The 118,359-nt window shown below is 44.9% G+C and overlaps 3 protein-coding genes and 1 long non-coding RNA gene across 9 annotated transcripts in view; 2 read left to right on the top strand and 2 right to left on the bottom strand.

Annotated features, from left to right (window-relative positions):
* Positions 1 to 6,918, top strand: part of ANXA6 (annexin A6) — a 28,118-nt gene extending 21,200 nt beyond the window's left edge. Inside the window, exons 16-21 of the mRNA XM_082213292.1 lie at positions 616 to 633; positions 2,413 to 2,506; positions 3,008 to 3,103; positions 4,981 to 5,039; positions 5,668 to 5,790; positions 6,530 to 6,918. Of these exons, the coding sequence (XP_082069418.1) occupies positions 616 to 633; positions 2,413 to 2,506; positions 3,008 to 3,103; positions 4,981 to 5,039; positions 5,668 to 5,790; positions 6,530 to 6,589 (450 nt within the window). The 3' untranslated portion in view covers positions 6,590 to 6,918. The remainder of the gene's footprint in view (positions 1 to 615; positions 634 to 2,412; positions 2,507 to 3,007; positions 3,104 to 4,980; positions 5,040 to 5,667; positions 5,791 to 6,529) is intronic.
* An 11,521-nt stretch (positions 6,919 to 18,439) lies between these two features.
* TNIP1 (TNFAIP3 interacting protein 1) lies at positions 18,440 to 74,409 on the top strand. Of its 6 annotated transcripts, none has more exons than XM_082211773.1 (18): positions 18,440 to 18,574; positions 43,492 to 43,668; positions 44,893 to 45,015; positions 47,173 to 47,261; positions 48,960 to 49,031; positions 56,079 to 56,285; positions 58,589 to 58,683; positions 61,227 to 61,317; positions 61,853 to 61,942; positions 63,807 to 63,872; positions 64,643 to 64,774; positions 65,422 to 65,550; positions 65,706 to 65,834; positions 66,163 to 66,288; positions 67,353 to 67,433; positions 69,969 to 70,166; positions 70,647 to 70,737; positions 71,552 to 74,409. In XM_082211773.1, the coding sequence occupies exons 2-18, from the start codon at positions 43,530 to 43,532 to the stop codon at positions 71,593 to 71,595; spliced, it is 1,902 nt and encodes a 633-aa protein (XP_082067899.1). In that variant the 5' UTR covers positions 18,440 to 18,574; positions 43,492 to 43,529; the 3' UTR covers positions 71,596 to 74,409. The 6 variants fall into 6 exon arrangements, with proteins under 6 accessions (XP_082067899.1, XP_082067903.1, XP_082067900.1 ...); XM_082211777.1 differs by lacking the exon at positions 18,440 to 18,574 and adding an exon at positions 21,451 to 21,596 and having other exon boundaries at positions 43,492 to 43,662; positions 56,079 to 56,270; XM_082211774.1 differs by lacking the exon at positions 18,440 to 18,574 and adding an exon at positions 21,451 to 21,596 and having other exon boundaries at positions 43,492 to 43,662.
* Positions 74,410 to 77,209: 2,800 nt separating this feature from the next.
* On the bottom strand, positions 77,210 to 85,101 carry GPX3 (glutathione peroxidase 3). Its single transcript, XM_082211843.1, has 5 exons — positions 84,889 to 85,101; positions 80,294 to 80,447; positions 79,241 to 79,358; positions 78,709 to 78,808; positions 77,210 to 77,823 (listed from the first exon to the last, which is right to left on the bottom strand). Exons 1-5 carry the CDS (start codon positions 84,988 to 84,990, stop codon positions 77,608 to 77,610), a joined length of 690 nt encoding a protein of 229 aa, XP_082067969.1. The 5' UTR covers positions 84,991 to 85,101; the 3' UTR covers positions 77,210 to 77,607.
* A 17,394-nt stretch (positions 85,102 to 102,495) lies between these two features.
* LOC309526941 lies at positions 102,496 to 110,213 on the bottom strand. Its single transcript, XR_014217031.1, has 3 exons — positions 108,453 to 110,213; positions 105,166 to 105,271; positions 102,496 to 102,670 (listed from the first exon to the last, which is right to left on the bottom strand). It is a non-coding gene; the product is annotated as an uncharacterized lncRNA (long non-coding RNA).
* Between the last annotated feature and the right edge of the window lie 8,146 nt (positions 110,214 to 118,359).

Below are 118,359 nucleotides of genomic sequence, written 5' to 3'. Positions count from 1 at the left end.
TGAATTATTTTGGCATGTCGCTTTCCTCCCCCACCCCCAATCAACCAGAACTATTGTTATTTCCTTCCATATACAAAACCAAGCCCCTCTCATCTTCCATGTCCCTTTTGCCTTAGATTACTAATTTCTGCTCCAGTACTGAATGTTCTCTTTCCCCACGATTCTTGGTCCATCTTTGGCTTGTCTCCTCTCTCTGGAAGCTCCTTGGGGCACAGGCCTTGTGTTCTTGAAGTCTTTGCGAAACTCGGCGTATGTGTGCATGTGTATGTGAGTAGAACATTCTTTACCCCAGGCCAAAGGTCCTTTGCAGATATGTTTCCCTTTCCTTTTCCATTCTCTTTTTGGCCCTCTTCCACATCTGAGCATTGGCAGATATACTTTTTCTGAACAAAGGGATATATTTTTTGTTTAATTGGACACATAAAAATATCTGAAGGGCTGCACATGGTCTGAGAAATGAATCTGCTGCCACTTTTTGGGAGCCTGAAGATCTTGGCTTGAGAGATTAGAATGACTCTGTTTTTAATCTATGAAAAATCCTAAGAAAGTGCTGCACAGGCCTATCTCTGACCCTGTTGCCTTCCTCTCTCTCTCCCTCTTTCTCTCTGTTGTCAGGTTGTTGCTGAAACCCTGGTGAGTGCCTGCCATTTTTGTTGTTTGACATTTGTTCAGGACTCATGGGGTGGACTCACACAACAGTGCCTTCCAAATCACAGGGAGGTTTTTTACAGTGACCACTTGTGCACTGTCAAAAATGAGGACGTGACTTCGCACAAAACGTGCATTTGGTAATTTATACGTACATATAGATGCAAAATTGCTGAAGATTTAAATAGAAGTGCAATACATCTCGCCATAGTGGGAAGACTGTGGCCAAGTGAGCTTTGTGCAGACTCACATTGCTGTCCAGCTGCTAACGGCTGATGGGCAGCTTCAAGGCTCCTCCTGTTTTCCTTTTTTGGGCTCTTTACCTTTTAAAGTAGGCTTGCGTTGGACAGCTCTTAAAACAGCAAACTGTCCTTTGACAGCCCTTCAAAGGGAGGAATGTCTTCTGCTTAGAGTTGGGCACATGGCCACTCAGAGGTTTGCCAAACCCATCTTAGCCCATATCTCGCTGGCTGTTGGGCCTGCCCTACTGCCTGTATTCATCTGGCTCTCCAACCAAAGATAACTTGAAAACATTCCCTTACAGTAGTGGGGGAGGATAAATTATAAAAAATCTACTGTTGGCTTGTTTAGGCATGACTTCTCGCCTGCAAAACTGGGAAGGCAAGGGAGGGGGAAATGCTTCTTAAAGTACCCGGAGAGGAGCAGAGAATGTCAAAAGTTTGCATAATAACTAATTAACTGCACAGGGAGGACAATTAAAAGCAATTGGGAAATTGTTAGTGACCTGCTAAGTGTTCCAAAACATAAGAGTGCCATTAGATGTGCTGTACATTTCTCACTACATATGAAACACATGGGAAGATGAATTGTCATTGCATTGTTGCATGTATTTATTGTCAAAAGGCAGTTTCATGCAACCTTTTTTGGTGCTTGGGAAGAAATGGTTGCTATTTCTGTGTGTTAATGTCCCACAGGTGACGATGCAAAATATGACCTCCTTTTTTACCTGTTGTGGCAAAATTTTAAAAAACCAGCTGAGTTGTCTGTTTAGGGGTAGGAAAAGATGTTAGAGTTACATATAGCCTTGAGGTGTTCATAAGCTTCTCAAGGGTCTTCTGTTATAGACCCATTAGGCCAGGAGTGGGGAACTGGATCTGTCTGGCTTGTCACATCTCCCTCACCACATCAGGCCAAGTTTGACAAGTCAGTTACCTGACATCATTGCCCCATGTGGGCAAAGGCACACAAACCCCCAACAAAAAGTGGATTGTCAAGGCTTGCAAAGTGCCCTGCATGGGACTTTTCAGGTATTCCGATCGACTACAGTCCCCCCTTTAGCCCACCTGCATCTTTTTATCTTCCCCACACTTGATGTCCTATATGTCTCCTTGTGTAGGACCAATATGTGGCTTAACCAAAACAGCCTTGCAGGCCAAATGGAGAGGCCTGTCAGAGCCCTAATGATTAGGGAGTGTCTCTCAGTTATAGTCACATGGAACCTTTTTGAGCCTGATGGTGATCTCTCACTGGATCAGCTCAAATGGCAATATGTTTAGTACACTTGGAGAGAGAATCCTACTTGGGCAGACTTCTACTTGTTGCCAGCCTTCTCATAATAGTCACAGAAGCTTTTGCTGAGCTGCTTTCACAATCTTTGCTGCCATATTAATGGAGGAATACACAGCAACCTTCTTACAGGAATGCACTAGTATATAGGCTCTCAGGAATCAAAAGGAAAATATTTCACTAGCCTGTATCCTTTGCTGTTCTTCCCCATCCCTTCAATCTTCTTTGGTTTCGCAGAAATTGTCTGATGTTTCCGGTGATGATTCGACATCCCTGGAGACACGCTTCATGACCGTCTTGTGTACGCAGAGCTACCCCCAGCTCCGGAGAGGTAAATAGGGAGGGAGTGGTGTGTTTGTTGAATGTTGTGGAGCCCGTGCCTAGATGCAGACTCATTGACCTGACCTTTCTCAGGCCGTGTTATTGTAGTTTGGAAAAGGGCAACTATTACCTCCTCAGGGGCTTTGAAGGAAAGAGGCTGCTGATGCAATTGTTGTGCTACAAAAAAGAAAGAAATTCTCCTTTAGCTCAAGAACACCTGCTCCTCTGATGGAATTCAGGGTTAGGAGGTTTGTTTCACTAACTGTACTTTTCTGTAGAACATCTTGATATTTGATACTTCCCTGTGGCAGCACCTAATCGCCCTTGAACATACTTGACCTTGCCTAACACACTGTAGAAGTGGACTAAGGGCATAGCAGTTTTATGAGCCTGCTGTTGCCAGTCCCATTCCTCACTGAGGACAGTTGGCTTGTTCCCTAGCTTAGCTTTTAGGTCATTCCAAAGCCGTAGAGGGTTCTGATTTCTTATTCTCTACCTTCGATCCTTGTAGTCTTCCAGGAGTTCGTTAAGATGACGAACCATGACGTGGCACATGCCATCAACAAGCGGATGTCTGGAGATGTGCGCGACGTCTTTTTAGCCATTGGTGAGTGTCTCTTGCACGGGCATAAAAAAAAGAGGCTTGTGCTTTCCTTGCACATTGAGTGTGGACTTCAGCAAACCTTGCCCTGCCAAACTTGCTCTTGCAATTAGTCCACCTCAACAGTCAACCAAATTTTTATAATATTCCTGAGATGAAGAAAGCTGGCCTTAGTTAAATTTCTGGTGTATTCCACTTGCAAAAAAAAGTGTTGGGTGGTAATTGTAATTTTATGTTGTAAACTGCCCTGAGATCTATAGATATAGGCCGTATACAAATTTAATAAATAAAAATAATAAAAATAAAGTATTTCACAGAATTCAGCTATTCCGGTGAATGGTACAATAGTGCCCCGCAAGACGAATGCCTCGCAAGACGGAAAACCCGCTAGACGAAAGGGTTTTCCGTTTTGGAGGTGCTTCGCAAAACGAATTTCCTATGGGCTTGCTTCGCAAGACGAAAATGTCTTGCGAGTTCCTGCGGGGGTTTTTTCCTCCCCCCCCCCTTTTCCCCAAGCCGCTAAGCTGCTTATCAGCTGATCCTAAGCCGCTAAGCCGCTTAACAGCTGATCCACTAAGCCGCTTAACAGCTGATCCGCTAAGCCGCTAATAGCGCTAAGCCGCTAATGGGCTTGCTTTGCAAGACGAAAAAACCGCAAGACGAAGAGACTCGCGGAACGGATTCTTTTTGTCTTGCGAGGCACCACTGTATTAATGTCTAAGAGAGGCTATATGGGCGACCTATTATGTATCCAGTGGGGACTTAGCTGTTAGCCTGTTGGGGAAGGAGTGGTAGGTGGAATGCCTCCTAACCAGCTGAAATCTTACGTTGGCGCACTATGCACCTTTCCCAACATTTGTCTGCATGTTTTCTGTCTTTATTTGTACAGCTTTGAGAGCTAGAAACTTGCTCTTGGTGATTGCTGTGCAGATTTCAAACACCTTCGGCTGAGACTTGGCTGTTAGATAGAATCAATGAATAGGATCTCACTGACACCATAACCCTTGGCATGGCTCAGCAGTATGTCATATAGGTCTTAGAGGTTTCAAGCACTATCTCTCTTTATCAGTGACTTTCTGCTTGGTTGCAGTATATTGATTCTCTCAGGCTGGCTGACCTGCCTGCTATCTTGTTCTCCTGAACGGACTTTTAAAAATGTACCTTCACCAAGACTAACAGGAAATGGCTGCCACCCGCTGCGAGCTTTGCCACCACTGAGCTCGAATGTGGCTTCTTCAATGGCTGCTTCTCTAGTAATCTTGTAGCATGTCAGTGGGCCTGTTGAATTCACTGCAGACCCAGAGAGCCCCTCCAGTGGTGTCCAGAGAAGGACGCTGGATAGACAAGAAGCCTGGAGAACAGTCACGAGAGAAGCAACGCCTGCTGGATGCATTGCCCCTTGCTGCATAGTTAAAACATTTTGCAACATCCTTGCACACTTAAATTTTGCAATTCCCTCACAGAGCAGAAAGTGGCTACCCAACCATCCATATGGCTTTCCTCCTCCTGCAAACAACAGAATCGTGCAGTTTTTCAAAAAATATCTATGGTTTTTTTATTTAATGGAGATGAGGCAACCACACTATACATTTAGAGCCCTCTGCTTGCAAACCCGGGCTCTAGAAACCTACATCCATCTGTGATTGACCCAGACAGCAAACATGAACCATTTCTCCCACCCTGTCAACCGATTTTGGACATTCAATACAGTAATTGGGGGGGGGGTGTGCTTTCCAAAAGCTGTCTTTTCCTCTCCACTCCTTTCTTTCTACACCCAAACTTAAAATGCAAAACTGTAGCTCTTTAAAAACATGGGTGTGGGGGTTGACTGAGATGGGGCTTCCTGTACAATGTTTTCATGTTGCACTGCTCTTTCTTTCAAGTGCGGAGTGTCAAGAACAAGCAAGCTTTCTTTGCTGACAAGCTATACAAGTCCATGAAGGTAAAAACTACATTCCCTTTGCTGTTTTGACTCTCACCAGGGAAGGGAAGGCTAGATCAGTAGCTTTTCAATTATGATAATAATCATCTGATTGCAAAGTAGGAGCTTGGGGTGGTTTCCTGAACAGGTCTGCATTTGAGAAGGCCAGGGATGGCTAATTCCTGCTTGTGATTCACTGAAACAACCAGGAGGCCCCTTCAGCAAATAGTGTGTTGCTTGAGTGAAGGGAGTCAATTTGGAGAATTTGTCAGTGAAACAGATGCAGCAGTGAGAGTCACAGTGCTCAAAGCTTGCATCATTCTCCCATTTCAAATATAGAGCTTTGCTCTAAAGAGGTTGAGTGGGGTGGCAGCAACAACTGAGTGAACCAGCTACCTGGTATGTGCCCAGCACCAGCTCATCTCTCAATGCTGATGTGCATTAGCAGAACAGATCATGAAGCTCCCATTCTACCATCTGCCAAGTATCACTGTAAACAAAAGCACTCTGCCTCTGGTTGATAGAGCTTGTTGCCACCTTTTCAAAATATTTTGCTGATAGCAATGTGCGGGAAAGTCCCCTCACTTCCTGCCCTTGCTCTCTCTTTAAAAAAATTAATTCATTCTCACTGGTTTTTTGATCTCCCAAGGGTGCTGGCACAGACGACCGAACTCTTATCAGGATTATTGTCTCAAGGAGTGAAATTGATCTGCTCAACATCCGGCGTGAATTTTGGGATATTTATGACAAATCTCTCTATCACATGATCGAGGTAATGAGAGGTTCTGGCTTTTGCCAGCACAAATGTGCCTGTTTGTGTGCAGTGAGCTGTGCTGACCTTTATGATTTGTTTCATGTACATCTTTGATTGGTTGTACTCACAGCAGCCTGTTCATACCAGGTGAATGTTCCACCCAAGCATAGGTGGCAAAAAGAATGTGCAGTCATAGTAAGACTACTTCACACCATTAGAATTTCCTCCATAGAGATGTGTCTTCCTGTAAGAACAACCGTAGACTAAAATTTGACGCGTATGGGCATATGTGCTTTACCACGATAGCATCTAATCAGACAGCTGCTATGAGTAGCAGGTGCCTGATCAATGTACTTGTACACTTCCAAAATTACCTGGGCTTTTTCCTAGACAGAGAATGAGCAAAACTGTAACCTTCAAAAGCAGCCCTTCAGGTTTCTTTGAAGAATAACTCATCAGCAAACGACACTAAGGAGATGCTAAAGGAAATATAACATCCACATTAAGAAATGATAGCATTTTATTCTATCTTAATAGTTACGGCTTATGCTAAAGAGTCCTAGTAGTTTGAGGCTTCTCCGGCACAAAGTAATGATAGTTAAATCCATTTAAAGGCCGCAGTGTAGATACATCAAAAGACACATGTTGGAATTGCCTTAAAAAGATCATTTTTTAAGTTTCTATATCCTCCGATTTACCAGTGAGGCTGATCACTTGTAGGCATTTCTGGTTTTCATTTTGTCTTCCTTTCTTTTAGAAGGACACCTCTGGAGATTACCGCAAAGCCTTGCTAACCATTTGTGGGGAAGAAAAGTAACCAGCAGGTGACTCTTGTGGAAGCTCGTCCTCATGTCTGTGCCGGCGTCACTCACATATGTGTAGCCTAGATATATCACTGTTGCTTTTAGAAGCATCAGGGGATGTTTTGGATCCACTGAGAAGATTCACATTGGCTGGGAGGGGGGGAAGATATTGCAGAAGAGCTTAACACTGCAAACAACAAAGACCACGGGGGATTGCTCAGTCCAGTGGGTGGGGGAGTTGTCTAAACTGGTGCAAAACTAAGTAATGTACACAAGTCCAATGAAGTAGCACTGTTATAGGTATTTTAAACAAAAGAAATAAAATGTTACATGTTGCTGGCCACCGGAAGGCTCTGGTCTGCTTTTTCCCTCTTCTGTTGTAAGAAGAGAACATGTAAACAAGAGACACTGATTCTCAGTAAGGTGCTGGGCGTGCAAAAAGCTCTCACTCACATAGTTCCTATGTAGCAGTTCACAACTGTGTAGTCACAAGTGGTGACCCTCTCTTGAGTTAGGCAGCTGCCTGACACAACACAAAATGAATGATATTTGGGGTCTAGTTTCCTTACACTGGACTTCAGAGAAACTTGAAGGCAATATGGCTCTTCTCTGCTTTTGAGTCTCCAAAGCTTAGTGTTACAGATAGGTAGCCGTGTTGGTCTGCCATAGTCAAAATAAAAAAATTCCTTCCAGTAGCACCTTAAAGACCAACTAAGTTAGTTCTTGGTATGAGCTTTCGTGTGCATGCACACTTCTTCAGATACACTGAAACAGAAGTTGCCAGATCCTTCTGTATAGTGAGAAGGTGGGGAGGGGTATTACTCAGAAGGGTGGTGGGAATGGGAGATTGGCAGAGTCGTCAACAGGCTCATCTCAGCTATCTGCCAATCTCCCATTCCCACCACCCTTCTGAGTAATACCCCTCCCCACCTTCTCACTATATAGAAGGATCTGGCAACTTCTGTTTCAGTGTATCTGAAGAAGTGTGCATGCACACGAAAGCTCATACCAAAAGCTTAGTGTGGCAGAGATGAGACCTGACCTGTCTCTCAAGCCTGGAGAAGAGAAGAGCTCTGCCCCCATCAGCTTGCAATGAGCCAGTTGGTATGTTTCAGTTTCTCGTTTTTTCATTCTTTCTCCACATTTCCACATCACTTTTTTTTAAAAAAATCACAAAGTCCTCATGAAAATTGATCAGCATCTTTGTGAGAATTAAGAAGACTTGATTATTATTGTTATTTTTAGTGCCTCTCCAGTTAGATTTTGTGTGTCAGGTAGGGCCGGGGAATAATAGTGACAGACCCTCACAGAACTGTCGTCATAAATAAGAACTCTATATTTTACACACCCACATTTAAATGGTTGCTTTTAATGAGGCCGTTCTAAGCACCAGTAAACATATTTTGCTTGTGTGATTTCAGTTCCCTCAAGCAATTAGCTGGCAGGAGTCTCATTTACCAACAAGATAAGCATGATATTCAAGTTACTTGATAAAACAGCAAATGTACAGGAGCTTTCCAAAGCTAGGAAGAGTCAACAAAGAGGCTTGTAAGTGGCTTGCTGATTGTTTTATTTGTTCTGGCCTGAGGCCCAGCTGTAGAATCACTCACAACATGACCTCAGTTTCCACCAGAAACCATAAGCTTCAAATATTTGTTCTTGCACATGAGGATTTTCCCCAAGCTGCATGCATAATAATATATTCAGCTCATCCTTATCCATTTCTGGTTTTCATTTGGGCAGAAGGCTTTAGAAAAGTTACTTATGACCACGTGAAGGCCCAATGTGGAAGACTTTTGTTTGTGAAGGCCTCTAAATCTGCAAGAACAACGGGGGGGGGGGGTCACAGGCCTCTCACTGAACTAAGGGGGCTTGAAGCATGGGCCAAGATGGTCTCTCGCTCACTTCTTCCTAGACTAAGGTGGTCCAGAAAGGGGACCATACACCACTCTCCTCCCAAACGCCACTCCCTCCCCCATTTTATCCTCACAGCAACTCTTTGAGGTGGGTTACGCTGAAAGACCATGACTGGCTCACAGTCAACAACTTAGCTCAGTGGCAGTGGGGAGATTTGAACCTGGGTCTCCCTAGCCCAAGTTTGATGCACCTAACTTAAGAGACACATGGTGCTGAATTTGTGGGGAGTTAAAAATGTTTAGTCATTTTGATACATCCATCTTGCTGTCAAATAAAAGGTTTGTTCCAATTGTCTGTTCCCACACAGCTTTTCTCCCTCAGCTAAGCTCCGATATGAGAAGGGTCTTGCGTAGGAGAGAAATAACAGCAAGGGGCTACAGAGGGAAGATAACGAATGGGGAAGGGTCTGCATTCCTCACCCACGTGCCCCTCACCTCTATAATTGGGCCCTTTCTATATTATTTCACATGGATCTGCTGCCGGACCCTTCGCTCTCATTGGAAGCAGTTGTCATTGATGTCAAAAGTGACAACTGGGGTTATTGCTCATGACTTCCCCAAATTGGGATCTGCCCATGGCTTTCTCAGCAGTGGCCCTGTTGCTTTGGAGGTACAGTCTCCAACCCTTGCAAAGTTGAATAGGACTTTTAAGACTACCTCCTTTCAGTGCCTGGGTTTTCAGGTTGCTCTGTTGCCTTATTAATTAGATTATGCAATGGTTTTTATTTTATTTTTAAAAAATGTAAAAATATGGAGAATATTTCTCGGGAAGCGGGGTATACATTTATTAAATAAACTTTTCAAATCCGTTGTTCTCAGAATGGACCGTTTCCTGCAACAAGGGGCCCCACAGTCATCCATGAGGAATAAAGGCCTCTCCCACTCACTCAGTCAAAGCACGTTTGAATCCAAAGATGTTTAAATATGGAAACTAATTTCTTGCAACATACTGGGAAGGACCACCTAACAGCTGCATATATAACTGCTTTAGGTACCACATCTGAGCTGTAGGTTGCCAGCTGGCCGTCTCTGGGTTAGAAATGGAGCAATTTTTTTTCCTACCCCCATCCCTATCAAATATGAATTGAGGTGTGGTGAAAACATGTTGCTCCTAAGGAATGTTTTGGAAAGGGTTGTGTGTGCAAGAAAAGCAAAGCTGACAATCCACATTTGAACATTCAAAGGGCCCTGCCCTGAAGAAAATATCAATGCTCCCCTATAGTGAGGTACCAGTTCCTCTTTCCTGGTTGTACCTCTAGTCCCTTCTTTTCCCCAACTCCTACCTCTGCTAAGGGCTGTGCTGTGTTGAAGTGACACAACAGGAAATAATGTGTTAGTGTTTAGGAGAAATGAGGACAGCAAATAATGCATTTTAAGGAAGGCAAGGGAAAACTGAAGTCATGAGAAAAACAATACCCTAAATAGTTCCCACAGGAAAAACCACCGTTGCTAAAGGTTAGAGGTTCACAATCGCATTCAGCTGCGTTGCATGTCCTCATTTCAAATTGGGCAGCCCAGAGAAAACTTCCAGGAAATGCTAAATTATTATTTGTGTGTTACAACATTGAAAACAAAACAAAAAACCTCCACCAACTATAATTCTTCTCGTCATGCTGCATCCAGATGTCTGGAGCATATCCTCCCTGATTCAGCAGGCAACAATACTTCACATCAGTTTTGCCACTAGCAGACTCTAGAATGAATGTTTGCTATGGGGCAGGAATGGGGAAGCTGCCGCCCTCCATATGGTGTTGGACAACAACTCCACCCCACCCCCTGCCACCCATAGGGCAAGTTTGCTGGGATTGGAAACTGATTTACCAGAGGAAGAAATAGCTGGAACCAGTGCTCCCCCCCCAAAAAAAAAAATGTTTAGGGGTACTCTCATTTTCCTACTCATATTGAAATACTGCCCCTCAATGAGGCCAAACTTAGATTCACAAAATGTTTAGGGGTATGAGTCCCTCCAGAAAAAAATGCACTGGGCCTGGAACATAGGTAAACCAGTGACAATCTTGGAACTTGGGTGTTGCAAAAGCACTTCCGAGGTTGCAGGATACAGCATATCCTTTTAAGTATATGCTAGTCATGCCTTCTGGTTTCTCTTCCTCCTCACCTGTCTTGAGTTTTGCCATCATCTGTATCAATCTGTAAATATCAGCTCTGATGAGAAAAACTTGGGAGTTATCTTAGCATCTTCTTATTTGATGAGAGCAAACGAAACATATAATCCTTGCAAGATAACGTCATCTTTGCACAGGAGCCGAAACGTAGCAAAGAGCTGCTGGGTAACATATGCATTGTTTTGGAATCTTACTACAAGAGTTGTCACCTAGTCATGCCGGGGGTGGGGGGGGTTCAAATGCTATTTTTAAGGTGTTCAAGACACATATCTTGCCTGTAGGGTTTTACTATGTATGAACCTGCTCACCTTGGCAAACGCATTCCAGCCACTGAATATACCTGCTCAGCCCAGAGGGTTTCATCTTTCATGCCTTGATGATACCAAGCATTAGGTCACAAAGAAGCCAGATTCTGAAGGTGTGCGAGCTGAGCCATATTAGCAAGTTGAATTCGATTAGAAAGAAAGAGATTGTCAGGAGGCAGCATGTTCTAGCTAATAAGTATTTAGGCGGCATGGGGGAGAAGATAGGGCTCCTGTGCCTTTAATGCTTCTGTAGAAGAAATGGGAACTTCATCTGGGGTTGCTCCCATGACAAATAGCACTGGCTGAAATTCTGTCTCCTGTACAGCTGTTCAAGGTCCTTCTCCATTCCTTTTACCTGGCCCCTCTAATAATGGCTGCTGCATGCACACCCTACATTTAAAGTATCGTGATTCCTCCAAAGAAGCTTGAGATTCACACCGTAAGGCACAAATAAAAATTATAAAAAATCCTTCTGAAAATCTACTTTGGATGCTAAAAATGACTTTTAATTTATCTACAGGGTGGTGCAATACCCAAGCCAATAGACTTTTTGTTACATGGATTAATTTAAGAAGTCCAGAAAACACACTTTTTAAAAAGAAGATCTATGTAGGCCCAAACCTTCTTTTCTGGTTAATTTGAATTCTGTCATGTCATGAACCACATCCCAAGATTCCTAGGTGCATCAGGAAGCACCCATAGAGTCATAGAATAGTTGAGCTGGAAGAGACCACAAGGATCATCTAGTTCAAACCTCTAAAATGCAGGAATCTTTCACCCATTTTGCACACAAAACAGGCGTGCTCAATTGTCTTGCCATGCACTGCTTGTGGGTCATCATCTGCAAGCCTTTCAGGCCTATACCATGCAGATTGATAAACATTTTAATAGGCCCTAAATCAGGGGTGTAGAACCTCCCCACATCCTGTCCTAATAAATACAATAAAAAGAAGGTGAGAGGCAAAGCCAGTGAGGGATGGGGCCTGGGGACAGAAGGCATGGCTGGGGGAAGTCATGGTGGGCCAAATCTGACCCCCATCCATTAAGTTCCATACCCCTTCCTTAAGTTGAGCATGGGGTGTCATCAGTAACTAATCCTGTGCAATTTAAAAAAACAAAAAGCAGCATGATACTATAGGGAGACATTGCAATAGAGAGCTGGCTTATACTGAATCAGGCTATTGCTATCTGCTCCAGTTGGCAATAATTCCATGAGCTATTTGGCAGATAGATGCCTTGTCCAGTTCTGCTGTCTGAAACACTTTTACCCGGAAATGTTGAAATGGGGACCATTTCTGCCACCCAGCTATGTCCCCACAATGTCATGATGGCAACAGAAGCCACTATGCCTGACTCTGCAAGTATTGAGCTTTTGGGAGCTGATGAATTTTCTCAAGGCCTATGTTTCTCCAGAAAACATGAGTAAGGTTTCCTGCAGAAATGCCCAAATGGAATGGTTCATCTGTGGTAGCCATAAGCTTTTGCATAGATGGTTCCTCTCAAGTGGGTCTGGTAGCGATGTTGCCTTTAGTGCTTTAGGTTCTGATTTCCCCATTCTTCTCCTTCCTTGGACTTCTAATACTGCTTTCTCCTACCTCAGTGGTACTCTTTTCATTCCCCTGGGCCACTAGACCACCTTCTATAAGTTCACAAGAATCAGTTGTATTGGGCCTATTCAGAATGCACTCAGGTTAACCCAAGTACATGATTTGCATATCTCTGTGTTCTGGAAATCCCCTTCTCTTGACCAAAACTTCCTCCCTAGGCTCAGAAGGCGTCATCATTTTGTTTCACTGCTTTCTTTCAGACCAGAGCAACCAAACAGAGCAAACTGAAGGGGTAAACAAAACCCACTCCTGATGTGAACTGGCAGGCAGTGCAAACAGCTTTCTTCTTGACTTTGTGGGTTCAGCCCCTTTTGAGTTACCTAACATCCATCCTGTTGCGCAGAAGACAGCTTTTCTTTCCAAAATCAAACTGATTACGAAGGATGTTAATGCTTCATTCCATGGTGGTGGTGATAGCATTATGGCAAATTTGTGCCACCTTTTGAGTTGTGAATTTCTCCCTATATATAATAAAAATGTAAGACTGTCATCACGCAAGACCCATTGGAGGATTTCTAGTGCCACATCACAATCCTGGAGTTGCATGAAGTCAGGGCAGGATTGGGGAGCAAATGCGAAGGCCGGTTATACTACAGCAGTGGCCATGGCATGAGATTGAGAAGGGAGAAACACTGAAAGGGGGAAAGTGGTGGTTATAAAAGTTTGAGTAAAGTAGGAATGGACAAAACTCAGAAGAAAATGGCAATTGTAAGCAAAGACATAGGTTTGAAATAAAGTACTTTGGAATACACCAGGAACCTGCATCCTTCATATGAGGCAACTGAGGATGAAAACCTATATTTGTAATGAACTGCACCATTTTGAAGAGAGTAAAATTTTCCTCTTACAATCATATATTTTAATCTTATATTTTGTGTTTTCTTTAATTCATCATTACATTTCTATCCTGCCTTTTCCTTCAAGAAACCCAAGGGGGCAGATATGATTCTCCCTGTCTCCATTTTATCCTTACAACAACGATCCTGTGATTCAGGTTAGGCTAAGAGACAATGAGCAGCCCTAGGTCGCCCAGAAAGCATTGTGCCATTTTATGTTTCAGCAGTATGCACCACTTGATAGGTAAGTGGAATGTGGCGGCGTCTTGACATCCATTCACCTGAAGTGCACACATTGCCCTGTTCTTCCTGCCAGCTCCTTTTACCTCAGAGCTCAGAGCAGAAGAGTGGGAGGGGGGAGACCAAGAGGCAGAGATGAGCCAGGCTAGTAAAGAGGCATGGGTGTTGTTATGTACTGAGTTGAATAGGATCCAAAATGCAGCAGTCTGATTGGTCCTAGAACAATAGGATTCAGAATGCAGCAGTCTGATTGGTCCTAGAACAATGTAGCAGTATGATTGGTCTGCAGGAGCCACCCAATCCAGCTCCAGGTGGAAGTGAATCCACAACCTGATTTGCCCACAGGAGAATTCCAGAAGTAGCCAATCACGTGGGGCCCATTGTGTAAATAATGTATATAAAGCAGATATTGTGGGGGAACTTTCATTCCTCCTCACCACTATGAGCTGAATAAAGAGCATGAAATCCACTCTCGACTCTGAGTATATTTCAGGTGTCTCCGCCTCCTGTCGCAACAAAGTCCCCTCCCCCTAATTCCCAGGAGCAGGAGAGGAATGAAATGAGTGCACACAGGCACAGTCTCCAGTTCCTTGTAAGAAGCCCTGGAGTGGAGGAGACATGTCCAATGGCATCTGCTGCTGTGCCGTTGGTGGCAAATGAAGTTTAGCAGGACAAGGCACCATATTCATCAAAAAGCCACAATTCCATAATGCGGAGTAGAAGGAATGTTAGCAATCAGGACAGAAGTGCTAGCATTATAACCAGGAAAGCTAATGCAATAATGCCCATGCCTGAATGCATAGTCAGAACTGGAAAAATTAAGGTGTGGGTAGCCAGTGTAGGCGCTCCATATGTTGTAAATCTACATCATCCCTGACCATGATGGGGCTGAATTGTAGTTCTCAGCATTGGGGGGGGGTACTGCTGGGCTAAAGCAGAGTGGGTGCCACTTCCTTCATGGTTGCCCCCCTGCCAGTCAGGGATACACCATGGCTTCTGCATATGCTGTTTGTCCTGACAATATATTTACACACCACACAGTGGATTGGTAAAAGGGCTGGGTGTTGTGAGTGGTGTCCTGTAAACATTGCCCTGTATAGACCATTGCCCTGGTAAAGGCATATGTAAGTAAGGTCAGGCCTAAGGACATTATTCTATATGACACTAAAACCACCTTTAGGTCTCCCTTGTGCTATATATGTTCCTGTCTGACCTTTCTTAATCTAGGAGAGAAAGCTGAAAAAGCAGACAGGAGGAGGCACCTTTTATCATATGTGGTGGAAATGTAAGGCAGTAAAAGAATTTTGGGAAATGATATATAAGAAGTTGAAATAAATGTTTAAAATAACATTTTCTAAAAAACCTGAAACTTTCCTTTTGGGAATTCTAGGTGCCAAAATCCCAAGAGAGCAGAAAAGACCACAGTTACACAGATGTTACTGGCCCAGAGATGGAAAGAAGATAAAGTCCCTACCAGAGAAGAATGACAGATCAAGTTGATGGATTGTGCTGAAATGGCTAAAATGACTGGAAGAATCAGAAATCAGGAAGACCAGAATTTTAATAAGGAATGGGGGAAATTTATAACATCTTAAAGACCACTGTAAACAGTTAAAATCGTTAGTAGGATTAGAATACCACTTGTAGTTTAATGGTGAATTTTGGATACAATGGAGAGATAAAAGATTTGGATTATTATGAAAGATGCGGGAGGAAATGATTAATAACAGGATGCGCAAAGGGGAGAAGAAAAGTCCAAGAGATTCCTTGGGATCTTGTTTTAATGTTGTATGTTGGACATGTGACTGTAAAATTTTAATCTGAAAAACCAAATAAACAAATTTTTAAAAAAGAAAAGAAGAAAAAGAAGACAGGCATTTGTGGGTAAATCTGTCCAGCTAATTTCTCAGAGGCTGGAAGCATCTGTAGCAACGTGGTACACGTGCAAATGTGGGGAGAATGACATGCACACAGAAATACCTCTGCAAGAATATGTTCACTGCTGGAAATAAGTTTACTCTGGATTGTGCATATATAGTGTGGCCTGCTTTGCATTGTCAAAGAAGGCACACATACCCCAAAATGAGGACAAAAATAGATACAAATCTGTACATGCAGGAGAGGAATGAAATGAGTGCACACAGGCACAGTCTCCAGTTCCTTGTAAGAAGCCCTGGAGTGGAGGAGACATGTCCAATGGCATCTGCTGCTGTGCCGTTGGTGGCAAATGAAGTTTAGCAGGACAAGGCACCATATTCATCAAAAAGCCACAATTCCATAATGCGGAGTAGAAGGAATGTTAGCAATCAGGACAGAAGTGCTAGCATTATAACCAGGAAAGCTAATGCAATAATGCCCATGCCTGAATGCATAGTCAGAACTGGAAAAATTAAGGTGTGGGTAGCCAGTGTAGGCGCTCCATATGTTGTAAATCTACATCATCCCTGACCATGATGGGGCTGAATTGTAGTTCTCAGCATTGGGGGGGGGGTACTGCTGGGCTAAAGCAGAGTGCAAGAATATGTTCACTGCTGGAAATAAGTTTACTCTGGATTGTGCATATATAGTGTGGCCTGCTTTGCATTGTCAAAGAAGGCACACATACCCCAAAATGAGGACAAAAATAGATACAAATCTGTACATGCTACTTCATATGTACACTTGCACATTTAGAAATCATTTCCGTAATTTAAATAGAAAAGTGGCCTATCTGCCTTTTCAATTTGCTGTCCAGGTGCTAGCCATTGATGAGCATCCTCAAGGCTCCTGCACTCCCTTCTTATATGTTTTTTAAAAATAGACTTCAGTAGGACAGCCCTTCAAAGAGAGAATGATTTCAAAGACTGACTTCCTGACAGCCCTTTCAAAGAGAGCAGTGTCATCTGTAAAGGTTGATACACATGGCCACCCTAGCTATAAAGCAATACTGCTGTGTTATCCACCAGCAGACTTTGTGCTGTAAAGCAAAGAGGTGGAAGCTGCAGTCCAACCACATCTGGAGGGTCAAGCTTCCTCAGGATCTGAACATACCTGGGTTGCTGTCTACACTCTACCAGCACTCCTCCGAAGCTTAATCTTCAGACACTGGCTGCAAAAGGTAGATCCTGGCTATGTGGGTTGAATGCCGAGCCAATGTCCCTACTTTTCTCACAGAAAACAAAGACTATATTTGCTGTGATTTGACAAAGGCCAAAGACTGTAACAGCAGAAAAATCATTTAATTATGGGAAGCCTCTTCTAAGACTAGAGATGCAAAGGGGTGGGTGACAAATGGGATTTTCCACCCTTCCTAGCACCCATTTTTTATGACTCTTCATTTCATGGATTTCATAGAATCATAGAATCATAGAGTTGGAAGAGACCACAAGGGCCATCGAGTCCAACCCCCTGCCAAGCAGGAAACACCATCAGAGCACTCCTGACATATGGTTGTCAAGCCTCTGCTTAAAGACCTCCAAAAAAGGAGACTCCACCACACTCCTTGGCAGCAAATTCCACTGTCGAACAGCTCTTACTGTCAGGAAGTTCTTCCTAATGTTTAGGTGGAATCTTCTTTCTTGTAGTTTGGATCCATTGCTCCGTGTCCGCTTCTCTGGAGCAACAGAAAACAACCTTTCTCCCTCCTCTATGTGACATCCTTTTATATATTTGAACATAGCCATCATATCACCCCTTAACCTCCTCTTCTCCAGGCTAAACATGCCCAGCTCCCTTAGCCATTCCTCATAAGGCATCATTTCCAGGCCTTTGACCATTTTGGTTGCCCTCCTCTGGACATGTTCCAGTTTGTCAGTGTCCTTCTTGAATTGTGGTGCCCAGAACTGGACACAGTACTCCAGGTGAGGTCTGACCAGAGCAGAATACAGTGGCACTATTACTTCCCTTGATCTAGATGCTATACTCCTATTGATGCAGCCCAGAATTGCATTGGCTTTTTTAGCTGCCGTGTCACACTGTTGGCTCATGTCAAGTTTGTGGTCAACCAAGACTCCTAGATCCTTTTCACATGTACTGCTCTCAAGCCAGGTGTCACCCATCTTGTATTTGTGTCTCTCATTTTTTTTGCCCAAGTGCAATGGATTTCCATTTTTCCCAATTGCCATCTGTCAGCCACATGGAATGACGGCAGAATACAAGTCAGGTGGCAACCCTGGAGCCTCAGGCTCTCAAATGATTGTGGCTTGGACTCATCTGCGACTGGATCTCTGAACTTCTTTTTTAAAGCAGCAACAGGCTTTTGATCAACGGCCCTGAGGAAGGGTTTGATCCTTTCTCTTCCTGCCATTTCCATGACATAAATCCTTCCCCTATTTTCTCCACCGGGAGGCTTGATGGCATTATCCCACACTGTCTCGGGGATTTCCCCATCACTTTCCTTATCACAAAGTCTGGTCTTTGGGGGAAGTGGGGCTTTTTTGTGTGTAAGACCCTCCCTATCAGCTGTAACTGAGAAACCTGGATTTGCTGGTATGTAGCTGAATCTCACCCCTCAAATATTTGCAGTCTGGATGCACCCTCAGTCATGGATCTCCCGTGTCACATTGTAATGTTAACAAAATGAAAATGGTAGTTATTTCTATATTCCAAAGGATTTGGAATACCTGGTTACAGAGGCCTATCAATCATGCAGACGTTCCCCAGGAACAATAAAACAGCTTTGTGGTTAGAATACGTAGCCCTTTAAGGAATGTGGCATGGAATAATAGTCTTTCCAAAACTGAATCACATTTTTCCTCAGTGAATTATTCACTGAATGGTGACGTACTTCAGCATACCCCTCTGGGCTAGAGGGGAGCCCTTTAAATTACTTTTGGATCCTCTTCAAAAACCACCGAAGAAGAGCTGTCTATGGCCTCCGCTGGGGAATTCCCCATCTCCTAAGCTAAAAGTAAGCTTAGGCGTGCCTTCTTCCTCACATTCGATTAAAGCACCCCGAAAGGATCTTTTGGACCCCCCTCTCTTACTTATCTGAGTGAGTAGTCAAAGAGGACATTTTAACTCCTTATTTTGGACATTGTGGGAGTTTGGGAGGGGGTTACCTAGCTTGTGGTATATAGCTCAGAATTTGATCACAAGAAGCTGAAATCTCTCTCTACTCCCTGCTGGCTCCCCACTCCCAGCTTGTGAGCTAGAAGAACGTATACTGTTGGTTCTGTGCCTCTGACCTAGTATAGGAAACACATCATATGAGAGTCCATGTTTATAGAACAGACTATCTGGAAGGTGGTGAAATGTCCTTCATTTGAGGTTTTAAAGCAAAGGTTGGGTGTCCATCTCTCATGGATGCTTTAGTTGAGATTCCTGCATTGTAGGATGTTGTAGGTGACCATCGGGGTACCTTCCAACTCTACAGTTCTGTGATTCTATGAACAAACCAATGTTTATTTGAGCAGCCTTGGTGATGTCAAACTGGCCAGCTGGTCAGCTAAAGAGAAGGGGTTTTTTTGTCTACTTTTCCTATGGCACAAGCATGGGGAATAAAAAGAGAATCTTGATAATCACTGGGTTGGAATAAAAGGAAGAGATGAGAAGAGATTTACTGGTGGGTCTAAAAAACACTCTTGGCTCTGAGAAGTGCAAGAGGAACTCATTAATTCATGTCTCATGGTTGAAGACTCCCCAAACAGGAGCTTGACCTACCTGCATAGCTTCCAGCCCATGCTTTTAAGACCTGCCCTCTTCATGCAGCCATTGGTGGAAGGTAGTCTTTCAAAATCCTACATTAAGCTTCTTGGTAATGTCCCTCACCTATAGCACTGTCCTTCCTGACTGAGATTTGGTTGTCTTTTCACATTCGTAATGTTAACGGTGTTCTCGAAGCTACAAACATGAGTCTGACCAAACTGCGGGAGGCAGTGGAAGACAGGAGTGCCTGGCGTGTTCTGGTCCATGGGGTCACGAAGAGTCGGACACGACTAAACGACTAAACAACAACAACAGATGTTAACATAAAATATATTCAGCTCAGCAGTAGTTCCCTACACTTTTCAGTATAATTTATTATCCTCTGAATTGTATTTTAAAGTTTGTTACTGGTCGGAATTTCTGTTACTGTTTTATGATATTTGTATATCGTTTTAAGATTGCTATGATATGTCCCGCACTCTGGCAAGAAGGGAAGGGTAAAAGAATTGTGCAGGGAACCTACCCACACCAGCATCAATCCAGCACTGAACATTATTAATGATAAGCAACATCTCCTGCTCTGAGAGGAAAAGAGGATCCAAGTGGCGGAGAAGAACTGACAGCAGTTCTTGGCCAAGAGGACCAACTCCTCTTCCTCCTGCTATTTCCATTGACCAGGTTGTGTATGTATGAGAAAAAGCTGCTTGATATACAGTTCTAAGGTTGATTTTCTAATACAAGTAGTGTACTGTTTTTAAAAAACCCAACACGAGAACCACGCCCCATTTCTCACCACCATTTTTCATGACTTCTCTCTCATCCATGCATATAATTTAGGAGCTGGGTGCTCCTCAGGTGACCAGATGCCATGCAGCAGCAGGGCAGGGCTCCTGCACCTCCAACGGGTTGTGCAAATGAGGAAAGTTCTTTGGACACCACTTTCCCAATCCCTGCAGCACATGATAAAGCAGCATTGCCAAAATTCCTTCTTCTATGCAACTCTTAAAAGTGCAGAAGCTCCCTTCTCTCTGCAGCCAGGCACATACAGGCAGATTTTTTTAAAAAAAGAGACAATGGCCAGCAGATCTTCTACCCCCCACCCCCAGCTACATCTGGTTGCAATGCTGCTTTTGGACTGGGGCTAGTGACAAAGTTGCTCCAAAGATAAAGTGTGTCTGGGACACTGTTTAGCTGACAGAATGGAAAGGCAGCCCTGCCAAGCCTGTGAGAACCAGCTTATTACACCTGTTATAGGCCTTGCTCACCCCACCCCCGAGGGCACCCCCATTTTATTTCATGCTCATTTTAGAAGAGGGATCCTGTGGAATCCGGAAGCTTGCTTGATTTCATTTTTAGCCACTAGTGTAGTATAAACACTGACAACTGGGAAACACTGGCCTGCGAGAACAGTCTTTACCAAAGGTGTCATGGGCTTTGAAGACGCTCGAACTCAGGACGCAAGGGAGAAACGTGCTAAGTGCAAGGCACTCTTGGCAAACCCTCACCGTGATCAACTCCCGCCTGGAAACCTATGTCCCCACGGTGGAAGGACGTCAGGATCCAGAACTTATGGACTCACTGTTAAAACTGTGTTTATGGCAGCTTACTCGGCTACGAGTGGTGGCCCTCTTGCTCTGCAATTCCTCTAAAAAAATCGAAGAAAAATCTCATGGAGACTTCCTTCACTGGGCCAAGGAAAGCCTTGTTTTTAAAAAGGAAACAGACTATTTTATATAGAGAGCTTCCATCGAATCCCCCGCACACCACCTGGGGGAAGGACAGGCAATTGCACAGCTTGCTCATTAATTATTATTATTTATTTCTGCACCGTTTTATATTTTTAAGGAGGGGGGGGGAATCACAAAGCAGTTTACAACCTGCATTAAAACATCCAAAAATCAAAATTTTTAAAAAATCCAGAAGAAAGTCAAATATAAGAGAAAGCCTGTTCCACACCTAAGTCAGCAGCCTACGGGATCAGGCTAGAAAGCGACCCGCCTAGCAGTTGCCCTGGTCGGCGATGCCAGCTAAGCTCGCCCGCGCGGGCTTTCCCCTCGCCCCGCCGCTTCCTTTCTTGGGCTGGCGGCTCCCTTCGCTCTCTTGAGGTTTTTCGAGACGCCGTCCTTGCGCGCGGGGGCGGCTGGGAGGAAGCAGCTCGCTGATTAGCCGCTCGGCTTATCAATCACGCGCCGGGGGAATTCCAGAGGGGCGGTCCTTCTGACTCACGCTTCCTTCCTCAGGAGAGAGACAGAGAGAGAGAGGAAGCGGAGCGCGAGTGGGGAGGGCGGGGGGGAAAGGGGAGATGCCCGCGGCTCAGAGCCCACTAGATCCGGGAGCTGATTGGGTCCCCGTCGCAGGATCTCCCGCAGGTACGATCGGGGCATCCATTAGCCCAAGCCAGCCTCATTTCATTTCTCCTTTCCTACGGGGAAAGAAATGCCCCCCCCCTACTTGTCCCTGTGGGGATAGAAGGGATGCTTTACGCTTAAGGTCGGAGGGGATGGATGCTTAGCAACGGGCTTGTGGTGTTTTCTTGGGAGGGGGGCGACCAAATGGTGCGCCTCCTCTTCCGCGGCTCCTTGTGCCCCAGAACTCCGGTCCTGGGAAAGCAAATGAAAATAAGGTCAGCCCACCTTAAGAACGGAGACCCCGCTCCCTAAAGCGGGGAGGTGTCAGGGGTTGAAGTTCTGTAAAAGTTGAGACCCCGTTTCTCCCGGTGCCTGGTGGGTTCTGTGTTCCGTGAGAGGAGTTGTTTGCAACGTTCCCAACAGGACGCAGGCACAAGTGGCTCGTGCAAGGTTTCACAAACGCACCTGTGTGCTGTGTGTATCTCCTTTGGAGTTATCAACAGGGAACCTGTCACACACTCCATAGTGCTGGATAACAAACGCGATTTTTAGCTGAGGGGTTTATTGCCCCTGTTTTGTTGAATTGACTGAAGGGTTTCTTTATTTCAAGGCTCTCTACAGTGGCAGTAACAGAATGCACAGGTCATGTTTGCAGGGTAGTGATTGTTAAAGGAGGTCAGATCCAGGGTCGGATTTGGGTTTGATGAGGCCCTAAACTACTGAAGCTAATGGGGCCCTTTAGAAGTCCAGCTGTCTTTTGTCAGCAACAAATTGTCGCTGGTTTTTGTGTTGAATATATGCTATATATGGTAATTTATGGACCTAATAGGTATCTAAAGCCATTTGCACATAACAAAATATGTATTTTATCGAAGTAATTGTTGAACTGAAATACAATTAAGTAGTATGTTAATAGTGAAATACAATTAAGAAGAAATATATTAATGGTGAAATAATTATTAAGCTCTAACTTAAAATGATTTTTTATTCATAACAAACAATCATGCAAACACATTGGCATTGGGCAATAACAAAAGTTCCTTTAGAAACAAAATTTTCAAAGACTCATAATCTAGTCTCTAGAAACTTGCTATAATATGAAATAATAGGTGTAAATATATGATGCAAACTACTAATAATTATAAATAGCAGAATGTAGGCACCCTATATATAGAAATGAGCAAACCAGTGATATTTTAGGGAGCAGGCTAGCAGGCGGGGCCCATTACTTACATCATAGGAGCCTACACAACACAAAACACTGTCGCTGTATGTAGGTTTTATTTTATTTGTTTTTTATCTCATATTTAGGATATGTACATCCATTTTTTTCCCCTTTAAATTTCTTGGGGTGGGGGCCCAAGAGCATGGGGCCCTAAGCTATAGCTTGTTTAGCTTATATGCAAATCCGGCACTGGTCATATCTTTTGCTTTAATGAGGCTACAATCTTCTATGTGGGAGTAAGCACCATTGAATTCACTTGGATTAACCTCTGAGTGATCATGCCTTGGGTTGTGCTGAGAAAAACACGTTCAGGTTTAAAGATTGTTCCAGACTGCGATTCCACATAAATAAGTAAAATTATTTACTGATTTGCTGAGTGTTGCTCGTGGCTGAACATATGCATATGTTTTTAACGCATTTTTAGTCTGTCCTTAATGAAGGCATAGGCACATCAATATAAGCACTGAAATACAATGCTATGCAACAAAGACCTGTTATTATAAGATTAAAAAATACCACTGGACAGCTCATGTGGTTAGAGCATAGTGCTGATAACCAGTGGCATGCAGTGACATTTTTCATCAGGGCCAGAGGCGCCAGCTTGCGAGGGCGATGGAGGGGGCAGGGTGACGTGTGCATGTGGCCATCACCCCCCCCCCAAGCTGGGCAAAAGCTTCCTGGGCTTTGGGAATGAGGCGACAGGCTTTAATATTTTAATTTACTCGGGACATTTAAGGGACTAACCTAGTTCCCCTAGTCCATTGACCGCATGCTACTGCTGATAACCATGGTTGCAGGGTCAATCCCCACATGGGACAGCTTAATATTCCTGCATTGTAGGGGGTTGGACTAGATCAGTGTTTCCCAACCACTGTTCCGCGGCACACTAGTGTGCCGCGAGATGTTGCCTGGTGTGCCGCGGGAAAAATTAATAAATTCGAAAGATATTTTTTTTAAAGTCAAATTTTCGATTGGGGCGCCGTCACTAGATGACCCCTGGGGTTCCCTCCCTCCCGCTCTGCGCCTCCCTCCTCCTCCTCCTCCTCCGGGGAGGCCCTTCCTGGCTCTCGGCCAAGGCTTGGCGGCTGCCACTCACTCACTCGCTCGCCCACCCGTCCCTCCATCCCTGCACCCGGCCTCTCCCCCTCCGTCCCCGGCGCGGGGGCTGCCGGGATCCATAGTCCCCTCGCCCTTGGGCTCCGCGCCCGCGCGGGGTGCGCAAACTACGTTTCCCAGCGTGGCCTGGCGGGCCGGGCGTTTTGTTTGAAGCGCTCTTCTCCCAGCCATGGAATGAGCACAGCGGCGGCGGCCGGGCGGGCAGGGGCTCTTCCGCGCAGACCCCGCGCAGCCTGCCTGCACCCCCGCGGAGATCGGGCGGCAGGATGGAGCCCGGGGATCCCCGCGGAGGCGGAGCGGCAAAGGCGGAGGCTGCCCCCCAGGTAGGGCTGCGTCGGGGGTTTTTTATTTTTGCAATGCTGCATCCGCGCCGGAGGGGACGCATTGGACCGCGGGGAGACCCCTTGGCGGGCGTGCAAGGCAATGCATGTGTGCAGGCGTTGCATGGAGTGCAGTGCAATGCAATGGCAACGCGGCGCCCTGCATGCATGCATGCAACTTCCACCGGCGCTCCGGACTTGGCAGGTGAGGGGGATCCCCAGTGGGCGGCAGAGAGAGCCGGGAGGGCGAAGGGGAGCCGGGGGGGAGCAGCGCTGCTCCCCAAGCCGAGCCCGGGGGGAAACTTTGGCGTCGTTGCGCCGGGTGTTGGAAGCGGAGGCTGGCGGGGGCCCCTCACCTGCAAAACCTGGTCGCCTCTCATATATTTCGTGCATTGCATTCATCGCCCGCTTTCTCCTCCAAGGAGCTCCCGGGGGCGCACGTGGTTCTCCCCGTGTTATCCTCGCAACAACAGCCCTGTGAGGTGGGTCAGGCGAGTGGCCCAAGGGGGCACCCAGGGATTGTCCTGGCCAGGTGGGGTGATTTGAACCCTGCTCTCTGCCCGGTCTTCGTCCTCATTTAGCCCCCACATGTGCATGACTGAGGTTTTCCCCCCTCGTCTTGGCTATGGTGTGAGTCTGTGCTGTTAATTAATGGGGTTCTGCCTTTGGAGAAGATGAGCCAGCCCTCAAGGAGGTGATTATGTAATTTGCTAGCAATTCATGTCCCTCCCGGCGTGACGCTGCGCGCTGACGTCACGGGGCTGTAATGGTGGTGTGCCTCAAGATTTTTTTCATGAAACAAGTGTGCCTTTGCCCAAAAAAGGTTGGGAAACACTGGACTAGATGATCCTCAGGATCCCTTCCATTGTAGAATTGAAATCTATGAACACGAAGAAAACATGATTAAGACTACAGTACACATGAGACGCAGCTCTTGCTGTGGGTTAAACCACAGAGCGTAGGGCTTGCCGATCAGAAGATCGGCAGTTCGAATCCCCGTGATGGGCTGAGCTCCTATTGCTTGGTCCCAGCTCCTGCGCAACCTAGCAGTTTGAAAGCATGTCAAAGTGCAAGTAGATAAATAGGTACCGCTCTGGCGGGAAGGTAAACAGCATTTGCGTGTGCTGCTCTAGTTCGCCAGAAGCAGCTTAGTCGTGCTGGCCACAGGACCCGGAAGCTGTACACCGGCTCCCTCGGCCAATAAAGCGAGCTGAGCACCGCAGCCCCAGAGTCGGTCATGACTGGACCTAATGGTCAGGGGTCCCTTTACCTTTACACTGTTGCATTACTCGTATAAACCAAATATGTTCTTCATAGAGTTGACTAGCTGTATTACGACTTAGAAACACCAAGACCCTGATCAAACAGATATGTTTTCAATTCTCAAAGGTATGGTGCCAACCATACCTCTAAGGGGGGCATTCCAAGGGGGGGGGGTCACCATGGCCACATAACTAGTAACACCTGATGGGGACACAAGGAAGGACCTCCTTTGAAGATCTCAATGCACAGGGAGGTGCTGATTCAAATGTTTAGGTCCCAGGTTATGACACCTAGGGCCCAATCCTGTTCATGTAGCCTCCGCTGATTGCAGTGGAGCTTACTCACAAATAAATGTGATTAGGATTGTAGCCTTAACTTCATGCATTTATTTCTGTCCTACCCTACTCCCCAGGAGCTCTGGCTGATATGCAGAGTGTTGTACAATCTCGTCTTCTCAGCACTTCTATGAGGTAGGCTAGACTGAAAGATAGTGGCTATCTAGTGAGCTTCTTGGGTGAGCAGGGAATTGAAGCCAACACTATAGCTATCACGCTACTCTGGCTTTTAATATCACTTTTGTGTTCTTCAGCTACTTTTCTTTTTCAAATTAGTGCAAGGAGGTATTATCCATGTTTTGCAGTTGGGGAAAATGAAGCCAAGGTTTAGTGGTTTCACTTTGTACGTGATAGTGACTCTAAAGCTGCAGGTCTATGCATGCTTATTTGAGTAAATGCTCCTGTGTGACTTATGTCTGGATAAACATGCATGAAATTGGATTGCAACCTTGCAAGCCCAAATAATGACACATGGTTCATTGTCAGTAACTTTAAATGAAACAGGAATTAAAAGAAAAGGAGTGTTGTTAATGTATGCCTGGTTCCAAACAATATCTTTCTACCCTTGAGAAAGAGTAGACAGGCCCTTCTAATTTTTTTCCACTATGTACTGGCTAATTGACTGATGAAAATATAAAGGATAAATAAAGGATAGAAATTATTCTCACCAGCTATTTGCCCTAATTCCAATAGCTGATACATGCTGAGGTATTTTGGCCAGCAGAATTTGTAAATGTTAAAAAAGTTAGATGCCCCCATAGTGTCTGCTCTCCTTTTCTAATTGCTACTGAAATACAGCAAAATGGAATAAAGGTATTTCCACTTAAACTTTTCCAATGAGAAATTTGCTGAAGTGGTCTTCCAGCAGGAAGCACATTTTGTAAATAACTGCGTATTCTGGGCATTGTGAATGGATATTTAGCTGTTTTTTTCTAGACCATTCAAAACAAACAAACCCATAGATCAGTTGTGTACCAATGTGAAGGTGATACAGAATTGCAGTGTGCAGAAAGTAGCAACTCAGAAAATGCCTTTACAAATGTCTTGGCACATGTTGTACAGATGACCAAATGCTACCACAGTAATAATGGAATACTATGTTGAAATTCTGGTGGTGAGTAAGCAATCCCAAGGATGGCATTATTAGATTACATATGTCAATGTATTTCTCCTCCTGTGATGCTGTTGGTTTTGTGAATTACCTAGCCTTCCCAAACTTGAATGGTTTGGTATTCCTGCATTCTTTTCAGGTAATCAGAATGTTACATGAGTAGTTAACTCTGGTCATGTAGCAAATGGAATTTTGACTATTGAATTATGTATCTGTACTTTCTTGTAAGGAAAGCTGACTTCATGGTTTCTCCTCTTGCGGATGAAATCATATTGGAAGGCTTCACTTCAAGGTAGCATTCTGATGGAGATATCCTGAGTTTCTAAGCTGTAGCGTTCATGAAGGTAAAACCCAGCTTTGTTATATGCAGTCATGTGCTTAGTGAACCCAAGAGAAGAGGGAAGTGTGTTATTGTTGCTTCTAGGCTCTTGTCAGTAATAGCTATTGTCTTGGAGCCTTTTCCATCAGTTTCTCAATGAATATATGTGTAGAATATATGTGAAGCTCATGTGATTCTATTTTTTTAATAATTTTTTTTATTGGTTTTTCACAATTTTTATAAACACAAACGTTACACAATACAAACAAACAAACACATAAACAAACATGTATAATTTTGAATCCTTATTTCTTAAACCTTACTTCACCGACTTCCCCATACCTCCCCTTTCTGCATCCCAATTTCTGAATTTGTTTCAGCAAATCCTGCCCTTGGTTTTATCGAATTTTCCCTTATTCTTTTCTTTTACTTAATCTTTTACAGCTGTAATCCCCTTTTTTCTAAAACCTCAACATTTTAGCATTCATTAATTTTACAATGTTTCTTAAGATAAATTTTAAATTTCTTCCAATCTTCATCCGCTGTCTCTTTCCCCTGGTCACGGATTCTGCCGGTCATTTCAGCCAGTCCCATGTAGTCTATCACCTTCATCTGCCATTCTTCCAGAAGCTCATGTGATTCTAAGTGATGTATATAATATTTAGTGACTTCAGAAAGTCTAATATGGGGGTGGTAGTGTTTAAATGGTTAATTGAAGATTATTTTGCCTGCAGCAAACTTGGAGGATCTATATTGACAATTACCACCAGAATTTGTATATTGCAAGTTGCATAGAGTTGGAGAGGGGTAAATTTGATGCTTATAAATGTGCAAAGAGAGGTGCTAATTTTAATACCATTATGGTGTGTTTGATAAGTTGATCAGAACTTGTGGTCTTGCTGGCTGTTTCTATTCTGTTTGACACAAAAAGGATTGGGTACCTGACAGGCTCTTTTTCTTTTCCCCATGTGGTTTTCTGTTTGAAGGTGAAGGTTTAGAGTAGGCCTGGAGGGAACCTATGCCCCTCCAGATGTTGCTGAACTGCTACTGCCATCTTCACTGACCATTCACCATGCTTGCTGGGACTGATGTGGGTTATAGTTCAGGAACATCTGGAGAGCCACAGTTTCCGCAGTCTGGTTTAGAATCCATTGCATCGGGACCTAAACTTTGGGAAAGTGCTTAATGCAATTTTGTGTTTCACTTTCTGTGACATTTTTCTGAACTTCATATTTGTCAGGGCCTCAGGAACAGAGGCACAGGGGAGAGAGGAAATGGAGAGCGAAGGGGAAGAATCGGAGGGCAGCGTAGGGGGGTATAGCAGTGACCCGAGAGATTCCATGAGCTTCTCCAGCGAATCAGAAGATTCCCAGAAGGAGGTGCCGATGGTCAGGGCAAGGGGGGCCAGCGGGGACTCCCAAAGCAGCAGCTGGAGATCAGGACCAGCTTCCCCACCAGAGCGTAGTGGGGGGGAAGAGTCCCAGGTGTCAGGGCCAGCGTCTCCTCCAGCAGGGAGAGAAGATGAGTCGAGACTGACCACGCCTCTATCGGAGAGTGGGGGAACGGAGGGGAGGTCAAGTCCAGCTAGCCTCCCCGAAGGGGGAAGCAGTGACAGGAGCAGTGTAACGGTCAGGAGGAAGGTGGCCGGCTGGGCGCGCGCGCCAAGTTCAAATGTACAGGCGCGCGGGACAGCAGAAAGCTCGGATTGGGAACCAGGTCCTAAAGCCCGCCGGAGGCAGCGGGAAGACTCAGGGGACTCAGCGTCAGAAGAGTCTAGGAAGGGCGAGACCCCAGCGGACAGGCGGGCCCAGAGGAGGAAAGAGCGGAGGAAGAGGTGGAGCAAGGCTAGAGTCTTAAACTGGTGTCTGGGGGGAGGTGACTCAGATGGAGCTTCAGCGGTCTAGAGTTTCAGACGTAGAGCTGCACGCTGCGGCTGTAAAAACGAAAATGAACTTCAATAAAGACTTTTGTATATAACAACGAACTGGCGTTGGTCCTTTGTGAGCTGGGACCTTGGGCAGCTCTGACAATATTCTATTAGGGATGTCTGATAAACAAAATTCTAAAGCCAAGAAACTGGGATAGAAAAACTAGGAGCCAAATGTCTTTTGGGACATGAGTTGTGGGCGCCAAAACAGAATGTCTAGTCGCCATGGAGGGGCAGCAACACTTTTTATTTATTATTTTGATAAGCATTAACTAATACACAGTTCATATAAATAACACATTGTTGACATATTGTTAATATCACATCTTAGCAGAAATTGTTAATACATGTTTAATTTGGTGTTTGCATTAAAAACATTGGTACCAAACTTTAGTTTTCAAAACACTCTACTCTTTCTTGTTAAACTCCTTTACATATTGTCTATCCTTAACATATACTCCGAGGCTTCAAAGCACATACATTTCAGTAATCCTTGAGTGTCAGCCAGGCACAAAAAATGGCATCCAGACTTTTTGAGGTGCTCCCAAATGGAGAATATTTAGGGACAAAATGCGCCTGACACCCTGCTAATTTCGAACCCGGCAGCCAAGGGAAGCTGCAGTTCCTATTGAAAGTTTGTGAATGTGTTTCTCTCTAATTACAATCTCTTTAGTAAAATTATAATTGTTCTCTTAATTGCGTTTTGCTCTCTCTGTGTTTAAATAGAAGAATCGCTTTAGTTTTTTATGATCTATTGTTACCAGATGGAACAGAGATGAGTTGCAAGTTTAATTCTTAAAAGATTTGACAGGTCCTGGCCACATTTGATGCTCTGAAGCACATGGAGTTTTGCTGTGCTTGTGTGCGTAGGCATGTGGGTTTTTCAGTGCAAAGGTCAGTGTATAGTGTGCCTTCTTTCAGGTTGAGCAAAGCATGACTTGTGGGAGGAAGGAAGCATGTTGCCAACTGCTGCAGTTGCATCCAAATATCAGCATACTAGATCTTTGCCAGCATAAGTTGGAGCAATGTTGATCCATCTTCCATTATTTTTAACGCACACTTAGCCTCATGCACTTTTTAGCCTCATCCTGTGTCATATCCTTTCCGCACTCCCTTCATTGACCCTCTTGTGATTTTGTTTTCTATACCGAAGTGTTAGTATGAATGTCAGAAAACTGCAACCTTGTCGGACTTGCAAAAAAATTTTTAGACCTGCATTTAAGGTTGTTGTTGTTGTTTTAATTGCGAGCTGCTTTGAAAGTCTTCAGATGAATAAAGTGTGAAAACAAAATAATCTTCAAAGCAGCCGCGACACATCTTGAATTTAAAGCAAATAGCGTACTAAAATTAAAAAAAATCTGAAAGAAAATAGTAATAAGACCTGGGCAAATGAAAATACTTAAAGTACATAAGGGTCAACGCTAGGCAAGCCTTATTTGGGAGCGCATTCCACAGCTGAGATGTTGTCATAGAAAGCGTATTCTTAATTTTATTAAGCATTTTTAATATCCTGCCTTTCCAACAAAATATTGCTGATGGTAACTGAAAAGGAAATTTGTACTAGTGCAAGCAATGTTTTCCTATATATGCCTATTCAGGAGTAAGTTCCACAGAGTTTGTTCCCAGGTAAGTAGGTGTAGGATAGCAGTCTAAAACACTCCATATAAATTACACACAGAGACAGAGAACGAACTGTACAAATATGTACAATTCTTTAAGTCCCTCTCCTGAAAATCTATTGATTTGATTTTCTACCAGATAGTATTTTGTGCATCTTCTTGCCATTCCACAGATGGCAGGTGTCATCACAGAGGAGATGTTTGTCCACATCTTGTACACACAGGTACATAAAAAGTGTTACCCCCCCCAAAAAATAGAGAGGTTTAGTTACCACATGCAGATTTTATGAAGATTTGGTTGACTGATCCATTCGCACTCACACATGAATGAATTGACTAAGGCTGTACACCTGTGCACACATACCTGGGGAAAAGTCTCATTAAACAGAGTAAACATGCATAGGGTTGCATTTCTGTGCGGATTGTGCCCAGAGTTTCTTTATACCAGTTGAAATGCTGTGTTTCATCTGAGGAGTACTGGTTTGTCAACCAGGATTTATTTGGATTTGTGCACTAACACTTCAATCTTGAGTTTTCTCTACACCAGCGTTTTCCAGGCTTTTCAGCTTGGTGATGCATGGGTTCAAATTTACCCATCAACTTATTGTCAGATGAATTTTGGAGCTTAGGTCTCTGGCAGCCAACAGTTTCATTCATTTTAACTGTAGGTTTGCCTGTTCTTGAGACATCCAAGCAAAAATTTACTTAACATGGAATTTGTTAAAATATTTATAGTTATTTACTATTTTGTTTATAGGAATGTAAGAGTTCCAACCACCAATTTGCAGGATATTGCTTCATAAGCTGTTTAAAAAAAATAAAAAATGAATACAGCTGTGCAAGCAGTGCTAGATGTAACAAACTTCAACTCACCCTTGGTTTAACTGTTAATTAACTTGGCGGTAGATTCAGTGATGGCTCACCATGGGATCCTTGTGCAGGGAGTATTACAGCTCGCTTCTGGTGCTCAGGTTCCAAAGGCCGTGGTGATCACTCAGGGCTCCTCCTTGTGTGAGCACTTTGTGGCGGGCCATCACTGCTAGCAGTTCCCAAGTGCTTTTTTGAGCTTTTCCATCATTTTGTTACAGGTGTCAAAGCAGCCTTATGATATACCAACCGAGCAAAAGAGTTGTAAGGGGTATTAATTGTATCAGTTAAGTATTACAAGCCATAGTTATTTTGGGTTTGCTTATAAAGCATGTGACCCATTTGCGCAGGGTTTATGACCTGCAGGTTGGGAAATGCTGTTCTAGATTATACTTGTATATCCAGTTCGTTACCAAAACAGATGCAGTTGTTTCAGCCTTGGGGCCTGTAAACACTTCCAGTGGAACAATCCTGTGTAATGATGCTAGGCTCCATCTTACGTCAGTGCCAGCCAGCATAGCCAATTGGGGATGGTGAGTGCTAGAGTTCCTGATGTATGCAAGCAACTTTTTTTTTGCTACTTAAAGGGAATGTGATGGGAATGTAGAACTCTCTGTATGGAGATTTTCTCCATTCTCTAGCACAGCATCAACAAGTTCTTCTGGTCTACAAAAGCCAGATACTCTCTGTTGCATATGCATGAGTATCACTTACTGGCCCATACTATGTGAGCATACAACTGACGCCCGAAAAGACAAAGTTCGTGGGAGGACAGATTTAGCAACAGTGGAATCTAGAACAAGAAGGCTGGGTGGCAGGAAAGCATTAAGAAGCCCAGCTCATGCTGTAGCAATGTGTGTGTGCTGTCCATTGGGAACCTGTTGAAAACCTCTCACTCCTTGGTTCGTCTGTGAGTAATGCAATGACTGCAATAGTTTCTCATGTGTTCAAGGTGTTTCTGCTGTCCACTTCTCATATTCCAAAGATTTTCTGGGATAGCTAATTTAGGATGGAACCTAACCACTAAGAATAAAGACACCCCCCCAAAAAAAAACCCACTTCATTTGTGAACAGGATGGACATGTGAATGCTGGCTCCATCACAAATCAGCATAGAGATTGTCTGTACCTGCTGACAAGTTGTTGTTTTTTAAAAAAAGGGAAACCCCGTTTTCTCTCCTGATGTGACTTATTATTAGCCTTCAACAAATTAATCTGGCTCCTGTGGATATTGTGGTCATGGTCATAGCTTATCCTGTCTCCAGAAAGGTAGATTAATGATGTAAATTACATTCTTCTTCAAATGTAGTCACCCAAATGGCCAAATACCTAGAATGAAGTTGACCGTCCTTGTGACTGGGATGCTGTGGACTCTTATTGGTTATTCTGTTTTCTATATTATACTGCCCATTTCCTTGACTAGATTTTCTTTCCTTTATTATTTTAATATAATACGTATAATATATATTAAAGTGTTTAGAAGGCACTGTTCATCTAAATGAAGTGTGAGTGCAAGGATTACCACTAGCACAAGCGGAGTTTCCCCACCTCCCCCTCTGTCATCCCCAAATCCTCTGTGGAAGGTTGGGGGGAAACTCAGAACAGATTTAAGGGGGGGTGGGAGGGAGAGGAGGAGAACATTCCACTGTGTAAAGTGAAGTCCTTGCGTTGATGGAATGTATGTTGAAAACAACCCATGAGCTTCAAAAACCAATATAAAACAAAATACATAATTCCCAATTATGCAACCAGCAGGGACAAGAATTTATAGGCACCCAGTACACCTCACCCCTCCTCAAAAACCTGGACAAAGGGTTGTTTGACAGTGGAATGGACTACCTCAAAAGGTGATGGACTCCCCTTCATTGGAGGTCTTTAGACAGAGGGTGGCTGGCCATCTGTCAGGGATTCTGTAGCTGTGACTCCTGCAATCAGCAGGTTGTACTAAATGACCCTTGGGTTCCTTCCAACTCTGCAATTTTGTTTTTCTTCCGCTACTGAAATAGAAGCAATGGCATGGTGAGGTGTTCCAAAAGTGTAAGGCTGCCACAGAGAGAGCCTCCCTGTGGGGCCCCAGACTATGATTCTCATTAGGTGTGGAGACCACCAGCAGAATATCTTTTGTAGATCTTAAAATTCAGGTAGGTTGGTATGGGAGGAGGCGTTCCTTCAGTATTTTGGGCCTGGGTCTTTTAGGGCCTCAAAAGCCAGCATCAGCACCCTAAATTGGGCCCAGAAGGCAATAAGCAGTCAGAACAATTGTCTGAGAATTGACATTGTATGTGAAGACCCCAAGGCAATGCCTAGGGCCCTGCACCAGTTACCAGTTCTGGACTGTTGTCAGGGTCAACCCCATGTGGACTGCTTCTGCCCCCCTCACCCCGAATTGGCTACAACATACATTCAGATTCGGCAGAGATTAATGTTCCTTGCTACTGGGGGGGGGTGGTGCTTGTGCATTGTGTGATCAGCACGTTCAGAGACCTACACACACCACTTTTCTCAATCAGCTTCCTGTCAGCTGCTAGTGATTCTCCAGAAATAGGCACTGTACTCATGTGTCACCTGGTGAGCCAGTGACTCTGTCTCACTGCTTTGATAAGCTTTCTGCTTCATTGTCAGCTGGGCCTGAATTGTCAGGCTTTGACCTTGACCTCCTTTCAGAGTGGGTGCCCGGTGGATTAAAAGTGCCGAAAAAGTATGTCATGTGCCAATGAGATAAATGCAGAGAGGCAAAGAGAGGGGTGTGTGTTTCTTGTGCCATTAGTTCTTGCCATTTCCTAAAGCATTCAAAACTTCTCGAACTGCAGGAAGGTCACCAGCTGCAAGTATTTTTATTTATTCCTTTTCTTTGTTACATTTATATCCTACCTTTCCTCTAAGGAGCTCAAGATGTTGTTCACAGTTCTCCACCTCCACATTTTATGCTCAAAACAACCCAGTGAAGAAGCTTAGGATGAGAGGCAGCGACTGGCCCAAGGTCATCCTGTGAGCTTCGTGGCTCAGTGAGGATTCGAACTCTGGTCTCCCAAGTCCTGGTCTGACACTGTAACCATTACACCACACTGGCTTGCTGACTAAGGCAAGCGTCACAGAGAATTGAATAGGCTTTTCATTTCCAGCCTCTCTTATAAGAGGTTCCCCACCCCTTGGCATTGCTCTACAATATGTTGCCCAAATTGCCTGTAGAGTGTTTAATGCACTGCTTCCAGGGAGATGATTTTTTGGGCAAGTTATGAAAGCTACACTTCTTTTAATGAAGTGTGAATCTTCCTGTGGTTGGTCAAGGCTTAAAACACACACACATACCCCAGATACATGCCAGAGCATCTGTGCAGCTGGATGCCAAACACATTTTGCTAACTTCCAAAATAGCTACTTCTTGACATACTTGCATGTAATTTCTCAGTCTGTATTTATGCATAAGATTTGTGTGAGAGTGGGGGGGGGGGCAAGAGAGAGTGCACTCCAAGAGAGTGAAGCACAAAAGTGAAATTTGTGACAAGGCTCCAAAAATGCAATTATGTCTGGCGTGCTCTGGGATTTCTTGTTTTTGAGTTCTTCATCTTTTGCTTTGCTTATAATTGGTTGTAGCCAACAATAATGTCCCTTTTAGTTTGAGGAATTCGTTTGCGCATTGGAGCTTCCTATCTCTCCCCTTCATATTTGTTCTGGGAGTTCCCATAATCTTCCAGAGCAGATTTGTGGGGATATGCAGAGAAAGGAGAGGGAGGGGAAGTTCTGTTGTGGAGGTGCAAGTCCTAATGCAGAAGTGAGGAACCTTTATGACCAGATCTTTATATTCTCCATCCCCATGGGAGTAGCTAGGATTTTAGGATTTTCTGACTATTTCTATTTTTAGTTAAGTAGAAACTACTTAACTAAACTACTCCCGCTATGCCCCTGTCCACCCCTATGGGCCAGTGTTGACAGCAGGAGGGGCCACCATGTATCTGCTTGCCCTCCTGCAAACTGTATGGGCTTCAGTCAAACCTGGACTACCTGTGACCCACTAGGCCAAATGCAGCTGACCAGCCATGTTATGGAGGCTCAATCAACCTGCCGTTGCCCAGGGCTGTAAAAACTGGAAAGTTGACAAGGATGTGGCAAAGCTGGTGGGCTACCTTACTAGAAAGGCTGTAGCTCAGTAGTAGAGCATCTGCTTTGCATGCAGTTGGTCCCATGTTCAATCCTGGGGTGTTGAGGTAGGACTGGGAGAGAGCCCTGCCTGAAATCCTGGAGAACCACTGCTAGTCATGGAGAAACTACTGAGCTAGATGGATCAATAATCAGACTTGGTATAAGGCAGTTTCCTGTGCCCAGCTTGGTATGTCCCCAGTTATGGGATCCTGGCCTAAAGAGACCTTTGCTCTTTTTCCAAGGACCCTCGTCGTTCTCTTCCTAGTCGCATGTGTCCTCTTTCCCCACCCCATCAAGCTCTGGGCCACCGCAGAGGCAATGGCGCTACATGTGCAAACTAAGGTCAAACATAAGGGAAATGTATTGGAAGAAGGATTTTTCTTCTCCTGTTCCAGTTCTCCCCATTCCTCCGAAACATTCCCTTGGAAGTCTTTCTTGTAAAAGACAGTGGTGGTTTCCTTCAGGGGAAACTCCCTACATTAATTCATGGCAAATGAGAAGTTTGGAAACCAAAGGCGTTTAACAGCAGCCTGGAGTCATTCAACCCCCTGTGCACTGCCTTAAATCATCTTGCGTTCTTGTGGCTTTTGCGTTGGGGGGGGGAGACACGTCTGTGTTTTTGTACAGAGGGAAAGAAAGAGATCTTAAATATATCGTTGTGACCATTGCGTGGGGGAAATGCTGTCCCCCGTCCTGGCTTTTGCACAGCTGATAGATAAATATAATTTGTTAATGAGTCGTTGATGACTGAAAAAGTGATTTTGGAATTGGAATGTAGCCTACAAAGACAGAAGTCTGAGCAAGGAGAGGGGTGTGTCCCAGGGACATGTTGTCGCTTTTGTGAAAATTGGGGCATCCCTAAATATGAGTGTTGTCTACCCAGGTACTTGTGTGTTTGTAAATCTGCTGATAGCATGAAAAACACCCTCGTCATAAAAAATGGCCCTTACAGAAACTACCTCTGAAGTATTTCCTACCACTTAGTGGAAGGATGAGATAATATATTTGCTCAGAGCTTGCGGGGGGGGGGTGTCGCATGACCTTGAACAGGGCAGGGAGAATGCTTAACAATTGTTGTGTCTCTGCGTTTTCACGTGCAAGCAATTTTCATTGAACAGAATCTAACAGAAAGAATTGGGACTCGTGCGCACATGAGTTTAGAGACAGGCGCAACTCAGTTTTGTAACTGGGTGCCCAGATCATAAATAAATAGGAGTTACTCAGTTTTTACTTGGTGTGTCAGGAAAACTGTTAGTATCATGAGAAATGGAAACTTCCTTGAAAGAGCCATGCTCAGATGGAAAACATTTATGACAATGTTTTCTCACCTAGCTTTTTAAGAACCTTCCTTTGTGGGAAGAAAAACCCCCCATGTACCTAACCATCAGGCATTTAATTGCTGTTCTGGTCCTGGATTATGCCAGGTTTCAACCCTTGGCTGGAAAATCCCCAGCATTCCTGACAGGCAGGTTATGTAAACTGGGAAACACCTCCAGAGATGAGACCTTGCAGGCTTTTGTTGTGCAGTAGCGGTTGCCTGCTCTGTCGCCTTCTTGCAGCTGGAGGGTGCCATCTGTCTGTCTTTTCTTTGACACAGGTTGTGTGGCAAAGCATTTTCTGCACGTTGGTTGCCTTTGAAGGACAAAAAGGATGGTTTTGTGCTAAGAAGACAGACCTATAGTGATTGAGAACTCTAGACCTAAATACTGGCGTACTGCCTGAGGAGTTCCTGCTGCTGTTATCACCTTCCCCCCTTCTCCTTTTGCCTCCCTCCCTCCCTCCCCCTTTTGCTTTCATCTTCTCTAATTTGGGGTACCTCTGAGACCCCTTCCTGGAGTGAAGCTATGTGACTGAGCTGGCTATGGAGAGAACCTGCATTACTGCCATGTTGCCTGATTGATGGCAAATCACTCTGATACCTCACTCTGTTTAAAAGGACCCCTTCCTCTGAGTGAGGACTGGTGGACTGGGACAACCCTGTTAGGAACAACAAGTTAGCTGAATCCTGCCTCTGGAGGTATTGGCAAATTTGAGTTCCTTGAGTCCTGTCAGGGGAAAATGCAGGGTATAACTAAATACAGCTGACTCCCCATTTGTGTGGGGGTTACGTTCCAGACCTCTGCATGCATCAGTGAAACCGTGTGAAATGGGGAGTCGCTTGTATCAGCTCAGCTAACGCATGGGGGAAAAGCATGCGCAGAAGTACGGCTTGCACAGCTGAGGTCTGGGGAAGCAGCTGCTGCCATGCCACATTCTCTTTGGGCTCCAGGGAGGGTCTCCTTGCATGTCAGGAGGACTCTCCAGGGTGCTCCCTGTTTTTGGGATCCACTTCTGGGTTCCTGGCACCAGGCATGTGTGTGGTTGTACACTCAAAGAGGGTGTGTAAATAGGAAGTCGCCTGCAACTAAATAACAGTAGTACTGTACTGAATTGTAGTCAACTTCATTGTTCACCCCAACTCCGGATAACTTGCAGATATGTTAGATGGCGCCAGTTTCAAAGTCCTGTGTGGGACCTATCCAATTATTTTTTAACCACTGAATGATCCCTGTGAAAGCATATCACATTACCCATTTCTGTGAAATCATGAGGGGCTTTTATCAAAAGTTTTTTGGAAGTCCAAATATTGTTCATTGAGGGTGATCTGATATCTAAATATAGTTGTGTTTCAAAGGGTTAAGATGAGTAAACTGATTCTTTCTCAACAAGGCTTATTCTGTTCTGTGTTTTCATTATTCTTGTTTTTAGCAATGCTTTCTACCAATGCAGCCTCCAGGAGGAGCTAAAGTGGTAGAGGACGTTGTTAAAATCAAGAAGAAGAGCAGGGCACAACTCGGTTAAGTCAGAGGTGGACCTGCAGTCCTCCAGATTTTTTATTCCAAATTCCACCATTGGCCACACTGGCTAGGGGTAATGATAGTTGTCATTGTGGCCTGCAAGATGGCCTGAAAGGCCATTGATTAGCCTCCCTCTGCTGCCCTAAATAAGCAAACATATCTTACAGAACTGGTGTTAGTACGTGTAACACGAGGACTGGAAACTTTATTTAAAAAACAAACAAACACCAAAATTCTCTGGAATCCAGGATTCATGGCCTGCACCTGCCACAATTGAGTAATTTGATTATTTCCATAGTCAGAATGCACAAAATTGCTGATATGGGGCAGGGTGACGGGAGTTCTAATGAACTATAGTGTATGGCAGAGGGGTTTATGCAGATCATGAATGGGGGGGAAATAGTACTTTTATATGTATATGGAAATGCTTGCGTCATTGAATTTAATGTCATGGGTCTGTGAAATCCCTCAGAGCAGTTAACTCCTGACTCCTCCACCCCCACACATCTGATCAGTAGTTTGTTCTTTCTTGTTGACTAGGCAACTCACGGCTTATTCATTGGTTCTAATTGTATTTCACTTTGAAAAATACAAATCAAGCTGGCTTATGAATGAAATCAAACTACAGTAATAATGTTGCAATAAGTTAATACTGGAAACTCATCCCTCCCGTGAGGCAGATGGTGTCCATCGCCCCATATTGTGGGAATGAATTTTGTAAGGTGAGTGTGGGTTATGTGAGGAAGAACTGAACATTGCTTTCTTCTGAATCTGCTGCCAGCCACATTGGGTGAAACAGGAAAAGAGGAATCTCTTCTGCCAGCAGTATCTGATTTGTGGGTGGATGGTCACCAATGGATTTCACCCATGGTGCCATGTGTATTCATCTTTCAAGATAGTATACACACACACATATATATTTACACAGTATACTCCATCAGGATACACACGCTGCAAGCATTTTCATTTCTGCACATAGAATTGTAAGGAAACAAACAAAAAACCCCACAAAGCTAAAGCTGAAGGAAATTTGGGGTCTTCCAATTTTTTTAACTGTGTCAGCTTTCTAGAAGCAACCTATACATATACTGAGACGCAACAGGCTGACACCTTTGAAATAGTTCAACAAGTTGACTAACCGTTCTAAATATACTTTGTAACAAGTCCCTACAGAGATAGTATTTATGTTTTTATGCCAATACAGTATCTTTAAATCGGGACATTCCCAGTGCAAACGATAGCAATCTGCATTCGGGAGGGACTATTACCATTCTCATTTATCTAGAGACTAGAGATGAAGCATACTAATTCACCTCAAGTCCATAAGCAGAAATGTGATGATGCTTTTAAATAATGAAATGTAGCCTTGCAAATAAATTACGAAGTCCTGTACAGAACCCAGTAGTCAATCACACTATTTAAATAAGTTCGTTATTTTGTGAGCTTTTGTTGGGTCTCACAGCAGTATCTTTTTACTCTTTCCCTGAAGCTAAAGAATAAAAGCTCTAACCTTGAAGCACTGATTTGCAGGAAAAGCCCTTCTCACTTTTAGGAGGAGAGAAGGCATCTTTCTTGAACTAATTTATTGTGCTGTCAACTTGGACGGTTTAAAAGGAGATTAGAGAAGTTCATGGAGTTTTTGGTCATCAATGGCTGCTTGTCATGATGGATATATATTTCCTCCCAGGTAGGCTTCCCAGAGGAATCATTGGCTGCTATAGGGAACAGGCATCTGGTCTAGCACTGCTCTTGTTATGTTCTTGTATCTACATACCCTTGAATGTGTTACTGATGAAGACAGTGGCAGGCTTGTAACACTCCTATTGAGGACTGTTTCCTGCCTCCACGTTGTGTGTTGCTTTAATTTCTACTTCACCTGCTGTGCTCTGTATTCATGGACTGCAGCAATCCTATCCTCTGATTTGAAAATCAGGAGGCTCTTTGTTCATTGGGTCAAAACAGCACAGGGAAAATTTTTTTTTCCAACAATGGCTTGTCAAAAGTTCAAAATATGCCTTGGCATCTGCAGTGCGTGGAAGCTATGCATTCTGAATTGAGAAATGAATCACAGTTGTCCTAGGAGAAGAGATTTCACAGAATCTTAACGATGGAAGGGACTTCAGATGCCCTTATCTGTTGCTCTAGCATCTTTGATAGGTGCTCATCCAGCTTCTGTATAAAAACACCAACAAAAGGGTATGCATTGCTTTCCATGTGGGATGTGATACATAAGTAGCAGTCAAGTACATCATTCCTTGTTTTCCTAGAGTGGACATGCAGGGGAATGATTGGTCCAGCCAGTTGAAAACTTCCTGTTTTCTCCTGGCTGGGACATACTTCCTTTGCATGTGACTAGAGGTGGGTGTGGCCTTACCTGCCCAGGTAACAAAAGAGACAAGGCACACAGCACACTCTCTCTCTTTGACTTCCTCCGTCATTGGAGCAGCTTTTTAGCTAGCCAACAGAGGACACTGTGATTATCCCCATATGAGATAGCTCCAAATGTATATACTTTGTAACTAAGCCTGCCTTCAGGGATCCAACTGTGAACAGAATGCGAGTAAACTACTATTATATAATTTACACAAGATTGTGACAAGTTCATTCTTTTAAGAGGGATATAAGGGAACTTACCAGGAACCTAATAGTGAGAGGCTTACACAAGCCTGCAACCAGCTACCTGCTGTGCGTTTAAAAGGGGAATGGGAAAATCTGCTAAGTAAAGAAACTTGCTAGCACAAGTTAGGAAGGATATTAATAAACATTATATCCTCTCCTGCGTCCCTGAACATTCCCACATTCCAGCCATGTCTAACTTGTCTCAGTACCCATGGGGCATTTCAAGGACGATAAAATTCTGGGTGGTAGCCCTATCCATACCTTGAACCAGGGGTAAAGGAGGAGCATGATCACCCAGCAAACTCTAGAAATTCCAGTGACCCTCAGGGATCATAATCCCTGATGCACTAAGCACTGAGTCATCTCCTTGCTTCCTGAGAGTCTGCAAGACTTAGTGACTTAGTGCATCCATACTGTACATTTAGAGCATTCTTACATGGTTCCCCCCCAAAGAATCCTGGGAACTATAAAGGTGTTGGGCATTGTTAGGAGACCCTCACAGTGCCACAATTCCCTTCAACTATAGTTCCCAGGATTCTTTAGGAGAAGCCATGCCTTTTGAAGTGGCATGAGTGTGCTTTGAATGTATTGTGTGGATGTGACCAGTGTGGCACCAGATGGGGACCCTCCATTTCTGGATGAGGAGTAGGGTGCTGCCTTTCCCTGATTCTGCCTTTATCAGCTTAAAATGATAGTGCATTTGTCAGTGTATTTGTGGATCCTTGAATAGTGTTTTTGTTTTAAGAAATAGTATTTAAATGTACTTACCCCTCCTTTCTGTTCCCATACTGATAATTTAATAGATATGTATATTATTCAGCATCAGCAAGCCTGTTCTAGTTTCAGACACTTTCACTGGTCTGTTATCTATTTATGACACTTTCTTTCACACGGTTTGAACTGAAGTAAGGTTTGTTTCAGCACACTAAATATCCCGGAGCTGTTCCTGCATCATTCAAGAAGAATGTGTGTGCCCTTTTTAATGACGCCTGCTGACCTAGTTCTGTTCTCTGTTGATCCAGAGTGCAGTAACCTAGCTGAACTCCCATTAGTTTGGTGCGTGATGAGCATCGTTAAATGATGCAGGATTAAATTTTGCAGCACAAGATGTGCATAGAGAGTTGAACACTCTGTGCATTAGATCTGAATGTTCCATCACTTTGGGCCTTTTTGCTCCCCAACCTAGTCAACTTGAGCTAATGGAGTAGATCTATTCATTTGTTTGTTTGTTCATTTTTGCTTGAAAACTGAGATGTATGAACCAGAGTAAAATACTGGGTCAAGTGGGCAGGCATATACACCAAGAATCAGTAAGCAGGGTGCCTCTGAGCACATATTCAGACTGGGCATTAGTACTGCAGTACCAGAACCAAGTTTATACATTCTCTCTCACCAAAAACCCAGTCCTGGTTTTCTCCCAGATGTTCTTGTCAGGGAACTGCCATCGGAGCCAGAGGGAGAGAGAGGGCTCCAGAGGGATTCCGGAGAGCGTCCCGGGAGGGAGAGAAGCAGCACATCTTCTGGGGAAGGAAATCAGCGTAACACCAGTGGAGAAGGGGGGCAGATGGAGGAATCGGCAAGGTGGCTCCAAGACTCCTCGCCGGGAACCAGTGGGGAGAGCACGGGTCCTCCGATGCCCACACCCTCCCTGCGCAGAAGGCTTCCGCGCAGGGAAAGTAGGCGGAGACTAGGCGTCAAAGAGCTTCTTTGCCTCTGCTTAAAAACCTTTTGTTTTGCAGAAATGGAGAAATTTGCTCTGGCAATCAGGGTGCCAGTCCTTTCTCTACAAACACAAGCATAATGAAAGAACAGTGCTCAGCAGAGTATCATAAGGATCATATTTTGCTGTCATCTTATGCATATAGACCACTCCCAATATTTCAAGTCTTGGCTAAGATTGATGTCTCCGTTAGGACTAATTATTGGTTAAAGCCAGTTCAGTTCAGGAAGAGCAAGGGAACTGGGGCAAAGGAAGGCAAGAAGATATACACTTGCACCACCTGATCATAATTCCTTAACCAAGGTTAAAAATAATGGGAGCGTTTTATCAGTCATGGAAGTTGTAGCCTCTGACCAAGGCCATCCTATCTGGAAAACCCCTGAAGTACCAGTTACAGATGAACACTATTATCTCCCCCTTCTGTTAAATCCCTCTGGTTGTTCTAGCGTTCTTAAAGGATTTACACTGGGGATGCTAACCACCTGTTCCATTGTTTCAGGCACAGCTACCAGGAAACTGGAGTATTAAGCTGCACCCATGGAAGGAAAGGGGCCTTATCGTATCTATGACCCGGGTGGGGGAACGGAAAAGGGAGCATCTGCTGCCTTTGAACGGCTGGTGGAGGAAAATACCCGGCTGAAGGAGAAGATGCAGGGAATTAAGTCTCTAGGTAACGGTGAGGATGACATGGAAGCGGAAAAGCAAAAGTTACTCATTATTGCTGTTTCCAGAATGCCCAGGTCTGCGGCAAACTTCAAAGAAGCCACTTTCTTGTGTACTTAGCAGGAAACCTCTAAAACCTCTGTGGCACCATAGAGGCATAGTTGTAGCAGCACGTGAGCTTCCACTGGGGATAGCCTACTAGTTTCACTGGTGGTGAGCATTAAAGGCCATGTCTGTGATTTGGACTTGCTGCCCCTTGTGTGCTAAAGTCTTTCTGGGGGTGCTCTCTGTGCTACTGCTGTTGCTCAAAAGGCCTTTGCCTCGTGTCTGCACGTTGTTCAAGAGACGTCCCAGGTGATGACTTACCGGCATTGCTCACACGTGGGCTGTGAGTGGGATATGGACCTTTTAAAATACTGTGACAGCCAGTGGAAGATCTTAAGGGTTTTTCAGTAACGCTGAGCATCGTAAGTGTGAAAATTGTACACAGGTCCCGGATGTAGTAGCATCACATGAAGAATCTTTTACTGTTTGCCGTCTGAGAACATAATCGTTTTCAGAGGCTGAGAAACAGTCCTGAATAGGTCAATGGGTTCCAACTCAGCAGCTTTTCATTCCACAGATGCACCTCTCTGTAGTTAGGGTTTGGAATTGGAGGTATATATTAGGAATTCCTTTACTTCTATTGAAGTTTTTAGTTTTTTTAAAGGAATAGTTCATATTACCTAGCCTAAAGGAGAATTTTTTGTGCCTCCAAAAGCTTTCACCAATGCATATTAAACACCCATTGCTCTTTATTCCAAAGCCTTTTAAAATGAGATCTTGATAGCGATACATTTCTTAGCAAGCCCCAAATACTGGCATAAAATTTGAGCTTTGCACATGTGTGGCTGAGGCGCTCGCCAATAAGTAGACAAGGCAAAACATTGCAGTTCAGCTGACTACTTTTTCCTACAGTTGGGAATATCTCCATGCTCGTGCCTGCTCCCTAATCTATGCAAAAAATTATGTGGCTGCTATATTCACAGTTCCATCCCCTGCCCCCCATGGCACAGAGGTCTTCTCTGTGTAGTAAAAGTACTGTGTATAAAGCAGTCATTTGAACTGAAATGCAGTGGAGTTAGGCTAGAATTGCTAGAGTTTGGCTAGTTCTGATAACTATGCTGAACGTGCTGCTGTAAAGAAAGAACCTGCAAATTCAAAGGAGTGTTAAATCGTGCCCTTGTTGTTTTGCCAGGGGATCTATTGGAAGAGTCTCAGTTAGAAGCCTCCAGGCTGCGTCAGAAAGTGGAGGACCTAGTGAAGGACAACGAAATGCTAAGGTCCACCTCCTCTCTTGATAAACTTGCGGAAATGGCAGGTATGAGCATCAAAGGACCAACTGTTTAGCATGTCCCAGTAACACCTTCTTTGGCAGACCTAGATTTTCACTGCGTGTGTGTGTGTGTGTTGCATTTAAGTGAATTACAAGTTGGAAGGAAGAGTAATAAGCCTCCAGTGCTGCTGTTGGCTGTCTTGCATTAAGTGTAAAAATCCCTTTCAAAATATATACATGCTGATATCACTGGGCCATCTATGCAGCCAACCTGCGTCTTCAGGTCTGCAGCCTGAATCTGTGTCACTTCAGTTCCTAGGGGTGTTCAACTCGTGCAACAGACTTCACAGTAGAACTTGCACCTCTCCTCTCCCCTGCAGCCCCCGTGCACATTCAAAATCTTCTGCAGCGGGTTGTGGAACCCTCCAGAGCAGATTCTGTGGATGCTTGGCGAGAGGAGAGGAAGGGGAGGTTCCGTTGTGTGGGTAGAACTCCATTCGCATGGTTTTAGCTACAGCCCAGCCTCCTTGAATTGAATCAGTCCTGTCTTGTTGCATGCTACTTTCTGGGCAGGTTGTGCATATGCAAAAATAAATCGAACAGCCTTTAGACGGTGGAACTTGAGGGAAGTTTTGGCCGTGCTTTTTGCTCATGTTCACTGCTGTTCCCCTCCCTGAGAAAAACATGAAATCAAATGACCAGTAACCAAAGGTTTTGAATACATTTTTGATTCTGCAGCAAAACTCTTCCTTCCACACCCCTGCCCTGAAACACTTTTTTCTTCTTTGAAGGTTGTGTGGTTTAGGGGGCAGCTCACTCCCTACACTTTTGCACGCAGAAGGTCCCAGGAATAATCCTTTCCATCTTCAGGCAGGTGATGGGGCAGGACCTCATTCTGTCTGAGACCCTGGAGAAGTACTGCCAGTCAGAATAGACAGTAGAGGGCTAGGTAGACACATATCCCTTGGTTTGAGCCAGCTTCCTAGACACCCCCCTGTCCCGGTGTGTTTTCTTTTTGGGTCTCAAAAAAATCATGATTGCTTCCAGGTGACTGATTTTATCGAGCATTCATTCCTGTTTGTTGGTAGGGAGGTCCGTCTTCTGGGGGAGAGTGGGTTTGTTGTGCAAAACCTCCCCTCCAACTGTAATTGCACAACCTGGGTTTACTGGTCTGCGATTGAGTCCCACCTGATACTAGCAAAGTCTGGGTGTAAATATGTGCATGCCACACACATTGCACACATATCCCCAATTCAGGGTGAGGTCAGCTGACTTGGGTGGTAGAATTTTTCATACCAAAGAGCAGCCAATGGTCAATTACTTGATTTATTTGTTTAGACCATTATTGGGGGTGCTACTTAGAGGGAGCTTACTGGTCTTGGACTTAGTGGGAGTCTTGCAGTGTACCTGGGATCACACATTTGATAGATCTGAGTGTGAAAGCCCTGAGAGCAGCTTCCTTTAACCTTAGAAAAGGTGACTGTCATTCTGATATGCACCATATCATTCTAATATGGCACATTCTCACCTTCATCAACCTGGAGCTAATGAAGCTTGTAGTCCAAAACATCTCAGTGTGCCAGGTTGGCAAAGGCTGATGCAGTGCACTTTTAAAAAAGGTGACTGTTCTGTTCTCCCACCTACCACCCCTCTTGAGAACTAGATGGGCTTCAAATGGAAAAGCTGAGGGGTGATTTTTGATCTTTCAGTATTACCGTATGCTGAGCCCAGGAGGAAAGAGGGAAATTCCAGCTGACACTCATCAAAGGCCATTTATACACATTTGCGTCGCACACCAAACATTGCCGCCTCTATGCCCCCAGAGACCAGCTACTGGTTCTTGCACGGGGAAGGTGGGGCTTGACGTGGGGGGAGTGTGTGTGTGTAATTTATACATGGGGACTTAAAACAAGATGTAAAAGGGCAAGTACTGTTCCTTGTAGACTCTCTGGTGTGTGTTTTTAAATTTGTCATAAAATGGATTTGTTTTAGGCAGGTAATAGCTGCTACCAGCCCTCCTGCTCTTGAACCTGTTTCCTGTTAATGCAGAATGGGAGATCTCTATCCTGCCTAGCAACCTGTTTTCTCCTTTCCCCAACTTTCCCTTTTCTTCTTTGTACTTTTGCTGCTGTTGTTTCTGTTGGCAGATTTGGATCTCTGCGGTGAGAAATGTTCATGTGCTTCTTTTCTCTTTTCCCCCAGGAGGAATCCCAGATCTTTGCTCTTCCTCAGAGGTTCCAGGTGAAGATCAGAAGGAGATGGAAAAACCCACACAGAAGCCACCCAGCAGTGTAAGAAATCAGACTTTAAATAGCCAAGGCTACATAAAAATAATAATAATAATGATTAAAGCTGCAAGCCCTGCTAGACAGACACAGGAGTAAGTCCCAATGAATTCAGCGGCAAGTATTTCCGAGTATGTATAGAACTAGGCTGCGAGAATGCTAAACACATTGTAAATGCAGTGAGGGTAATGATATCAGAATGACTTTTTCTTCCAATGAACTACTCAGGTTTGAGGACTCTGGCATTTTTAGTCTGTCCATGTAACTGGAAGGAAGTTTCTGAACTAGAAGAATGCTGCATAGCACTTTTAATGAGCCACATGCTCTACAGTAAAGTTGATCGTCCCAACTACTTTGGGAGGTGCTTTTTATTTTGAAGAACTGGAGCTGAAAGAGCACTCTCTTTTAAACCGCCCTGTGATAGTCATTGAGGTCCAAGGCTGGTGCTTTTATTCCTGACCCAAGATACAACTATTTAAGTATTGTGAGGCTGCGGGGAGAGTCCATTCCATGGTTCAGTGTCTGATCCCAAACTGCCTGGCTTTGTTGAGTGCCACTTAACTACAAAGAGATGTCTCTTAGATTGTTTCTGAGAGGTAGCTGCCTTATGCCGTTGGCATATCTTATTCACCATGGCCTACACTGATGCCAGCAGCTCTCCAGGGCTTCAGGAAACAACTTTTCTGAGCCCTTCCTGCAGACACCAGGGATTGAACCTAGGATCTTTTACATGTGAGGCAAATCCTCTGCCACCAAGCTCCAGCCCTTCACATAAAACTGTTGTAGTTTTGAAGACTGTATTATTTGAGAAAACATGTAGCCCTGTTTCATTCTGTATCACGGACAGTTACAGATTGCTGTAGTTTCTAATAGTTATTAGGTAGATTTTGATCTCGCTACGCCTCCAGTTTGGTGTGTAAGATGCTATCTTCCTTTCCCACACAACCTTTTTAGATCAAAGAAATAAGCAACATTTGGAAACAGCTCCATCCAGTGAAAGATGCAGTCCCACTCCCCTCTGACTTTGAATGCATTGCCTCTTGCTAACGGAATTGGAGCCCACAGAGGGTCCCTGAGAAACATTAGAGAGTTATTGGTGCACTCAGAGAAGCACAGAGATTTGCAGAACCACAAACAAAATAAAAAAGCAAACAAAACTGCAAAGGAGCCCAGCAAAGACTAGATTGACCTCCAGGAGCTCAGGAAGTTGAGGATTAGGTGGGAAAGACTTAACAGAAAAGCAAAGACCTGCTTGAACCCTTGACAGCCTATATTATCATGGAGGAAGGCATAATTGGAACAGTGTATATAAAGGTATATTCAACCTTACCAGACCCAGGACCCACTTTTGACCCAAACATGCATTTGGGGACCCATTTCTTAATCTTTTATTGCATATTTGCATAGTGGTGGTGCTTCCTGTTGCGACTTATCTTGGATCAGGCAGCAACCCACCTTTTGAATATCAGTATGCTGGGAGGTGAGGATTTATGGCAATATTTTGTTGCAGGTTTTTTGCTTTTTTATCCTGTTTCTAAGTAAGCAGGACACCATATATTTATTTATTTGTTTGTTTTTTAAACACATTCAGTAGACAGAGGGGAAACCCAAATTACTCATTTAATCCCTACTCTGTTTTTTTCCTGTAAGGGGCCCATTGGAATTTGGGGTATATAACTCTACATTCATTCATTTTCTCTACAGGGATCTTCATCTGAGTTTGAAATCGTTGGAGCTGAAGAGAAAAGGTCTTGCCAAGGAAGCACCGGGAAATCGGTATGTTAATCCAAACAGATTGTTTAGATTGAGACGCAAAAGGGGGGGGGGATGTTTTATGGGTCGTGTCGTCTTGGAAGTTCCTTTGTTACACTTTGTGTGTGCGTTTAGTTCTGATGTATTTTTTTCATACAATCTCCTTGTGTGGTTTGATAGCTCAGAGACAGGGAAATATAGAGGTCTCCAGAAGATGAAAGCTAAACTAGTCAGCAGGTTTTATTGAGCAGTTGAACTATTTTATATTGCATTTCACAGAGTAATTTAAGCAAAAGAAAAGAAACAACAAAGGTATCTGCCGTGAGCTACTCGCAGTCTTCTTTTTTTCACATGGAGAAAAAGAGATGTGCTGAGGAAGAAACGACAAGGGGTGCTCAGTCACTGGAATATTTCCCCTCCCCATGTCGTGGTCTTGAACTGGAAGCAGCAATGAGTTGCTGTAATCTGTAGCCACGGATCTTGTGGCGCAGAAGGGGTGCTCAATCCTTTTGCTGTGGACCTTTCCTTTCACAAAACCCTCAGTTTCCTTATGCCCCAGTATGATTATATCCATACCCCTCTTTTTTCCTCCTTCATAGAGCTAAAATCAGCTGGGAAGTTATTGATGCTGGGGAAATTGGTACTGGAAAGAAAGAGAGAGCTGCTCCCTCTTTGTAGAACTTTCTGCTCCAGGTTGCTGCTTCTGCAACTGAGTGCAGTATGTGTAAAAAAGGTAAAGGGACCCCGGACCATTAGGTCCAGTCGTGGCCGACTCTGGGGTTGCGGCGCTCATCTCGCTTTATTGGCAGAGGGAGCCAGCGTACAGCTTCCGGGTCATGTGGCCAGCATGACTAAGCCTCTTCTGGCGAACCAGAGCAGCGCACGGAAACGCCGTTTACCTTCACGCCGGAGCAGTACCTATTTATCTACTTGCACTTTGACGTGCTTTCGAACTGCTAGGTTGGCAGGAGCAGGGACCGAGCAACGGGAGCTCACCCCATTGTGGGGATGCAAACCACTGACCTTCTGATTGGCAAGTCCTAGGCTCTGTGGCTTAACCCACAGCGCCACCCGCATCCCACAGTCTGTGTAGTTTGCCCCTAAATAGGTGATTGTTTCAGGACCTGACTTGGGCCACCAGCTGAGTTTCCTTGCGCTGGTGCGCTGCCACTCACAGAGGCTGTAACCGCACAAACCAGGCACGTGCCGCAGTTTTTTCATTTGGCCTCTTTCCCAGAACAAGCTGATGGGAACTCTCCTACTGAGAAGTGAGAAGCGTAATCTGAAAGTGCTGCTGTCAAGAGGCTTCTCTCCCTCCCCCCCCCTTTCTTGCTCACATATGCAAAGCTGTGTGGTGGCCAGCTACTTCCTTCTCCTCAGTGAGATGTGTAGGCTCACAGGCTTGGGCAGCCAGCCAAGAGGATGGCAGAGAACTCCGCTTATATCCAGACAGCACTTCTCAGGAAAGGGGCTGGGGAAAAAACCCAAGTGATGAAATGAAACGGACTGGAGCAATCTAGCGAATCCTTCTAGATCACGTGAACCAGTGTAATGCCGGCAGTGGTTTTAGTACCTGCTTTAAATAGCACCCCTGCCTCTCTGAAAGTTTTACAATCTTTTAATGCAGTGAATGAGAGCTCTCACTTCACCTTCATAAGCGAGGAGCTCTGGAGATCTGACAGATATCTCTGGATTTGGCTATCTGTTCACTTCTCAAGCCTATCTTCTTAAATAGGAATGCTCTCCCCAGGGAAGTTCGCCTGGTGCCTTCATTATACACCTTTAGGCGCCAGGCGAAAACGTTCCTTTTTAACCAGACTTTGGTTGATTCGATTGACATCCTATGCCCTTTTAAAATGGGGGGGGGGGTTGGGGTGGTGTTTTTTTATCTTGATTATATATATTGTGGTTTTATATTTTGGTTATGTTCTGTGAACCACTCTAAGACCTCTGGGTATAGGGCGGTATATAAATTCAATAAATAAATAAATTGATACATGAAAATATTCTGTTAAAACATTAGCCCGCAAACAATTTGCCTTGTTCATTTGTGCTGGTGAGTTGCCCCCATCCTGTCACATCAACCCAGCTTGAAATTGGATCTGGCCAGTGGCAGAACAAGGTATACATTGCTGTCCAAACCAGTGCTAACCATGAGGGAGAAAAGAGACTCTTCCTCCAGAGAAATACTTTTAAATAGCTGTTTCTTAGCAAGAATCAGACCCTCTTTCCCTAGCCAGTTACTTCTGTTCCCGAGCCAAGTGCCTCCTCCTCGATCTTGCCCATGACTTTCCTAGGGCTATTACGCAGAGCGAAGGGGGAATCCTAACTCAATTATTTTAAAGCTGTCGCAGAACAAGTCCCTTCGTGCGTTGCTCTTGAGCCAGCATGGGCGAGGCACAAGAAACAGAAGGTTAAAAGAAACAACTCTTACATAAAAAGTATGTCCTTAAAAAAAAAAAAAGATTTGGAGAAGGTGTGGAACAGGCCTAGTGCTTGAGGAACTAGGTGGGGCAAACAGCCATGCATATTTAAGGCACACACAATGGGGGTTGTTGTTGTAATGTCAACAGCTTGGCTTGCTGTTAGTTGCCTGTAGTAACTGCTTCCCAGGCTTTGCAGTAAGTTAAAGAGCCTTTCCCCCAGATAAGTTGGCATCGTGTCAGCCAATGTGGCTCCTGCCACATCTCCAGGCTGGTGTGGTTAGGCGGCTGTGAGCGGCTCTCTTTCAAGAGGCAGCCATGTTTGGCTGCTGGCAGAAACAGCAGCTGGTGAACTCTGGTACATCACAAAGCTTTATGATTTCTTCTGACAACCGGTAAAAGTTGTGATGCTCCAAAAGGTGCACCGTCTGCCTTAGGCTGCGCAGTTCTGTGCCACTTGTGATGTTATTACATTGGAATCTATAATGTTTAATCTGAACATAAATTGTGTTATGAATGTCCATTGGACATTCTCAGGATCTGACTGTCCCAAGGTAAAAGGTATCCCAGGTTTTGTGAGCAGGAAGCACAAGCAGAAACCAGTGCATACAACCGGAAGAGCTGTGACTGCAAAAATGGCACCAAGCTTGTCGTGCAATATGGTATTACTGAAATGAATTCATGGGGAGCAATTGATGGGAAGTATAGAAACTTTAGAGAACTTAAGGGGAAAGCGTCTAGACCTTGAGCAGTCTGGGAGATTGATTCACAAGCAGTTTCTACTACAGTCAAACCTCGGTTCCCGAATGGCTCCGTTTTTTAACATTTCGGCTCCCGAACACCGAAAACCCAGAAGTAAATGCTCCGGTTTTCGACACGGCTTTTGCTTGAGAGCAGGAAGCTCTTGCAGCCAATCGGAAGCTGCATCTCGGTTGTCGAACGTTTCGGAAGTCAAACGGGCTTCTGGAACGGATTATGTTCAACAACCAAGGTTTGACAGTACTGCTACTGCTCCCAAATGAGACTGAAGCTTTAATATTAACTAGGATACTACAAGTAGCATCTGAAACATTTTCCTAGATATTTGGGATAGCTGTTGCCATCAGAGTAAGATAGTGCAAGGTCTTTTGCTTCTTGAAAAAGGCTTTTGCCAGTACACCCAATGGGCAGGGACTACTGGCCGTGGTGTAGTCAGAGAGCCGTAGTCCAGCAACACCTGCAGGGCTCTGGTTTTCCCCATCCCTGCTTTGGGAGACTGGTTGGAACCTGCCCAGAGTACAGTTGTCTTCCTTGGTGTAACTTCTATTGAACTAGAAACAGATGAGGCAATAAAGATCTGGCACCAAAGACACACTATGATTCCTGTGTGTATTTCCCTTATGAGTCAGCAGCAACAGAGATGGACAAAGTCTCTTGCAAGACTGGGGTTTTTCATTTTGTGGACCAAGTTCATAGGGGCATGTTCACGGAGAGGCGGAGAGGATGAGTCAGCTCATGAGTCCTGGGTGAAAGCTGCTCTTTCCCTGCCTTTTACCTTCAAGGATTCCTTTCTGATGGGCTGCCTGCAAGGTGACTCTTTGAGCTGGCATGCAGCCTGATCTGGCCATGCTTGCTACATCTACGCAGGGTGACATCCCTTTCCTGACCTGGATTGCTTGGCTGTGAATGGTGGCTTTCGTCTCCGAGGCAACCAAGTAACTAATCAGCCATAACAACCCAGACCAGGTTAGTGCTCCACTATGCCTGGCTCAACCACGTCAGGGAGGAGGGTGTGGCTCAGCAGCTGCCTGTCAAGGGCAGGTGTGCCATAAACCCAGGACCTCGTATAAAGCGGGTGCATTTCAGTTGTCGAGCTTCTGACAGAGGGACGCATGTGCCGCCAGCACTTTGGAATTGAAACCAATTGGAACTGAACAGCAAGAGGTAGGAGTGAGAGAGGTGGGGAAAGGGGGAGCGAAGTTAAGGTGGAAGTGGTGGTCCAAGTTGCAGGAGTGTTTTTCTTCATTAAAGGTAAAGGGACCCCTGACCATTAGGTCCAGTCGTGGCCGACTCTGGGGTTGCGGTGCTCATCTCGCTTTATTGGCTGAGGGAGCCGGCATACAGCTTCTGGGTCATGTGGCCAGCATGACAAAGCCACTTCTGGCGAACCAGAGCAGTGCACGGAAATGCCGTTTACCTTCCTGCTGGAGCGGTACCTATTTATCTACTTGCACCCGGGGGTGCTTTTGAACTGCTAGGTTGGCAGGAGCAGAGACTGAGCAACGGGAGCTCACCCCGTCACGGGGATTCGAACCGCCGACCTTCTGATCAGCAAGTCCTAGGCTCTGTGGTGCCACCCGGGTCCCTATTTTTCTTCATTAGCAGTGTGGAAATTACAGAGAATGGAATGAATAGAATCCTTATTCAGAGGCACTTGCTAGAGAGTAAAGAGTTGTGCTCAGCTTTTTGTTGTTATTCATTGGTTGTCAGGTTTTTGCCTGCGCTTCTGGAAGGGCCAGAACATCTGCTTTGCATGCAGAAGGTTCAACCCCTGCATCTCTGGGTAGGACTGGAAGGGAACCCTGCCTAAAATCCTCAGTCGGTCTGTGAGGGCAATGCTCAAGTAAAGGGACCAATGATTTGACTTGGTATAAGGCAGGTCTGATGAGCTGGTTCCTAGGAGTGTCTCTGTTTCCAGTCTCCTTGTGGGAGACAGAACATTTCTGAATGCCAGTTGCTGGAATCCTTAAGAGGGGAGAGTACTCTTTTGCTCAGGCTTCCCACGGGCACCTGGTTGGCTACTGTGAGAGCAGGACGCTGGACTAGATGGGCCATTGGCTTGATTCAGCCTCTTCTTATGTAAGCTACCACACTGTCTTCCCAGGAAGCCACATGCCATAATTCCAAGTATACAGACCAAAGACATGCTGCCTTGCTCAGTGGTGAAGGAAAGACACCAAGTACATCATCAGAGACACTTTAGTTATCATTCATTCATTCGTCCTTCGTATATTTAGTATGGAAAATGAGCTCTGAAACTGAGTGCTGGGGAGCCCAGCCACAAATCAAACTCAGAAGATATGCCAGAGTCTCCTGTCCTTAAAGTGCGTGGTAGGGCGGGGAGGGGGGGACCCAAGTCTGTAGACTTCTGCTGCAGAGTTCAAGCACCCCTGGAGTTCTCCTACATTACATGCTGGCTGTTTTCTGTGTTGAAGTGTCAAAGGAATTTTTCAGCGCTCCCAAAACGGCTGGTCCAAATTGGTTTAAAGTCCTTTAGAAGTTCAATTAGTTGCAACTGGAAAAAACCTGAGAGGGGATTATTTTTAGGCACTACTTTTAGGTGGCATTAGAAGCTTGGAAGCAAACTAGTTCTGGCAATCCTTTTTTTTTTTTTTTTTACTGGCAAGGTCACCTTAAAATATTTAGCAGTCTGAGGTGAAGGGAAAATGGCACATACACAACTGGACTAGCAGTTGAATTTTTCTTCAGTGCCAGCAATGAGGGGGTGTCCTACTCTGCGCCTAAGGGTAGCAGGCACTAAACTATTAAGTGAGACACACAGCTCTGTCCTTCAAAGAGAAGAACAGCCAGGGGGGGGGGCATCCACTTCTGTTCTTAGCATCTGCCGCCTGAGGCGGTAATCTTACTTTGCCTTAATAGGAGGGCGGGCTCCATTTGCTGCTTCCAGCTAAGGTGCCTTCAGGTGGAATTTTCAGCAATAATAGAGCCAGGGCAAAGGTGAAAGGGGCATGGGTAATGCAATGAGTTCTTCTGGAAGTGCAGAATACCACAGACAAGGGCAAGTGCCTGAAAGCCACTGGATCTCTCTGGAATCATCTCTCATGCAGGGCCTCAAGGACTAAACACTGGCCTTGGTGTTTTAGCCCAACTTTTGAGGAACCAGAGTTGGACGTTAAATTATGCTTAGAGTGCTGTTGAACATTTAGACCATAAAATGAGAGCAGTTTTGTACTGTTCACACTCCCGGTCAACCCACCTTAAGAAAAGAGAGAGGAATTTATTATTATTTTGTAAGTGGAAGAGCTGCATACAACGGCAACCCAAAAGACCAAGGGATTGGCGAAGCTGAAGTGTTTGGGGAAGGGCTGTGGCTCAGTGGCAAAGCATTTGGCTTCCATGCAAAAAGTCCCAGGTTCATTCCTGGCATCTCCCAAGTAGGGTTGACAGAGACTCCTGCCTGAAGTCACGGAGAGCCACAGCCAGGGGGCTGACTTGGTATAAGGCAGCTTTCTATGTTTTTTGTTTTAGAAAAAAACACCACTCAAGGTTGCCAGGGCAGTTGAGTGGGACTGTGAGGAGGGGAAGTCTCCTCTTCCCTCCCATGCCATCTTGTCCACCCCCCACTCTGCCACTGAAGCATAGGGGCAGCTTCAGGGTGAGATTTTCAGAGGGAAAATACCTTGTCCAGGAAAAGCAAACCGTGCCCTCCCCCCAACATGGGGACTCTATCCAGCCTGCTCACTTTGTAGCTGGTATTTCTTTAAATAAGTCCAGAGTAACTCATCCGGAGACAAAAGTGTTGCCAACTCCAGGCCTCGGATGAAGGAAGGAAAAGGTGGCAAGCTGCTTCTCTGAGCCTGCCTAAACTTCGCCCTTATTTGCCCTCCTCCCAGATTACAATGTTTCTGCGCCTCCGTGTCTTTTGCAGGACATTGAGCCACTTCAGAACGAGGACGGCAACCTGATGCTGCACCTCCAGCGCTTGGAGAACACGCTGAGTCTCTTTGCTGAGGAGTCGGACAAAACACAGCTCTTTGCCCACCTGGGGCGCATGGCTCTGGAGTTCAACCGGCTGGCCTCCAAGGTGCACAAGAACGAGCAGAGAACATCCATCCTTCAGGTTCGAAGGCTGCTGGTAGATGTGCATAGTTCATTTTGCTTTTTGGTTTTCATGAACAACTGTCTTGGCTTCCTCTCTTCTCTCCCCCCACCCCACCCCAGATCCCAATGAGTGGCCAAAACACATGCGCCTGGCCTTTCTCCCGTGTAAACATTACACTTCCATGTGCCCCATCACTACTTAAATGCACTTACTGTGGCGGGGGGCAGGAATGTGATGCACCTACCCACAACACTTTCCTCCCGCAAAAATAATTTTTATTTCTGACAGTACGAGCTATTTGACTCCCTTGGAAGATGGTGAACTGTCCTTCATTGGAGGTTTTAAAGCAGAGGTTGAATGGCCATCTCTCAGGGATTCTTTAGCTATCATTCCGGCATTGCAGCTCTACAATTCTATGATTCTATTCCATACAATGTACTGCTCCTGGAGCAATACAAGGCACCAGACATGCCCATGCCTTCCACCCGTTACACCCATCCATTACAACAAAAGTGCAACTCAGTACGAGTAAGCTCAACATACATTGCAGATTAATAATAATAATAATAATTTTATTATTTATACCCTGCCCGTCTGGCTGGGTTTCCCCAGCAGATAAAAGCAAAACAGGAGATCAGGATACAAGTAAGCAGAAGTAAGAACTTAAGATCAGCTATTGCACCAACCAAGAAATATTACAAGCCACATAGCTGTTTTGGCCCTGTCATTTTATCACATTTTAATTTCTCCTTCCAGGGCTGTTTCTTTGCCTTCCTTTTCACTCACTCCCCCCTTTAAAAACAACAACATGTGGCCAGCATTATCACTCCCATGTGATGGATGTTGAACCACGCCTGGGAAATAGCAGCAGCTGTGCAGTGTGTTTGCAGCTGAGCTGAGTCTTTAACTGGGAACTTCTAGATCACAGTTCCACCTTTATCCACTACTGTACTGATAGCAACAATTAAGCCCCATTGACTATGTGTGTTTCCAGTCACATTGCCACCAGACTTTGCGTTCAAGTACTCTCTAAAGCCACCTGTCCTCTGGCACGCTGTTGACCTCATAAAGGTTCCTGACCACTGTTCGCAATGTTGTCGATGAGGGAAACACTGGCATTTTTGAATGAAGCTTCACTTTAGTTTTTCTTCCGTCATCTCTTCTTCCCTTTCCAACTAGGAAGGGAAACTTTGAGGATATGACACACCCTTAGTAAGGCATCAGACACCCCCCACAACCTTTCAGGTCATAAACTCACCACTAAAAGACTTTTCCCTGGGGCAAGCCATTGTGCAATTGGCCATTTAAAGGGTGATTTATAGTTTGTTTCAGTAAATTAAACGAGGGAAGTCCTCAAGAGGAAGGAGAATTGCGTTATTTTTTTTTTTATTCCCTGGCAGTGATGCCCAGATGTGCGTCCTTCTATGGGCCAAACTGAACAGGATGTTATTCCGTGTCATTTGGCATTGCACAGTTTACAAAACACCATGACAAATAACCAGCATGCTGGGGCGGGGGGGGGGGGGAGAGAGAGAGAGACTGTCATATGGGGATCTGGAGGACTTTAACCCTTTTGTCCCAGTCAGTCCCAAAGAGGTGCAAATACAGGCTGCCTCTAATCCTGACTAAAGTGGCTGATATTCTTTGCACCTACCGTTTGCGACTTTCACCCCATTGCGAATAGCAGGTGTGGAGGGCAGGGCAACAGGGGCTGCCTCTGATCAGAACCATGATGGGGCAGAGGTTTAAAGTCTCCTGTGATCCCAATCCATCTCCCCATACCCGTAGTAACTATTAGTTCCCCCCCCAAAAAAGTCATGCAAGGTCCACGTGAATAATATCCTGTTTACTTTGGCCCTGCAGTTTTAATAGGCAGATATAATTCCTGCTTTCTTATTCCCATCTTTCCTCAACATTAGAGAGAACCAGAATAGTTACAGTGTCATACCAAGGCTATGTAAGTGCAAATTTTCCTCACTGGATGAGCTCGAACCAGGGGCCATCTCTCAACCTAACCTGGCTCCCAGGGTTGTTGTGAGGATAAAATGGTGGGGGAGACCAAGTCTCTGTCCTGAGTTCCTTAAAGAAAAGGTGGGATATAAATAGCAAGGAAGACGGGGTGGAATATAGCTTTGGCATTCATGTCAAAATCTGAGAAAAGGGTTCATGGGATTGGGGACTAGGAAATTCAAATTTCAGCATCGACAGCTAGCTAAGAGCAGGTGGCCAATTGCCAGAAGCTGTTTATGACCAAGAAAATGGCCCTTGGCTAATAAGATATAACTCTTTCCACTGCTGATGCTTCTTGTACTCCTCCCCCATTTTTTTTTATACAGGCCTTGTGTGAGGAGCTGCGAAACGAGAATGAGGAGCTGAGGGCAAAGTTGGAGAAGGAACTAGAGCAAAGGAACCAGGTTTCAGAGAAGCTGAGGTGAGGGCATGTCAGGTGGGAAAGGAGAATACAGTCATGCTGGGCAGAGCAGTGATCTAGGCGTTTTCATTGTGTGTCTGTGTGTGATGACACTGAAGTTAATATTGGAAGCCTGAAGCTGGTGGAAACTGCCCCCTTGTCCCTTGCCCTGCTCTGCTCCTAGTGAGTTTTCTTAAGGCCCATCAAACTGTGCAGCCACCCTGTGCAAGCATTAAAGAGCCCAAAAGAAACTTCCAGTCCTGGATTTGAGAGGGGAGTGCAGTTATGGCAGAGAACACAGGTGCTTAGAAAGTTCATTTTAGAAAAGGAATTAATTCTAGTTCATCCCTTGCAAAAAACCCCCAAAAACTAATTCCATTCCAGTTCATTTCACAGTTCGCTTGTGATGGTGCTTGGCAGATATTTTTCAGCCTTCAGAATTTTGCAAGCTGTCCTGCTAAAGTATAAAATACACTGCAAGAACAACAGAACATGCAAGCATTTTATTTTTCCCAACAGTTCTGATCTTTAAGCTTTAAACAGCAGCATCACTTTTCAGATAGGTAAAAATGGCAAATGTAGTGGCCACGATTACGGAGTTATGTGCAGTGAAACACATGTGCACACACACATATATAATTAAAATGATTTTAAAATCTCCCAAATTTCACTGCAAAGGAAATTTAATTCATGTTCAGTTGACCCAGAACTACTTTCAGGTGTAATTCGGAGATTTATTTTTTAAAAAAATAATTTGGTAAATTAGTTCATCTGAATAGTTCATTCCAAGCACTGGGAGTCCAACCCACCTTGCAGCAAGGAACAGAAGGAGTGGAGCCACTCCCTGAAAAGTAACAACAATGGTGGGAAATCCCAGAGAAGGATAAGGGGAATTTCCTTGCATTGGGTGGCACAGGGTGAACCTTGGAAAAGAGACCCTAATACCTTGGTGCTGCCCTTTTTTTCCAGTAAGTAATCCCCAAATCACTCTGCAAGTGTTTGTCTGAGCAAGCCCCATCCTCAAGTTGCCATATAGTGCAACCGTCTGAAGTGCATTGGACGGAATGTACTTAGAAGCATTTACATGACTGAGATTCCTGATAAAGTCTGGTTCCCTATTTGCACAGAGGCCTCTAAGTGCCTTCAGTCAAACCTGCATAGCAGCTTCCTTCAAGCCATGAAGGTCTAAAAGGAGCAAGTGGACTTGGGAACATGGATGCAGCAGGGTTTGCATGCATGCCCCTGCCCCTCCACACACTTTGAACACCCCTGGGCTCAGGCAAACACCTGCAGAGGGCTAAAGATTCAGCCTTTCCCTAGCCTGAAGATCATGAAGTCCTTTGGCCTTTTAAGACCCAACCAGCAGTTCCCTAGAGACAGCAGACACTGGTGTCCTGATTGCTTTGGCTGGGGAAGACCCAAGCTTCTCTGAATAGCTCGGCTTTCACCTTCTTGATATTTCCAGTCAAAAGAGCTTTTAAAAGTTGTCCCTTGGTCTTCGTGGATGAGATGCTGCCCTCTAGAGGACCTGCCTGGTTGTGACTTCCATGTGCTCTGAGCTGTTCTCCATCATTGTCTATAACAGCAGAGCTGGCCCTCAGGAAAGAAATCTTGTCCTGAAGTCTTGTTCTGCATCACATTCTGTTGCTGAGGGGGGTGCAAGCTTTAGAATGGAAAAGACTTTGACGCCAGGAAAACCTCCCCGTAAAATCTAGCCACCATACCAAGCAAAAATTCAGAACAAACATAGAAGTCTTGCATTTCAAACTTCAGGGGCAACTGTCCTCTTTTTAATTTACTTGCAGATCTTAGTAAAGAAGAAACTTTACCAGGTTCCATGGGGATGTAGACGCTGTATTGATTTGAACACTGCCATTGTTAACATAAAAGTGAACTAAGAGGCTCATTTTTTTTCCCTTCAAAGGTTATGTTACTTTAGAGTAATGAGATCCTCATTGGCACTGACAGTATGCAACCAGGATCTGCCTCGCAAGCCAAACAGGACAGGTGGCTGGGGCTGCCCACCTGTCAATCACATGCCATCCTTATGACATCACATGGTTGACAAGTGGGCCTGGCCTTGTGCTCTGATCCCAGAGGCTTAAAAGGGAAGTGGGTGGAGACTCAGAAAGCCTTTTCCAAGTCTCCTCCTGCTTCCCTTTGCAGTCCCTTTAAGATAGGAACCTAGAGTTTTTAAGGCAGGCCTATCATAAGTAACACTGAGCCACTTGTCTCGGGTGGCAGAGGGGCAGCCGAGCAAGCAGCCCCCTGCACATACTCCCACCAGTGTGTCAGAACAAGTGAGCCCTTTTGCCAGACACTCTCATGCCATGTGGGGTTCAGTTGCTGGCAGCTGCATGGCTGGGCACTGTGGCGAACCTTTTCCAGACTTGGGAGCAGCTTCACCGTGGCGTTTACAGTAAGTGGCAGCCCTGGCACACACCATGGGGCAGAGGGGCTCTGCCATGCCTCAGCTGGCAAAATGTCTTTGGTCAGCTCCAGCCAGAAGAATGATTTCTCTTCCCTCATGTTCGTTTTGCTAATATTATTCCTTCCCAATGTAGGTGTGAGAATCTGGAGCTCAGGAAGATGGTGATGATGGGCAGCAAAGAAGGAGTCAAGGCGGAAGGCGTAGAATGTGCTGGACTGCAACAGGTGGGGGGCTTTTCCCTATGAAACAGAGATGGAGAATCTGAGGCCCTCCAGAAGTTGTTGAATTGCAGCTGCCATCATCCCCGACCCTTGGCATTTTGCCTGGGGATGAGGAGAATTGGAGTCCAACCACATCTGGAGATTCCCCAGCCCTGCTATAAAACCAGATAGTCTGTTCATCTTGCCTCACTACCCTGGGCCTGATCTTGCAGGATAACTGTTCAAGAGCGCAGAACTGGAATGGAATGGCTGTTGGACTTTCTGCTCCAGCCACTTGAAGGCTTAAGAACTGCCTCTCCCCCACCCGCCACCCCCGTATGCATGCATTAAACATGACAATAAAACCACCCTGGTAGTTATTTGCCTTTCCAGTGCATATTGGATCATGGTTGTTGTGGGAGAAAATAGGCCTTACTGTTCAGTGCTTTGGATGCTGGCTTTGGGAGGGAGAAGCATGGGTGCTGCTCTTGAATCGTGAGCTGCTTGCTATGATTGGCTTAGCCGCTTCTCAGGACCTTTTTGTGTGTCATCATTTCAGAAGGGGGTCGCAGAGGAGAAAGCCACGGGGAAAAGCATGTTGGGGTCAAGTGAAAAGAAAGTGAAGATCCTCGAGCACCAACGCAATGAGGTAAGCCGGACATCTGCCCCAAATGACCTAAGGCCAGAGGAGAGCTCAGCACATTTATTATTTTAAGTGTTGCATCTCCTGCCCCTTAAATGCACAGTTTCCTGAGGCAACTCACAACTGTAACCAGATGAAGTCACAATACTAACCCGGCAAGCGGAGAACCCACAAACCACAAGGCAGGGCAGTGTTGGATCACGTTGAAAGTCAGAGCAAAGAGCAGTGCTTTCATTCCCACCCCCCAGGGAAGCCTGGGGAATGAACCAGGGAAGGGCATTCCAAAGGCAAGGCTCTCTAGGGAAGAGCCACAGAGGTGGATCATCTTGCAGGGTTCAAGCCCTGGCATCTCTAGGTAGGGCAAGGAGAGACCCCTGTCTGAAAGCACGGAGGACCAGTCAGTGTAGACCAGGCATAGGTAAACTCAGCCCTCCAGATGTTTTGGGACTGCAACTCATCCCTAGCTAACAGGACCAGTGGTCAGGGATGATGGGAGTTGTAGTCCCAAAACAGCTGGAGAGCCAGGTTTGCCTATGTCTGGTGTAGACTATACTGAGCTCCGTGAACCATTGGTCTGGCTTCCTACATTCTGCCACAATCCAAAAGGCCCTGTTGCCAGTTACTTGCCTCACTTGAGAAGATAGGGATAGCCTGATGAGGACCTCTGAAGACAGTCTTAAATGTCAGGCCGATTCATGTTGGGAATAGACAGTGCTTCCCATATCTCCAGGAACCTGACATCTGCCCCCCTCCCACTTTCCTTGGAAACATCGAGATCTGATTCATACCCTCGACATATTGAGTGAGCTGCTGCTCCGTGATGTTGCCATGTGGCCTAAGCTGTGATCCCACAATGGTAGCCTGCATTAGCAGCAGGGTCAGGTGCCTTTTTCTCTTCAGCCCAGGATTGTCTGCTGACAATGGCTCTCTGGGGTCTCCTGCTGAGATCTTCCCTTTTCACATTGCATCACCTTTTTTAACTGGAGATGCCAGGTGGGATGGAGCTGCAACAGTAGCATCCTGGCAGCAGCATTACTGCCATGTATCCAAAAGAGGTGGCAAGGTCGGGGCTGCATTGGTGCAGCAATGGAGCCAGTCCAGTGCCGCTGCTGCTCAACTCCAGATCTACTACTGTCACTCTCTTCCTCCTGCCTCCGATAAGCAGCAGCAGGTCTGCTGCTAGGCATTTATTGTTGCAGGAAAGCTGCTCCTGCTGTTTAAGAGAGGCCCAAGGTCAACCAGCTTTGGGTGCTATCAGGTTTGGCAATCTATGCAGAGCCTGAAGGAGGCTATTCCTGTAAGAGAGTTGCTGGACAGACTAGAAAGCGCTGGTGTCAGGGAACTGACATCGGAGCCAGAGGCGGAGGGAAGGCTCTCAAGTGATGCTGGAGAGGGACCCAGCAGGGAGAGAGGCAGCTCATCAGCTGTGGAAGGAAATCAGCGCAACACCAGGGATAAAGGGGGGCAGATGGGGGAATCGGCGAGAGGGCTCCAGGACTCTTCGCTGGACACCAGCGGGGAGAGCACGGGTCCTCTGCTACCCACACCCTCCCTGCACAGAAGACTTCCGCGCAGGGAGAGTAGGAGGAGACTTGGCGTCAAACAGCTTTTATGCTGGAAAAGGTTTAAGAAACGCCCACTGACGGATTCTGCTAGCGACTGAGGCAGCCACGAAGTGAAGGGCTGTCCAGACAGAAAAGGTTTAACAAGCCAACTTAGCCAGGAGTGGCGGCAACTTACGCACGAGCAACCCCTATATTCATCACAGCTGGCAATATAGTGCTTTGGCTACTATATTGTAGGGAATTGAGTAGGGAATTGTAGGGAATTGAGATTCTGTCCTTTGATAACTCTGTGCCTTTCCTTCTAGCTGCTGGAGGTAAATAAGCAGTGGGATCATCATTTCCGGTCTATGAAGCAGCAGTACGAGCAGAAGGTAATAGCAGGGTACCAAATGCCTTGCACAAATGAAGTTTTATAGGTGACAGTTATTTCACATAATACGACACCAAGAGAACTTTGTGTTTCTCTCATATGCCTTGTCGGAGGGGAAGAATATTAACAGGCATGTTGCTAGAGGGAAAACTGGGTCTCTCTATGGCACTGACTTTTTCTCTCTGGCTTTAATGCTTTTTATGATAAATGTTTGTCTGCCATCTTACTGGCCTGCATCGATGCACCAAACTCAACATACGGTTGACAGTCAGACAGAACAATCAGGTAGTTGTTGTTGTCTGCCATCTCTTAATCTCATTACTTCGGTTAGCTTGGCTTGTGCTATATGCCAGATTTTATTTACCCATTCCTTACGTGTTGTGATCCTAGAACTTTTCCCATTTTTAGCTATAACAAGCTGAGCAGCTGTTAATAAACCAGAGATCATTACCTATTGAGTGGGCATGTTTTCATGATAGATTTCCAGTTGAACTGGTTTTAATTCCAATAAAAATTCATAACCAGTTGTCCTCTCAATATCTCTTTTAATCTGACTTCAAAACATTGGAATACCAGGGCAAGGCCTCTAGGGTGTGTGTGTGTGTGTGTTTTGTCTGAGATGTCCCATTTTATCAGCATTTTATTCTCATTGCTCTATAGTATTCTTATACAGTCAGACAAGAGATACTGCATATTTTTAAATGTTTGCAGTATTTCTAGCTCTGTTCTGTGGTTTGTTTCATGTTTCATGTCATCTTCCCCTCCTGGCAGATAACAGATCTACGGCAGAAGCTTGCTGACTCCCAGAAAGCCCTGGGGGAGCTGGAGGCAGAACGAGAGCAGAAGCAGAGGGATTTTGATCGTAAGCTCCTGCTGGCTAAATCCAAGATTGAAGAGGAGGAGGTGAGTCTGATAAGAGGTCCGACACTCCCTGGAAATGCATCAGCACCCACCATGGTCAATAGTCAGGGATGATGGGAGTTGTAGTCCCACTCACAAGTTCTGCATCCCTGTTATAAAAGATGAGACCAAAGATACTGAGCATGGGATACTGAGCCTGTCTAGTGTGAAGGTAGATGAGCTAGATAGTATATTTGACCAGAGAGGATAGGACATGGGTTAGAGGGATGGACAGGCAGTTTGAATTATGATGGCAAAGCTATAGCCACTTGCATTTGTTGAGATTTCAGCAGGCTACCCAGTTATAGACAATTAGTCAGTGGCAGGTGTGGGGAACTTTTGGCCCTCCAGATGTTGCTGAACTACAACGCCCATAATCCCTTGGCCATTGACCATGCTTTCTGGGGCTGATGGGAGTTGTAGTATAGCAACACCTGGTCTGGGACAGTATGTTCTCAAGAAGGTAAAGGAATCTGCAAGGCAGGAGCCTGAAATTTATTTTTAAAATCTTCCCCCAATTCTCATTCATTTCATTTCATTTCCAGTTCTTCTACTTCTGGTTTTGAGGCACGGAGGGAGGGTGGTAGAATGTGGATCTGTGGTCCTAAGGTATACGGCTGTCTTGACTTTTATGACTTTGTCTTTCTCAGGCAGAAAAGGAGAGACTTGCCGGTGAGGTGAAAGACCTAAAACAGAGGGTGAAATTCCTTCAGGATCAGTTGGCTCCAGTCACCAGGCAAAGGGAGTACCAGGAGAAGGAGATTTTACGGCTTAATAAGGTGGGTAATATACTTCTGCTTCTCTGTAGGCATGCCAGTTTTTCCTACCCTAGGTTATGAGCTTACAATATCTGCAAACATATTGTTTACTGATGCTAAGCTGCTGTGGAGAAAAGACCATTTTAACTGTCCTCTCTGTTCCTGACTCCTCTCAGGCCTTAGAAGAGGCCCTGAACGTTCAAGCCTCTGCTCCTTCCCCTTCGGCCTTCAACAGCCCCATTGAACCTGGAGCATCTGTCCGGCATCAGGAGGTGGTGACCCAGAATGAGCTCCTAAAGCAACAGGTATGGCAGGCTTCCATGAAACTAGGACTGCCCTTGGTTTGACACCATTTGTGAACACAAAAGTTATTTCCAGAAAACACAGTGTCCCTTTTGCCTCCTAAGCTTGTGCCTCCTAGGCTGGGGCAACCCAGTCAGATGGGCAGGGTACAAAGTAGTTGTTGTTGCTGCTGCTGTTGTTGTTATTGTTAACGTCTTTGAAGCTGGGCTCAAAACACGGTTATGCCCATTGCCTTTTCCTGACATCAGCGTTGGGACACTTGGCGCTTGCCTTACATTGGGGTTGTATCTCTGTGAACCAAGGACTTCACTGCCTCTTGTTCCCTGCCAGGTGAAGATTTTTGAGGAGGACTTTCAGCGGGAGCGGAGCGACAGAGAAAGGATGAACGAGGAGAAGGAGGAGCTGAAGCAGCAGCTGGATAAGCTTCAGAAGCAGTTGGTGCTCACCAACAGCCAGGTAGGAACCCAGAAAGCACATTCTGGTTTCAAAAAGGAAGCTGTGCAATGAAGGGGATGACAATTAGGCCACTCTGAAATCCCAGCCTGCTGACTGATCCAGCTGCCCTGTGCTTTCCAAAATCCAAAAGACTGCTCCATAGCCTTTCTATCCACCATTAGTTTCGTCTCCCATGTTCCCTCCCGCCACATCAGTGTCCAGTTTAGGCACTTCCACTTCTCTCTCCCCCCTGTCCTTATCAGCCTGCTTCCCGTTGCCTTCTCCTAGGCCTAGCCGTGATCTTCAGGGGATCCCTTCTATATCCTGCATTGCTGCACTAAGACTGTCCGCCTTCTCCCAGAGGGTAGCCAGGAGAACAAAGAGGCAAAATCTCACAAAGCGAAGGCATCTTCTGGAAGTTCTTCAGAATCGGGATGCAGTTCACAAGCCACAGTTCAGTCACTTCACTCCTATAGCAGGGCTGGGGAACCTGTGTCCCTCCAGGTGTTGCTGAGCCACAGCACCCGTCATCTCTACCCATTGATCATGCTGGCAGGGGCTGATGGGAGTCCAGCGGTGTCATGGAGAGCCACAGGTTCCCCATCCCTGCTCCACAGGCTGCTCACATCTGCTGCCTGTTTTATCCTTAAGGGAAAAGAGATAATTGTGTCATTTGTTTTGGAAGGAGAGGGGGAAGAGGCATGCCAGTAAGCAAAGACAAGGTGTGTTCAAGTAAGATTGGGTAGTTGCTCTCTCAACCAGAAGTGGTTCTTGCTGTCTAGCTTGTCCGTCAAAATCTAGTATGGCCTCTTACTTCCCTCACTCATGTGACCTCACTGGACCTTTGTAAGAGTATGCTGGGGCAACCTCTCCTTATATCCACGCAGAGGCCTAGAGCCAAAGAACTGTGTTATGTGCTGCCTTTTGTGCTCCACGAGGGCACCCAGATTTGGAGGGAGCTCAGCAGCTCTAGCAGATTTGAGCAGAATGTTTGCATTTAATTTGCCTGGCCTCCTTCCCAGCGTGCAGTTGACAGGGAATCCTTTAGCTCCCCACTTACCTGTGGCCTTCTCTCTCCCTGCCAGATGCAGATTTTTAAAGAGGACTATCGTAAAGAGAAGGAAGAGAAGGACAAGTTCAAGAAGCTGCTCAAGCAGCACAAACAGGTACAGAATGCCATGCTAGGAAAAGCACTGTGCTGAAAGATATGACTGCTCAGGCAATACCAAATTTAGGTCACAGCCAGTTGAACTGCTAGGTGGACTGTTCAGAGGAGCTGGGAGCTGGGGGCACTGTTATACAGTGGCTCTACTCCTTTCTCCTGTTATACAGTGGCTCTACTCCTTTCTCCTGGGCTGTGTTCAGAAAGTGGTGTTGGGGGATGAGTGTTCAGACCCCTGGGCTCTCACTTGTGGGGTCCCTCAGGGTTCCGTCCTCTCCCCCATGCTTTTTAATATCTATATGAAGCCGCTAGAAGAGATCATTGGGGTTTGGGCTGGGTGTTCATCAGTATGCAGATGACACCCAGTTCTACCTCTCTTTTAAATTAGAAGCAGTGAAGGCGGTGAATGTCCTGTGTGAGTGCCTGGAGGTGGTTGGAGGATGGATGGTGGCTAACAGATTGTGGTTGAATCCTGAAAAGACAGAAGTACTGTTTTGGGGGGACAGGGGGCGGGCGGGTGTGGGGGACTCCCTGGTCTTGAATGGGGTAACTGTGCCCCTGAAGGACCAGGTGCATAGCCTGGGAGTCATTTTGGACTCACAGGTGTCCATGGAGGCGCAGGTTAATTCTGTGTCCAGGGCGGCTGTCTACCAGCTCCATCTGGTACACAGGCTGAGACTCTACCTGCCCACAGACTGTCTCATCAGAGTGGTGCATGCTCTAGTTATCTCCCGCTTGAACTACTGCAATTCGCTCTACGTGGGGCTACCTTTGAAGGTGACCCGGAAACTGCAGTTAATCCAGAATGCGGCAGCTAGACTGGTGACTGGGAGTGGCCGTCGGGACCATTTAACACCGGTCCTGAGAGATCTGCATTGGCTCCCAGTACGTTTCCGAGCACAATTCAAAGTGTTGATGCTGACCTTTAAAGTCCTAAACGGCCTCGGTCCTGTATACCTGAAGGAGCATCTCCACCCCCATTGTTCAGCCCGGACACTGAGATCCAGCGCCGAGGGCCTTCTGGTGGTTCCCTCATTGCGAGAAGTGAGGTTACAGGGAACCAGACAGAGGGCCTGTCAGTAGTTGTGCCCGCCCTGTGGAACACCCTCCCATCAGATGTCAAGGAAATAAGCAGCTATCCTATTTTTAAAAGACGCCTGAAGGCAGCCCTGTTTAGGGAAGTTTTTAATATTTAATGCTGAATTGTTTTTAACACTCGATTGGGAGCTGCCCAGAGTGGCTGGGGAAACTCAGCCAGATGGGCGGGGTATAAATAATAAATAATAATTCTTCTTCTTCTTCTTCTTCTTCTTCTTCTTCTTCTTCTTCTTCTTCTTCTTCTTCTTCTCCCCCCAACTTTGACATGTGGCTCAGATTCCAATCACTTGTATAATTTTTTGGTAGCTTCCTTAGGGCCAGTACGTACTAGGGATCAATGAATGAATCGGGTCACTTTTGCATGTGTTCACCTACAAGTCCATTCTGTCCCAAGTTAATCTGAATAACCAACTTGGATGACCTAAAAAGAGGATTAGACAAATTCATGGAGAATTAAGCTTTCAGTGGCTACTAGCCACGATGGCTATGCTCTGCTTTCATGGTTGGAAGCAGTAATGTTTCCAGTTTCTGGGAACTGCCAGAGGGGAGACCGCTCTTGTGTTGGGGTCCTGCTTACTGGTTTCCCACAAGCACTGGGTTGGCCACTGTGAGAGCAGGATGGTGGACCAGATGGCCAAGTGGCCTCTTCCTATGATATTCTCTTTGCCATGACGCACCCATAAATTATTTCCATACATTGTGGATGTTTTCCAGTCAAATTGAACCCTAATTGGGCGAAAGGTGTGAAACTTCTAGCCCCAAACTGGATATTACCTATTTTTTTTACATAATAATGTGTTTTTCTTTCAGGGAAAGCAACCAATTACTAATGCCATTGTGGCTGATAATTTTACCAGGGTCCTAGGTCTCTCTCTCTCTCTCTCTCTCTCTCTCTCTCTCTCTCTCTCACACACACACACACACACACACACACACACACAGAGAGAGAGAGGGGGGGGAGGGAGGAGGGGAGGGAGAGAGATCTATCTCTGTAATCCACCCCAGCTGGTAAGGACTGGTTCTGCCCCACAGACTATAGGGCATGATATCCCATTAAATTGACAGTGTCAGAGTTGTCTGTAGATGGCTTTCTGTTTACCTATCCAGGGAGATCAAAACTGCTTCTACATGTAGGTCCAGATTAGATCTGAGTCATTTTTATCTTACTATCCACTGCTTTTATTTAAAAGCTAACTCCTTTTTCTCAGCCTACGCTTACTTTTTCCTCCTGGCAACAGTGAGATCAAAATACAGTGAAGGGGGCATAGTGTTCCTTCAGTCAGCCCAGGATGAAATGTTCCTGGATGAAAAGTACAGGATAACCAAAAACAATAATGCTTCCTCCTATTGATGCCCAAATATTCCAGTAGTAAATCATTAGCCTTGTGTATGGCTTATCTGTGTTTGCATCATTCTCAGCCTCCTGCTTTCTCACTTACAGCATTCTGGTGACAGGCTTCATGCAGAGCCACAGCCAGGACCGGTGGCCCCAGTCTGCCCCATGTACCAGTTCCAGTGCCCCACTCCAGTCCAGCCCCACATGTATCATGGTTATGAGGAGTGGCAGCAGATCCATTACCCACCAGCGGCAATGCCAAATGAGCGTCCTCCGGTTCAGAACTACCATCGATTCCCTCCTGTGAGTTAACTAAATCAGAAGGCATCAGGGCTGTGAAAAAAGGCAGCTGGGAACTGGAGGCTATAAGTATAAAGCCATCCATTGCTTCGTTAAAAAATAAATGAAGATCAGAGTCTCAGGATTGTGCCAGATTCTGTGCAAAACTCCAGGTGTAAGCGAATGCCCAGAACGAGCAGCTCTGCTTCTCCTGTTTTCCAAAATCTGAAATTGTTGGCTTTGCCTACCAGAATCTGTGCTCAAAATTTTGTTGCATGGCCTGATTCTTTCTTTAGTTATAGAATTCATATTAAGTTCTTCCTCTCAAAGGAATCCAGGGCATGTTCACCCCAGAATGAACGGTTCTGCTTAGCCTATTGCCAGTGCCTCCTCCTACTTGCACAGTGGGGCCATTCAGTTTGGAGAAGCAAAGTTTCCATTTTGAAGCACGCATTAGCTGTGTGCCATGTTTATGCTTGTTTATTTATGTCTTGCTCACTTTAGCCTGAATATACCTGGTATCCACCATGCGTTATTTCACAAAGTCAGAACGCACAAGCGCCAGATGGTGGGAAACAACTCCCCAAGGAATCAGGTAAGAAAGAGGTTCAAACTTCTTTGGTGAAATTCCCGAGAGCTATTGTGAATGCTGCTTTTCCTCCTCTCCTCGAAGGGTCTTCTTATCTGCTATGATAACAGTTCAGAAACGTTTGGCTGCTCCACATGGTAGATCATTTCCATTGCATGGGGCGCCCTCATGCCATCACTAGCACCTGACATAGGTGGCTTTGTGGTGACATGCCAATTTGCCACACAAAACTGGGGAGGTTCACTCTACGGCAGCCACACCCTGCGTGCTGTGAGGGCACTGTTTCAAGCTGCCTTCGCCTGCCTGTCCTAACACACAAACGGGCCCTGAACAAATAGGAGGAAAGGAGGTGCAAATCTTTGCTTGAAGGTGCAAATCTTTTTCATGCCTGAAAGGTCACATGAGTTTCTGATGTATGCGATTCACAGAGATCTAACTGGTCTTCAAGTTCATGGAAAACTTGCGCCTCAGTGTTTCAAGGAGCCAGAGGTGTGTCTCTTTGGGCCTCCCTAGCTCTCCCTTCACCTAGCCCTCAACATTTTGTAACTGTGCTGATGACCCGCCAAAAACTGGTGGCCACGTACTAAACCACAGTTTAGTGTGTTGTGCAGATGCGGCTGAAATATACTAAATGTCATTGGCCAGATTTTAAATATCCACCGGGCATTTGGCTATGGAGTTCTCAGCAGTTGCTGTTGGTGAGGATTGGGATGGTGGATTCAGTTCAGCTCAAATCTCTGTGAGCTGAACATAATAGTATATTGTTGACCAAAGACCTGTCTGCCACTTTTTGTAATATTTGTGTGTTTTTGTCTTTCAGACCCTACAGGCCTTGGGTTACCTAAAAACCAAAGGCCCGCCTAACTCTATGGCCATGTGCAAGAGCATAAGAAATGGAGTTGTGATATACGCATGTGAGTCTGCATGTACAGATAAAAGCCTCCTTGTGCTCCTGGACACTATTCACATTTATCTGTGTACATGGAATACATGTACACTTGGATGCTTGAGCTGACAGCAGCTTTAGCAGGAATTTCTGAAGACGTATGGAAGATACTGCCAAGGAGTGACAGTGGCCCAGTGTTACGGGGGAAACCACTGGAAATAACTACCTGGGTCTCCCTTTCACTCACACTCAGCATTTGGATGAATAACTCTTTCTGACCTCAAGGATTCAACAGCCATGGATCTGCTATCAGATTCCAGTGGCAAACACTGGCAGCCCTGTGTCAACAGAACCTATATCTAGCTGATTCCCCCTGTCATGTGACAGCTTTACATTTACGGCATCTGAATTTGGTGGCAGCGGAAACATTCTATGTGCAAAAAGGCTTTTGCAGAGCAGCTGTTGTGGCCAATGCCTGGACAGGTTACAGACACTGAATTTTTGCAAGGGGGTAGGGAGAAGGAGAAATCCAATCCCTGTATAGTGTATAGGAAGTAAAATATACTTTTCCCATCCTGAATATATTTTTTTTAATTTGCGTGTCGAGTCCAGTGGTTTAGCCCAAGGAAACATTATGCTTCCACTGAGTTGTGCTGTTCAGCGTGGTTAAAACTAGTATTTGTTTGTGTATTGCGCCACACACCCAGTTTATACATACACCTTAACTTACCCTCCTCTTAGTATCGGCAGCTTCCTGCATTGTTTTCCTGAGCCTGATACTCTGTTCCTGTCTCTTTTCGATCTCACAGTATGAAATCGAACCCATTAGTCTCAATGTAAATGTGGTCTGCAAACAGGCTAGCAGGTGTTGCTGCACAACTTCTCTCTCTCAATCCTTGAAGACAGCTTGCTGGACTAGATGGACTTCCAGTCTGATCTAGCAAGGCAGTTTTTAAATGATTCCTGATGGACTGGATGTGCTAACGAGAATAGCTAATCTTTGGTTGCAATCCACTTTCCTTGGCGTAAGTCCACTTGAGGCCAGTGGGATTCACCCCAGAATAAGGTTGTGCTGTAAATGTGGTAGTTTAGTGGGGGAAAAACAACGAAGAAGGGTTGCACTCCTGGTGCAGGGCAGTAGTGACCAGCAAAGGCTTTTGAGGAATATGTGTTGCATAAAATCAAAGTTTAAAAAGTCTGCTATAAGTGGTACTGCTGATGTTACCACTGTTGTACATGAGTCGGAAGGAATCACAGCTGTGTGACCACCGATGGCATGTGTTGTGGTCAGCTGTGTTACTCTTAAAAGAGCATTGATGGTATAATGAAACAGCTTGGATGCAATTGGGGTTCAGCTTTCTATAGGCATTCTGCACACTGGCTCGATAATACTGTTTCTTCCCCAATCTCCTCCTCGCACAGAGGCTGGTTTCTCCAACAAAGCAGCAGCATGCTTGTGGAAGTGGAGAGGCTTCATTTTAAGATGGACCTTAGAATGTGCATGAATGAAAGATGAAATACAGGGAAGTGATGGTTGTTGCTTTTTAAGAGACAAATTAATTATGAGGGTGCACCATACGGTGAATAGGTAGGATGAAAAAGAAAATAAGTGCATATAGAAAGTGGCTGAGTCAGAGTCTGCAAAGACTTTGGTCAGTAAGGTTTCCACTGTTCACTGTTCCTCAGCATGATAATCCCTAAGGAAACAAAGGTGCCCTTTATTTTGACATTTCTGTAAAACCTACACTTGTTTCAACCACAGATTGCTTTAAAAAAACTGTTTTGAAATGCTAATCCAGCTAACCTAATTGTCATAAACATTTCTTTCAAAGTGTGCTATGCAAGAGGTGGTACAAATGGCTTGTTACATGCTGCTGTAATAACTAGAATACTCCAGTGTAGGGGTGTACCAGGGGTTGGCCAGGTTGGCTCTCGCCAAGGGTGCCGACCCAGGGTGGCACCAAAATCGTGCCCCTCCACTCTGGCTCTCTGCCCATCGGCACGCTCCACTGCTTTGGGTGGCTGGACAAGGTGCACAGACTGCTCTGGGCACCTCGGCAGGCCCCTGGTATGAGCTTAGTGGGAAGAAAGACATGAATTGCAAGAGGAGCGAAAAGGAAGGAAGCAGAAGAGGAAGCAGGGAGTGGAGGGTGGAAGAAAGGCAGGTAGGCAAAGAGAGAGATCAGTGGAGGAGGTGGTGGTAGGGAGGCTGAGCAAAGCGGACTCGACCCTGATGGCCGCAAAGGAAGTCAATAGTGGAGCGTGAAAGGCAAACTCTTTGAGTTTCTGGTCCATGGTATCTCCTGGCTTCAGAGGTGCCAAGGGCGTCCGGGAACTTATGTATGCCTCTGCTCAAATGGTTAATGCCTGGGCTCATTTGAAACTAGAATTGGATGTTTACAAATATTCAGCCATCAAACTCTACAGGGAAAACTCTTTCCTTGGGAAGTAACCATAAAGGGTGGTCCTTTTTTCTTGTCCTCACAGAGGGAAAGAATAACAATTTTCAAAATGTTACATTACAAGATCAATGCATACCACCCCAAACATAGATGTTATGGCGGGGGCACTTGTAACCCCCCTTTTCTTTCTGTCATAGGAAAGAAAAAGGTGAAGGAAAGCCTGATTAGAATTTACTGTACACATCACTCTAAATAGTAACACCTGGTATTTTTGCTTGCCGATCTTCCTGTTGTATAAATGTTAGAGACATTTTGTTTTGGCAAAATGATATTAATTATATATATTAATTTTATTCTATTCCTAATAAAGTGTGATTTCCCCCCCTGTGATCTACAGTCCCTGGAGTGTTATGTTGAAGTGAAATGTGTCTTTGTGCTATCTAGTGCTATTTATTAGATGCCTTTTGGATTGCCATAAATGAAAAGAGGATGAGTGTCAGGGCGTTGGGTATTTCCTTTCATCATCTGTAAGAAATAATTCCCTGCACAGCATAGATGGGGAGCCAGTAGTTCTCTGGATGTTGAACCCATTAGCACCAACCAATATGGGCTATGGGATCAGGGATGATGGGAGTTGTAGTTCAGCCACTGGTTAGCTACCCCTGATCCACAGTGCAAAAAGTGAAAAAGAAGATCCAAGTTTTGTGTGTGTGTGTGTGTGTGTGTGTGTGTGTGTTGTGTGCTTGTGTACTTTATCTTCTCTTTGAATCTATATTTGCATGAAGTGAACACCAAGAGGAAACTGCTTGAACCAGGGCAACTGGATACAGAATGGATTCAGGATGTCAGATTCTAATGCTATCACACAGTTTTGCAGTGGGAAAACTGGTTTCTTTTCTTTAACAGGGGCAGTTTTTAGTATGATAACACAGAACAAAAAAGGATGAGCTCTAACCAGAAACCCCTTCTGTTCCATTTTCACCTAAATAGCAAACTCATTAGGTTGCCTTAAGCAAGCCTCTCTCTATATATGAGAAGAAGATTACTGACTCAGGTTAGAGTTGTCATAAAGGATCATTGTGTGAATGGCTTTCGTACCTTCTAAAGGCACTCTATAAATTGGGGTGCCTAACCTGTATCCCTCCAAATGCTGCTGAACCACAGTTCCCATAATCCCTGAGCACTGTCAGTGCTGCCTGGGATGGATGTGGGGGGTCTTGGCTTAGTGAGAATGCTAATGGCAGTATAGACAAGCTCTCATTTTGTTGAGACTGTAACCTAGCTAGAGGATCCAAATTCTCCAAGGAACACACATCTTGTATTGCCACCAGATCTGCACCCTTGCTTAAAGGAAAGTCTCTCACAAGTTGCATTGAGTGCTTGCTGTTTTTTTAATTATTATTATTAGGGAGTTTTTCATACACAGGGTGGGTGTGGAAGCAAAAGAGGCTAGGATCGTGGGGCTGATCAGAAAGACTGCATCTCTGCAAAGGTGAGTTGTGGGGCAGCACGAATGCACTAGAAGAGCTGCTCCACTGTTCCTTCGCAGCCTTGGGCTAGGTCCACCCTTTGGGAGCTTTCAGACCCAACCTTCATACTGATGCATCATCTTGTCCCCAGATCCCTCTCTCCTGTCATCCACACTCGGAGGAGGCAATGCCATCTTTGAGAAACTTCAGTCAACGTAACCTCTCGGCCTGGGAGGGTCTGTTCAGTTTGCTGTGGAAGGGAGGTGGGCTGTGCCTTATCCAGAGCTGTCCAAAATGTGGTTCCCATCTGTTAGCAAAAGATATTCCCATCCCTAACGGGAGCAGTGTGAGTTGGGTTCTTATAGCAAAGGGTTGCAAATAAAGATCTCTGAGACCTGATAGTGATGTGAACCAGAGGCAACCAATATGGTATTTTCTAGATCTTGTTGGGATATGACTCCTATCATTCTTGACCATTAGCCATGCCTGATGGGACAGATGGAAGTTTTAGTCCCAACAAGAGCTGGAGAGCACTGTGTTGGCTGCCCTGGTGGAAGCACTAGTCTGTGAAAGCTTATGCCATCAAAAATTGGCATAATTGAGTTCTATAGATAGAAGTGAGTGTGGTTTGACTTACAAAGCCTGATGGCTAAAGACTGCTGAATATATATTTGCATATAAATATGTTAACAAAGAGGGGGGAAAGAGGTCCCTCCTATACTTTTAATGTCGTAGTATCAAAACCAAAAGACTACTTTGTGTGTTGTAATATACAGTGGTACCTTGGTTCTTAAATGCCTTGGTTCTCAAACGCCGAAAACCCGGAAGTAAGTGTTCTGGTTTTCGAACAATTTTTGGAAGCCAAACATCCGATGCGGCTGTCGGCTATTGTTTCCGGGGCACCTGCACCAATCAGAAGCAGAGCCTTTCTTTTCGAACATTTCAGAAGTCAAACAGGCTTCTGGAATGGATTAAGTTTGGCGCTTTGTTTTTGCTATTTATTTTGCGTTTTTGTTTTTGAGGCTTTTTTGGTTTATTTGGTTTGTGACTGTGTGGAACCCAGTTCAGCTATTGATTGATTGATTGATTGATTGTGTGACTACGGAAATGGATAAAAGCCCCCCATCCAAACAATGACTAGCATCAGTGCAGGTAAAATAATAATAATAATAATAATTTTTATCACCTACAATACTGTCTTACTTATTTTATAGTACAGTAATTGATTATTGCTTTCATTTTATGGATCAGTGGTCTTGTTAGATAGTAAAATTCACATTAAATTACTGTTTTAGGGGTTGTTTTTAAAAGTCTGGAACGGATTAATCCATCTTGCATTACTTTCTATGGGAAAGGGCACCTTTGGAATGGACTTCTGGAACAGATTAAGTTTGAGAACCAAGGTACCGGAAGACTGGAGTAAATTTACGGACTATTTGAAAAGTATTTGTGAAGACCAGACGACGTTTGTAGGTTTGCAAGAAGTTCTGTGAGGAGTATTATTGGAAGTATTACAAAAATAGATAAGGGAAAGGATAATTTGTTAAGAGACTTAAAGGCAATATAAAGTTAAGAAATATATAAGAAGTGAACAAAAAGGTGGATTATCAGAGGTGCTGATGGAAGTCAAAAAAGGTGGTATAAGTGATAAGTTTCGTGGTACATTTTATAATTTATATGTTAAAATCAATAAAAATTATTATTTAAAAAACAGAACCAAGGTACCACTGTACTCAGCTTTGATCACAGAATTGTAGAGTTGGAAGGGACCCCAAGGGTCATCTTCATCAACCTCCCTGCAATGCTACCAATGTGCTATGGTGGGCTCAAAGTTGGAGTGATGGCAGGGAGAGATCCCACTCACAACATGGTGGGAGCGAAGCCTAGAGAGGGACTGGAAAGCTGAGGCTGTGTTTGGAAAAACAGGTCAGTCGAGGAAGGGTTGCAGTCTGATTTTGAATAAACTAGTCCATATTTAACATTATATCTTAACCTTTTGGTCAAAGGAAGTTCAGTTCCTTTTTCTGTGATTTGAGGATAAAATGTCTGGTTCTGGATAAAGCAACAGGTCTCCCCACCCCCACCCCTCCCATCTTATTTCTCTACATCTACATGACCTCTAGCCCATTGACAGGTTCTGCTGCTCTCTCATGTATTTCAGGATGTCGCTCTTCACAGTGCCAATGTTGGTCCTGTGTGCCCACCTCATCACAGGCTTCCCGTCCGGACCAACCAAAAACTTCTCAAAGTTCCACTTGATATCATGGACCTTCAGTGGTTCCCAAAAAAGTTTCTTGGGGTCACCAAAGCTTTCTAAAGGAGGCGGGCAGGAGTTCTACCAGAGAGAGAAAGAAAAGCATTATTTACTTTTCTGTTGTTAGAAATGGAGGCAATTTGAGAGAAGGTGCTTTAAGAAGTACAAAAACAAGCTTTTCGTCATTGCTCTAGTGGTGTAGGGGAGATGTAGACAGCTGTGAACAGGAAGAGAGGAGTCTGAAATGTACTTCCTGACAGCGACATTTGAGCCTAATAAAGGGCCAGACTACCCCTATCCACAAGTGGATAATGATGCTGCAACCTGTTTTGTTCTTAAATGAATACCAGTCAGGAGGGAAGAAGGTGCTTAACCCCTCCTCACCAGCTGCTTTTCTGCTTAAAATTTCTCCCCCTCCCCAGCTGCTTTTTTCTCTCTGCCACGTTCCACATAGGTGCTTGCCTGTCTAAAAACTTGTAATTTTCATGGCAGCCTCACCCCTGACATTTGCTTAAAGAGAACTTACTTTCTTGGATCCCGAGTTACATTTCCATTAATGGGATTGCCATGATCTATTTATGGGAGGGAACTGTGTCCATTGGAGACCCACACTGGCAGAAGAGGGAGAGAAAGGGAGGCACTTCTCTCTGATTTCCCCTTATGGACCCCAGCTCCATCTCTTAAGCGCTTTTATAGGAGACCCCAGTCCTGATTATAAGAACCCTGCTGAATCAGGCCAAAGGCAATTCAGCATCCTTGTTCTCACAGTGGTCAACCGTTGGAGCAGATTTAGTGGGGGCACAAGGGGAAAGGAATAAATTGGTTAGAAATGCCCCCCTGTCTCTCAGTGAGAGCATCATCGGAGCGTAGTTCTGTTTGGGGAATCCTTGGCTCCAAGCTATTTCCCTTAACATCTTCATGAGCCAGGATGAGAGGTGGTAGAGGTTCAAAGGAGCCGATACAAACCTTCAAGAAGGTGTAGATTCTCTGTTCTTTATCCCCATTCACATCTCCTTTCTGAAAGAGCTGGAAATTTGGGACAAAACCTCCTCCAGGCCTGACGTATCTGGAACAGAAGGAGCGAGTTTAACCAGCTCTTTCGCAGAGAGGCTGCAACAAGGAAAAGTTTCTACACTGTTCAGAGGACAGCCTCCTGGCCCCTGCTCAGAATCTATTAGGCACAGTCCCTGCTGCCCAGCCGTAAATATCCTTTCCATTCCCTGCTCTCACGCAATCACTATTTCCAGGGAAGTGTAGGTAAGTTCTCTAGAGATTAAAGAGTCTGTTGCCTGCCCCCACCTTCTTGCCAGAAGGAGAAGAGAAGTGAAAATTAGCAATACATGCATGTGAGTCTGCTCTGGGGTACATGGTAGAGCCACAGGAGAAGGAGATAGTGAGCAACTGTAAGCACTAAAGACAAGAGGCTTTCTAAATTAGCCTGTTGTGCAGTGTAGCGTTACCTGGCATAACCATCAGGTCATGCAGTAGGTGTACTCACCTCAGTCCTGGAAGGATTTCTGCGTTCGTGCCAGGTTCTTGTTTTCCAAATTGATTGCATGGGAAACCTAGGACAACCAGTCCATGATTTCGCAGCTCATTCTGTAGTGCATTCAGTTCTGCAACATAATCACCAACAGAGCAAAATCCCAATTCAGACTCTTAATTGAATTGCCACAGTCCTTGCATTCCACTGCAATTTCAGCTACAACCTGTACCCCAAATACCTGCCATTTGAGGATCACACTTCTGATGGTGACAGCTTATGCCACAATAAAAAATGGTTACCATTTAAGGTGCCAAAAGAATTAATACAATCGGCTATCCCTCTAAAAGTCACCTGCAGGACTTAGCTCAACAAAAAACTTGGCTCAAAGCATACTTATATGACGGAGCCATCCTGAAGTCAACAAGAGGCAGTGTGGCATCTCTGAACATTGCGTTGTGCAGATGAACCTCCAAGAATGGTCCATTTGGTCCACCATGCTGTTCTCACAGTCGCCAACCAGATGCCCGTGAGAACTGGGCAAGCAGGACCAATGCACAATAACATTCTCCCCTCCTGATGCTTCTGGCGGCTAGTATTCAGAAGGCAGTATCGCTGCTGACCATCAAGACAGAACACTGCCATCATGACTAGTAGCTACTGATAGCCTTCTCCTCCATCAATTTGCCCGATCCTCTTTTAAAGCATCCAGGTTGGTGGCAATCGCTGCATAAATTAACGATGTGCTGCCTGGAGGAGTAATGTATCTGTCCTGAATCTCCCAAGGGAAAGGCAAATCTGCCTAAGTGTAGATATGCCTGGACTGAGCCTCGGAACCTGTGCTTAGGCCAGATCTCATCTGCTGCACGTGACACAATAATAAAGAGGAAAGTATCACAGAGCAGAGATGATCCCTACCAAATAATGTTAGCTAATCTTCATGCTTCTGGGCTTAAGAGGTTTTCTCAGTTTCTGACATTGCTGGAAGTCTAGTGCCTCCCATCAAAGGTATCCACTACTAGGGCATGTGCTGCTAGCTAGGCTTCTCTTCCTAGCTGAGAATCTTACCAAGGTACTGCATTGTGAGTCCTCAGTAGGTGGCCACATTGACAAAGAGGACCATCCTCCCCGAGTACTGCTGGAAAGGGATGTACTCATCGCCGTTTATGGTGAGAGCCCCATAGTCGTAGATTGTTCCTGCTTTCGTGTTGTAGCAGTCCACCTGGAGGGAAACAAGAGAGACTCTACCTGAAGAAGGATAAGGAGGTGAAAGAAGGTACTCTGGAATGCAGATCTGCACCAGGGCTTTTCTCAGAGCTGCTTTGACAGCTCATATACATTTCCACAAGTGTACCCGGATGCCCATACCATGGAAGGAGATCAGATCACAACAGGGGAGGGGGACCTCAGGCCAAATGTTCCATGCAGGTCTTTTTACCAGGCCTTCGGGACTCTGCTGGCCTCGCTTGTCTGGCTAAACTGTGCCCCAGAATTCTGAAAACAACTCTCGATTGCCTGGCTAGAGAGGGATGTGTGAGCATGTGCAGAACGCAGCCTACTGTGCAAAGATTATTTTTGTTGCTCCTCCCACTTTTGGCTCTTGCCCTGCTCTCCTCTGGCATGTGGCCTCTGGCAAATTGCCCAGAAGAGAATGCAGACTGAGGTGGCCAAAGATTCTCTACCTCTAGCGTAGTATGAGAACCAGTCATCCCACACAGTCTAAATGGGTGGCAGTGAGCTCTTCAGTGACTTCCAGCTTTACAATACAAAATACTGCAGGGCTGACAACAGCACCTCTGTCTGCAGGGACTCGGGAACATCAGGGCTGGCCCAGATTTCCCCTGTGCATGGAGGAGAGTCTGCCTGTGTCTGCCCCTTCCCAAGCTCAGCAAATGCACGGTGGCAGGGTGCATGGCTCAGGTGCAAATGCCCAGTGTGTCTGGATGCTCCTGATGTAGTGATAAGAGAAGCCATCCCTGCTGAACTCCATTCTTCTTCAGAGCTGGCAAAAAGGCACAGGAGCATCTTCCAAGCAGAGGTGTTGACAAACCTATGAATGTATTTAGGGGAAGTGTATAATGAAAGATGAAATAAATACAGTAGGGTGGGCACACCCTTCTGGTGCTGGGTGCTGAAAATATATCCCATCCTCAGTGGTGAGGAAGGGAAGAGCTAAAGTTATTGGTAGAACACCTGTTTTGCAGGTCCTGGGCTCACTTCCTGGCATCTCTGAGTAGGGCTGGGTAAACTCCTGGCCTGAAACTCTTGAGAGCTGTGCTGCCAGTCATACCGGCCAACTCCCTGGGTGCCCAAGCACCCACAAAATTTCCCATGAAGGGGCCAGGCACCCACAAATTTCAGTGCCAGGGCCATGCACGCTGCATGGCAGCCACAGCTCTGGGCACCCAAGCTGGCACTCCTGCTGCCAGTCAATACTGGTCTGGACCGATATAAAGCAACATCCTACGGCAGAGCAGTTTATAATTGGTGACTGAAGAACTGCCCCCACCACTTAGCTCTTGATGGTCACCTAGAAACACATGGTTACTAGGCTCTGATCGGTACACTTCATCATTTGCTCTGAACTTCTGGTTCACTGCAGGAGAGAGGAAATCTATTTGCGTCAGAAGCCACAGATCAACCACTGCTAAAGCTGTTTTGCTTTTCCAGTTTTCAGGGACAGCTGCTGGATGACAGAGATGGGTCCCCTTTACTGTAAGCCAACCCAGATTTGTTCCTGTTCGAAGTTTTGTTCCAAGTCAAATCCTGGATTACAGCCGTGGGATAGGAAGGGGAATGTTAACTGTGGAGGGGGATTAACACTTGTGTACGTCTTTTGGCTCTAAACAAACCAAAGGCATGCCGCACAAAAAATACTAATCGAAGACACAGAACAAGAGGAGTCAGTTTCTGAGACCAGTTATTAAGCAGCGGTAGAAGGTACAAGGGTAAAAATAGCATTGGCCAGCAAACCCACAAAAGATGGACAAACATTTCAACCATTGTAAACAGCTGAAATACAGAGCACAGGAATGAAAAGCTTGGAGAAGCACTGTCATTTCCTTGGCTTTTAAAGACAGCCTTGAGAGGGCAGGGGTATATGTAAGCATTTGGCAAGCTGATTCTCCATCAAATGCTGGGAATTGCAACTCCCATCAGTCAGCACAGTAGATTGCTGTACAGTGGTACCTCGGGTTACATACGCTTCAGGTTACATACGCTTCAGTTTACAGACTCCGCTAACCCAGAAATAGTACCTCGGGTTAAGAACTTTGCTTCAGGATGAGAACAGAAATCGTGCTCCGGTGGTGCGGCAGCAGTGGGAGGCCCCATTAGCTAAAGTGGCGCTTCAGGTTAAGAAGAGTTTCAGGTTAAGAACGGACCTCCAGAACGAATTAAGTTCTTAACCCGAGGTACCACTGTAATGGGAACAGGACAGGAACAGTCTACTTAGGCTAGATGTATTTGTGACTGGGAGCAACAGGTTTGGAAGCCCTTCTCTTTCCTTCCCATAAGAAAAGTGACGGTGTCTTTGTACCTCTGCAGCACCACCCAGTGTGTTTGCTCTGCCGGAAGCCCCACTGAATCCAACGCCGTCTCCTAGCACGTATGCTTGGCATGTGCCCCAGTGGGCATCTTGTACATGAGGCAACTTTGGCCCTGCAGTTGCTAATGGACTGCAACTTCCATTGGCCTTGATACTGGTCGCGCTGGCCGGGGTTGATGGGAGATGTAGTCCAGCAACATCTGGAGGGCCAAAGTCTCCCCATCCCGCCTCACAGCTGCTGTTCTGGAGAGAAATGGAAACATATAATCATGGAGTTGGAAGGGACCCCGAGGGCCATCTAGTCCAACCCCCTGCAATGCTGGAATATTTTGCTTACAGGGTTTGAACCCACAACCCTGAGATTAAGAGTCTTGTGCTCTACCAGCTGAGCTAGGAATGGTGATTTAATATTTCCACACCACTTGTTTTTGCACTTAGGTAATGCTTCCCCTCCATCTTTCTGTCACCCACACAAGTTGGTCTTGTGCATTGGTGCAGGTATGAGCAGAAACTGCTTTAAATGGACCAGCAACAAAGTGGCTATTGTGCTTCCCTTTTTTTAGGCAGATTATATGTGGCTTTCTTATTAATAATTAGATGTCACTGAGGTTTCTCTCACATCTCTGCCACACTATCTGCCTGTGCAGATAGCCCTGGGAGTAAACAAGTCACATGGGACCTATCCTATCTTGCCTAACCTTGTCCTTTGGACTGATGACATTGGTGCACAAGTCGCATCCATCTCCCGTGCTTTAGACAGCAGCTCCCCCTTTCCCTGCTTGAGATTAAAGTTCCGTGCTACAAAGGATCTGCCTGACCTGAAGCACTATATCTCCGGGTTCCTCTCCTGCCCTAGGAGGGATTCAGACATCAGTTAGGAGATAGGGGGTGAGATTCGCACTGGGTCCTTTGCAACCATAGTATCATTTATCATCGCAGCTATCCTGTGAGGTTGATCTTTTGAGTTTCACAATAAGACAAATGGGTATTTATAGCATTCCAGGCAAGAACCTAAGGATGTAAGAAGGACCCTGCTGGATTGGACAAAGGACCATGGCTCCGTGGCAGGACACCTGCTGTACCATGAAGAAGGTCTCTGGTTCAATCCCCGGCATCTCCAGGTGGAATAAAATAATTTTATTATTTGTACCCCACCCATCTGACCGGGTTGGGAATACACACACACAACCGCATCTGAAATTCTGGAGATCTGCTGCCAGTCAGAGTAGACAATGCTGAACTAGATGGACCAGTGGTCGAACTCAGTATTAGGCAGGCCCCTAGGTTTATGCTCCTCTGGCCCATCTAGTCCAGCGTTCTGTTTTCGTAGTGGGCAGCCTGCTGCCTTTGGGAATGCCACAATCGGACCGTGAACCTCCATAGCCCTCTCCTGTTCATGTTCCTCAGCAACTGGCATTCAGACGCATGCTGCCTCTGATACTGGACATCAGATATAGCCGTCCTAACTAGTAGTCGCTGATAGGAGGTGTGGAGGTGTTTTATCGTTTAAAGCGCTTGCCCAGCAGCATCCAGGTCAAAATTCACAAGATCATCCCGAAATAATCATCCTGGAAAATGTGAAATTTCTGTTCAGAAACTAGCTTAGCGAGACAGAGAAACAGCCTGCCAGCTCCCACGCCTGGGAAGAAGGGGGACAGGGCAGGGACAGGCTGATCATAAAATGCGCTCCATTCCTTTCACCACTTGATAAGAAGCCGCGAATTTACACGGCTAAAAGAAGCACTCCCTTTGTCCTCTGACAATGCCCACAACAATATAGGCTCAAATGCATACCCTGATCTAGAGACACAATTACAAAGGCATTGTGGGAGAGGAGCTGAATATAAACTGGGACCTGCCATTCTGCCCATATTTTTGTGGTATGGAATCTCTGGTCCCTACGCAGATCAGGTTGGTTCCCACTGGCTGCAGATTCATAAGGGGTGCTTGATGGTGCAGAGAGTATTATGTTATATAAATCACTAGGCAGCTGTTGCTCGTCCTCACCAAACCCTGCTGTCCGATACTGCATAGTTTCAAACCAGAATACAAGAGCTGTCAGATCCCAAGTTATCTTCCTGTTTGAGCCCCACTGAATGGTACTGCAATATCTTACCTTCTGTTGCTCCTGTCCCAGATTTGGCTGAATTAAACCAGCTAAGAGCAAGGGCAAAATCCACGTGTCCTTATGTCTGCCCCTCATGGTTGTGGCAGCCATGGGGACAAGGGGGGGGGTAAGCACCCTCCCTTTGCTTCCCCAGAGGGCTACTGCTTGCCGCAGGTGTCTCTCTCTGTCTCCGCCACTCAAACACTTTAGCACCTTCCAGCAAAAATGCTGCGATAAATAGGGTGAAGCAGAACGCTTCTGGCCAATCCTGGAACAGCAAGGGCTTGTGGGCTGCTCCTGCAAATATTAACCGTGTAGGCTCTGAACTCGAGAATTCCTCACAGATTGGTGTGCCATGTGCCATCTTAGGGGTCCATCTTAGAGAGAATGTCAGTGACCAGAATTTGGACTAGAGAGAAGATTCAAGAATATAACATGTCCCCTGTTATCTGCTGGGAATTGTAGCTCTGTGATAATTTGAGAAGCACATAGATAAAGCTCTTAGGCTAAAATTCTATATCCACTTATCTGGAAGTAGCCTTGAACTCAGTAGAATTTACTTATGAGTAGGTATGCACAGGCCAGTTAATATCTTTGTATGTTCTTTTCTGCATTTAATTTCATTCTGGCTGACCTCCCTGCTCACAATTCATCTAATGATTTTGAAGATTTTGTACACTGTTCTCTTCCTAATGTTGCTATTTGCAATATGATTGATTCAAAATGGTATGAATGAAGATGAATGAATAGATTTTGTGGATCGCTGTGAGCTCCTTGCAAAGGTTACCAAATAGAAAAGCCCGTGGATGACTATCTTAAATAAACATGAACTTAAAAGTGTGAGATGTGAAAGCAACATTTCTTGGAAGAAGACAGGGCAGTTGTGCCCATTTGCCCAGAAGCAGCCTGAGGTGGGACTGGAACACGATGGAAAAGGCCTTGCAATCTTGGTAAAGCTCAGTTGGTTAGAGCTTGGTGCTGATAACGCCAAAGTTACAGGTTCAATCCCTGTATGGGACAGCTGCATATTCCTGCATTGCAGGGGGCTGGATTCGATGATCTTCAGGGTCCCTTCCAACTCTGCAATTCTATGACTCTATGAATTGAAAGCAGTCTCTACAGCTGACACGTCAGTCTAAAAGACTGAGCAGAGAGAATAGGAACTTGGGCTTGGGAGCGTGCAGGCAGCCAATGTTACTGGAACAGAATTGGTGTGATATGATCTTTTCGACTGGCAGAATCCGAGACCAGGGAGAAGAGTCGGTGGAAGAAGATTGGAAGAAATTTAAAGACTATTGACAGAAATATTGCAAAATTAATGAATGTTAGAATGATGTTGGATTGAAGTTAAGTGGTTTCTAGTTGTAATGGTATAAAAGAATATGAAAAAATTGGATTTTTAACAGGTAAAAATTTAATGCTATAATATATTAAGATTAAAGATCAGGATAAAATAAGGAGGGAAAGGAATTGCTGAACTAATAAATTGAACTGGAATACAAAAAAGGGAGGTATGAGGAGGTCCGGGAAACAAGCAAATGAAAGATAAGTGACAAAAAGATGGAATTGTTTTTAACTCTTTTTTATTTTGTATTTTTTCTTTTTTCTTTTTCATTATGTAATATTGTGAAAACTTTTATATATATATATATATATATATATATATATATATATATATATATTTGCTTTCGTAGATTTTCACGGGTACAGGAATGCAGGTTTTGGTGTCTTCGGGTGTCTTCCCGTGTAAGAGTCGGGGTGTCTGTGCGACGTTTCGACGAGGTCTCACTCGTCATCTTCAGGCTGGTGCTTTCGGCTTCTTGTTACTGGAACAGAGCCAATATATACCTGCATATATATATATATATATATATATATATATATATATATATATTTGCTTTCGTAGATTTTCACGGGTATAGGAATGCAGGTTTTGGTGTCTTCGGGTGTCTTCCCGTGTAAGAGTCGGGGTGTCTGTGCGACGTTTCGACGAGGTCTCACTCGTCATCTTCAGGCTGGTGCTTTCGGCTTCTTGTTACTGGAACAGAGCAGAGTCTGGTGTTTGAGTTCCTATAAATACTGTTGAGGGGTGTGGTGTATATAGGAACTCAAACACCAGACTCTGCTCTGTTCCAGTAACAAGAAGCCGAAAGCACCAGCCTGAAGATGACGAGTGAGACCTCGTCGAAACGTCGCACAGACACCCCGACTCTTACACGGGAAGACACCCGAAGACACCAAAACCTGCATATATATATATATATATATATATATATATATATATATAATCTTTTCACCTCGGTCCTGCCACCAGCTGGGCAGCCAAGTTCCACACTAATTGAAGCTTGACATAATAGTCCAGTCTGGAAAATCCAGCTCAGATTGCTGCAGCCAAGATATCCCTGTTCAAATAATTAATATGTTCGGATTACATAGTAGTTGGGCCACCCAGCAACATAAGCTGGTTGAAGGCACACTGTTCTACGGAGTCAACCTGTACCTTAAGCAATGTGAATGGCTTACCCTCTAGCAGTCCCTATAGGGCTGAGGCAACCCCAGAAGCAGTCACAGCTTCTGTCTTGATCCAGGGGCACCCCAATTTCTCCTGGCCAGCAGATGAGGGCTGCGAAAGCAACTCCTGGGGTGACAGCAGCAGCAGCATTAAGAAGGAGGCATGAGGGCTCCTTCTCAAAGCCTACTTAGCATTTACTAGGCTTTTGGGAAGAAATGGCAGCCTGCTCTCTCTCTCTCTCTCTCTCTCTCTCTCTCTCACACACACACACACACACACACACACACACACACACTGCACAGGAAAAGCGAGACCTTAACTTGTGGTGGCATATTATCAATATCAGTGCTTTTTTCTGGGGGGAGACGCAGGGGACGCATACTCCTAAACATTTTGTGAATCTAAGTTTGGCCTCATTGAGGGGTAGTATTTAAATATGAGTAGGAAAATGAGAGTACCCCTAAACATTTTAAGAGAAAAAGCACTGATGAGTATGGTGTGTTTCTTTGGTCCCCCCCCCCATATTATTAGCCAGAAAAAAACAGATACAGTGGTACCTCGGGTTAAGTACTTAATTCATTCCAGAGGTCCATACTTAACCTGAAACTGTTCTTAACCTGAAGCACCACTTTAGCTAATGGGGCCTCCCGCTGCTGTTGCGCCACCAGAGCACGATTTCTGTTCTCATCCTGAACCAAAGTTCTTAACCTGAAGCACTATTTCTGGGTTAGCGGAGTATGTAACCTGAAGCGTATGTAACCCGAGGTACCACTGTACTGCCTTGGCCTGTGGATCAATGGAAGAGAGGTGGATCGCAGAGTAAATGGACACAGCAGATGGACTAGATTTCAGCAAAGTGTAATTTGGTGGGGCAACTCAACCAGTAGCTTTTGATAAGAGAATATCATATCAAAAGGTTATAAGTTTGCTGTGTTGGGGCTTAACCTTTAAAGTCCTGAACACAAGCTTGGCATCCAAATACATAAAGGAGTGTCGCTTTCCAGATCCCTTTCCTTGTGACTTAAGGTGTTGTCAAGTGTTTCCATGGGTTGTGGTGGTGCTTTTCTAGTAGAATGGAAGGAGAAACTGGTGATAGTAGTCTGGTGACTGAGAGGGAGATACACAATTCCACATCGGATGCTTTGTTCTCTTGAATAGAGAGGGGGCAATTCTGAGCTTGCCAACTTTGGTGGTGAACTTGAGACGTCATATGTGCATCTTAAATCCTACATACAATTGCATAATGTACATACCGTTCAACCGTCCTGGTTTAAGCGAGACATCCCGGAATTACAGAAGCCATTCTGGGTTCTGATTGGATCCCAGAATGTCCTGTTTTTTGGTCTAGCACTCTGGCATGAATCAGCTGGCTTGTGCCAGAGACCAGGACAAAAAGGAGCCCGTTTTTTGGTCTCAGTTTTTGGTGCAAGTCAGCTGGCTCTTTCAAGAGCTTGGGACCAAAAAGGCTAGCAACCTGATTTGCCTCATTGGGATGCTGGAGAGTATGAATGTGTTCCATGGTGTGCCAAGTGGTGGTGTGACTATGCATTGTGATTGTGTGTGTGTGGTCTCCATAAGAATTTTTCAAGTTTCCAAATATGCCAAAAATTCAGATTAATTTCTTACATATTGCCACTGATCACAGCTAGTTAACAGGTGTTGAAAATTGACACAGTGATCCTTTTTATTCCAATTTTCAACAGGCGTATCATATATTTCTTTCCACCTTTTGTGAAAACTACCAAGAGACTTTATTCAGGGTGTGTTTTTCAAGGAAGGCAATTGTGCCTTAGTTTGGTGGAGTTCTGAGCAGCGATTCAGATGCTCTTCAGGTTTTCATACCCAATTGAAGTCAACTAACAGTGACAGCATATACACAGATCAAATGGTGAAGCAAGAATTTTGATAAGGTCCACAATGTTAGCAGAGAACCACCTTGTAGATGCTGTGAGCAATGCTGAAATATAACCATGTTGTGCAGAGCCTCAATGAATTTGAAGACATGCAAAACTCATTTAGGCAAATGGGGCCTAATTCTAGATTTATCTTCATCCTCCCCACCCCCACCCCCCTCTGAGTTCTTTGCAAGTAACACTAAGACTAAGGAGGAGGAGGAAGAACCTGATTGGCCGTACCACCCCCTGAACTGGTTGTAAATAAAAAGTCAGGCAGATGGGGCTTGCTGGGGGCAGACTGAGGTGGGCAGGGCAGGGCCCCATTTGCAGGAAAGGGTTAGCCTCCCCTGCTCTCTACGCAGATGTTTTCTAGATCAGTGACACAGGCACTGTGGAACCAGAGAGCATTTCAGGAACAAAGTGTACCTTTCAAAGGGTTCATAGTTTAATCCTACTGTAGTCCTGCCAAATCTTTTCAGCAAATTGATTAATGATTTTCAGGTCAAACAGCCTGCCTATTTATGAGACTTCACCCATTCCCTGCTTTGTCTTTGAGTCATCTTCATCTCAAGAATATCAGTTTTTAATTGAGGTTTCTCAAGCAATCACCTTGGCTATTACAAAAAGATAAGCATATGCTAGAGCTGAACTACTGAAATCAAAATTTTCTCTTGAGAAAACCATCTTCTCAAGATATATATTTTATTTTAGTAGTTCTTCTAGTTAGGTAACGTGAAGAATGTCAACTGAGAGCCAAGGAAGTTTAAAAATTACAGAACAGGGGAGAAATATAAAAATCTGCTGGAAAGGAAAACACCTTTATGGCTATCTCCTTTATGGCTATTACAATTAAGAGAATCAATATGGATAGACAGTGAGCAACTAACAGGGAATTGCTGCACTTTACAGAGGGGGAACCTAAACTGAAACCAATGGAAAGTGTAAGGAGCCATGTTACGGACTGGTTACAATATCATCAGTTACATGAAATGTTTAAAATAGACAGGAAAAATGGTACTTCGGACCAAAGTTCTCAATTCGAAAAAGAACTAACTTCTACAAAACAAAGAAAAACTTTTATCTAAAATGTACATTCTGTTATTAGATTGGGAAACAAAGATGAGCTTGTCAAAACTTCTATGGCACATAGGGCAATAGATATAGGACATAATATAGATTTTAATCTCTGGGGAAAAACTTTGGAAAAGCTATATGAAATTTACAGCATGTTATTATTTGAAGAACTACCTGAAAATGATTGACAGATGGTAATTAACTCTATGTAGGCTTGCTAAGATGTTTAAAACTGAATCAGATAAGTGCAGGAGATGTAATGAGGTTGAGGGAATGTTTTTTCATATGTGGTGGGTCTGTAAAAGGGTAAAAGAGTATTGGAAAATATTCCATAATGAATTGAAAAAAATGCCCCCCCCCCAAAAAAAACCCTGAGTCCTTTTTCTTGGGGATAATTCAGATGGAAATTTCTAGGTGTCAAGAAAGGTTATTTATGTATGCAACTACTGCGGCCCATGTTTTGTTTGCCCAAAAATGGAAACCGAGTGAGGTCCCAACTAAAGAAGAATGGCAACTTAAGCTGAGAGAATATGCGCCGCTTGCAGACTTAACATATAGAATAAGATGAAGAACATATGTTTAGAGAAGACTGGGGGAAAAATGTGTACACTTGAAAAAGTTGGCAGCATTAAGATAAATTCAACAGTGTAAATAAGTTTTGATGGATGTAATAATGGAATACTGAACAGTTTAGTTTATGTAAAATATGCAGGGATTTATGATATGTAAAATGAACCATGGAAAGAGAAGAAGGGAAGTCTTTCCCAAGCCAGGCAAGCACTACCTGACTTAGGGGAGGAGGCAGGAGGGTTGCAGGATCCTGTCAGAGCTTCACGCCTCCTTCCCAAACCCCAGGAAGCCAAATGCAGAGGAACGGAAGGCAACTTCATGTGCTGAAAAGAGGCAGAGAGGGCGATTTGGATGTTGCCAAGTGGGGTGAACCCTTTGTTCCTGTTTTCTGACCCTGATTCTGCTGCTCTTGAAAAGGCCTGAGATGCTCCTCCCAGACTCAAGGGCAGCTTCAAAGGACATGGGAAGACATCATGGTGCCCATTTGGGGGAGGTCGGCAGGAGCAGCGCAGGGCTGGGATCAGCCTGTCCAGAACGTCCTCAGGAAGACTCCTTGTTGCTTCTACCCACAGGAAGGAGTTTTTTGCAAAATCTCTCCACAGTTAAAACCCTGCCCAAGGCGGCGTACAGCAGGAAATGATTTGTGTAATTTCAAAAGTATAGCAAAATCAGGCCTAAGCAAGAAATAAAAATGCACCAGAACATACGGTACATGACAAAATTAAATCACCCGCACATAAGTCATAATGAGATCTAAAAATAAAGATACAAAACAACCAAGAGCAATAAAAGCAAAATTAATGTCTCCATGGTGGACATCAAAAAAAAGCACTGGGCATGCTAGTGTCTTAAATTTATCATGCCGATGGGGCCTCTGACTGTCCTTGGCTCTGGCTCCACCTATTGTTGGCCTCCCTGCCTTCCACTATACGAGTTTTAATGGGCAGGCACCAGCTACCACTAGCAGAGAGGCAGCAGACAGTCAGAGGAGCAGAACTTCTTGATCTATATATGGCAACCTGAGCATTTTTAGGCAAGGCTTAGGCAGGGACGGAGGGAGGGAGGGAGGGAGGGGCTGCTTATATCCAATTAGACATATACATAATCTTCTTCTTTGGCGATCACTTGTACTGAGTAAGATTGTCTTCCATAAACACGGTTTTAACAATGAGTCTGTAAGTGATTGTGGAGGCCAATTCTGGATCCACACGTCCTTCCACAGTGGGGACATTGGTTCCCGGGTGGGAGTTGATCACAGTGTGGATTTGCCAAGCGTGCCTTCCTCTTAGCATGTTTCTCCCTTACATCCTGAGTGTGTCTTCAAAGCCCATGACAGCTTTAGTAAAGGCTGTTCCCCAACTGGAGCACTCGCAGGCCAGTGTTTCCCAGTTGTTGGTGTTTATACTACATTTTAAAAGATTTGCCTTGAGACAGTCTTTAAACCTCTTTTGTTGACCACCAGCATTATGCTTTCCATTTTTAAGTTCGGAATAGAGTAGTTGCTTTGGAAGACAATAATCAGGCATCCGCACAACATGACCAGTCCAACAAAGTTGATGTTGAAGAATCATTGCTTCAACACTGGAGATTTTTGCTTCATCCAGTACACTGATATTAGTTCACCAGTCTTCCCAAGTGATGTGTAAGATTTTTCGGAGACACCGTTGATGGAATCTTTCGAGAAGTTGGAGATGGCGTTTGTAAGTGGTCCATGTTTCACAAGCATACAGTAAGGTTGGTAGTACAATAGCTTTGTAAACAAACATTTTGGTTTCCCAGCGAATATCCTGGTCCTCAAACACTCTGCACTTCAATCAGGAGAAAGCCGCACTCACAGAGCTCAGGCGATGCTGGATTTCGGCATCAGTGTGGAAAGATAACTGCCTAGGTAGGAGAAGTGATCAACATTTTCCAATTTTAGGCAAGGCTTAGGCAGGGAGAGAGGGAGGGGCTGCTTATATCCAATTAGATATATACATAATACAGCATAGTAGCTTAGATTATTAGGGCTTCTCTGTGCTCTGTTGATGAAAAAGATCACTTTCCATTTTTCAATAGTATTTAATCACTGCTGCATTCCCCTGAGGACTGGCTGCTTTGTGAGAAATGTGAGAAATGTTCATCAGAAACAAATTAGAAGTCTGTTTCGTCGGCCAGTCGTGCATGTGGGTGTATATACTCTTTGTATATACAGTACATTGTTTCCCAGTTTTATCCAATTATTGTCTTATGGAGAACTGTCGTGACAGTTCCATTGGCACACAGGGGGTTTATATGGGTGAACAGGCCCTCATAGGGATGCAGGTGGCGCTGTGGTCTAATCCACTGAGCCTCTTGGGCTTGCTGATCAGAAGGTTGGCGGTTCTAATCCCCACGATGGAGTGAGCTCCTGTTGCTCGGTCTCAGCTCCTGCCAACCTAGCAGTTCGAAAGCACAACAGTGCAAGTAGATAAATGGGTACCACTCCGGCTGGAAGGTAAACTGCATTTCCGTGCACTCTGGTTTCCATCACTGTGTCCTGTTGCAGCAGAAGCAATTTAGTCATGCTGGCCACATGACCTGGAAAGCTGTCTGTGGACAAACACTGGCTCCCTCGGCCTGAAAGCGAGAAGAGCACCGCAACCCCATAGTCGCCTTTGACTGGACTTAACCGTCCTGGGGTCCTTTACCTTTTTTTTTAACCTTAATATGGAATGCCTCATAAATTAAGGAATATGAAGGATTTGGTAACCACTACAACCACACTCTTGGGACGCGGGTGGCGCTGTGGGTAAAAGCCTCAGCGCCTAGGGCTTGCCGATCGAAAGGTCGGCGGTTCGAATCCCCGCGGCGGGGTACGCTCCCGCTGCTCGGTCCCAGCGCCTGCCAACCTAGCAGTTCGAAAGCACCCCCGGGTGCAAGTAGATAAATAGGTACCGCTTACCAGCGGGAAGGTAAACGGCGTTCCGTGTGCTGCCCTGGCTCGCCAGATGCAGCTTTGTCACGCTGGCCACGTGAGCCGGAAGTGTCTCCGGACAGCGCTGGCCCCCGGCCAATAGATGTGAGATGGGCGCACAAACCCCACAGTCTGTCAAGACTGGCCCGTTCGGGCAGGGGTACCTTTACCTTTACCTTTACATCTGGCTGGGTTTCCCCAGCCACTCTGGGTGGCTTCCAACAGAATATTAAAATACAATAGTCTATTAAACAGTAAAAGCTTCCCTAAACAGGGCTGCCTTAAAATGTCTTCTAAAAGTCTTGCTTTCAGTCTACTTGGAAGTTGACAAACATTTGTGAAGGAAGAAGAAGGCGTGTAGATCTGTCTTTGGAGTAATGTGAATTAGGAAGGAACAAAAGCAGGCCTTGATCACAACGATGCTTTGTGAGAGGGATGTTAATCTGGAGCCTGGTCAAGGCTTTGTAGGGAATTAAGAAGGAAGGCTGTTCCTCCTTTCCCATTTGGACTAATCTTTCTCTGGTTGCATAGTGAGGGAGATTAAACTGATGTCCTGTTTTGATGAAACGCACTACTATCTGGGTTGTTGTTCTATGTGCATCAGGAGATTAGTATTAAAAACAACGAAGAGATTTATTCTAGTTATCTCTCTTGTTATCAGCTAGCAAGCCCCACTCCCTGATCCACTTTGCATGCAAAGACAAGCACATTAATCTGAATTTTCATTCTAAGCATCCAGTGAGCCTGGCTAAATTCCACTAAATCCAATAAAAATCCCATTTTCTGGGGTTCTGGAATAAAACTCTAGGAACAAATCTTTAGTTATCTGAAGGAACAATCTATTCGAAGGCAGAGAGTCATGGTGGGTAGACAGTAGGTGAAGAACAAATTTAAAATATGCAGTTAACATTTCAAGCAGCAAAAAAGCAACCTCCCACCCCACTGTTTTTACCAGCAATGTTGAGAGCAAGGACAAATTAAATATGCAGAGAGCTTTACAGATTTCAGATATGCTAACATGTAAACAGAAATTAGAACCGATATCTGCAGGGTTGGTAAATATCTTCACTTCTGGAAAAGTTAGCAACACGATGAACATAACCTGCAAAATGTACTGGATTCTGCAGTTAGGTTTGTAAGAGTCATACATTCATTCTAAAGCTATGGATGTGCCCTTTTTAAAAGGTAACATAAAAGGCCTTTCTCCAGCATTTGTCTTTCAATTATGGGTTTTGTGCCAAAGCACACAGAGCAATTAGCACTATCATGTTCTCTCCATATGGATTATAGACAAGTAAGACAAGTTAGCCCACACAATCATTTAGCGTGAAACAGAAAACTCCATTTGCATTAACTTCCAGCAAGTTTTAAGTTACTCAGATAGAAATGTGATATACTGTACTGTTGTGTGATGTGCGTGACGAACCAGGCTCTAAGTGGCTTTGCTAGGTGAACTGTTGTGATAACAAAAGCAAGCTGGCATCCCAGAATATGTAATCTCTCAAAGGAGAGTTTAATCTGCTGAACAGCACCTGGTATAAGATCCTAGCTGTGTTCTTGGCAGCTACCATATATGCTGGCAGTAGTAAGCTCTATTTTATAAGTGGGCTTGCTCCTATAACCTTTTCTTCCCCAGTAACTCCTGTTGAGAAAGAAGGATTATAGGAGGTGTGCTTTGCTGGCAGGAGGGCTGGCCCTGCCATTAGACACAGTGAGGTATTGGGCTCAGGTGGCAGATACTGAGGGCTGTGGTGGGAGATCCCCTGGTTATTGCTCTGAAGCTTCCTTCCTATTCTCCTCTGTTTGATATCAGGGCTGTGTCGGTCACACTGCCAGTCATGCAGACCCTCCAAGGTGGAATTTGCACCCATATAAAAAAAATGCTGTGAAAATGCATTTTGAATTTGTTTATTTTTTTGAAAAATACATTGAATTTGGCATAGCTCGCTATCACCACCTAGTGTCGCATTTGCACTTTACAACACATTTAAAATGTTTTATTTGCAGCTGCGTAGCTGTCCCTATTTTCCAGGGACAGTCCTGGATTTACAGAAGCTGTTCCAGTTTCTGATTTTATCCCGGAATGTGTTGCTTTTCCTTAGAACACCCCTATTTTCATTGGAGAAATGCTGGAGGGTGTGGTAAGACACCCCTATTTTCATTGGAGGGTGTGGAGTTATTCAACCCCTGAGCCAAGAAGATAAATAACTATACAACCTTTATACAACGTCTGGAGACAGCCCTGTATAGGGAAGGTTTTTAATGTTATATTATGTTATATAAAATCATAATTGGAAGCCGCCTATTATGGAATAGGACACCCCTATTTTCATCAGAGAAATGTTGGAGGATATGGCACAACTACCCTGCTGTCTTCAGGTGCAATGGAGGGCTGATGAATGGTCAGCCCAGTCAGCTTCTGAAAAAAGTTCAATTCCTATCAGTACTGTGGAAGTCTGGAAGACAGAGTAATGTAGAATGCTTACCTTATACCAAGCCAAGACACCAGTCCATCTTGCTCAGAACTGTCTACCCCTCTCCACCATTTCAGAGCGGGGTCTCTCCCATCCCTACCTGAAGATGCTGGGCAAAACAGATGCTCTGCCACAGTTCTTCTTTTTGCTAGAAAGAGATGGGGCTGCTCTGTAGTCTCCGCGGCCTGAGCCTGCAGAGCACAGTACTTCATCCTGAGTCTTTGGCAGGATCTGTACTCACTCTTTAAGAATTCTTGGAATGATATTTTTTGATATTGTTCTAAAATGTCAAGGCATTTGGTTTCTTGTTAGTAACATTTCCTTTTCTACAATGTCTACCCACTTATTTGATGGGGAGAGCTCTGCATCGCCCTCTGGTGTCTCATTTTAATAACATATTACTAACTACAGTACAGTGGTACCTCAGGTTACATACGCTTCAGGTTACATACGCTTCAGGTTACAGACTCCGCTAAACCAGGAATAGTGCTTCAGGTTAAGAACTTTGCTTCAGTATGAGAACAGAAATCGTGCTCCGACGGTGCGGCGGCAGCAGGAGGCCCCATTAGCTAAAGTGGTGCTTCAGGTTAAGAACAATTTCAGGTTAAGAACAGACCTCCAGAACGAATTAAGTACTTAACCCGAGGTACCACTGTAAAGCTATTTGAAGCTGAGGCTCCAGTGCTTTGGCCACCTCATGAGAAGAGAAGACTCCCTGGAAAAGACCCTGATGTTGGGAAAGCTTGAGTGCACAAGGAGAAAGGGACGACAGAGGATGAGAAGGTTGGACAGTGTTCTCGAAGCGACTAACATGAGTCTGACCAAACTGCGGGAGGCAGTGGAAGACAGGAGTGCCTGGCGTGCTCTGGTCCATGGGGTCACGAAGAGTCAGACACGACTATGCTTTTTCACTCCAGATTTTTACAGTCCCACAGAACCAAGTAAAGAATATTCTTTACTTCAAGTAGTAGAACTCCAAAATTGCACTTATTTTTGGCTAAAGTGCTGGAGGCAGAATGGCTGAGCACTCTAAGGGAACAGGAAACACCCAAACTTTCCCAAAATGGTGAAGCAAGCAGCATTGTATAGACTGGTTTTATAACACAGCACATTGTACACATCAGCTATCTGTGTAAACTTTGTACATTTCAGGGAGTTTTCTCTTTCAGGCAGAGCTTGGCCAGGTTTTGATGACCTCAACTCATCATTCCCAAATCCTAACAAATCTATGTTGTCTCAGTTGCTGAATTTCCTGACGCTGGTGGAGAAAAGATCAGTGACCAGCCTTGACAACAAACACATGATCAGCCAAAGTGTCTATACATAGAGAGTAGATGAAGATGTTTTACAGGAAACATTTTTCGAGTCATGTGGGGAAGAGATGACAAAGCAGATTCTGAACTGTTTAATGATAAACCAGAATGCAATCCAGAGAAGGGGGGAAAGGAAGGTTGCTAATATAAAAGGGACTGTCCCATTTTGCAAGGTAGCGTGGGGAATTTTGCAAGCAAATAAACTTAGGTAAAAACCCCTTCATTTATTTATTTAAATATGTCAGCGGGGTTAATACAGAGGGGAAAAACAGCATTCAAGATCCTCTGACCTCTCAGACGGCCCCAAAACTGCTCCTCTTCTGCCCTCAACAATAGACTGACCACCAACACCCCTTTCTGAAGCGGAGCTCAGGGCCAGTGGCCAATGGCAGAAGTTGGATTTTATCCTCTTGACTTTAAAAATTAAGTATAATAGTGCCGATAAAGAGATTGTGCAGTTGCACAAAAACTACATTCCATCATATTCAATTTTATTTTGATGCTTTTGATATTGAAAGCAACGATCAATATACAGTGGTACCTCGGGTTAAGTACTTAATTCGTTCCGGAGGTCCATTCTTAACCCGAAACTGTTCTTAACCTGAAGCACCACTTTAGCTAATGGGGCCTCCTGCTGCTGCCGCGCTGCCGGAGCACGATTTCTGTTCTCATCCTGAAGCAAAGTTCTTAACCCGAGGTACTATTTCCGGGTTAGCGGAGTCTGTAACCTGAAGCGTATGTAACCTGAAGCATATGTAACCCGAGGTACCACTGTATACCATTTTTCACTGAGAGCAAAAGCTGCTCTCCGAGTGAGGAGAACTGGAGTCAAAGAATTTTATGAACACGAAAAAGCCCTGCTGGACCAGACTAAGCACCTATCTAGTTCAAAATCCAGTTCTCCAAAGGCCTATGGGAAGACCACAAGCAAAGCATACTCTCCCCCCTTGTTATTCCCAACAGCTGGTGCTAGAACCCACTGGCAGCCTTGTCCTCCATAATTTTTTAGGGTGGTACTAGGGACAGAAAGAGCATCTAGTGTGATTTTTGGCACCAGGGCAGAAATACACAGTTCGAAGAGTTCAGCCCATATTGCATAAAGTATGGTCTCTCAAAAGCGGGGGTGGGGGAGAGAGAGACATGAACAAATAGACCTTGAGGCATTGGCCGTGTATTACTTAGCAGAAGATATGAAAGCAAGCCGACCTCTTAGCACAAGCAAAGACAGGAGGGGAAAATCCCAGACGCACCAGCCACTTCACATGGGAGAGAATGAGTAAGATCCTACACTTCTGCCTATAACTAACCGCCAGCAAAACTTAGAGTTTACTGCAGCTAGGGCTGGATGGATATGCCAATTTCTGCCCTCTCAGTTTCTTATTTTTCCAATCTTATATTCAGTTCCTCACATTTCTGCAGAAAACTGCAGGTTTGTTTTTTTAAAAAAAGAACCATGAAAATTCATCAGCATTTTAGTGCCAATTTCTCCTAATAAATATGTCTGTCTGTCTGTCTGTCTGTCTGTCTGTCTGTCTGTCTTCTTCTTTGGTGATCACTCGTGGCCAAGTAAGATTGTCTTCCATAAACATGGTTTGGAGAACTGCATCACAAGCTTGGGATATAAGGACAGATTTCAAAAGCGGGCTGTGTTACAGTTCGGTTGTCATATTGTTTCAGAAAGTGTGAATTAGACAGGTTTGCCTTTAAATGTGGACTGAATCAAATTTCTCCCCCAACCCTAACTGCATTCTATCTAGTTGGTCTCTAGCTGTTTTTGGCCTACAATTCCAATTGGTCCTGCAAGCTAGGGAAGGGCTTCCAATGACAAGCACAGGGACTGCAGAAGCACACCCATTTTTTGATGCTTCTTGGATCATCCAAATGTGATTTGGAGTCTCTTCTTCTTGCATGACATGATTCCCTTTAGTAAATAGTCAGGATTGTGCATTTTGTCCTCTTTTGTTCAAGGTATTATAATCAGAATGTTGTAGAAAATATGCAAATGTGTGCTGACAAGTGATTGTCAGCTGTGTCTGTCAGTCTTGGGCTCCTCAGACTGCACAAGAAGCAAACTGCGTATGTGTGCAAACACTGTATGTAATTATCTGCACATCCCACTTCTGCCAAAAAAACTACTGCAGTTCATGAAATTTGTCAGTTGCATGAGAATAAAAAGACTTGTAAGATTTGGACTTCAGTAGTGCAAATATTGAACTTCAGTAACACAAATACACACCCTTGTTTGCACTCAAATCCAACACCAGTAGACTTTATTCATTATTTTAACCACTCCCAATTTTGTTTTTGCGTGTTGTTTTTGGCAATCTCACCAATGTCTGCAGACTCCAGAAATATCTGCACAGAGGAATATCTTTGGAGAGATATTTTCAGAACAGGAGCTCAATTTGTTATGGTTGTGTAATTTTTCTGCATATCTGTATACAGTACTTCAAACTTTCAAACAATACTGAAAACGAGTGAGTCAGAGCATTAACATATCATCAGCCAAACCCAGAGTGGAGGCAGCTGCTGGTGATATGAAACGAACATTCAGACAAGTACATAACTCATGCTAATCAAGAAACATTTCTGCTGAAAAGATGACTAAAGATAGGCATAAACCATTCTTGATGATGGGTCCCAGAGACTCTCATCTCTTTCTAACATTTGGACAGAAGCTAGTTAGAGGCCTTAACACTTACACCTTCAGAGAGCATAGGAACTAATTTACTTTTCAGAACAGCTTCTGGCAGTTGACCTTTGAATGAGCTTTTTCTGCATCTTCTTATGTACGGTTGGGTGTTTGCTTCTTTTAACCATCTGTATCTTAGTGTGATTTGTGGGTTTAATATTTGTTGCATGCTGCCTTGGGTCTTGGAGAGTGGTCACAATATTTTAAAGAAAATAAATAAAAAATGAATGGGAAGCCCAATTTTATTATATGCTGTAGAACAACATCATCATCATCAACAACAACAACAACAAATTATTATTTATACCCTCCCCCCATCTGGCTGGGTTTCCTGAACCACTCTGGGCGGCTCCCAACAGAATGGACAATGGAAGTGGAGACACTCCTTCAGGTATCGAGGGTCAAGGCCATTTAGGGCTTTAAAGGTCAACACCAACACTTTGAATTGTGCTCGGAAACATATTGGGAGCCAATATAGGTCTTTCAGGACCGGTGTTATATGGTCTTGGCGGCCATTCCCAGTCACCAATCTAGCTGCTTCATTCTCCAGTCTAGGTGTCCAGTCTAGTATTCTTCTACTCAATTACGACAAAAAGACCAAAGGCAAATCCACCCAGTGCTGCCAGTGTGAGGATAGTTTCTGTCAAGGTCACTTCCCCACAGGGGGCTCCTAGCATGACCCAGTTATTGCTCTTCCATTGTAAGCTGCAAGCAGAACGGCAAGTACCTTTGCATACCATTAGGACTAATGCGCTTTTTCTATGTGTCTCTCCCACTGTGTCCTGTCCAGACCAGTTGGCCTGACATAGCAGCTGTGGGTGAGGCCATTTGCAGCTCAGCACACACAGTCACCATAACCCTTGTGGTGGGTGCCATCTTCATTTGTACATTTTAAGGCAATTTTAAAATTATCATTAAAGCAGTGTTCCAGCTTTTATTTGGAACAAAATAGAAGTATAGTGCTATAACATCACACTGCCATTATGCTGTAACACTATACTGTACTGTGTTGTAGCTGTCATGAATTGGCAGAACAACGGGGAGGAGGAAGAGGATCCCGGTGGGGGATTGCTGGGACGGGGACACACCGGGGCAAACAGGGGATGGGGAAAGAAGTATTCACAGGGTGACAGAGGATAGTGAGGGGATGGGGGTCAATGCACAGGAACCAGAGCAGCAGGACCCATCACCAGAGCCAGAGGGGCTCCTGTCTCCACAAACACAGCGGCCTCTGAGGGAGCAGCAGGAGGGGCGTTCCAGGAGGCTGAGGCAGGCAAGGGTCCACAGCCCAGCTCCCTAGCTGGCCAGGTGAGGCTCACTAGCTCTGGGAAAAGGTGTGATTCCTCATCAAGCACAGGTGCCGCAGTCAGCATGCAAAGTACAAAAGGGAAGCAGAGCTGAGGTGCTGTGTCTGCTCAACTGCCCATGTTCACGGATCTTGACTTGGATGCTCCTGGACCTGTGCTTTGGGTTTGCCTCTGAACTGTATCCTGACTGGTGGACTTCAGACTTGGCTACTTGGATTGACCCTGAATTGTGTTTCCTGACCTTTGGATGTGGGACTTTGTTTGTGTGGGCTGACCCTCATGACTTTGAGCTTGGCATACTGACTCGCTGCCAGGTAGGCCAAGGGTTTAGGACAATAGCTGTCTTTCGGCATGGTCATAAAATGGCACCTATTGCTAAGATTATCCTGAAAGTGTGGTGAGTTGTGATAGGTTCACTTTACAGTGGGACCTTGTTTTGAGTCCGGGATCCATTCCGGAGCCCCAGACGCTTGATGAAAAGGACGCTCGACAAACCACCGCTCTGTGCACACACGTGGAGCGGTTTGCGCTTCTGCGCATGTGCAGTCAGCAAACCCAGAAGTAACCCGTTCCAGTACTTCCTGGTTTGCTGCGGACGTCCGCTGAAATGGATGCTGGACAGGGTGGACTTATACAGAGGTACCACTGTATTGATGTATCACTGACCATGTGTAGCACTGAAGCAGTGTTTCTCAAATCCACTGGTGGTCCACTTTCAGATGGGCCTCATTGCCTCTTCAATTGTCATCTCTCCCCTTAACCCACAACATTTCGGTTAGATCAATGTGAGCACTGGCAACTGCTTGCATGCTGAGAGGTGGCTGGGGGGGGGGAAGGTCTTCCTGTGTGGGGAAAGGGCCGCAGAGGAAGAAAATTAGAAAGTGAGATAAAAGGTTGTGATGGTGGTGGTGCTCTCCTTGTGCTGTCAGAGGCCTCCAGGTGCTGGGAATCACAAGTGTGGAGAGTGCTGTTCCTTTCAGGTCCTGCTTATGGGCTTCCCAAAGGTGTTTGTTTGGCCACTGTGAGAATAAAAGGTGGGACTGGATGAGTCTTTGGCCTGCTCTAACCTGTTCTTAATGAAGTATAGAAACTCCAGACGAAACACCTTCTATGGAAGTACTCCAAGTGGAGCATACGTTAAATCCATCAAAGGCATAATATGAATATCAGGCCGTCGCACAGAGATGCTTCATGCTGCCTAAACTGCTTCCAAGAAATGTGCAGTTCCTCTTGTGTTACGAGAAATCCCAGGTCTTTTTGCATAAACCACTTCCAGTCCACGATGTTGAAATGTTTATGCTATTAGACTAGGGGGACCCCTTCCCAGAGCAAAAGAAAGGCCAAAGCTGACTTGGCTCTGCTTGAGCAATCACAGCTCTAAACAGTGTATAAATACAATCTATTATTGAGGCTAAAATGCCTCCAGGAAACAATACCGTTGCTCCCCTTTGGACATGGTTCAGCCATTGCGCTTAACTTACTTAAAACCCTTGACAGGGATTCAAAGATTCTGAACCAATTTTGTCTTTAAATAGCTAGGAAGGAAAGGGACTGGACCTGTGATCCAAAGCAGTTAGTGTTGCCAGCAAAACCACCAATTGTGCAGCCAAATCTGCCTTTATGTGGCAGTTTTCTCTGCTGCAGCTCAAATTCTTGAGGCCAGCCCCTTCTGTATACACACCATACATTTAAAGCACCTTCCCAAGAATCCTTAACAAAATACAACTCACTGGATTATTTGGGGAGGGTGCTTTAAACATATGCTGTGTGAGAATGCTACAGAGAAAAAGCCCAGCTATAGCAAATACAGTGGTACCTTGGATTACAGACGCTTCAGGTTACAGACTCTGCTAACCCAGAAATAGTTAAGAACTTTGCTTCAGGGTGAGAACAGAAATCGCGTGGCAACAGCGTGGTGGCAGCGGGAGGCCCCATTAGCTAAAGTGGTGCTTCAGGCTAAGAACAGTTTCAGGTTAAGAACGGACCTCCAGAACGAATTAAGTTCTTAACCCGAGGTACCACTGTATACTGTATTTTTACTTTGGCTCATGGCCCTCCCGCTGTAATGACAAGAAAAATGAAATGAAGTTCATGGGTTATATGTGGCTAGCTGCCATTGAACTCAGTTGGACTTACTTCTGAGTAAACAGCTTTAGGACAGTGCTTCAATGCCAAAATTTCAAATTATCCTCTCCCAAGAAGAATCCTCCTTAAAAATGAAGGGTTTTGGGGGGCGGGAAAGGAAGTTGAGAGGGAAAGTCAAAACCACAATAACTTCACAAATATGCTTACAGGGTGTGTGAGACCTGGCAGTGAGTAAGAAAGAGGGATCTTGGGATTGCAGTAGCTCTTAAAGGGAGGGTGTAGACAAATTCCTGGAGGATAAAGCAACTAGCCATTGTGGCCACGTATTGGAAGCAGCAAATATCCATGTACCCATTGCTGGGAATTGCAAGGTGGGAGACTGCTTGTGTCGTGTGTCCAGGCTTCCTATAGGCACCTGGTCGGCTACTGTGAAAACAGGATGCTAGACCACATGGGCAAAGCTCATCTCATGATCTGAACACCCATGTATTCAAGTAAGCTGCTTAAATGTTGCCACCACCCAAACATTTTCCTTTGGCTTAGCAAGATCTCACGATGCCAGTTCTGATCCTAAAGGTCCTGTTCCTTCCTTCTCCAAATGAATTGGGACATTTACCACAGGATTTAGAGTCCCACAGTTGGCAGGGAACCCATCTACTATCTTTAAATGGCATTCAGGAAACATGGGCTATAGATGTTGACTTTGGCTGGCTTCTCACCAGTAGTGGTGTGATAAAAGTAATCTGACACGTGAATTTCTCTTATATAAAGACAATCACCACTATACTTACAATGCAGGGAACTGATATGGCAGGCGAAGGAGGCAGGTTGAAAGGTATTACAGTCCTTCGGGTGCATGGACAATTCAGACAAACAGATTCCTATCCAGAGCCCTGTAACCAGAATATAAACCCATTCCAATATAAAATAATATTTGAGCCTTTATCTGTCAAAACTGCCATCCCTTGTACAGTGGTACCTCGGGTTAAGTCCTTAATTTGTTCCGGAGGACCGTTCTTAACCTGAAACTGTTCTTAACCTGAAGCACCACTTTAGCTAATGGGGCCTGCTGCTGCCGCCGCGCCGCTGGAGCACGATTTCTGTTCTCATCCTGAAGCAAAGTTCTTAACCCGAGGTACTATTTCTGGGTTAGTGGAGTCTGTAACTTGAAGCGTCTGTAACCTTAAGCGTATGTAACCTGAGGTACCACTGTAAACCCATTCTGCAACCTTGTCTATTTCTGCTAGCTCAAGATATTGGATCAACCATTCACAGACAGAAGGGAGCTTCATAGCCCTGTGCCATTTTTGCTGCTACCATCAAATTCCCTATAAACAATTTCCCCAAATCAGGGATGCCTACATGTATCACATTAAATAAGACCATAAAAGGCTCAAAGGCAGTTCATGATACTGCAAAGGGATCATACCTGACTTAATTATGTTGTTTCCAAATGTTGAAATGATCATGTCTCAGTTTGGCAAGCCTGGCTAATCATCCAATAGCGTTTAGAAATTCGAAGAGCTGCACTTTGCCTGTAAAATGATAAGCGAAAACTTCATTTCCTGGAACAACGGATAATTGGCAATTTACCGTCATTTCACCTCTGACTTTCTGTTCTAATTACACGACTGGAGACACTAGACTAATAGGCATGATGGATTAAGAGCCACTGGTTACCATTTCTCTCTCATGTCTGACGCCTGTAGGTACAACCTATTATTTGTACTGAGCCCTTTGTTTCCTCCTCCGCATACTGTTTGCCTGTTTGAAATGGGAGAAGCAGACCAGAGACTGTGTAGAATGTGTGTGTGTGTGTGTGTGTGTGTGTGTGTGTGTGTGTGAGAGAGAGAGAGAGAGAGAGAGAGAGAGAGAGAGAGAGAGAGAGAGAGATTGAGATTCAAGCCTGTGGATATTTTCTCATATACCATAATTTCCAGAAAGGAATTGAAAACAAAACTGCCAATAGCATAGCACTACTATATTACCTATGGCGCAACTGCATTTGGAATACTGTGTTCTGGTCACCTCACTTCCAAAAGAATATTTCTTGTCACCACTGGAGAAACTTCCCTATGAGAAAATATTACATTTCTGGCTTTATAATTTGAGGGGAGGGAGATAGCATGTAAGATGGGACACGACAGAGGTCTTTTTCTCCCTCTGGCATAATTCTAGACCCAGGACCATCCAATGAAGCTGAATGCTTTGAGATGCAGGACAGCGGGTAGTACTTCTTCACACAGCATACAGTTAAACTGTGGAACTCACTGCCACAGGAGGCTGCAATACCCTCTGCTGCTAGACAATATCCATTATGTAGGGATGGTGTGATGGAATAGTTATAATGAAGTGGGGCTTGAAGGAGTGTAATATTTGGTTGAGCACTGCATATTTTTTTTGGTTGTGTGGAAGCTCTGGTTTCCTTTGGAGAATTCCTGCAGTTACCTAGGATGTCCACTAGATGGTTGGATTGGATAAGAGCAGTTTATGATGGTATATGCAGATGTCTCTCTGTGTGTGTTTTACTCCTTCATGTCTGAAGGATGGATATGAATGCTAAGTGCTCACTGTGATCAGACTAGAACTCTGCAACCAGGACTGGCTAAACAGCACAGCACCCGGTCCTGCTCTCTTTCACATCACACATGCTTTTTTAACTCCTGTGCTGACGTCCCTGATGTGTCTTTTGCAGTCTCTACAAAGACCCTATTTCTTCTTTCAACCCAGATAACACAATTAGCTAAGGCACCAATGTTTTCAGCTTTGTTAAAACATGAATTTCATTCCACGGCACCTAAATATATTCCTGTGATCTCTACTCCTCTCTACTCCAGATTTTTTTTTTTTTATTTGCATGCTGCTCTTTTCTGAGGGCTGTTTAACAACAAAATCAAGGCGGTAAGAATCCATAAAGTAGCACTCTATGCGCTGGCAGCTAAGAAGATCAGGAGGAAGGAACTAGATAAAATAGTAGTCAACTGCAAAGGGGATTCGGATATTTAATTTGGCACATCTTACCTGAGAATCATCTGCTATTCTATTCTATTTAATGCAACAAATAATTTTAGTAGCCGTGACCGTGGTTTTATTGTATGTGTGGTGCCCAATGATTTTTATGGTTATTGTTGTTTTTGTTGTCCTTCTGAATGATGCCATGGCCTATGGCTAGTGCAATAAAAGTTTAACTGGAAAACATAAAATCCATAAAATAACAGTCAATTAAGAATGCACAGAAACAAATCACTGAATGGTGATGCATCTTCTTGTCCAGCTGCTTGAAGCTTTAAATAAATGAGGCCAGACACATCTCTTTAAAAAAAATTTAAAAAATTATTAGATTTTACATTGTAATATTCAACACATTTATCATATAAACAAAGAAGATAGAAATTAAAGCAAAACTCCCCCCACCCCTTGACGTCCCTCAACTTCCCCTCCTGGTTCTTTGACAATTTGTTACTTCTGCTTAAGGCCAGGCACATCTCCACAGGGAGAGATTTCTGCATGCAAGCACCCACCTCTGACTGAAATAGCTCTGTCCCAGGCCCTCACTCAAGGGCCACTAGGAGGAGCTCATCTGATGACGTTAAAGCATAGGCAGGTTGATATGAGACATGAAGTTGCAGATATTTGGGTCCAAGCTGTTTACAGCTTTAAGCATCAGAGCAAGCACTTTGCATCGGTGCTTTCATTTGCAATAGCATAGACTGTATTAGTTTAGGTTTCATATACTGCGGTACCTTGGGTTACAGACACTTCAGGTTACAGACACTTCAGGTTACAGACTCCGTTAACCCAGAAATAGTCCCTCGGGTTAAGAACTTTGCTTCAGGATGAGAAAACAAATTGTGCTCTGGTGGCACGGTGGTGGCTGGAGGCCCCATTAGCTAAAGTGGTACCTCAGGTTAAGAACAGTTTCAGGTTAAGAATGGACCTCCAGAACAAATTAAGTTCTTAACCCGAGATACCACTGTATATGGTCATAACAATCTACCTTGGGAGCTTGTGGGCTCTCCTTCTTTGGAGGTTTCTAAATAGAGGTTGGATAGCCATCTGTCACGGATGCTATAATCAGAATGATAATGATAATGATGATGATGATTTATTATTTATATCCCGCCCATCTGGCTGGGTTTCCCCAGCCACTCTGGGCGGCTCCCAACAGAATATTAAAAACACGATAAAACATCACAAATTAAAAACTTCCCTAAACAGGGCTGCCTTCAGATGTCTTCTAAAAGTCAGATAGTTGTTTATTTCTTTGACATCTGATAGGGAGGGCATTCCACAGGGCGGGCGCCACTACCAAGAAGGCCCTCTGCCTGGTTCCCTGTAACCTCACCTCTCGCAGTGAGGGAACTGCCAGAAGGCCCTCATAGCTGAACAGTGGGGGTGGAGACGCTCCTTCAGGTATACTTTAGCTGAGATTCCTGCATTGCAGGGGGTTGGCCTAGATGACCCTGGGTGTTTCTTCCCGCTCTACGATTCTGTGATTCTATACGTGCATCATTTTATTTGTATACCACCTTTCCCTTGTTCAAACCATGCTCAAGCTGCCTTGCAAAGTGAAAAAAATACATCATTACAAACATAACCAAAAGTAGGCATAAACAATAAATAAAACATCAAAAATGACACAACCAAATTAATTTCAACACAAATCACAGTAAGTTTTCAACTAAAAAATAATAATATCAATAGCAGCACACACACCTGAACAAAGCCCCCCAAACAATACCGAGCCCCAGAGTCTGTTTGGCAGCCTCAGTTTTTGTAGCTGGAGTCAGTCAGGGGCCCTGCCCTCCCAGGCCAACTGGGAAAAGGCCTGCAAGACAGGGAGCAGGACTTCCGGGACTCACAGAAAAGATGGTCATAGCTTCAGTCAAGCATGAAACTTTATTTTTGCAGTTGTTGTTCTTTAGCATTCCCTTGTTGATTAGGCAGTTCTCCAGGCACTTCACACAAAGCAGTATTTATTACACACTAGTGATTCCTTTAGAATAGATCTCCACCCCCCACTGCCACCGCCAATATTTTTGAGAATTAAATTTAGCTTTCTGTTCATCCTCCAGCTAAAATCAGGATGAACAGCTGCACTCTCAGCCCTTACCCTCCGCCCCTTTTCAGATTTTGAAAGGGGAATTGATTTCTTGGCAGTCATGAAAGAGCAAGTCTTTCATCACCCCGAGTGACTTTTCCATTGCTTCCTAAATCTTTTATTGCTTTGCACACAGCAATTGCCTGTATTTCTTGCCAGTATGGATGAGTCTTTTGGTTCAGCCTCAGAACCCTGAAAATCTTTCCTTTCACTGGCATGCATTAAAAAAGCATGGTTTCTTTCCTTGCCATCGTTAATTTGTGCTTTTTAGCCTTAGCCACCATCCAGTAGCCCATGTCTTTAAAATCTCCTCGGCATTCAATTGCTTAATCGCAGGGCGATGGAGGAATCTTAGATTATAGTTTCAAGACAACTTTTAGAAGGTAGAACAAGCATTGCTAATGTGGCATCCCTGGGCGCCTGCAAAGTCCTTCCCTTGTGCTCAGTAGACTCTTCTCCCCTCACTGAAATTAAGCTTTTGTAGCCAAAAGAATAGGTTGTAGTATATATGCTTGGTTGTGGTCTCTTTTGTTTTGCAAATGTGCCCTTGGGCCCCCAAAGGCTGGTGACCCATCATGCAGCTGTTCCTTGCTTGTACTGAAAATATTTATGTTGGAGTCTTGTAAAGTATTATTGTTTTTCCTTCCTGAAGGAAAGGAACAACAGCAGTGGTTCATGCTTGTGGCAGATATGGAGTCCATTCCTGAGAGTCTTATTTCAGCATTTAGTTTTAAAACAATAGTTTCTCCATCCGGCAATCGCACACAGAGATGTTCTTGGAGAGCAGCAGAGCAAATGAAGAAATGTGCTTTCACAATATTCCCATCCTCGGGCCAGCTCTCAGCGGATAGGTCAGCCAGCCAATGTGAAGGCATGTATTTGACCCTTGTGGCTAGTGACTGCTTAGTTACATAAATATGTTGCATCTATCTTTGGAACCGGGAGTTCTGTGAGTTAAGAGCTTCCTTACGCAACACTAATGTGAAAAGTGTGTGGTGTTGGAAGACAATAGCCCTCCAGCTTTTCGTGCTATTCTCTAAGTGGAGGGTTCTCTCTCAGTCCCATTACTGAGGGGTTTTCTCTGTCTGTGGTATGTCATTAATTCATTAATTCCAATAGCTTGTCCTGTTCTAGCTTCTGAAGCAAGACATGTTAGTAAACGGAGCATAAAAGTGTGCTCTATTAAACATCAAAATCTCACAGTAAATCTCATCATGCTCATTATGGCATATTGGTTGCCATAATGATCAATGTTTGTTCTCTGGATAGGTAGTTAGGGAAGGATCAGGGGCATTTTGAGCCCACAGGTATCTATTTGCATGCACATTGTTCACCAGAGTAAGGAATGATCTGAAACTTACGTATCTCTGATGCACTTGCAATATTTTTTTTAAAAAAGAAAGACATCTCATCTGATCATTGTTGACAAGAAGCGTACAAGAGGTCTACAGGCATAGAAATACTATGGGGTTGGTAAAACTATGAGCTATAGCCCTCTCCCTTCATTCAACTTTGCATTTGTAGACCAACTACACATCTATGATTTGGGGGGTGGGACTCAAAAGCAGTAAACAAGGAAACTGACATCAAGGCCACTTGCCCTCAACACATGCACACAAGGCCTTTTCTGGATGGTCACTCCACTGTGGTTGGATTAAGGAAAGTGTTGGCAAAGGGCTAAAAGTAAAATTAATGGGGATTTTGTTTTCTGCAAAGTCCTGTTCCATATATATTTTTTACAAAATGCTTTAACAGACCTCTCACTTGGGCAGGCGTTTCTTATAAAATGCCATGGGAGTTGGAAAATGAACTAACTCATTATTTCTAAAGCAGATGCACTCAGCTTCCCTTTGAAAAAGGCTTTAATGAAATGTTGACAATGGCCACCTTTGGCAGCACTGTCTGTCTAATTAATAACATGCGTAGCCAAGCAGAAACCTCTGAAAAATGCATATCTGGGTTGGGAAACCATCTTTTGCTCAGTTCCTGACAAAACAAAGCTGTGAGGGGACTACAGAATGTTCCAAATCCCCTTTAATGCTGGGCTGCAAAAGGGGATTTATAGATATGTGCAAAATTAGGGCTCCTTGTCACTGAGAATTCCCAAGTTATTAGTATACATTGTTAACTGAGAGGTTGTCTTTGAAACATGACTACAAACAATGATTTGCCATGGTTGAATTCTAGCATTTTAATTCAATGCTTTCTTTCTATTCTCCGTTCTTCCTACTCCCTGATTAAAGTCAGCGAAGACTGGTCTATTAGGGGAAACAGGGCTTAGTTGTACCAAGTGAAATGTAAAGCCATTTTTTAAAAAAGTGTTCCCCAGAATCTCAGAGCCACACTCTTTTCTCTTCTAAACATCATTTGAACTTGGAGAGGCATTTCTGTCAATTGGCTGCTCTCTAGCTGCTCTCTCCACCACTCACTCCAAAAGTATTGCGAGGAAGTCGAAGGACACTGACAAACTGGAACGTATCCAGAGGAGGGCAACCAAAATGGTCAAAGGCCTGGAAACGATGCCTTATGAGGAACGGCTAAGGGAGCTGGGCATGTTTAGCCTGGAGAAGAGGAGGTTAAGGGGTGATATGATAGCCATGTTCAAATATATAAAAGGATGTCACATAGAGGAGGGAGAAAGGTTGTTTTCTGCTGCTCCAGAGAAGCGGACACGGAGCAATGGATCCAAACTAAAAGAAAGAAGATTCCACCTAAACATTAGGAAGAACTTCCTGACAGTAAGAGCTGTTTGACAGTGGAATTTGCTGCCAAGGAGTGTGGTGGAGTCTCCTACTTTGGAGGTCTTTAAGCAGAGGCTTGACAACCATATGTCAGGAGTGCTCTGATGGTGTTTCCTGCTTGGCAGGGGGTTGGACTCGATGGCCCTTGTGGTCTCTTCCAACTCTATGATTCTATGATTCTAAGTCCATCCCATCTGTCTCCAAACCGAAAAACCATGTGATTGTATTTTTATTTTTATTAAAAAATAGCGACTGTCTGAAAACATCCACAGAATGGTAAAAAGATAATGGAAGAGAGTTCCAATTCCTTAGAGAGTTTGACTCCAGGAGGAGGAGGAGGAGGCCAGGGAGTACTGTCGCACCTTGGTTCTTGAACGCCTTAGTACTCACCCGTTTTGGCTCCTGGACGCTGAAAACAAAGAAGTAGGTGTTCTGGTTTTTTAACATTCTTTGGACGTCCAGTGTGGCTTCCAAGGCTTCCAATTAAGTGCAGGAAGCTCCTGTAGCCAATCAGAAGCCGTGCCTTGGTTTTTGAACATTTTCGGAAGTTGAACAGACTTCCAGAATGGATTACATTCGAGAACCAAGGTACAGCTATAAAGCTGACTGAGGAAGCTGCCTCAGGCGGCTGATACTGAGGTGGGGAGAGTGGCCGGAGCAGCGAGTGCCATGTGCACTGCCCTGTAACCACTACACTAGCCCACAAATGCAGTAGAAGACCCTTTCCTTTCACCAGTATTGGAATAAGATTCCATTGCCAGCACAATTGGCTTCTGTATGTACCTTGGGAAAGGACGCCATCTTGTCCTTTGCCTCAAGTGGCAAAATATATTGAGCTGACCTTGGAGGAAAAGGAGAGTTAAATCCTCACAGTCTGTCTTATCATGCATCTAATGAGTAGCAAGCAATAAACCCCTTATTTCTTAGTCTAACTGGAGTATACCCAGGCCTTTGGACTCCCTCCACATGCCGTTTCCACCTCTAACTGGCTGCGTTCCCCGTAGGCAGCTGGTTTTAAGGAGAAAGTGTGCACTCTGAGCCTCAGGAAACCGGACCTGGCAGGGTGAGTTTTATGGCAGTGGGTTGGACCAGTTGACCCTCAGGGAACTCTCCCAACTCTACGGTTTTTTGAGTCTATGGTTCTCTTAGGGAAAGACATGTGTCACATGACTCAGCCCCAAAAGATGCTAGTCCCAATTTTCTTCTGTGGCTTGTTGGAAGGTACGGGATTTACTTCTGAGAAGAACTGCATCGGATTACGCTGAAAAATGCTTGCAGCACTTTAAAGTCTAACAAATTAATTATGGCATAAGCTTTTGTTGTACATAAGCTTTCATGGATTAGAGCCCACATCATCTGGTGAAGTGGATTTCGTGTCACAAAAGCTTGTGCCATAATAATTAAGATGTTCTGAGACGCTTTGTTGTTTTTGCTACTCCTCTGGAAAATCTTCAAAGGTCTGTTCCTTAAAAGACATTCAAGAAAATGCTTATCTGATGTGGTGGACTAATGCAATTGTTTTGGAAAAGAATTAGAAATTGGTTAGTCACTGTGGTGGAGATACATTATTAAATGCTGCTTTTATTTTTATTTTTTTGTTTTTATTGTATTGGTCTGACATCCAGAACCTGACAATGTTAGGTTCTTTAACATTAACAGCCACCTGTTTAGGGAGTATTAGTACTACTACTGGAAGTAAAAAGGGACGCTGGTGGCGCTGTGGTCTAAAAAACTGAGTCCCTTGGGCTTGCTGATCGGAAGGTAGGCAGTTCGAATCCACACGACAAGGTGAGCTCCCGTTGCTTTGTCCCAGCTTCTGCCAACCTAGCAGTTTGAAAGCACACCAGTACAAGTAGATAAATAGGTACCGCTACGGCAGGAAAGTAAATGGTGTTTACATGCATTCTGGTTTCCGTCATGTTCTTCTGTTGTGCCAGAAGCAGTTTAGTCATGCTGGCCACATGACCCAAAGCTGTCTGAGGACAAATGCCAGCTCCCTCGGCCTGAAAGCGAGATGAACGCCGCAACTCCATAGTCGCCTTTGACTGGACTTAATCGTCCAGGGGTCATTTACTTTTACTACTTACTACTACTACTACTACTACTACTAAATTTGTATACAGTGGAACCTCTGTTCCCAAACAAAATCCATTCCGGAAGCTCGTTCGGCTTCTGAAACGTTCGAAAACCAAGGTGCGGCTTCCCATTGGTTACAAGAGCTTCTTGCACTCAGTGGAAGCCGTGTCTCATGTTCGGGTTCCGAAAAACATTTGAAAAAGGAAGCATTTACTTCTGGGCTTTCGGTGTTTGGGAATCGAAACGTACGAGAACGGAGGCATTTGGGAACTGAGGTTCCACTGTACTGCCTTTCATCCAAAGAACACAGGGTGGTTCAGAACATAAACGGGGTGGTTCAAAGCTTATTAGGGACAGCCTAATACAGTACAGTTATCTATATTGGTTGACTACCATGGACCACTTCTCTGCTTAAGAGTATAAGCATGGTCAAGGTGGTTGTATAAGCTACACTACAATTATGATTACTCTATCAATCTGCTGTGTCAGCATAATTTAGAAAAATGTAGTAAGTTCTATGATGGCAACATTGTAATAGACTTATAAGGAGGTGGGGAAGCCCTCTTTCTTGGAACTTGGAGTAGATCTGGACAACAGAAGGTGCTGCACATTGGCTAATGCATGAGTCACATTACCAGTGGCGTAGCGTGGGGGGTGCCAGGGGTGCCGGTCGCACCGGGCGCAACATCTGGGGGGGGCGTGAGTCCAGAGGGAAGGGACAAGCAATCGAGGCTTGTTTGGGGTGGGGGGTCGTCGTCTCTGTTTGGCCAGCCCCCCTCGAGGAAGTGGGAACATCTCCAAGGCGCAGCGCGCCGTCGGTGGAGGGAAAAGAGCCGCGCAGCAGCAGCAGCAAAGCTCCTCCGGGAGGAGGAGGAGGTGGAGGCGCCGCCTGCCGCAGGATCCGATCTGAGCCTGCTAATTGCTTGCTGGGAATTAAGCGGCTCAAAGAGGCAAAGGAAGAGGTGGAGCCACTGGCCCGGCCGGGAGGAAGCTGGAGAGAGCAGCGCGCCTGGGCACGGCGAGGTTGGGTAGGTGCGCCCTGGCTGGCTACCCGCCTCCCGGGCTCAGTGCCTCCATGACCCCTCCAGCGGCGATGGGAGAAATGGGGGGGGGTCTGGAGCAGCCCCGGCTGGCCTGCTCCTGCTTCTCCCCCGCCTCCTTCCCGTTGCCGGCGCCTTGATCTCATCCAGATCAGGGACGAAACACACCCATCCTTTGCTACTCCTTGTCGGGTCACTGCTTCATTTCTCCAGGGAGAGAGAGAGGAGAGGAGAGGTGCCGGGGATTGCCAAGCGTGCGTGACACAAAGGGCCTGCCCACGCGCAGGCTGAGCTCCGCGTGGTGGGGGCGGAGGGAGGCGCTCTGCACATGCTTAGGAGGCGCTCACCAGTGGCGTAGCGTGGGGGGTGCAGGGGGGCCCGGCTGCACCGGGTGCAACATCTGGGGGTTAGGGTTAGGGGGCGCAAATCCACAGGTTAGGGGGCACAAATTACTTGCCTTGCCCCGGGTGCTGACAACCCACGCTACGCCACTGCACATTACTACTCCAAGTGGTTTCCAGGAACTAAATGAAGGGAATGTCAGCATTGTTGTCTTGTTGTAGTATTATGCTTTATATTTTCTTTGCATGCATTAATAAAGAATGTGTAGCCTTCACCCATACGTGTGTTCATTGTCTTCCAAACCTAAAAGAACCTTTGACTTCTGGCAGCACCCTTTCTAATTGCATGCTATAAATTCCCCTCTCCTCACCCCCCCAACTGCCATCTTATTTTTCCATAACAAGACTTTGTATCCAGTTTGGCTTGGGTTCAACAAAGAGGCGAGCTACTAATGAACATGAATGCATGTAAGCAACATGTTCTCTGGGTCATTCTTCCTGAGCACAACATTTTCAGGTAAAATAATCTGTGTGCCTCCCTTTTTAGGTCTGTTCTCTCAAGACCATCAAGTATTTCTGCACTATGTCTTGGCTATAAACAACTGTGTAAATATTCTTTTTTCCTGAGAATCTCATTCTGTCCTGTGTACTCTGCCTCCTTGTCCAAAGGCTCAGTGACTCAGGCTGCTTCCAAAGCAACAGATTTTATCCTAATTGTGCTTCCTTTTAAATCCTTGGAGAAAAGCTGTTTCCTAAGAATTAGGACTAATGGACCCAACTGCATCCAATTAATCTTAACTGAATCTAAAGTACTTCACATTGTTTCCATTGGTACTTTCAAGTCTCTGTATAACAATCCTTGGCTCCTCCATATAACAAGATTAAACGGCATTTAGATTCCATGGGTTTAATTTGAGAGAGTGACAAAACTGTGATTGAAACAAGGAAGAATTCTCTTCAAATTTCTCCTTCGGAATAAACTCGGAGGGGGCAATAATAATAATAATTTATACCCCACCCATCTGGCTGGGTTTCCCCAGCCACTCTGGGTGGCTCCCAATAGAATATTAAACACACGATAAAACATCAAACATTAAAAACTTCCCTAAACAGGGCTTCCTTCACATGTCTTCTAAAAGTCAGATAGTTGTTTATTTCCTTGACATCTGATGGGAGGGCGTTCTACAGGGCCGGTGCCACTACCGAGAAGGCCCTCTGCCTGGTTCTCTGTAACCTCACATCTCGCAGCGAGGGAACTGCCAGAAGGCCCTCAGAGCTGGACCTCAGTGTCCGGGCAGAACGATGGGGATGGAGACACTCCTTCAGATATACTGGGTCGAGGCTATACTATTCTTAGTATAGTATTAAAATGGATAGTTCTGATAGTTTTGCTTGCAGGAGATCTGTGATGTTAAAGGTTACTGTTAAACACATGTATTGGAGCTCTGAGGGAATGTGTGGGTTTTAAAAAGATTTCAAGAAATCAATCAACCTCACACTTGGTGTTTAGTAACAATATGCCCTAAAGAAGATGCATGTGGTTTGTATTCAACGTGCAGACTTAGCTGCCATTATTATTTTCTGTCATACTAAAAATCTTAGATGATGACGATGACTACTTAACACAGTCATTTAGACCTCTGCTGCAGCCTGACTGAAAGATCCTAAAAACTGCTCCCATATCTCTGAACATTTATGCTGGACTGCTTTCATTGTGTTCAAAAGCATGTCAAAGTGCAAGTAGATAAATAGGTACTGCTCTGGCGGGAAGGTAAATGGCATTTCCGTGCGCTGCTCTGGTTCGCCAGAAACAGCTTAGTCATGCTGGCCACATGACCCGGAAGCCGGCTCCCTCGGCCAATAAAGCGAGATGAGCGCCGCAACCCCAGAGTCGGTCACGACTGGACCTAACGGTCAGGGGTCCCTTTACCTTTTTTACTTTCACTGTGTACATTAGACACAGCTAGGAGGATGATCACGGATGATGCCCTTAATGAGACTAGACTGATGGGAAGTTTTTCTTCCTCTAGACTCAAACCCTCAGACCAATGCCCACTTACAGTATGACAAGAACAGGTAAATTTAAGTTTATCTCAACCACTAATCTAGGCACTTTGTGATCACAAGTCTCCTCTCTTAAGGCTGGGATTAAAACATAATGTACATGGTACATCATGGTAATGGTGAGCTTCCTGCACTAATTTCAATGTGCTTGTTTAATGTGGTTGATTGATATGACTCATACCAACCATGTAGATGCTGCTTGTTGATGCGCTAGATGTCAAGCAATATAGGCATGGGGGAGGGGGGAGGGGGGCTGGACTTGCATTGACAGCAGCCACTTGCTCCTATGGCGGTGCACTCAGAGGAGCCCTTCCTACCATATTCGGACATTTAGCTCCATCCACTATTTCTGCACTTCTGTAGTGCCATGACATGTTCGTGGTAGGCCCACATTTAGGCTGACACCCGGTCTTCCTTCTTTAAATACCTCCAAAGACCTACTGTCAAAATCACTATTACTTGTTTTGATTGGTAGCTCTTTGTAGCGTAATGGTTAACAGCCACCAGACATGTGAAACTCCCAACAAAAACCGCTTTGGAATGTGTGCAGAGCATGAGAAGATCTGTGGGTCAATAGTAGAGCATCTGCTTTGAATACAGAAGGTCCCAAATTCAATCCCAGGCATCTCCAGCTGGGACTGACAGTATTCCCTATCTGCAACCCTGGAGCCAGTGTAGACAATACTGAACTAGGTGAATCAATGGTCTGGTTCATTTTAAGACAGCTTCCTATATTTAATTTATTCACTTCCCATCCAGCTACAAGAAACAGGATGTAAGCAAAGAAAACAATTTCTCTGACTCTGATTTATATCAGGCTGCAATCTGACTCATTTCATTACCTAAGAAAGCCCTCGTGTGTTTGGCTTTCGTCAAGGTCAAACTCAAACCTTATGAGAAAATTCGGCAAAATGTGCATATGACAGTGACGTGAGCCATGGTTGATATGAGATTAAATTCACATCCTGTCCCAACCCCCTACAGAAAGAAAATATGTTGTCAACAAGGTATAGGTTATGTGTCTCAAACATCACATAACCAGTGGGATTTTAAAAAACCTTTGTTCTTAGCACCTTGAGCTACTCTTTTTTGCTATTTCTGTACATGAAGAATGTGTGCAGTAATGGCAGATATTGACTGTAAGCTCCCATTCCTAGTCATCTAACAATTAGAGATGAATTTTCACCTGTTGATGTTCTTTCCTATCTTTGACTGCAAATTGCATTGCTCTTTCTATTTTGGTGTTCATGTTTTGCTTTG

This window comes from Podarcis vaucheri (assembly GCF_965113315.1).
Source record: "Podarcis vaucheri genome assembly, chromosome: 2".
NCBI classification, from domain to species: Eukaryota; Metazoa; Chordata; class Lepidosauria; order Squamata; family Lacertidae; genus Podarcis; species Podarcis vaucheri.
Note: the sequence above shows the minus strand (reverse complement) of the source record. Positions and strands in the feature narration are given on the sequence as shown.

Bases quoted from the DNA above. Each gene is read 5' to 3' on its own strand.
- TNIP1 (XM_082211773.1), top strand. From the start codon at position 43,530: ATGGAAGGAAAGGGGCCTTATCGTATCTATGACCCGGGTGGGGGAACG. The intron at 61,943-63,806 runs GTAAGCCGGACA...CTTTCCTTCTAG, and splicing joins TCGAGCACCAACGCAATGAG to CTGCTGGAGGTAAATAAGCA. The intron at 70,738-71,551 runs GTAAGAAAGAGG...TTTGTCTTTCAG, and splicing joins ACAACTCCCCAAGGAATCAG to ACCCTACAGGCCTTGGGTTA.